This window comes from Frieseomelitta varia, unplaced genomic scaffold (genome assembly GCF_011392965.1).
Source record: "Frieseomelitta varia isolate USP_RPSP 00005682 unplaced genomic scaffold, Fvar_1.2 scaffold_792, whole genome shotgun sequence".
Classification (NCBI taxonomy): Eukaryota; Metazoa; Arthropoda; class Insecta; order Hymenoptera; family Apidae; genus Frieseomelitta; species Frieseomelitta varia.
In genome coordinates this window covers 1-107,176 of record NW_025110581.1, presented here as the reverse complement: position 1 = coordinate 107,176, position 107,176 = coordinate 1, and the positions used below count along the sequence as shown (strand labels likewise).

At 38.2% G+C, this 107,176-nt stretch overlaps 7 protein-coding genes across 12 annotated transcripts; 2 read left to right on the top strand and 5 right to left on the bottom strand.

Annotated features, from left to right (window-relative positions):
* Nucleotides 1-8,997: 8,997 nt before the first annotated feature.
* LOC122536019 lies at nt 8,998-11,744 on the bottom strand. The gene is made up of 3 exons (XM_043668032.1): nt 11,583-11,744; nt 11,291-11,503; nt 8,998-9,740 (listed from the first exon to the last, which is right to left on the bottom strand). Exons 1-3 carry the CDS (start codon nt 11,742-11,744, stop codon nt 9,288-9,290), a joined length of 828 nt encoding a protein of 275 aa, XP_043523967.1. The 3' UTR covers nt 8,998-9,287.
* Nucleotides 11,745-12,027: 283 nt separating this feature from the next.
* Nucleotides 12,028-14,337, top strand: LOC122536020. Its single transcript, XM_043668033.1, has 4 exons — nt 12,028-12,297; nt 12,672-12,932; nt 13,746-13,980; nt 14,029-14,337. The coding sequence occupies exons 1-4, from the start codon at nt 12,028-12,030 to the stop codon at nt 14,253-14,255; spliced, it is 993 nt and encodes a 330-aa protein (XP_043523968.1). The 3' UTR covers nt 14,256-14,337.
* On the bottom strand, nt 14,282-24,338 carry LOC122536018 (venom carboxylesterase-6-like). Its single transcript, XM_043668031.1, has 9 exons — nt 24,173-24,338; nt 23,254-23,516; nt 20,519-20,814; nt 20,260-20,459; nt 19,536-19,732; nt 17,012-17,177; nt 16,346-16,536; nt 15,245-15,531; nt 14,282-14,835 (listed from the first exon to the last, which is right to left on the bottom strand). The coding sequence occupies exons 2-9, from the start codon at nt 23,455-23,457 to the stop codon at nt 14,631-14,633; spliced, it is 1,746 nt and encodes a 581-aa protein (XP_043523966.1). The 5' UTR covers nt 23,458-23,516; nt 24,173-24,338; the 3' UTR covers nt 14,282-14,630.
* Nucleotides 24,339-25,333: 995 nt separating this feature from the next.
* LOC122536027 (coatomer subunit gamma) lies at nt 25,334-28,886 on the bottom strand. Of its 2 annotated transcripts, none has more exons than XM_043668040.1 (6): nt 28,726-28,886; nt 27,357-28,461; nt 26,700-27,279; nt 26,302-26,618; nt 26,031-26,229; nt 25,334-25,875 (listed from the first exon to the last, which is right to left on the bottom strand). In XM_043668040.1, the coding sequence occupies exons 1-6, from the start codon at nt 28,763-28,765 to the stop codon at nt 25,489-25,491; spliced, it is 2,628 nt and encodes an 875-aa protein (XP_043523975.1). In that variant the 5' UTR covers nt 28,766-28,886; the 3' UTR covers nt 25,334-25,488. The 2 variants fall into 2 exon arrangements, with proteins under 2 accessions (XP_043523975.1, XP_043523976.1); XM_043668041.1 differs by lacking the exon at nt 28,726-28,886 and adding an exon at nt 28,570-28,690.
* A 435-nt stretch (nt 28,887-29,321) lies between these two features.
* LOC122536030 lies at nt 29,322-33,644 on the bottom strand. Of its 4 annotated transcripts, XM_043668046.1 has the most exons (8): nt 33,530-33,644; nt 31,850-32,150; nt 31,502-31,647; nt 30,608-30,688; nt 30,271-30,398; nt 30,038-30,196; nt 29,707-29,961; nt 29,322-29,642 (listed from the first exon to the last, which is right to left on the bottom strand). In XM_043668046.1, the coding sequence occupies exons 3-7, from the start codon at nt 31,587-31,589 to the stop codon at nt 29,728-29,730; spliced, it is 690 nt and encodes a 229-aa protein (XP_043523981.1). In that variant the 5' UTR covers nt 31,590-31,647; nt 31,850-32,150; nt 33,530-33,644; the 3' UTR covers nt 29,322-29,642; nt 29,707-29,727. The 4 variants fall into 4 exon arrangements, with proteins under 4 accessions (XP_043523981.1, XP_043523982.1, XP_043523983.1 ...); XM_043668047.1 differs by having other exon boundaries at nt 29,322-29,961; nt 31,502-31,701; nt 33,530-33,643; XM_043668048.1 differs by having other exon boundaries at nt 29,322-29,961; nt 31,502-31,641; nt 33,530-33,643.
* Nucleotides 33,645-35,746: 2,102 nt separating this feature from the next.
* LOC122536029 (synaptotagmin-1-like) lies at nt 35,747-43,900 on the top strand. Of its 2 annotated transcripts, XM_043668043.1 has the most exons (11): nt 35,772-35,879; nt 35,947-35,972; nt 36,701-36,845; nt 40,746-40,868; nt 40,978-41,069; nt 41,138-41,281; nt 41,827-42,024; nt 42,303-42,455; nt 42,531-42,651; nt 42,716-42,888; nt 42,960-43,900. In XM_043668043.1, exons 3-11 carry the CDS (start codon nt 36,704-36,706, stop codon nt 43,164-43,166), a joined length of 1,353 nt encoding a protein of 450 aa, XP_043523978.1. In that variant the 5' UTR covers nt 35,772-35,879; nt 35,947-35,972; nt 36,701-36,703; the 3' UTR covers nt 43,167-43,900. The 2 variants fall into 2 exon arrangements, with proteins under 2 accessions (XP_043523979.1, XP_043523978.1); XM_043668044.1 differs by lacking the exon at nt 36,701-36,845 and having other exon boundaries at nt 35,747-35,972.
* Nucleotides 43,901-54,183: 10,283 nt separating this feature from the next.
* On the bottom strand, nt 54,184-102,164 carry LOC122536028 (glutaredoxin domain-containing cysteine-rich protein CG31559-like). The gene is made up of 4 exons (XM_043668042.1): nt 99,533-102,164; nt 71,245-71,478; nt 61,185-61,250; nt 54,184-54,760 (listed from the first exon to the last, which is right to left on the bottom strand). Exons 1-4 carry the CDS (start codon nt 101,297-101,299, stop codon nt 54,587-54,589), a joined length of 2,241 nt encoding a protein of 746 aa, XP_043523977.1. The 5' UTR covers nt 101,300-102,164; the 3' UTR covers nt 54,184-54,586.
* Between the last annotated feature and the right edge of the window lie 5,012 nt (nt 102,165-107,176).

The following is a 107,176-nucleotide window of genomic DNA, read 5'->3' as shown; positions in this document are numbered from 1 at the left end:
GACGAGTTCGAAAAAGAAAGCGACGCGATTTTATTGTATACGACGTTGGTCACTCGTTACGGTCCGCAATCAGTTGCCCAGCGCAAGTGGTTAACGTACGGCACTGGCCCCCGTACTCGCTTAGACACGCGAGCGTATCGCAGGTAAAGAAAAGGAAGAAAAAAAAAAAAAAGCGCGGCGGAAGAGATGGAATAGAGAAGGTTGTGCACGTGGTTCGTTCACCGGTCGAGGTTGGTACCCGGGGGCCTCCGCAAGGACAACGGCCCGGTTTCCACCGGCCGCGCACGCATACAAACATACACGCGCGCAAGTCGACGTTCAAAGAACCGACGGCCATTTGCAATCGAAAACAAAACGAAAGAAAGGAAAGAGCGAAGAGACGAGAGGAAGAAAAAAAAAAATTGGAGAGAGAGAGAAACAGAGTAGGCGAACAAACGCCGGATTGGAGCAGGAATGGCAAGGGGAGCAGGAGGGGGGAGGGGGAGGAGGGGCGATTCCGCGCTCTCTCGGGGTCGTTACCCCTTTTCGGATTTGGGTCACCGCTCGAAGGGAGATTTGATTCGACATCGATGAGAAAATTCATTTGACTGTATACCAAGAGGTGAGGAGCTTGTTTCGCCCGCTCTCGCTTCCCCGGTTGTGCGGTCGCGTGAGAAAAATAATTGGAAAGCGAACGCATTAGATGCACGGTCGATATATATATATATGTATAACGTTTCTCTCGTGAGAACGACGCGATGAATTATTTACGACGCCGCGTATCGCTCTAAATTGGTATTATGCAATTTTCTGAACGGTTGCACGAACATCGTTTGCCGTAACGGCTGTTTTTTTTTTTTTTTTTTTTTTTTTTTTTTTTTTCATCTTTTCAGACGTCTATTTCTCGCTTTTAAGAAGTAAAGATAATTCTGAGCAGAGGAAGACAGTTGAATTTCTGCGTGTCGAATGTCAAGATTGCGCGTACGTGCGTATGTTTCTTTTTTTCTTTTTTCTCTGTTTTAGGTTAGGACTTCCTTCGCTTCAAGTTAGAAATTGAAAGAGACTTATTATATAAATTATTCTATCAAATTAATTATCAAATTAGAAATTGAAAGAAACTTATTATATAAATTATTATAGAGAAGTTGATTGTGTTATATCAGTTTCTCTGTTCTAATTATATTATATCATAACGTATCAATTATATTATTAGAGAAATTGATAGGAACTTCTGGTAGAAAATCATGGCGAAATTACGAGATAATACCCGTTTGTATTAGGATCGTTTAGGTTATGTTCAAGATCGTACGTGCGTGCGTATGTTTCTTTTCTTTCATTTGAAGCTAGAATTTTTCTTCCTTCGAATTAGAAATTAAAAGATAGACAACTTGTACGAGACAATATTCGTTTGAATTTGAGTGGTATAGGTTAGGTTTTGGTTAGGTTGGATAGATAATCTCGCTAGAGCAAAAGAAGTTGAATGTTTTCGTGTCAAATCTCAGGATCGTGCGCGTGTTTCTCTTTTCCATTTTAAATTGCAAGCCTAGGATAGAAAATCATGCGAAGACACGAGTATAATATCCGCATGAATATTGGTTTTGAACGTATCGACGTTCTGTAGACAACATCCATGGTGGCGTCGTGCCACGTGGAAAACTCATGGAACGCATTAGGGCTATTTTTCGGGGTTCGTTCCCCTCTTTTCTCGTTGCTCGTGTTCTCAGTATCGACCTCGCTTATATTTTCTCGATCCAACGCGAAGGGTCGTTGGCCCCCTCTCCTCTCGCTCCCGGAAATCGTGGCTCATGCCTCTCAAAAGCGACCTCGAACAATGGATATCATTTCCATTGCAGTTTCACGTGACCTCCTTTATCTCTTTTTCGAGCAAAGTTTTGCTACATTCGTTCGCGTATCGAGTACACTCTTCAAGTACACTTTTAATTTTATCGAAATTCAGACGTCCCTGTTTGAGACGTGTCCATCCAACAGATATTCGTGTTAATACGTTCTATCTAATAATGATCAGATATTTAATTAACACTTATAATTAGATATTTAATTAATTCTAATTATAATTGGAATCATTAGATATCAGCGACGCTGAGCTTGTTGCAATATTTCCGATTTTTAGTCAATTAACCTGGAATGAGAGCACGTGGAGAATCTTTTGCCCGAAATTGCAACATTTTCTCAGTTTCAAATAGCATGTTTAAATGTAAATCAGGCGAAACGAATGATAAGTTTGTTACTTCTTAGTAATTTCTATTCGGTGATTTCGTACTGACGATTTTCAAAAGAAAAAGAACGCGGGGAAAAAGATTAGTATACGGTTCGGTCACTCGTTATGGTCCGCAAATCAGTTTCCCGCGCAAGAGGTTAAAAATAACTACTAAGTAATATTAAAATAACTGATATTATATTATGATATTTATATAATGACTATTAAAATTATTAATATATTATTATTGCTGTTGAAATAACTTATATTATTATTATTATTACTATTCAAATAACTTATATTATATTATTATTATGACTACTAAAATAACTTATATTATATTACTATTATTACTATTAAAATAACTTATAATATAGTATTATCACTATTAAAATAACTAATATCATTATTACTATTAAATTAACTTTTATTAAAATTACATATTACGTATAATTACTATTAAAATTTATTTTTACTATTTATATAACTTTTATTAAAATTACATATTACTACTATTAAATTAAATTAAAACTATTATCACTATTAAAATAACTAATATCATTATTGCTATTAAATTAACTTTTATTAAAATTACGTATTACGTATAATCACTATTAAAATTTATTTTTACTATTAATATAACTTTTATTAAAATTACATATTACTACTATTAAATTACATATTACTATTAAATTAAATTAAAACTATTATCACTATTAAAATAACTAATATCATTATTGCTATTAAATTAACTTTTATTAAAATTACGTATTACGTATAATTACTATTAAAATTTATTTTTACTATTAATATAACTTTTATTAAAATTACATATTACTATTAAATTAAATTAAAACTATTATCACTACCAAAATAACTAATGATTAATAAGTATCTTCCTAAGTATTTCGATTCTATAGAGTGACATCGTATTTAACAATTGACGTAAACTGCTCGCACCTATGATAGCGATAGCGAAAATTCGAAATTAATGGCGGTAAAGGAAAGGTCCAAGCCCGAAAAAAATTCTACATTCTACGTCCGCTACATTCTATTAGAACAATATTTCCTTTGTTTCTTTTCTGCTGCTAAATTTCCCAAGATTCAACATCCACTGTTGAGAAATATCGGTGTTTATTTGAATATCTTGGCGGTCATTTTAAAAGATTAATAGTTCATCGATGAACAATTTACGTTACAGCGAAACAAGGTCGCAATGTGCGTTCCTCTTTCTTCCTTCTTTTCCTGTCACGATTATTTCGCCGTGACCGTGAGCTTGTCGAGGAGTAACGAGCCGGCAAAAATTCCAGAAAAGTTTCGTCGAAAAGGGATCAAGAGGGTCTTCTTAAATTTTATCGGTTGCCAGTGGCAACGCCTCTGGCTCTCGGATCTTCAGTTCTTACCAGCGTTTTGCTTCCTCGGAAGTGTCGAAGAAGAACCGATCGAGCAGCAAACACTGCAAAACGTAAACGTGAAAAAAAATTCGAAAGTGAGGAGACGATTTTATTTCTGCCGATGGAAACGAAGCTGGCGAAGTTTTCATCCGCGAAATGTAAAGAGAATGGAAACTATTCGATCTGAAATCTTACATGAACATGCTGCTATGTATGTAGTTTAGTGGAAAAAGAATTGTTCGATGTGACATCCTTTGAATGTTAGTTTGATTGTTAGTATTTTTTTTTTTTTTTTGCTTTTCTTGTAGTTTCTATGAATGTGAAAATGAATAAACGCGAGACGAATTATATCGGCATATCTTGAATTGAGAGCGAACGTGAAAAATTCGACCAGGCCGAAATACTAAAAGAGTAAAAATATTATTTAGTCTATTTCAAGCTAAAGTAACTCAAAATGGACAAAATATTTTTTATCAAGTGAATAAGTGATAATGAGAAAAGGGTTTCTCAGTTTCTTGCTGAAGAAACAGTTAATTGTTGTATTACGCTCTTTGATTATTCGAAATTTTTTATTTTCACCTAACTTAATTAATCTGTATAATTTTTAATCTTAAGTAATCTCTGTAATTTTTTATATCCACCTAATTTAATTAATCCGTATAATTTTTAATCTTAAATAATCTCTGTGAATGTTTTACATCCACCTAATTTAATTAATCTGTATAATTTTTAATCTTAAATAATTTCTGCAATTTTTTACATCCACCTAATTTAATTAATCTTTATAATTTTTAATCTTAAGTAATTTCTGTAATTTTTTATATCCATCTAATTTAATTAATCTGCATAATTTTTAATCTTAAGTAATCTCTATAATTTTATCTGTACCTAATTTAATTAATCTTTCTAATTTTTATCTTGAATAAACTCTGTAATTTTTTATATCCACCTAATTTAATTAATCTGTATAATTTTTAATCTTAAATAATCTCTGTGAATGTTTTACATCCACCTAATTTAATTAATCTGTATAATTTTTAATCTTAAATAATTTCTGCAATTTTTTACATCCACCTAATTTAATTAATCTTTATAATTTTTAATCTTAAGTAATTTCTGTAATTTTTTATATCCACCTAATTTAATTAATCTGCATAATTTTTAATCTTAAGTAATCTCTATAATTTTATCTGTACCTAATTTAATTAATCTTTCTAATTTTTATCTTGAATAAACTCTGTAATTTTTTATATCCACCTAATTTAATTAATCTGTATAATTTTTAATCTTAAATAATCTCTGTGAATGTTTTACATCCACCTAATTTAATTAATCTGTATAATTTTTAATCTTAAATAATTTCTGCGATTTTTTATATCCACCTAATTTAATTAATCTGTATAATTTTTGATCTTTAATAATTTCTGTAATTTTTTACATCGACCTAATTTAATTAATCTTTATAATTTTTAATCTTAAATAATCTCTGTATTTTCTTATATCCACCTAATTTAATTAACCTGTATAATTTTTGATCTTAAATTATCTCTGTACTTTTTTTACATCTACCTAATTCAATTAATTTCTCTATTTTTCTATATTTCTTTTATATCGATATATATATTATTATAATATCGAATCTTTGTTTTTACAATGCTCGTGCGATCGGAGCACAAGTCTCGGCGAACAAATTTCAGAGTGTTCTTAAACGAGTCTTAATAACCAAAGGCTACAGGCCCTTAGTTGACCTTCGTTGTTCGTTCTTCGAATTCATGTACGAGGCACACTCTTTGGAACGTTTTAACTAAATCAAACCGACTGTCCAACGATTGTCCATCGTTTTGTTTCTCTATATATACTGGACGTGTGAGAGCCTCCTTGTTGATTGATGCACTAACCTGTAATATTTACAAATTCGTGGAAAAAATGATTTTTCAAATAGAAATGCGAATAGACATCGTTTGGTGAACGAATGGTTCGAAGGTATTTTTGTGGAATTCGCTGGGAGGGAAATTGAAAGATTAACTGCACGTGTAAAAGAAAATGGCGGTAAAGGAAACGACGACTCGCCTAGTTGTCAGCTGTAGACGGCGCCACTGATTGGGACGAACAAGTGTGAACAATCGAACTTTACAACTGCTCGTTTGATAGAAATACTCTATTTCCTTCGATTTTTGTTTATTAAATTTTAAGGTCGAATGACATTTTATTATTTCAATTGTGCACCCAATATATACACATACTTGTCAACTTAAACACGATTATAAATTCAATTTAATCGATCGTTATTATCGGAATTATCAGAATTGTATTAAAATTATCCCTCGAGATTCGAACAAAGTCACATACATTTATGTATATAGTTCAGTTTGTGTGTATTATAAATTTCCAACGTTCAACGTCTCACGAAAAACAAAAGTTCTCGTCGGAGGTATTCAGCTCGATAGATTCAGCTGTAATTTCTAACGTCAGATAAAGCAAGATTGTAACGTGTTAACGATAAGAAAACACTGTAAAAGTATAGGTGACAACGTTACGCAAGCGACCAGAAATATATTCGTCTAATAGCGAAGAATAGTTAGATAAGCGTGACTGAGAGTAGAAAGATAAACATTTCGTCACAACAGTGAAATCATTTGTTTCACAGTTGCCCCTGAAAACGATATTCCTCCCTTCCTTCTTATTTATACCACGCGATCGTATATATACAGAGCTGCACTAATTAAACAGACAATTCGAATACATCTTCGTTAGGACAAATTAATAATCCATAACTATATATACTTTGTGTTGAAGGGAGATGACAACGTAAATCACAATATGAAAAAATGTTATTCAAAACTGCAGAATAACATCAATTTTTATAAAGATGACAATAGAAGGGGAAATGACATTAATTTCCTTTTAATCGAACATTTCCTGACAAATCGGATATTTTTCTCTCACGTAGTAGTTTTTCCAGAATTTTGCCAAATTCTGGCAACGAACGTTGAATGAATATTATTGCGGGAACGTCGAGAATTTTCATCGCCAGCCACTTTGGTTCTTTGATTTACAAAATGGCGCGGCTTTGCCCGGGCGGCATTATGGTTTCCCGTCCTGTGCGTAGGGAGAAACTCCATTCGACAAAGCCACCCTTCGCGTAGGGCGATCCCTCACGATCCCTCGTACACTGAATTCGAAAGTAACGGCAAGAGTGGGGATGAACGAGGAAAGGGTGTCCAAAAGGGACCCCCGGGAAATTCTTGGAAAATGGTATCACCCGTGCCAGTTGGCTCCACTGCCATCTGACAATGAAAATCGCTGTCCCTAATTATTCATTCCGTGGAAATGAATATTGGCTATTGGTAATGCAGGTATTCTACCATGAAATCGTCGCTGGCCTTCATATATCTCGGTCCGTGATCGTGGTTAAGAAAAAAAACCTTCGACTGTTCTATGAATAATAAGTGAGAAAATGATATAGAATTCTACAGTTAAAAGTACGCCAATGTGCACAGTCTCGTTTGTGACAGAATACCAAATTAATCAGTCTTTATTATTTGTCGTGTAATTCGTCATTTATGTTGGGTATAATAATGCAATTAGCGATTATATAACGGATGATACACGATTTCTCATGTCTGATCACGTAGAACTGCTGTGTGCGACTATCTTTTCGTTCCACGCTTCTATTCAACGCAAAGTTTTACTAATTTTTAATTATAATTGACTAATTATAGCCTAAGCTCTCTTCCCATGCATCGTTTGACCTAAGAAATGACTAAAATTCTAAAATTAAATCGAAAACGTTCGTCCAAACAATTTTTCCAATAATTTTCCTGTAAATAAATTACGTTCGAAACTTGGCTCGAAATCGAAGGGGACACAGTTGAAAGGATTAACATTGAAATGCTGTTGGATAATGCAAATTAATCGTGATCGTGAAAATGTAAAATTTCAGCACGAGATTCTATTCCAAATTCTCATACGTACCGTTTGTAAATCGTGCGAAATATAGAACGAAAGCTAAGCATTTATTTCGAAAGATACGATTCAAAAAGTATACACACTGATTCTTTTGATTAGACACTTTTGAGAATGAAAATTTGATCGATTCGTAAACATTGGAAGCACTAGCGTCACGTAGCGGTGAAACGGTGAAACTAAAATTTATTGCTGTCCTTGTCGCACAATTGTGCTTTTCTAGCCTATAGGTACGGTATGTTGTTGGTAATTTAATCCAATCACCGTACAACAAATTGAAAGAAACGAAGCACCTTTCGGCGAAAACGATTGGGCGAAAGTAGATGACACTGATCTCAATTCTGCAGAGGTAACGGTCGTTACAATATATCGTTATTGCAGCGACCTCTACCTCGAAGAATTTAGATTAACGACATCTATGTTCATTAAATCGTTCCATCGTGATGTGTATTTTATATAAACAATACAATATTTAAAAATTGTTTGTAATTTTAATATCACCATGGAAATATTTACAGAAATTTATATATACCGCAATCATCATGTTAATTATTCATTCGTTATTTAACTTTCATTATTTAATCTTCGTTATTTGATATTTATCATTGATAATTATATATTTTGTTACATTAATAATATTTGTATAAATTACTAAAATTAATTACGAAGTTATTATTTATCCGTATTGTGATATTAATTTATTTATCATCATAATTACTACATTACTCTATAGAGTGCTGCCATTTGTATCTGATCGAAATTAAAAGGCTGAAATGGAAAATCCGTTAGATGGCAGCACACGGTTTCTTCCCTTTTTATTAATTCACGTAGAATAAAGTATAATTTATTTAAAATTTTATGAACACAAAGTGCTGATGAACAACGAATGATCCTGTCCTGGACGTGTTCCTCCAACGAATCTTCACGTGCGTCTTTCTTTTCTTCGTCTATCTCTGTTATCGTTAGTTCTGTCGGTAAAGCAGGAATTATCATCACCACATTTCTCGCCAGATAATTCTAAACAGATTTGACAGATGGCAGGAATATGCGTGTCCAAGTAAAAAATTTAATGTTTAATAAGGATAGATGTATATGGTGTAATAAACAAGGAACTCAGTACTGCGACGAAAACAGTAGTGGATTTTAGTTATACTCTTCTGTCGAAATGGCGCTGGCATTTCAACTCCCACAAATTTTCTTTTAAGCTAAAAAAACTATATTTCAGAGGATTAATTTGCGAGCTCTTTTAGAATTGAGCTTGGAGCTATTTTCTTATATACCGTTTGACTTACAACAAAGTGCATATATAAGGATGTAAAAATTCTACTTAAATAAATCGGAACACCGGACGTAATACAAGTGACGTATAACTTTTCATTTCTTGCAAACTACATTTAAATGTTTCAGACAGAATTTTTAATAGAATTCTATCAAGCCGTTTATTAGTTACTAATACATATTGCACGTTCATTATTACACAGCACCTATATCAATTTTATTAATTAATATTACCAACGATTCTTAGTTCCTTTCTTCTACTTCTCTTCAATTCTTAGCAATTTTCTTCACAAAGCATTTGGTGATTCTAAATTCTCTCGCATCGTTAATTGAAACGTTTATTTTTCTACAGTAACGATTTCCGAGGAACGACGCAATCCGGCACTCTGGTTGCAACTGATTCAATCATAACCGCGAGTACTATATTCTACCACATACGACCTTGAACGATCCTACTTCCAAACGATCGAGCTTTCCTGTTTGCTTGCAGAATCGACGGACGACGTTTCATCTTGGTCCGATCGCTCTCCCGGCGGTATCAGCTTGCCCATGAAGGCGGCCGAATAGTTCCCCCTTCCTGGATCGTCGAACACGATTCGATCGTTGATGACCCACTGGCTGTAACGGATCTCCGAAAGAAGTCTGAAGCCTGTATCCTGCGCCGTTGCCTGGCTGGCACCGCAGGTGAAAAGGCCACCGATCGCTGGCAATCCTAAGGCCACCGTTAGTTGCACGCACGCGTTCAGGAGCGCAGTCTCCACGCCTTTCTCTCGATAAGACGGATGCACGCAGAGAACGTAGATGCAGAGATATTCCTGGTGGCCGAACGTTTCGTGCGCGTTCGTTTGCTTGAGCAACGTGTTCAGCAAATGCATGATCTTGCGCAAGCTTGACCCTTCGATGATCTATGTACGTGAAAAAGAAATACTAATACTAACTAATATTAATAATACTAACTAAAACTGACCACCTAATACTAATACTAATCACGTAATACTAATATTAGTAACTAACTAATACTATCTAATATTAATGATACTAATTAATGCTAGCCATCGGATACTAATACTAATAATACTAACTAGTACTAACCACCAGATACTAGTACCAACTAATATTAATACTAATACTATGTGATATTAATAATACTGACGAATATTAATAATACTAACTAATATTAATCAGTACTAACTGATAGTAACCACTTGATACTAGTACCACTTAGTACTAACTAATATTGATACTAATACTATCTGATATTAATAATACTGATTAATACTAACGAATGCTAATAATACTAACTAATACTAACCACCTGATACTAACTAATACCAGCTAATACTAACCATCTGATATTAACTAATGCTAACTAATACTAGCCACCTGATACTAACTAATACTAACCACCTGATACTAACTAATATTAATCACCTGGTACTAACTAATACTAACCACCTGATACTAACTAATACTAACCACCTGATACTAATAGTAACCATCTGATACTAACCAATACTAACTAATACTAACCACCGGATAGTAACAAATACTAACCACCTGATACTAACTAATACTAACCCTCTGATACTAACCAATACTAACTAATACTAACCACCTGATACTAACTAATACTAACCATCTGATACTAACCAATACTAACTAATAGTAACCACCTGATACTAGTACCAACTAATATTAATACTAATACTATTTGATATTAATAATACTGACTAATAATAATGAATATTAATAATACTAACGACTTGATACTAACTAATACTGACTAATACTAACGACCTGATACTAACTAATACTGACTAATACTAACGAGCTGATACTAACCATTACTAACTAATACTAACCACTTGATACTGACTAATACTAACCATCTGATACTGACCAATACTAACTAATACTAATCACCTGATACTAACTAACACTAGCTAATATTAACCACCTGATACTAACTAATACTGACTAATACTAACGAGCTGATACTAACCATTACTAACTAATACTAACCACTTGATACTGACTAATACTAACCATCTGATACTGACCAATACTAACCAATACTAATCACCTGATACTAACTAACACTAGCTAATATTAACCACCTGATACTAACTAATACTAACTAATGCTAACCACCTGATACTGACTAATATTAACCTAGTATTAATAACTAATATAACTAGTACTAAGTAATGTTAATAATACTAACTACCTAATGATAACTAATATTAACTAATACTAACCACCTAATACTAACTAACACTAACTTTCTAATACTAACTAATAATGTTATATTATTAGGCAATTGTTAACACGCCTTAGAACTCTCCTTTCGAACAAATTAAAATCAGATTAAAAAAGGATATTTGTTGGACGATTTACTGGCTGACAGACTGGCAATTGTAAGTAAGCAAACGAGCAAGTATCGAGATACAGATACCTGAACACGATGGTAAGTGTCAGTTTTCTCAGGGCTGCTGTTGATTCGCGCGACAGCTACGCCAATCAGACGGCCAGATTTAAGGCTGGTGGCGACCAGGCTCGTCGTTTCCTTCAACCACGTTCTCACGAGCGCTAGGTAATCGTTTACGGACGCTTTGTCTTCCAGCAATGAGGACGCCTTGCACATAGACTCCTCGCGAAAGAAGTGGCGCTGTGGACGTCGAAAGGAGCTTACAACTTCTCGCAGAATCTCGTGACAGAACTGCTACTCCGTAATCTTGTAGCTGAACTTTAATCAGACGTAAAGCTTCGTCGTACTGCGGCTCCTTCAGGTCGAGTATCTTACATTTGGCCGACGAGTACCACTCGAGGGGAGCCTTCATTCGCGCCTCCGCTTCTAGCGTGTACTCGTCTTTCTCTTCCATCATCACGTTCATTCTCGATAGACTCATATTTCAGAGAGATTCGACGCACCGTAAATTTTCTAAAAGGAGAATTTTCTTCCAAAAGAAGACTGTGTAAACAAATTTATGAAGATCCCTTGTACATGTACGTGTGCCTGCGAACGATATCTGGCTGTATCGAGTTCGATACAGAGCAACTTCAAAATTGTCGTGTCGTTGCCAGTTTGGAATCAGCGAAGGTGAAATTTCTAGTTGAAATTCGATTGTCAGAGAGATCTTCGAGCAACGAAAGTATCAAAATAAGACGTATGAAATACGATTTGTGTGCAACATGTTTATTCGGAAGAGTACGAAAGCGACGATCGATTGGAGTGAGAAACGAAGCTCGATCAAGGAAAGTGATCTCATTACGTTGAGGCTTCGCATTTTGGCATTGAAGAAGTTACGATTGTATGATGATTCACCCTCTTCAGATGCGTCTATGGTGTGGGAGAGAGTGTCGGCCGGTTATCGAATCATCGACCTTCAATTAAATAGATACCTGCAAGCGCTGCACTTTGTACTAGTACATCGTCGTCCGAAGTACAGCTTGAAAGATATTTAAAAGATAAAATTTAAAATTAATGTAAAAGTTTAGGAGATATAATTTAAACTTTAGAGCGAATTTTTGTTCGAATCATCATTGCATAAATATATATATAAATACTATAATATATTTAATTATGATATACTTATAAATATTTAAATATATATATAAATATAAATACTATAATATATTCAATTATGATATACTTATATTCTAATGTTTCCCATGATATATTTGTAAATATATATATTTATGTAAGTTAAGTAGATTATATTTTTATATTAAAATATTTATCTGTATATCAATAATTTGTTTCTTTCTCAATTTACTTATACATTTATATTTATGTATATCCTGTGAGAGATCAATACTACGAAGAAATTGTCTAGGATAACTATAAAACGTTAAGCTTCAGATTAATCAGAGCAGGATTACTCGTGTTTCAGACCCATTTCTGTCAAACGGAGCCGTTGTTCAAGGCCGTCGGTTTGTACGACGACGCCGTGTCCGTGAAGGTGTTCACGAACAAGGTCTTCGAACAAATGGAGCAGGCGATCAGCTTCTGTGCCCTTCAAGAAGGGACCAATGATCTTGTAGGTGTGCTTGTTGCCTCGACGTTTGAAAAATCCCAGTGGTTCGTTAAGAAAGAGGTATGGGCAACGTCGTTAACTATGACAGAAGTATGCGACATTATGTCGCGTAATTGAAATTAATTTTAGCAAAAGTACTAGAATTAAACGTCGTTCAACCTCTTCAAGGACGAAATTTTTAATTGTAAGTTGTCAACAAAGAAATTTAATTTAATTTAATTTCATTTTACTGGTTAGCAAATTTAGTAAAGATCGCACATTTATTTTTGCAACGCGAATGGAAGAGATTGAAACGTAGGTTCAGACACGTTTATGACGCTTAAGCTGTCAACCTCTTGCCCTGAAATGACGTGCCACGCACGTCGAGAATTTTTTGTCCCAAAATTGCAATACTTTTTCAGTCTTAAGTATATTTAAGAAGAACCCAGGCAAAACAAATAATAAATTTGTTAAATTACTTCTCAATAATTTCTATCCAGTGATGTACCGACGAGTTCAAAAGTAAAAGAAAGCGACCAATTACAGTATACGGTTCGGTCACTCGTTATGGTCCGCAATCAGATACCAGCGCAAGTGGTTAACCTCTCACGCTAGAATGACGTGCCACGCATGTCGAGAACTTTATGTTCCAAAATTGCAATACTTTCTCAGTCTAAAGTATATTTAAGAAGAATCCAAGAAGGCAAAACAAATAATAAATTTGTTAAATTACTTCTCAATAATTTCTATCTAGCGAGATCATACCGACAAGTTCAAAAAGAATGCGACGAATTATTGTACACGGTCACTCGTTGTGGTCCGCAATCAGTTGCCAGCAGAAGTGGTTAAACTTATCGCGTTTTTTCGTGGAAATAATCTTCTTTCCGTCCGCAGCAAGGAGAGACACTGCATCAAATTCTGTTGCTGAGAAATCACGTCGTTGGAAAAGCTCGGTTCTACGAGGTAACGAACGCTGACAGATTCGTGTGCGTCGACGTGCTTTGTGTGAAGCATGATCATCAAAACAACGGCGTCGGCACCGCGTTGCTACGTTCTTGCGTAGCTCGGGCCAGCTACTTCGCCACTGCCTGCGTCGGACAATTCACTTCCGACGCTGCCCAAACTATCGGTACGTTCCCCCTTACGGCTTAGATTATCTCCTAAGACCTGCTTTCAGCCAACAGGTTGGATTTTCAAACGCTGTATCAACTGCCGTACGAACAACTGTCCAAGAGCAGATTCGAGATATTCCAGGCTTGTTACCCGGAAAATTACTCCATAGCTTGCATGGCCGTGCAATTGTCACCGTCAAAGTTCCAGTTACCGATCACCTTCGACTCCACACCGACGAAAACTCGACGCGAAGACTATGAGAAGCGAAGGAAGGCCAACAGGAAAGAGTAGGAACGTTGAGGCGTTCGAATACAAAATAAACGGCTTGTTACTTTCTATTTCTAACAATGCACATTTCTGATCAAACGTTATCTGACATTGCGTATTTGTGTACGAATATGTATGCTAAAAAACGTTTATATATACATATATGTATTATACATAAGTAACACGTTCACCGTGTGCGTGCAAATGGCGAACTGCTGGTTGTATTTCATATTACATTTCACTTTTAACGAGTTTCTCCGACACGTGACTTCGATACGATCGTGCGCGTTGTTTTTCTTCAATACTCCTCCGTTGACGTGCGACGATCGTGTCTAAAGTGCACGTTAGATTTTACGATCCTCGACGACACGTACGCAGTTCCAAACGAAGACACACGTGTTACAATTCGTCCTTCTGTTGATTGAGCACGCCATTGTTGTCAATGCCCGCTCGTATCGGCAAATCTTCCCAGAACTTCATTCTCTCCGGTATAAGATTCTCCGACATTCGAACGTCGTCCTGTCCTATGTGAAAATACTCGAATGCCCGGGTTCTCACGGGTTTCCATTTGGGTATCTGTCCTGACACTTCTGGCGTAGGATTGCTAAAAGTTAATTATAAAATCATAAAATTACGAAATTATAAAGTTATAAAGTTATAAAATTATAAAATTACAAATTTATAAAATTATAAAATTATAAAATTATAAAATTATAAAGTTACAAAATTATAAAATTATAAAATTATAAAATTATAAAATTATAAAGTTACAAAATTATAAAATTATAAAGTTACAAAATTACAAAATTATAAAATTATAAAGTTACAAAATTACAAAATTATAAAATTATAAAGTTACAAAATTATAAAATTATAAAGTTACAAAATTACAAAATTATAAAATTATAAAATTACAAAGTTATAAAATTACAAAATTTTAAAATTATAAAAAGTTAATTATACAAAATTCGTTTGTACCTGTGTGTGTGTGTAATCTTATCGAAGAAACTTACCCAGAGTTCGCAAAGTTGTACCAAATGCTCGTAATAATGTCGACCATCTCGTGATCTTTTTCGCTCAGTGGCGTGTCTTTGAACAATTGTTCCCCGACGGGGAACAAGTACTGAAGCTCATCCGCGTGCGACACACCGTAATTCTGGTTGCGATCGCCGAATATCCTGCTGAACGATGCGCTTCCTCTGTAGGCGAAATAATAATAATAGATGGGGGATGACTGTTTCTCAAAATAGTCGCGTATCGCGGTGTGAGCTGCGTAAGTGAACCAAGCGTCGCTGTACATCTGTAAAATATTTCGATCGTTCAATACTAAACGTACACTTCAAAATTTGAGATTTAAAATTCTGCTAGAGTTCTTGCCTTCGTTAGAAAAAGATTTAATTTTTCTTCTTATTATCTGACAATTACCTGTATTCCTTTTTGTAAAGAGATCTGACCGATTACAATATAAGATAGATATATACAGGGTGATTCACGTAACTTGCACAAAAAATGAAATAACTTTCAAGTTATGCGTTCAATGAAAAAATTGTTTAATACGAAAGTTGCATAGCAAAATGTGGCGTATCAATTTTTTGTGAGTTGCAAAATTTCCAAGGACGTTAATGATCATAAAAATTAACTATCAGGTCTAGTACCAATGTGACTTAATACTTTTCTTTTACTTAGAATTCAAAAAATATATAGTTTAATTTAAAAAAGATAGAGGTGACCTTGAAAATTTCGAAACCCATTAACGCACAACAAAAGATTGATACGCTATATTCTGCCTGCCTTAAAATCATGCCACTATTGTATTAAACAATTTCTATTGTATTTCATAATTTAAAACTTTCAGGTGTGCAAATCACGTGAATCACCCTGTACATATGTATAAAATACCGGTACGTTTAGGTACGTTAAACACGCGATATTACTGTAACGAGAAAGGATACCATTAGTCGCTGTTATCACATTCCAAAAATAATTGTAGAAAATTACAGATCCGTCAGATCATTTTCAATCTCCTCGCCTTAAGTTTCGCCTTCAGGCGAGGAAAACGAGATATTTAAATTTGTTTGTTCAGAGATAAAATTCTTCGTGGCTGAAGAACTCACGTCGACCAGGTTGAATCGTGTGGAATTGTCGATCGGTGACTCGCCGAAATAGAACTTTCGTATTTCGGAAGTCACGCGTTTCATTTCGCCCTCGGGGCATGTCTGTTCGAACAGCAACGTTATCGGTGCGATGTTCAAAAAATCCTTGTCCAACTTCTTAACCAACTCTCCGTTCTTTCGTCCGTACAATCCTAACGAAAGAAAATTAGACTGAGAATTTAAATCAAGAATTTATAGCAACCGTGAAGTTGTACGTTGTAAGAGCAACTTTAATATACCAATATTTTGTATTATATATTATTATATTAAATTACATATATTATTATATTAAATTATATATACTTTATACACTTTAATGTAATATTTTATATTTTATATTTTAAATTAATTTTTTTATAAATATATTACAATTATAATTTTTATAATTATATTATATATTATTACATTAAATTATACATAATATATAAATAATATATTACATTAATATTAGTAATATATTAAAATATATAATGTATTAAATATAATATATTATATATAATATACTAATAATAAATTATATATATACTATATATTATATATTATTATATTAATTATTTGATTAAATTATTTGATTATCATATTATTGTTTAGCATGGTTGAGGTTTAAAACTGGACACATAGTGCTACCTGGTGCTTTGAGAGCTCCTTCTTGGGACGTGACCCCTGTCATCCACGGTATATCCAGCAAATGTCCATGCTTGGTCAAAAATGCGGGTTCTCCCGTCAAGAAAGCACCAGGTTGGACAGGTTCGATTACAGGTCTGAAGGGTATCATTGGAGAGTAACTAAATACCTAACAGAAAGTAAAAACAGCCTACTTTAGCAAAATTTTATAATTACTATGGTTAGAATACTGTATGGTTGAAAGTTGCACTCTGTTACATTATTGTATCATTCCAAACGAGTTATCAAAATGTTCAAGACTCGAACTTTTTTTAATGCACGGCAATAATAACTTGAGTTTTCTTTTTTTCATTGTACGTCCTTGAGCAATCGCAGCGTCTCAGTTTTCAAAACGTTCAAGATTCGAGTTTCCTCAATGCACGGCGATAATAACTTAAATCTACTTCGTCGTTTGATTTTTTCCTTTTTTTTTTCATCGTGCGATTTTAAGAAGGAGAGAAATCACAGCGTCAAAGTATCAAGCAAGGTTAACGCGCCACTCTCCACGGCAAAACACGTTCGCACGTGCAACGTCTCGTCTCGAAGGTAGAAAATTCTGTTTCAAATTCATTCGTTTCATTTGCATGAACTTTCTCTTTCGGTCCTGGGCCACAGCACACACTTTCTTGCCGTACCCAATTCTATCTACGTCTCGCATTTTCGTCTCAACCGTGAAAATTTCTTCCAAAGTATCTTTGTTTGTCTCATAAAACGTACACATGATTGACTATGCACAGCGTGAGACAAAACTGGTTTCCCCAGTTGACAAGTTAGGACGGTAAGACATTGCGCATGCGTGAATAATGATGCGCGTCGTGCAGGTTTTCCAATTTTTTCTACGTAACGAGTTTGCCATCGCAAAGTTTAGGTTAGGTTTTTTAATTTTTAGCCGGTTTAACTTCAGTTTCGTAACTGAATATGAATATACGTAAATCGCGGTTATCATAATAGCAAAGTACATCTCGCGTTGCATACGAGCATAACTGTCAGACCTATTTGCATCTGTAACGAGGAAAACAAACATCCGAGACGGAAAAACTCGCTCGGGAGGTTTGAAAATACCTACCGTGGGTACGCAATGATAATGAATGAGAAACATTCGTCAGTGATGCATAAAAATCGAGGCGGGAAAATGTAGGAACGTAAGACGTGTCTAGTTAGCCATTACACGTTACGAAATAGCCATAATACACACAGTGGCTGCATTTTTACTCGTTCCAGTTATCGAGAGGCATGCGTATAACATATAAGTAACGTGGCTACGTTACTTATATAATAAGAATTAATTTACGTAGTTTTAAACGTGGTTTCAATGTCGAGGCATGATATCAATTAATAACTGTGACAGATATCGCAAAAGATATGTATCGCCAGATAGAAAGGTGTATTAATTGTACCAGTTTGCCTATTGTGTGTTCAACAAAGGAAGTGGAATATGTATCATTATTAGCGCAAAATGATTAATTAGAACGAATCATAACCGAACGGATACCTGTTATGTAGCTGAAATATATATGGTTATCACGTTTAATGTGATACAGGCGAACGTACTGATATATTGATCAAAGCATCGAAGAATGATCAATTGCCAGCGATAAACTGTAATTTAAACTAGAAATTATAACACCTCAGGGTGTCATTGGTTTTTTTCTCTATATGATTATTTCTTCATCAACTGAAATTGATATATCACATCCAAAATTAACTGAAGTATTTAATTATAGTGAAATGATACATTTACTTTAATTACTTCAGAATATCACAAGACATTTATATTTCTCAAATAATAATTTTTTTATAGGACTATATTTTTCTATTGTTAAAATAATTGAATATAAAATGCAAATGGATCAATCTTTTTTTTTATCTAACTCGATTTCATGGAATTCGTGTTTCAATTGGAACATTATATAATTTTCATTTTTCATTAATTAACCTCTTGCGCCGTCAACTTGATTGCGGACCATAACGAGTGACCCAACCGTATTCAACAATTCGTGTTCTTTTTGAATTCATCGGTATATCACTGGATAGAAATGACTAATTAGTAATAAATTTATTATTTAATAAGTAAACTATTAATAAGTTAATAAACTATTAATAAATTTATCATTTAATAAGCAAATTATTAATAAGTTAATAAACTATTAATAAATTTATCATTTAATAAGCAAACTATTAACAAGTTGTTAATAAATTTATTACTTAATAAGCAAATTATTAATAAGTTAATGAACTATTAATAAATTTATTATTTAATAAGTAATAAATTTATTATTTTTTTTTTTTTTGCCTGGGTTATATTTCAATATAAAACTCAAAACTGACAAAATATTGCAATTTTGGGCGAAATATTCTCGACGTGCGTGGCACGTCATTCCTGCGCAAGAAGTTAATTTTGAATTATCAATACATTTCTTCTCTATGTAATCTGTCGTTTTCGAGCAAACTTCCAGGAGTTAATGACGGACAGGAAAATTGCACTTACTTGGAAGGAACGATCGGTCGCGATAATGTCAACGGCGTCTTTCGTGCGCAGACAGGCCAAGAGCTGTTTCGAGTTTTTCGAAGGGCAATCCAAAAGTTTGGCCATCTTCGCGGCCTGTTTGCTCGCCGAGCCTGGTCTTGTCAGGGCCCAAGGACAGTGGCCGGTGCCGCTTTGCGAGATCGCACGATGGAAAAGTCCTGTTTTTGAATTACGTACGAAAATATTATGCAACATCTTTTTTTTTTTCTTTTTTTTTACGAGAGCAGATCGTTAACGCGACGACCGTGAAATTTCGCGGACAACGAGATCAGATTTTTTTCTTCTGTCAATTCCAACCTTGAGCGGTCATTTCTAGACTACGTGTTTCCCTTTCATATTCAGCTAATCTCGAATGCAAAACGGCCGTTTATCCGGGAATTTTGATAAGCGATAATTCATTCAAATTATGCGTTGACTGATACTATCTGTTACGAAATTTTGGTTTCCAATGCTTCTCTCGAATGAGAATTATGTCAGATATGGCGCAACGCAGGTTCTGACGTATAAAACCATTTATGACTGTTGGTTCTTCCCAGCTTTTGTATATTTTCCTATTGTGCAATTTCGAGCTTGTTCATCGCCTCTTCTGCGATTTCCTTTCCTCTTCCATCCGGATGGACTTGACAATAAGATATCGCGTGTTTTACACAATTGATCAGACACGATCATTGGACAAATTACTCACCTTTCGACAAATCGCTCATCATGTGATAATGAACACTGGAGCCGCCTGCGCTCTCCCCGAAAATGGTCACGCGATTTGGATCACCGCCAAAGGCTGCTATATTTTCGTGCACCCATCGAAAAGCCATTGTTTGATCCTTTAGCCCGTTGTTTCCGGGACACGTCGTGTCCTCCGTGCTCAGGAATCCAAGTGGCCCGAGCCTGTCGAAAGGAACTATTAATTTCAATATCGATTGAACACGAAAGCTTTTTCTCGATACCTGTAGTTCACGGTAACGAGGACCACATCGTGATCTAATAAGAATTTCGGGTGATAAAATTCCGAGTGGCCAGCGCCAGTGACCCATCCGCCGCCATGGAGCCAAATCATAACCGGATATCCTCCCTTCAGTCTGTCGTCTTCGGTGGGCAATTTCGGCGTGTAGACGTTCAGATAAAGACAATCCTCGCCGCCAACGATCATGTCGTCGTAGGTGTAGATGTTCCTTTGGGTACATATCTGGGCGTCTTCTTTGGCTGATCGTGTTCCACTCCAAGCTGCTGCTGGTTTTGGTGCCTATAAACAAACGTTGTTACTCTGTCTGTGACAGAAACATAGAAATTTTTGATCTATTAAACTCTTAGGTGAGTGAATGACGAGTATGCTCAGCGTTATGAATAAATGACAATTTCTTGTGCAATACTCGTCGCGCTAGGAAAGTAATTTGTTACCTAACCTCTTGCGCTGGAATGACGTGCCAAAATTGCAAAATTTTCTCAGTTTTAAGTATATATTTAAATATGACCCAGGCAAAACAAATAATAAATATATTAATTTATTATTATTATTATTGTTGTTGTTGTTTATTATATTATTATTCTTAGTAATTTCTATCCAGTGATATCATTCCAAGTTCAAAAAGAAAGCTACATATCATTGTGTACACAGTTTGGGCTTACGTTACGGTCCGCGAACCCAGCTGCCAATGCAAGAGGTTAAATTAAATCTTTTGTGGAAAATAAAACATATTTGTAGATAGATTAGACGTTTTAGAACATTTTGAGACTAGACTCGACTAGTTCTAAATATTTTGAAACTACTAACGACTAGCTCTAAATAATTACAATTTGTTACTTAACCTCTTGCGCTGGAATGACGTAACAAAGTTGCAATATTTTAGTTTTAAGTATATTTAAATATGACCCAGGCAAAACAAATAATAAATTTATTATTATTATTGTTGTTTATATTATTATTCTTAGTAATTTCAATCCAGTGATATCATTCCAAGTTCAAAAAGAAAGCTATACGTGTCATTGTGTACAGTTTGGGCTTACGTTACGGTCCGCGAACCCAGTTACCAACGCAAGAGGTTAAATTCAATCTTTTGCAAAAAATAAAACATATTTGTAAATATATTAGACGTTTTAGAACATTTTGAGGCTAGACTCGATTAGTTCTAAATATTTTAAAACTAAAACGACTAGCTCTAAATAATTACAATTTGTTAACCTCTTGCGCTGGAATGACGTGCCAAAGTTGCAATATTTTAGTTTTAAGTATATTTAAATATGACCCAGGCAAAACAAATAATAAATTTATTATTATTATTGTTGTTTATATTATTATTCTTAGTAATTTCTATTCAGTGATATCATTCCAAGTTCAAAAAGAAAGCTATACGTGTCATTGTGTACAGTTTGGGCTTACGTTACGGTCCGCGAACCCAGTTGCCAACGCAACAGGTTAAATTAAATCTTTTGCGGAAAATAAAACACGTTTGTAAATACATTGGACGTTTTAGAACATTTTGAGACTAAACTCGACCAGTTCTAACTAGTTTGACGAGTGTGAAAGCGACACCACAATTAACTAAGAAGTTAATCAGGATTTAGTGAGCATGTATACAAACGAGTTAAATGTTTTTTCTTTTCTTGATATATTATATAACTAGTATATAACTATCACATAACTAATGTTTTTTATAACTAGAACTTAAAGGTATTTTTTATACGAAACAGAGACATAGGTGAAAAACGTAATAGTAATATTGAATATGAATGAAGACAGTACTATAAACGCAATCACATTAATGAATATGATGTGCATAAATAACAAGCCCAAGTGACTGCACATAATCTACGATAAGTTGTACAGGCAGTTTAATGTGCTCGCCTGGCTGTCGTAACTATATGTTAAGTTGTATCATTCGACGCATTTGTGAGAAATAAGTTTTTAGCTCTTAGGTAAAAATAATGGTGTTATGCGTTCTTGAAACTCCTGCTTAACTTATTACAGTCGAATATCGAGAACTCAGGCATATTTAATGGACAACGTTGAGGAAAATATCAGAGAAACTTTTATATAATTCAATTGTATCTACTGAAAGATCTTTCATATATGTAATTTATAGTGAACCTCATTGTACTCGTCGTCGATACATCAACGCATTTGCTGAAAAAGTACCTATCACTCGCGAAACGGTGAAAACGCCAAGCAAAAGTAGTTGTTTTATTTCGAACTTTGCATATTCATGCAAAGAGATATTTCAGTGACGAAAAAAAAAGTTTTACGACAAAATTGAGAACTGGAGCGACTATAAAAGTAAAAAAGTTTTACGACAAAATGGAGAACTAGAGTGACTATAAAAGTAAAAAAGTTTGCAGCAACGAAATCAAACTGCATGGAAAAGGAAAAAAATTTATGACACAATGTAGAATACCACAAGCTTCTATTTGTATATTTCAGTCACTAACAGTGACTAAAGTCTGTAAAAATATATAAAATTTTCGTTAAAAATATATAAGATTTTCTATGGAAAATTATAAATTAGTCATTTTGACCATTTTACTCTAGGTTAATGGGAAAACAAAAATTATGAAAGTAATTAATCTAAACTAAATACGATTTTTATCTAAACCAAATTAATCTGAAGTAATTGATTAAAGATTAATTTAATCTAAACTAAATACGTATTAAACTTACGAGAATGTTGAAAGAAATTGCTGAATTTACCTCGAATCTGAGTTCGCCAAGGGGCGGAAGCGCGTACGGTATCCCTCGAAATCCGGCGAACTCTCGGCCTTTTCTTGTCCTCATAGTCAAACCCGACAACGTGCCATTCTTAATTTTTACCGCTGGTGCATCGGCCGCGACAAGTTCGAACAAACAAACGTAACCCAGCAGGTAGAAGTTCAACAGACTTCGATATCTTGTCATTTTGAAACTAACCGAAGAAGTCGTTCTTCTTCGTGAGCGCCACTATTTTTCTTATCTACCTATTATGAAAGGAAAAATAAATTATTAAACAAACGACGCGCTTACGTGCAATGTCATATGAATTCTTGTGTAAATTTTTCGCGAAATTCAGCAATTAAATATAATATAATACAATTAAATAAATATTATAATATAATATAATTATATAATTAAATAATTATATATATTATTTATTATATATAATTAAATATTTATTATATATAATTATTTATTATTTATTTATTATATATAATTATTTATTATTTATTTATTATATATAATTATTAAATAATTATATATATTATTATTAAATAAAATTATATAATTAAATAATTAAATATTATATAATACAATATAATTATAAATATTATATAATTATAAATAATTTTATAATAAATACATTATATTATAATATAATATAATATAATCAAATGTAAAATAATTCTTTACTATATATTATACGATAATACTTTGGAAGAGACTAGCTACTCTATCGAGAGAAATTGTTAATATTATCGATATTACAAGAAATCTACTCGAATCTATTAATCGAGTTATCAACCGATAAAACGCGATAACGGTCTCTATTGTTATCTGAAGTGATACTCATTTTCTAAAATCGTTGTCATTTCGTTGTGACAATAGTCATACGTACTAGATAAAATTATATACGTACAAAATGGCTAACTTTCCGTTTGTTAGACAGAGGAAATTTCGGCGTTGATACGACAGGAGTAAAACACGTGTACGACCGGCAGAGGTAAAACCGCAACTGTTTCAGGTGAGAGTCGTTCTTTAGAATCGTTAGTTCGATGATGTCGGGACGTATGATTCTCCGATACTTATACGATCGTAGGTATCTCATGCATAGAAGTAACATGATATATATGTTTCCGGTGGAAACTGGAATCTATAATATATGTCATGGATCACGAATGTCACTGGACCGAATTCTCTGTTACAACGCAGCAAATTTTATTCCGATCGCCTATATATCCGGGCATCAGAGGAAATCAAACATTAAACGACAGAAGATCTTTAATCAAAAAATGTAATTAACAAGCGATTCAGCGTCTGTTCAAACGTGATATTACTTTTTAAAATTGTCGCTTAACCACTTGCGCTGGCAATTGATTGCGGACCATAACGAGTGACCGAAACTCGTATACAATAATTCGTCGCTTTCTGTTCAACCTCGTCGGTATGATACCACTGGATAGAAATGATTGAGAAGTAATAAATTTATCATTTGTTTTGCTTGTGTATTTGGTTATACTTAAATATATTTAAAAGTGAGAAAATACTGCAATTTTGGGATAAAAAATTCTCGACGTGCGCGGCACGTCGTTCCAGCGTAAGAGGTTAAATTATGCTGGCAACTGATTGCGGACCATAACGAGTGACCAAAATCGTATACAATAACTCGTCGGTATGATATTACTGGATAGAAATGATTGAGAAATAACAAAATTTATTATTTGTTTTGCTTGTATATTTGGTTATACTTAAATATACTTCAAACTAAGAAAATATTGCAATTTTTGGAGAAAAATTCCCGACGTGCGTAACCCGTCATTCCGGCGCAAGAATATCTCTCGATATTTGAAAATTAATCATCTGTTTCGTTTGATGTTCATATTTGTAGGATATATCTTCATCGGTCGATCAAATAAAGATTAATGAATTACGTGTTTCCATCTTAGCTAATTACACATATAAAGAAAAAAATCCTAAAAAAAAAAAAAACATCTAAATTATACCAATCAATGTCATTAATAGATTCAAACTTAGTACAGAGAAGGAATATTATCGTATAAAATAAATATTTTAAGGGAAATTGTTTACAGAATTCTTTTATGATTTTATGTACAAAGTATTACATATAGAAACAGGGATTTAACAAAAGTCCCATTTCGTATTATGTTTTACATAACAATTATACCTGTTAATATTAAAAATAAAAAGTTTGTAATACATGATAATGACAATAATTCATCCTACAGAAGACATAATTAATTCGGCAACGTCTGGATCTTGACATAAAACAGTGAGTTGCATCGTTACTTGATTGTCCGACAACGCTAGCCTTGCTCTGGCAAGAACCTCTTTCCCGCCTCTGAAAATGCCACTCAATAATAAATTATGCGCAGCAGCGCCGGACTGTACTCGATTGGTTCGCTCTACAGCATCCAAGCCTAAAAATCCCGTGAGACTCTGAATCGCCCCTTCCAAACTGGTCACCGACGAGCCTAGAGCAAACGTCTCCTCCAGCTTGTTGAATCCTTTAGCACCAGCCGCTTCCCACGCAGCGTTAAAATCTACTCCCCTGTTTCCGATTCCACGAACTTGATCGGCCAAAGTTATTTCCAAATCTTCCAACTAAAAATCACGACATTTTAAATGTCTTTAACATCGTCAAGTCTTTTATTTCTAGCGAGGAACTTATTGCAACATTACGTGAAAGCAAGTAAAATTTAATATAATATTAATAGCCAAAGAGAGAAGAATCTCAAAAGTATGCAGAAAATGTGCACCATGTATTCATCGTTGTATCCTTGATCAGCGTCTGGGACACCGGTCGCAGGGTCACAATCGCGAGCCATGAAACGCAGAGTTGTAGGAATAGTAGCAACACTAGCATGAACGTCTTCCGGATATCTTAATACTGTATACGTTGTACCTAGTTCGTTGTACGGCAAACGAGGGCACGGGACTTCGCACACGATCGTGTAGCTAAAAAAACAGAGAAAGCATTATCTTTCAAGGAGGAAGTGCGATCTTTCAAGGAGATAAATTGGTAACTACCCTTCGGGTGGATCGACAGCTACTCTTACATCCTCGAGCAACTGATCGGAAAGAGTATTTACACAGTCGAATTGCAAAATGAGAAACTCCGTGAACGTATGCTTGATGCATTTGACGTTGTACTCCGTTTCCGATTCCGTTAATTCAAAGACTGGCGAAGACTTGAGCAACGAGGAATCACGAATGATCATGGTCAAATGTGGTATTTGCGACAATTTCTCCATGAAGCTCTCCTCTCGCGTTAGTCGGGGCTGTTGCTTCACGGTAGTGTGCACTTCCACTTGTGTCGGTTCCTCGACCGTCTGCGCTGGTGGAATCTGAAACACGTACACGAAGAGACAAATTGACAAAGCCCTTGAATACCTTCGTACTTTTGAAAATGGTTAAACGATAAATACCTGCGAGATATCGAACGGTTCGTCCATCGGTGTTTGCATGTAATTTCGCAAAGCTCTTTCCAAACTAGGTACAGACAGGAGAGGAGGCTGCACTAGAGGCAAGATAGTCGGTTCGTTTTGCTGTTGTAAAATGGCACAGTAATACGCTGCGCGATCGCGGACCTCGTCGTCCGAGTCCAACTGGCAACGGGACAGAAGAACCAGCACGTTTGGTAGTAACGGAGGACACGCTGCTGCGAAACGTGCCAACGCGGTGACCGCGGCTGCGCGAACGCTGGCGCTTTCCAGAATCACACGGTTGTAAATGAAACGAATGTATCGCGACGGTTGTTTCGAAGTTGGCCCTTCCTGGCCGAGTAAGTGAAGGATACGAACGGCGAGCGAGTTATGCTCGCAGTCTTCGATAAATTCGCAGAGATGAGCTAAACCGGCCTCTTTCGCTTCGGCGTTCACTTCCATAACGGCAATTATCGTGTCTGCGATTGCTGCTTTGTACTCGAGTCCTCCCTCGTCTCTCAGCATAGCAGAAAGAAAATTCATTAAAACTGCATGTTTCCGCGGATACTTTTGACACAGAGCTCTATTAAAGGAATAAAGGTACACAATATAGTACAACGTACATCACCGACATATAAAACTACATGAAAATAACGTTACCTTATAGCTTGTACAACGACGACTTTAAATTCATCTGAAATTTCTGACACAAAGGTAGCAATCTGTTTCATCAGTCGATCTACCGAGCTTTCCGCCCCAGTTTTTAATAAAGTGGTAATTGCCAGTGTGGCGATGGATCTGTTCGAATCGGTGATTAAATTCTCTAAATCCAAATTGCACGCAGTGACTGCCGTTGGATGAGACATGGCAACTTTATTCAAGGTTCTGACAGCGGCGAATCTCAAGGCTGGCTTTTGAGATCCGCAGAACAACTGAAGAACGCTGATAGCAGGTGTTATTTCTTTCGTGCAGCTTCTTCCAAGATTGATCAACGCGTGTGCTGCTTCGTACACCACCATTTCTGACTTATGGCGTAAACAAGATTCGATAAATCCCAACAGTTCGTCCCCTTTGTCAACTTCATCTAACAATTTACACGCCATTCTGATTAACATACACGCTGCGTAAGGACTTTTTGGGCTTGTTCTCATAAGCTTAGCAACTAACTTAATTACAGCATGCTTGTCTGCTTTGCGTGCTTGATACAAGACACCAAGCGCGTGATACTGAACCATCACGTTATTAGAATTTAATGCCTCTTGAGCCTCGTTCGCCCATCTGCGTGCAACGTCGCCAGAGACGTTGGTCAAGTGCAAGGAAGAGACTAGAGCCGCGCTGGAAACAGCAGGGGAACGATCTACGATGGCTTGTTTCATGTAACGTTCTATAGCTGCCAACATTCCACCGTCAGTGATGGTGCATAATGCTCTTATGGCAGCAGCTCTGTACAAATCTTCCTTCCCTGTCATGTCCTTTGTCAAACTCGAGGTAACTATGATTACATCTTCAGCCAGGGAACTCAGTTCCTTGATACCTAGATAGACCAACCTTCGCAGGACAACGTCTCTGGATTGAAACAACTTGGTCATGGCGAAGAACGCTTCTGTCGCCTCCATTGTACCTAACTGTTCTCCTTGATTCAGTAGGTACAGAATTTTCGTGAGAATGTGCGCGCATTTTCTTGGATTAACCGGAGTGTCGTTGAAGGTGCGAGCTTCCTGTAGGACGGTTGTCTTCTCCAGGTTTTGGAAAGGGTTTCCCCCACCTATCGAGACAAGAATCATGTAAGCAAACATGCAATGAAATTTACCGTTCAGATATATATCAGTTGCTGGGAAAGTACGTGTAAGTTTGCGATTGGAAGTCGAGATACGTGAAATAAAGAAATTCATCGAGGGAAAATTATCTTCCACAACAGCCTAAACCTGTTTACAAGGAACTGTCACAAAAACAATACCGATCTGTTTACACTCGCTTGAGGGCTCAAATTTACAATAATACGAATGGAACGATGTTTATTTATGATTACCGTCTTCTTCTTCCTTCTTGTCGCGTTTAAACGCATTCATTTCGTCAAACCGCTGCCGGGAAACTGGAAAATAGGAGACACGAGACACGTCACCTCGACTCTTTCACATGGGAGCCATTGCGCGATGACCTCCGCCATGTTGGAGCGGTAAAAAACGGAAACTTTAAATGCAGTTGCAGGGTAATTGTTATCTACTGTCGATAAAAACGTACATCTTTTCAGATTATTAACCACGAACGAGATATACGAACCACAGACTAACAGATTATAAACGAGGTATATAAATAGGTCTATCACTATAATGTGTCTTTTTATCTCACGCTTTCGGGATCGCAAAATCCTCTTACCATTTTTGTGTCATATCCTGTCGTACCGATTTGAACGAGGCTTTGTACCGCAGCGCTACTGGAATAAACAGGAATTAAAATCAGAAAATTGTTTGATTTGTTTAGATCGATATGGTAGGATGTGACACGAAAATGATAAGGAAATCACGAAATGTCAATGTTTGGCCACGTTTGACTCGTTGGATCAAATCCATTGATTAAGGATCACAAAACTAATCAAATTTCGAAAAAAATAAGCCAAGACAAGTATTCAAGAAAAGGTCTCGCAATTTATTCGACTTATTGTTAGAGAAATAAAGTCAAAACAAAAAATACAAATAGTAACTTATACTATTTTTTCAATAGAGTTTTTCAAAATTGTTTGCAAATACCTCGTGTATAACATCCCGTCCCCAACCATAATTTTGAATATCACGCATTGAATCAACACGAACGAATATATTACGATTAGTAATGTCGTTTTCGTATCTTTTGTATCAACAATTACATTTATTTCTCGCCAGAGAAGGCTAGAAGCTTTCACGGTTCGACACGCTTTCCCCTGTGTGCAGGTTCAAAATTCTTTGGCATCTGAAACGTTAATCAGTTTAGCCTTTTGGCGCGCTTCATTACTTTCACTTTTCATCACACGCACAGTTGATCAGCAGTTTATCCATCAGAATTTAATGGCTCTCTTGTCTGTCTCCGTGTCGTTTCGCGACTCGTACAGCTTCTTCAAGTCGGAGATTGCGTTTCTCTTGTCATTCGGTACTGGAGGCTGACCTATCCTTTGCACTGCCGGCTTATCGCGAACGTCGACATTGTCCCTTTCAGCGGAAACGTCGTCCAAGGACGGTTTATCCTCCCCCATTTCCTTGCTCCATTTTGTCAGCCACTCACTGGCCGCGGTCTGAAGAAGAAAAGTCGTTTTATTTTCATCTTTCTCTAAATAAAAGATAAAGAGAAACAATTAACTAGTAATTTACTTTTTTATCGTCGTTCCCTGGCACGACCACGGTATTCAATTTCTCCCCAGTCTTCTTCGATTTCTCCAGTTCCTTCTGCAACTTGCGCTCCAGCTGATACTTGGCCACCGCTTGAGCCAACGGGCCAAGCTCTCCCTTCATCGCGGCGCTCAACATCGCCTGTTCGAAGGACAGAGGAATCATCGCGAGATTGAATGAATCATTACGATTGAAAGAAAGAAAAGAATACCCACGTCTCGACGTCTCTTGGAGTCAGCATTGCCTATCGACTCGGTCTCCGTTTGCGGGCCCAGCTCCAGCAGTATCTGAAAATCCGCGTGCTCGCCGAGCCGGAAGCCAACGCCTATCCTCGAGTCGGTACCTGTTGCCGGAATCAAGGCAAAAAGTACACAATTCTACGAAGTTAACCGGGTCTATTCGATTCGTTTCGAAGCGGTCGCGCGGAGGCGAAACACGCGTGATCAGTGAAAGTGGCTCTCGCGCGTCACGCGGAGAAACGTTTCCGATAACTAAACTCGATGACGAGAGTTTGCGTCTCGAAAATGTCCGACATACTGGCAGTTCCGTTACCTTTCTTTATCGGCGGAATGTTCGAGTAGACCAAGGAAAGTATCGTGGGCAATTCCTCCGGAATGACGAGGCACGTTGCGCCTGAAATATAATTATATAATTATATAAATTATAATCTTTTTATATAAATTATATAAATTATATTTTTATACAAATTATATAATTATAATTTAAATATTATATAGTTTATATAATTATAATTTAGATATTATATAGTTTATATAATTCTTTTATGTAATTATAATTTGACATAATTATATTTTTATATAAATTATAATTTGTATATAATCATATATGTATAAATCATAAATATATAAATTATAATTTATATAAAAATATAATTACATTAAATTATAAATGTATAAATTATAATTTATATAAAAATATATTTATATTAAATTATAAATGTATAAATTATAATTTATATAAAAATACAATTATATTAAATTATAAATGTATAAATGTATAAATTATAATTTATATAAAAATATAATTATGTTGAATTGTAAATATATAAATTATAATTTATATAAAAATACATTTATATTAAATTATAAATATATAAATTATACAAAAATATAATTATATAAAAGAATAAATATATAAAATTATATAAAAGAATTACATAATTAATGATATTCTCAGATTCTCTTTTTGAATCATGTTCAATGATAAATCTATACATCAATAATTTTTTCTATCTTCAATATATATAATAAATCTATCATCAACAACTTTTTTTCCCCCCTTTGGCAAACGATTATTTTCCTCGTTAAACCAGATCTTTATGCAAAGATCTGAAGTAACTAGTCCATTGGACTGTGGCCGAGGAGATCTTTGAGCACAATTTCTATCGGAAGTAGGCGAAGGACGGGATACCTACGAGCAACTTACGTTCGTAAAGAAGCAGCAGAATACACAGCTTCACCAGGACGTCCTTCGTCCTCGGCATCGTTTCGCCAGAGAAACCTCTTGCCTGCATGTAAACACGTAAATCCCTGTTCGAGTCGCCAGGTATCGCCAACGATGATCTTCTGCAACTGAAAACCTCAATCACAGAGCCATCCACTCCCCAACTGTGCCTGACAGAATCTCTGTTGCAAACACACGCGCGTAATAATAAATAGACGGGTAATCGCGTAGCCGGACAAAACGAGGGCGCTTCTCGAGTCGGTGGTGCCCCGACGGCCGCGAAAACTGAACGTTTGGCTGGCTAGACGCGTTGGTCCGACTGGTACTTACGCGAAAGTGAAATCTTGAGCGTTCTTCGTGTCCGACGACCGGGGCAACGCGACGTCGAGCCGGTCTACTCCGGCGGACGGCGGTAGAATGCAATCGCGCCGAGGTGCGAGAAAGAGCTCTCGAGAGAAGTGCTAGAGTGAAAGGAGAAGTCGGATTGGGGATCGAGGTCACCGAATCTGAACCACCGGCAGTGATGAATTCTCTCTCTCTCTCCCTCTCTGTCTCGTCTTGTGTCCCACAAGAAAGATTTGTTCCTTCGTTTACAGGTGAATCGAGTGTACTTGATTTTTGAAAATTTTACCTTGACAGAAAAAAATAATTAACAAGGGGGATGTGATTCCGCACGTGAAATTATGTCGAAAAAGAAGAATAAAATTTGTTCGGTAAAGTTGTCGTTTTCGAGAAAATTGAGTTTGAAAATACATCGAGTATACTCGAATTTGGCAAATTTTAGACGTGACATAAAAAGAATAAATTGCAGGAGGTGACTGTTTATGTAAAAATGAGTCGAAAAGAAAGAATGAAATTTGTTCATTGAAGCCTCCGTTTTCAAGAGAATCGAGTTTGAAAATTTCTCGAGTATGCTTGATTTTTGAAAATTTCATTCTCACTTGGACGTGACAGAATAGAATAATTAACACGCGGGATGTAATTCGGCACGTGAAATTATATCGAAAAAGAAGAATAAAATTTGTTCGGTAAAGTCTTCGTTTTCGAGAAAATTGAGTTTGAAAATTCGACGAATATACTCGAATTTGGTTAATTCTATACTGGACGGGCGCGAATAATCGACACGAGGATATTCTACGCGCAAAAATAGGTAAAAAAGTGTGTTTCAAAGGTATTCGAAATGGCTTTAAATTAATTCGCATAAAATGGCTGATATCGAGTTCGAGGTCCACTATCCGTCTGAGAATTTACCCGGAAAACCGAGGAAATTACACGTTTGCTCGGTCGAACAACAAAAGTGAAACTACTGTCGTTCGGTGTTATTTTCAATGGCGACTGGAAATTGCAATTTCCTTCCTCGAAACCGTTTAACTATCGACTACTGAGCAACGATCAATTTGTAACTTTTACCGTCGTTTACCGCCGTCGTGTCGCAGAATTTCGATATATTCTTCTGGAATAAAGTGTCGATGAATTTTATACAATCTGGTTGCACAACACGCTAGCTGGTCGGCGCATTTCATTCAAGAACAATAAACGCAATCATCACGTAATACTAAACAGGTTTTTAATTCGTGCTTATGATTACTGGATTTTCTTCGTTCCCTTTGTAAGAAGACGTGTTGACACATTATACAGATTGTCTCACAACTCGTGGCGAGTAAAAGCATGTAAAAGTTGAGAAGAAAGAATAAAATTTGTTCGTTTAAAGCTTTCGTTATTATAACCTATAATATTAAATACCTATAAATAATATTAATATTATCATAACCTACAATATAATTCTTATTAAACTTATAATATAATAATACTACTTAATATATTAAACTTATAATAATACTACTTAATATAATATAATAATACTACTTAATATTAATATTATTATAACCTACAATACAATTCTTATTAAACTTATAATATTCATGGAATAACCTCTTACCAATTATCTTTTTCTGTCATGTTCAGAATTAGCCAATGCTAATAAATATAATAATATTAATATACTCTTACCAATTATCACGTCTAGAATTAGCCAAGTTCAAATATACTCGATGAATGTTTCAACTCAGGCTAGAATGAACATAAATTTTATTCTTTCTTCTCTGGACACATTTTTACACCTCTCATCGAGGTTGACCATAAATTGTGTATCTATGTACGTTTTCACTCGCAAAGGAAAGTGACACTTCGGTCTAGAGATGCAACTTCTTATATTTAAGTTGGCAATCGTGCACACACATGGGGGGAAAAAATTCGAGAATCCTTTGTCAAAAACATAATCCGATGCTCGTCGTTAGCGTCACAAAGCGTTATTTTCAATCTTTCATCGAACACCTATGCTCGTTTAAACCGTCCATTATCATCGGGAATAGTTTGTCAAACAGTGGACAATTTATTGTCAAAAGGCAACACCTACGATAATCGAGCTATCAACGTTGCATCCCATGACAATTGTTATATCTCGCAACGTTACGCGCGAGTCGATTTATCAAATCAGCGGCGTTGAAATTAATTATATTGGAATTGAATTATGATCGCAGGATACTGCAATTGTTTATTCGAGTTTACCGAAGGACGCGCGAACGCGTAACACAGGACGTTTTCTTGAAAAAAAAAGAAAAAAAAAACGTGCGCGATGGCATTGTCTGTGGTCGGTCTATCAACGGTCCTGCTGATAAAGAACGCGAACACAGGCACGATAGCGCCCGTCTTATCAGTTTTAACCCACAGTTTCCTCGTCGAACGTTCAGGTTTGTCGGTGCACAACACACTTGCGGTAAAATGTTCATCGACGAAACAAATTTTCTTACTTCCTTCCAATCTGATGGAATTAATTATTTAAAAAATTACCAACGCGAAATCGCACCCGCTGAGAATCGATCGAGACTGATTCGTACACTTAAACACAGCGCGTTTAGATCAGAATAAGAAAAAAATGAAAAAAATGAAAAAAAAGAAATTTTTTTTGCCAAAAATCTTGTACAGATCGAGATACAGGATGGGCCAAAAGTTCTTGCTGTTTTTAATGAAATCTACTATTTTTAATGAAACATAAAAATGTAAGAAGAAATTAAATTGTGTTAATTTTAAATTAAAATTAAACTAATTTTATTAATTTTAAATTTAAATTTATGAATTTTATTAATTTTTAATTTAAATTGAAATTAAATTAAAGTTAAACGAATTTCATTAATTTTAAATTTAAATTTATGAATTTTATTAATTTTTAATTTAAATTGAAATTAAATTAAAATTAAACTTAAAATTAAATGAATTTCATTAATTTTAAGTTAATTTTAAATTAAAATTAAACTAACTTTATTAATTTTAAATTACATTTAAACTAATTTTATTAATTTTTACTTTAAATTTAAATTAATTTTAAATTAAAATTAAACTAATTTTATCAATTTTAAATTAAATTTAAATTAATTTTAAATTAAAATTAAACTAATTTTATCAATTTTAAATTAAATTTAAACTAATTTTATTAATTTTACTTTAAATTTAAATTAATTTTAAATTAAAATTAAACTAATTTTATTAATTTTAAATTAAAATTAAACCAATTTTATTAATTTTACTTTAAATTCAAATTAATTTTAAATTAAATTTGAACTAATTTTATTAATTTTAAATTAAATTTAAACTAATTTTATTAATTTTACTTTAAATTTAAATTAATTTTAAATTAAAATTAAACTTTATTAATTTTAAATTAAAATTGAACTAACTTTATTAATTTTAAATTTAAATTAAACTAATTTTAAATTAAAATTAAGCCAATTTTATTAATCTTAAATTAAAATCAAGCCAATTTTATTAATTTTAAATTAAATTTCGTAGGTATTCGATCGTTTCTCTCGATTGTTTGCAAACGATCGTAAAGTCCCAAATCCGCGGATACCAAAACTAGTCTCAGACAGTGCATTTTTATTGACAGTTCTCTGGACAATTGGATTTCCACGGACAGACCAGGCTCGTTCGACACAGGACACCACTCCGGAAAGGAGGACACGTCGTTTTTACGTTAAATTTCATTGTAACATCTGTTACGAGTCAAAAGTTATTCACAAATGTCGTGTGAATTCTCAATCCGGCCGACTGTGCGTCGCGGGAATACACACACGTACGTACGTATGCACGTACGTACGTACGTATGTAGGTTGAGACGTCGAAGTTGGAGAGGGGCACACGTAGATAGCACGTTAGTTACTCGTTCCTCGTTCTATGCAACCGCGTACGTACGTACGTACGTTCGTCGTTCACCGGTAGTTGACGATTGCGCACCAAGTCCGCCGCTTTGGTTCGCGAAGGACGCGTGCCCGATTAAAATTCGTCCTTTCGGGCTCGCCGAGTTTCATCGAACAACTCCTGTGAATGCCGTGCAGGTATAACACCGCGAAAACACCCGTGAAAACCACCTCTCGTCATGAGATCCTGCCCTGGCCGAGTGAGTATCCTCCTCCAACCATAAAAGAACCAAACAAATTCCAGATTAGACGATTTCGACGAAAAAGTAGTTTTGTCTCACCTTTGATAGATTGAGCATATTACATTATTATTACTATTGTGATATTAATATTATAGAAGAAAAAAAAAAAAAACGCGAAACTTTGGCATACAGATAACGTCTGCCACGAGCGAGCAGTATTTGGGTAAAAATTGAGACACGTGACTCGTTAATTCGGCCGGTATCAACCATATGTCGTGTTCATAGTGTACGAAGTGTTTCGAGTGCGACGAATCAAAAGGGAGGGGGGAGAACAGTTTGACTTCGTTTGACGAAGACTTCACTTCTTTATGGCTCTCCCCTCCTCCCAGCAGAATCGAAACAGAAGTGTATCAACGCGGCTCGATTTTTCCTGCCTCTTTTAACAATCGTGAACTACGCATTCGACAGGTGTATCGAACATGACGCGAAACGTGACCTATAGACGGCAGTAATTTTCTTTGCTTTCCACGCGCCGATCGACGGACTGGTATTGGTTTGACGAACGTGGTAATTACGATAACTCGAACGACCGTCGTCGGAGTGAAATCAACCGTTGAAAACGATTAAAATTAAGGAACGAATCGGCAGCTCGCGTCGATCTACCCGTGACTCACGGCGTGAGGTCGATCATTTATAAAACTACGTCTCTGAACTGCGCGAGTAATATTAGTCGCGTGCGTTTCCAGTGAATGGTGCACGATGTCCTTTCTGGCCCGTGGGGCCGAGCTCTGATCATCGTGGTGGCAGCGTTGGCCGTCGTCGTCTTGTTGCTCGTGATCGCCTGTTTCCTCGTACCAGGATGCCTTGGATACAAATGCATCAGAGGACGAAGTAAGCTCTGCTCCGTTTGCGTATCTGCGCGTCTGTTATTACGACAAGCGACGAACATCTGTTTTTAATTAAGCAGATGCTCCGATGACATCCGCCGAGTGTCTGTGATACAACGTTTCGTTAACACGCTGGAACTACCGAAGTGGTTAAAACAACTTAATTTTTGCTAATGTATTTGTTGGAAATTTTACAGACGTAAAAGTAGTGTATTCTGAAAGATTCGAATAACTTTTCGTAAAATTTACGAATATAAGCTCGTGTTACAAAGTTTCTCTGTTTTTCTGAATTTCAATGTCTCTGATGGAAATTTTATGCTTTAGTCGCCGGTAGTTCCAGCGTTAACGCTGTACAAAGAGAAATAAATTGAAAAGTTGTTGACTTTTATCTTGCTTTTTATATATACTTACTCCAATCGAGAAAGGCAAATACCGATTGGTTCTATTCTCGCAACGTCCTTTCTCTGAAAAAAAAAAGATTATTTTTGTAAATTTTATTCTCTATAGTTTTTTCTCTGAAAAAAGAATTCTTTCACAGATCGATTTGTACACCTAAAATATCATACACGCACTTAATCAATGGCAAAGTGTTCAATCTTTCCACCAACTCTATCGAAACCACGTCGAATAATATCTAGCGTGGGCCTATGAAAATATCGGTCGTGATTGAACTAATGTCTTCATCAACAAATCCTCTGTTCTGGCATGGTATCCTGTCAAACGAGCCTAGTCTATCCACCTGGAAATCCAATTGTCCAGAGACCTGTCAAACGTCCAATAAAAGTGCACGTTTGGGGCTGCTTTGATGTTTCGTGGATTTTGGGACTGCTGGCGCAAGAATATTAAACATTCTTGTGCTCTGAAGCATGGTCTAGTTTATATTTCCGTTGGACATTCTTTTGAACGTTTTCTTTCAACGTTTACTAGATCTAAGGCTCTGAAACATCGCGTAGATCAAGACGATCGCTGACTCGCGAGCCTCTTGCGTTTAGTGTCCTTTAGAAACGGTTGGCATCGATCGTTTTATCGATGCTTTAATTTCATCGTTTTTAAATGACCTACAGTAGAGCAATTAAACGGCTCGTTCTTTGAATCTGACTGGCTAGATCGAACTAGCCCGTTCTAACGGAAACAGGCTCGCGGGCGGCCGCGCTTGAGAAACGTTAGACTCTTCAACGAATCAGAATCGTTGCAATTTTCACCGGTCGTACAGAAACGGTATAATTTCCTCGAAGTCGGAAACGTTGCAATTTACACGTCGTACAGAAACATTGCAATATTATTCATCGAGCAATCAACACGAATCAGAAACGATTATAATTTTCAACGAAGAAGAATCTCTATGATTTCAACGAGTAATCAACACGTAAAGAATTTGTAGTTCTTCGCGAAGTAAAGCAGTCTCGTTTGCAAGTTGAAGTTTCACTTAGAGTTAGACAAGACAAGTTCACGATCCATTAAACACACGTATCAATACCCAGAAGCCACACTCGACAATACGGCCAGTGCAGCCACGAGTAAGTCGCAACGGGGACTTTACGCGTCTTTGCGAACAATCGAGACGCTCGGATGACGATCAAATTGTACGATAGAGGACTTTTAACGTCTGTGAAACACTGGTTTGACGAAGGAAACCAGTCTTGGATACTTCAGGAAGATAACGATCCCAAGCATCGAAGTGGCGTTTGCACGCGATGAAAAAGGGAAAACGGTATCAGCGTGTTGGATTGGCCGTCTCGGTCCCCCGATGCCGATCCAACTGAAAATATTTGGTCAATCGTGAAGCATAGACTGCGAGGGACGCGTGTCTTAACAATGGGAAACCTGAGTTATCGAACTCGAGAAATACGGAGGTCTTTGCCTGTCTTGTACGTTGAAAAGTTGGTGGAAAGCTAGCAGTGGAGATTGGACACATTATCGATTGACTGTGTAATAGTATAGTGTCAGCCAAAAATCACTTCCTACGAAAATAAATTTTAAATTTAAATTTAATTTAATTTGACATTAAATTAATGAAATTAGTTTAAAATTTAATTTAAAATTAATGAAATTAGTTTCTTCTCACATTTTGATGTTTTATTAAAATATATATATATATATGTGGGAAAAGGGCCTTTTGGCGCACCTTGTATTTTAAGCGTAGTAAGTACTTTCCATCTGTGCAAGATTTCTTGCAAAAAGAATATTTTTTTCAGAGAAATGACGTTCACATTCTTACTGAACGCACTGTACCATTGAAACGTAGATCCGCTCGAGTGAACGCTCGAACGAACTGTATTCTCGGGTGGATGGTTTATTTCGCCGTTCATGTGATGTTGCGTGTGACGCGGCGAGGCGTTCCGTTTTATTGGCTGTCGAAACTTGCGGCAAGGCGGCTCGTGTCAGTGCTTTGTGTTGATTGAAACGCGGAGGCGTCTGACGACTAAGCCAGGCTAATGGCGTTTAATTTTCTCGACACGTTTGCGAGCCCTGCTTCCGCGCACACGTGCCTGCCTGTACATATACACGAAACGCCTCGCCGGGAAAACAAATCGCACGATACGCCTCGCTCTTGATAGTTTTCGAAGCAAAAGAGGTGCTTTCGGCTCGGTTTGCCGGATGCTCGCGTTTGTCCACTCGCGGAACGATGCTCGACGCGTTTCAATTACTATGTGGAACACAGAGATTCCGCGTTCCGAGATTACGTAAAAACTGAAATGACAAGTGCCCCTGCGACGACTAGTCACGAAACGAGACTTTCAGCTCCACAGATTGTACTCTGTCGTTGTTTTTTGCGAATGTTTGTTCGACATCACGGCCCAATTTTGAGCACAAAATTGTCTGAAGAAAGGTGGAAACGCGAGAAACTTCGTGCAATGACGAGCAATGGTGTCTTTTCTGAAAAGAATGAAGCTTAAATTCCTGCGTCGTGAATCGTCGTACGTACATATATACGCGGTTGATACGTTACGCCATTGTTCCCACAGTTATATTTATACACACATGCAAACAACTGTTTCCTTCGTTTCCTCCGCAATGTTACGTAATTACGTGTGTCATCCTGTAAACTGGCTGCACCGCTAGGAAAACGCCTCTCCGCGCAGCACAACAGAAAGTTTTATAAATCCTTGTCTCGATGTCATCTGTAGAAAACGTTGCATTGCAATTTACGCATTAATCGTCGTAGTAACAAGTTCAACTTACGACTTCCTAACCTCTTGCCCTGGAATGACGTGCCACGCGTGTTAAGAATATTTGGCCCAAAATTGCAATATTTTCTCAGTTTTATATATATTAAGTATATTGTAATACAATCCAGACAAAACAAATAATAAGTTTATTACTTCTTAGTAATTTCTATCTAATCTAGTCTAATTTCTTCTATCTATAATTCAAAAAGAAGATGAATTATTGTATACAATATTGGTCACTCGTTATGGTCCGCGAACCAGTTACTTAGCGCAAGAGGTTAATTCCGACAGCTTTTTTTTTCGCACACGCTTGCTTATCTACCACGCACACTTGAGCACCGTGGTCACTGAAAACCTGAAAAAGTCGTAACTTGTAAAAAGCAAAAAGTCATAAATGGTGGTCGTTTGAGGGATGTTGTTTTTCCGTAATACTGCAAAAAAAAAATCCATTAATTATATTTCCAAATAAAATAATAAAAAATTAAACAAACGTGTGTTTGTAAAAGTTACTTTTGCTTTATATCATTCAGTCTTTCAGTGATCACCCTGTACATACACATCTGGTACATACCTTGTTCCCTTCGGAACGCGACGTTCGAATTTTCAAGGCTTGATTGTTGCAGACATACGTTAGATACGTTAACCAAAGAGCGTAAATAATTAGCGCCCGTTGTCAGAGGCATCGTGGCTGTTCGCGGAATTGCGTAACTAAAGCCAAGAACGACTCTTTGCAGAGAGAGAAGCGAAAAGTGTGCCGTCGTTGCGCGTCAAGAGCAAACAGAATGAGAACGTCAAGTTGAACGATGTCAGCTACAGATCGTGGAGATTGGGCAGCTTGTACGAGGGCAGCAGCAATGGTAATGTCGTTTACAATTACGTTCGTTTTTGTTACACCGTCTGTCGATCAATCGTCACCCTCCCTGTTTTTGCCTCGTTTCACGTTTTGTCTCGATGATTATTGCGCAGGCACGATCGACGAAAACGCAAGCCCGCTCGAGGGGAATTCTTGGAATTCCAACAACGTTCATTTCGGTTGTGCCGATACCTCGTCCACTCTGGTAAGCTCCGTTGCTTCAATTGCACGTAGATGGCGCTCGTTAATTCATCAGCGCGCGATACATTGCAGAATTTGGTGGAGAGAGGAACAGCAGACAAGCAGAAACAAAAGGACAGGAAACAAAGTAATTTCCCGACGGAACTGACGATAAGCTTGCAGTACCTGCCGCCATGTGACGAGACTATCACCGGGAAGCTCGTTATCGGTATCGAGGTATTAAGTAATCTCCTTTTTTTACGTCTACTTTCTCGGATATAACGGAAACTGAGTCATTATCATCTCGAGGGAGTCGGCGTTTGATTCTCGAGTTTTCGTTCGATAACGTAGAACCCTGTTACCTACATGTTTCAAACAAGCAACGACCCCATGTCACGATGCAGCGTAACGCGTCAACAGAAATTATGCACTGTTTATCAACATTTACTTGGTACAGTGTGTTTAGTAAGAACGTGGGCGCCATTTCTCTGAAGAAAATACTCATCACGAAGCATAGATTGCTTCAGAAAGGACACGTGTTTTAACAATGGAAAGTCTAAGTCGTAGAATTCGAGAAATATCGAGATGTTTGCCTGCCTTGGTAGAGATTGGACACACTGTTAATCGTAATTGTATTTTAGATGAACTTTCGATCTGTGCAAGAATTTTTGACAAAAAGAATGTTTTCTTTCAGAAAAATGAACCACGTTCTTATTAAACTCACTAAGAGTTGCATGATTAGTTACTTTCTGAACCAAAGATAAAAGCTCGACGTTGTGCAGGCGTTATCCGGCCTTCCGCCGAAGCAATACAACTGCACCTTAGAGCCGTACGTGGCTCTAAACATAACGAAACAATCGTGGAGCCAGAGGAAACGGGAGAAGTTACACAGTTTTCGAACGAGGAGTGTCAGGCATACCGCGAGTCCTGTTTTTAAGGAGACGTTCGTCGTGGCGAACGTGAAGCCTCACGAAGTTAAGGTAAACACACGTACGTTTTTATTTGCATCGTGCGTTCGTGCGTGTATTTAACTCAAGGTTGGGAAACACGTCACTCGTGAAACGCATCTACCGCGAAGCTCTACCTTCGAACGAGAACCATTATTTCCTCGTAAAAAGGAAACGAACGTTCGAGCGAGCGTTTCAGCGTTTGGCTTGACATTTTCTAGAAAGAAAACACGAACGATAAAAATCTCTGACGTGTTTTCCGAAAGATTTGCTTTACGCATACCTGCTGGAATGTATATTCTCCTTTCTAGGAATGGATTCTCGACTTTGCGGCGTATGATCGCGACAGATACGCCAACGACACGGAATTGAGCTCGTTCAAGGTGTCGTTGAAAGAGGCGAAGCACGTTCTACAAAGCCCGGAAATTCATATGTTCAACTTCAGAATGAAGCCGTCCAATTTGGTACCGTCGTGCAACATTTACGTTATAAATAAATAAACATTTCGATCGGGTAATTTCTTTATTTCACATTTACAGGAGTTTGGGAATATTTTATTAGCCATAAGTTATTTACCGACAGCGCAGAGACTGACTATAAACGTGATGAAAGTGCGCGACGTCAAGTATACGCCAACAGTGTCGAATTTGAAGGACTTTAGTAAGCGTCGTGCTCCTCTTGCGCTTATCTTTTTACGTCGTTCATTATTGCTCGTCGCTTTCAGGTTTTTACGTCAGGGTACTAATGCTCAATGGCAGAACAGGGCAGCGAATGAAAAAGAAGAAGACGAAATTCGTCAGCGCGAGCTCGCAGCCGGAATTTAACGAGACTTTGACGTTCGACGTGTCGTACAATCAATTGGACATAGTTCAGTTCCTCGTGATACTGTGCAGCAGAGTGCGTATCTATTCCAACGACAATTTACAAACGCGAAACGAGCAAAATCTCGTGATTGGGAAATATTTTAGGCCGCGCCTGTTGAGGTTGCTGCGAGCAACATGGAGCATGCGAGTGACAGCGAGGATTCGGTGACGTCGGCCCAAAAATGGAAAGACATTTCTATCGGTAAAGTGGCGCTTGGCAAGGGAGTCAGAGGCTCAACAGAAAGGTTACATTGGTTCTCTATACTTCAAAACCCCAGAAAGTTAGTTACCGTGTGGCACGTGTTGAAGTAATCAGTGAACGTTGCTTGTGCCTCAAGTGATGAACGAGGAAGACTAACAAGGAACTGTACAAGGTGGATAATCCAACGTTATTGCTCAAATTTTCTGACGAGTGATGCGTCCGGTGACGTCGCTTCATTGAAAGAAATTTGACAAGGATAAACAGAAATATTTATCTTCAAATAGAATTTAACGAAGGAAATAGAACGTATCGCGTAGTTAAAAAAATTTAGATAGAATAAATATTTCTATATGTAAATGTTTCTTCCAGATCGAAGACAAAGAACAATTGCGTTAGGTAGTGTTAAGGATTGAACAGTGCCATACAGTACTTATTGTTAGACGACTAAAGTTTCCGAGGATACAAATTTGTGCCGAAAAGTAAGACCGTCAATTCGATAGGTTTACTCAAAAGTACCTGAGTTACGAATCTTTCATTTCTTTTCTTTCTTCTTTTTCTTTGAAGTGTAAATTCTCAACGTTCAACATCGCGCGCTTATGCCAAAATATGCACAAAAATATTAATTTTTAACAAGTGTTCATAGGTATAGAATACTTTGGGCAATAACGTTGTATTATATTTCTATATGTATTTTATAATTTAACGATGTACATGTACGTGTGAAAGCGCAACCAAAGATCATCAAGATTGTAAATGTTATAGATATTTGTGGTATTTTATCAATGTATCGATCTTATTTAAAACATGACGAAATAAATAATATACATTATATCGTTAACCATTACGCGTTGTATCACGTTTTCTGTAACTATTGATCAAACCGACAGTTGTGCTAGTTGAATTGCACCCTAACTCCTATTACAGTAATTAATAATTTCATAACTTTTAGATTTTTGTTGTTTTATAATTCCTATTAATTTAAGGCAATAAATACTGTAATTTCTATATTTTTTGCAAACTGAAACTACACTTGCACAGTTAGTTTTTAACTTGTAACTCTGCTGACATATACTAAATGCTAATTTATATAGAAGATAATTATGTTACAGTCAGAAATTAAATTGGTCATCTCTTAAGAAATAGTCATGCAAATGAGAAAGCGTACACGTTCAATTCAATAAATCAAATAATTTTCAGTGCAGATGTAACATTATTCATATTTTCTAATTTTAATTCCCATTACTAGTGGCGCTGCGATGCAAAACCTATTTAAATCGATATGGTAGGATGTGATGAAAATGACATGGATGTTTGGTGACCAAAACATGGGACACGAAAAAGTATTGGATGCCCAGTCTATTCTAGTTAATCAGTGATTGTAGATTAAGCTTTGATTGCGTTAGACTTGATTATGTCAGATGCCTCTGAACTGCCTTCAATATCCTCTGATGCTTCTGCTTCTCAAATTCTTTTCAGCAATGTGAGCGTTTGAACAAAGTCCACAATTTCACTTCTAATACTTTTTACATATTCACTTTTAGCACAAAATTCAGTTCTACAGATCTATACTTAACGGAGACTCAATTGCTAATAAGGTTTAGTCTCGGTATCGGTGAAAGGTCAACTTGATCTTTTTGCCGTCAATTATGCGTAACATTGAAAATCTTCGTTAATCATACGGTTTTTTTGTTACAGTAATTAATAATTTGATTAATATTCAGCTTTCTGTTGTTTTACAGGCCCCCGTTAATTTAAGGCAACAATAAATACAGAAATGTAACTTTTTGCAAACTGAAACTGTTTGCACGATTAGTTTTTAACTTATAACTCTATTGTTGACATATACGTATAATATAAATTTTGCAATTCTACAGAACTCTGACCGAAGCGTCTTTTTTCAATCTCGATAGTAAGTGAAAAGTTAGAAACGTGGCAGCGTTTGAAATGTGGCGGGAAAGCAAGCGCTGCGAGGTTGTGGCGACGTTGGCAGAGGGCGACGGCGTCGTTCCTGTGGTCGGTCTCGTAGCAACGTCGAGGAGAGCTGCCCGGCCAGTGCAGTGCGAGCTTCAGTCTGTTTTGTGACCTGTGAGTGTGCTTGTGTTCGTCCATATCGTGTTCACATTATCCGATTATTCGTTTATTCGTCGCGAGTTTCTTTTGCATTGCATGGGAGAAGTGCGTCGCGTGCGAAAAGGTAGACGTTCATCGAACGGTGAGTAACCGATTCCCGCTCTTCCGACATCCTGCTCGGCTCGCTGCGAGTCAGCGAGAAGAGCGTTACGTTGGAAATGTAACCTCCAAACGCGCTCTCGAGGCTCTACCACGTACAGCCACGATCAACGCGGCTGTCTCGCTTCTCGAATTGTGTTGCACGCGTTGCCGAATGTCGAATACAAACGCGATAGGCATCGACGGGAATCATCGTAACGAGACACAGCCGGCTTCGTCGAAGCAGATCAATTTGTGTGTTCGGAAAGGACACGAGCCTCTTTTTGCTTCTCGTGGCGGTGTCAACCGTTTTTGAATATCGTCCAATAGCAGCGCTCCTAGCCTCCGTTCGAGATGCTTGAAAACTCCAAGCTTGCCCAAGGCCACAGATTTCCCGAAAGCTGAATCTTTCTCTCTCTATCTCTCTATCTCTCTCTTTCGCGACCTTTAGTAACAGCATTCATTAGCAAAGGTCCCTTATAGTAGCTTGTTGGAATTTCCTCGTTCACGTGTTATGTTGTGTCACAGACAGAACGAGAACGCTTTTTGCGCTCGTTCGATCCCGCAAACGAATCGTTGGCCACGTCGCCACCCTCTCTTTGTTTCGCCTCGACCAAAGTGATTATACCAGCGACCCGCCCCATAGGCGACTCTTCGGTCTCCATGTTCAGTCCCTGTCGAAACCATTTTTCTCTCGCCCCTTTCTTTCTTTTACCTGTCCCCGTGGCACAAGAGAGTAGTCCGTTACGTCGACTCTCCTTTTCGAGAAAACGCGCTTCGTGGCGCGGTCTCTCGCGCTACGATATACACTGTGGTACTCTCTGCGGTAATCTCGATTAGGCATCTAGAGATCGCTGTCGGTAACGAGAGACGCAGAGCGCCGAGGAAAGTTACGAAATAATCGGGGCCCCGTTATCGCGAGTGCTTCTGAACGATTAGTAATAAGTACATACGTACGTGTATCGGTTTGTCGTTTGTGCCGATTGGTGTGTCAGTTCATTGTGTGATGCGTTCGAGCAGTTACCATTTCCAAATAATCTTCCGGTAAATAGCCACGAGCTGTTTCTCGTAGCTGTCGACAGTCGCCAAGATACGATTTATTTTTTTCACGTACGCTCAGATATCGCCGATAAACAAAGAACGCGCGCACGTTCGTTTTATTGGAATAACTGTGTTGTTTGATTGTTCGTAAATTTTTCTTCTTCCATCGTAGAGAACAGATTTCATACAAATCGTTTTCTGCTTGAACGGAGTTTCTAGTTTTTGCGTCTTCGTTTTCCCTCATTTGACTAAAAAGCGACCGCAGTCGATGCGTGAATTCTTTGTGTCTGTCTTTCCAGTTAACGTGGAATCGAACGATGCAAACGCGTCACGTGTCAACGGTACGTGCCCCGGACGCTGCACAGTGTTCGATACATGTAAGAAAATGGCGAAAAAGTAACCTCTCTGAATGAAAATTTTTGTAAAAAAAACATTTGCTATTTGCTTGCATTCATGGGCTTTTTTTGTTATATTAGAAAATATAATTTTATAACTACAGATAATGTATATTTTTTACGTAATATGTATTGTTATATATAATGTATTGTTTACGTAAATCATATATCGATGTATAATATGTTGTTCATCTAAATAATATATTTATGTATAATATTGTTTACATAAAAAGTATATTTTTTATAAAAATAGCAATTCTAAGTTTCACGCCGAGTCTATAAACTTGTTTCTGAAGATTCGTCGTTACTGTTGAGATAATTCTTCATTTGAATCATCCATTATTACATACTCCTGAATTCCATTGTAATCAGACCTCTTTATTTTAGTCGACTTTTGTTGATATACTGCAACTGCGGAATTGGAACTTGAGATAAGGAAATTAATCAAGTCCATATTTTTTTCAATGACTTTCTAGTATGATATTCTTTAGTGTAGCGTATTTCTTTGTGTTTTTCTTGTAAAATTTCCTCCGAAAGTTTTCTTGCTTTGATATCTCGTGCTCTGGATACAACCATTTCGGCTACATTTTCATCTTGGGTAAAGTTGGACAAATAAATTTGACTTCAATGTAAAATTCAGCATATCCAGAACTAGTATGCAAGAAATTGCGACGTACTTTTTGGTATTTCTCTTAAAACTCATTCCGAGATTGATAAAAATCATATATAAATAATTTAAAAAATTTGTCGGTAGTTTAAAATTTTTCAGTAATTATAAAAGTGTTCTAGTACTAAACTCATCCTGTAAAACTGAAACTACAGAAAGGAATATTGCTCCCGTGACGGGTGTTTGAAAAAAATGTATCAATTTGTACATTTAATCTCACGCTTCAATTTTAACAATAAATTGATATATTTTATACAAGTCGAAGATAATATTACAAACTACATTGTATTACCAATATTCCATGGCACAAGATTTTTCAGATCTTATATTTCAAATAATTCACATTTCTGCGTCGAATCGAACACTGTACGCGACTGAGGAATTAGACATTTTCCAATTTCAACGAAAATAGTTTTGTGCTTAGGCTTCTCATGCATTTTGCGTACGTCTGTAATTCGATTTAACGACGTCTCGTGTCAGTACACTGGTTAATGTCGTCGCCGAGTGCCATTTAACTCGATCTCGCGCTGATTATCGATATTTGGATGCGTTACGCGTTTAAATAGCTTAGTATATTTAATGACCACGCAGCTTTGCAAGTGTTATAGGTTATGTTACAGACGCATCCTATAAAATTGCAGGAAGTGAGTATACACGCACCAGCGAATTAACGTTGCGTTAACATTTAATCTTTCTTGCTTTATATTTTATGAAAATATAATTTTTAATATATTTTTTATGAAAATTGCTTTACCTCTTGCGTTTAGAAGTATCTGCAAAGTAACAAATTTATGAGTGTTTTTTCAAGGTGTGTAACGCGTTTGCTAATTAATGCAACCATCTACCAATGTAAATAGTTGAGTTTTCGACTCGAAAGTCTTGGGACACTTTTTATTTTTAATATTCGGCATCGTGGATGGCGTGTATATATTTTGTAATATAATATAATATATTAATATGTTGATTTTGTTGTACAAAGTACTTTTTATATTTATTGTAAAGTATATTTATATTTATATTTATTTTTATATTTATATTTATATTCTTTTGCAAATATATACAATTACAAATACAGTACTTGTCCTAAGGGCGGTGTATACATGTATAAATAAGTGTGTAATCTGAGAAAAACTGCGCGACACGCGTGTTGTCTGTCGAACATTTATTTCTCAGTGGAATTATTATTTCATGCAATTTACGATACGAAGTCAGTTTGTTTTCAAGTTTTTCCTAAAACAATGTAAACATTGTCACCATGTCGGCGAAATCAATGTCGGTCAAATGGTGTCGGTTAAGACATTGTCGGTTATTTGATACAAAGACATTACGATAGATTTCGATGTACGATTCGTCGATTTGGCCTATTCGATTTTCTCACAGACTTTTCTCAGAGTCGCTGCATATTTTTTTTTTTTTTTCTCCTCTCGGTCGATCATTTGAACCACGTGGCACGCGGTCGTTGCTCATTGTCATGCAAATGATTTTTGCGCAATCGCGAAAGAGGCTAGACGTGGACGTGTTCCCGTCTACATAGTGCACGTGCATGGGAAAAAGATCCCGGAATGTCCACGCGTCTCTCCAACCCTTTCTCCGCGTATTTGGGTTCTTGCCTTCTCGTCTCGCTTTCCTTTCCCGTATTCTCTTTTCTTTGTCTGTCGGTTTACTTTTCGGGAAAGATTCCAAGTTTTTCCGGAAAGAAAATTGAGATCGATCAAAAATCTCGCGATTTTTCAATTTCCACGAAAAAAAAAAAAAACAATTTGTTCGATTCTCGATCGGTCTCGTCGAAAAGCGTTGTCCTTTTTTGTTTTATATTCGACTCGTGTCACGGTGGAACGCGAGCGGAGTGGGAGGACATCCATTAGGACGTCGGGGTCGCTTCCTTTTCTTCACGTTCGAACGTCATCGGATTCCTAGCAATTTTCCTGATCGACGCGCGCGGATCCAACTTGACGCTTCGAAACTGCCGTGACGCGGCAACCGTGGTGCGCGCGTTTTGAACAATAGCAGGAACGATACCGTTGCTCGCACGCCCAGGTTTTAATCGAAAACACGTAGGCAAACGAGCTGCCTAATTACTTCTCGCAGGAGCTGCAGCTGCTCCGTATTTTTTAATCAGACACACCGAGTATACCACGAGAAGTCAAACTGTTCGCCGATCTCGATGTTTCGATATTTTGGAACTGATCAATGGAATAATAGGTCGTGCGTACATGATACATGCATATAGCATGGACCAAAAGTTTCTTCCCACCTATTTTTTTTTTTTTTTTTTTTTTTTAATAAAATATCAGAATATAAGGAAACAATTAATTTTATTAATTTTATATTAGATGCGATCTTTTCGTTACGTTTTAAAAAAAGTAAAATGAAATTATTTCTTTCAAATAGTTGCTGGCCTTTTTTCAATAGGAAGTGATTTTTGGTTCACCCTGTATATAACGCAGAATCGTGCACCATTTGAGAAAGCGGCGAGCAAGGTGTGAGTCGCGTGATTGTTCGGTGATGCACCGAGATTTTCGCGTGCGTTTCGGGCCGACAGAAGGTTTGCAAACGCAAAGCCATTTAAAACAAAAATAGTGGTCTGAAAATAGGCTGTCTCCTACATACCATCGGACAGTGATTGGCGCGATCGTCGTCCGCGGATCAAGAGCGAGCGTCACCGTTACTATTTCGGTGGACGAACAGTGGCGCACGGGAAAAAATAATGTTTATTTGGGTTACTTTAACCCTCGCATAACGGTAGCTGGGTCGGCGGTTGAAGTCCTACTTTGTGTATGAGTCGTACAAAGTTAGCCTGTACGACTTACGATTTGGCGATAAAAAATGGGATCACATTAAGTTTCCAATGTGAAGTCAAATCGGTGACGAACGCACGTACGAGTCAGTTTTGAAGAAGCAGTCACAGCGAATGGTCGAAAGTGTATTTCAGTGCATTGTTTTCAGTATTTTTCATTAGTAGTATTCTTTAGTTTTGTAACATTTTTCATTTTTTGTATTCTTTAGTATTTTTAGTATTTTTCAGTCTCTTAGTGCTTTCCATTTTTTAAAACTTAAAACTTCCAAGCTTGAAACGATCGAGATGTTTTATTTGCATCGGCAATGACAACAAATACAACGCTAAATGTAGCAATTGTCATAATTTTGTTTGTAGCAAACATAAATGCAATCTAACGTATTAGATACAGCGAGAATAAATAATATTATTTATAGGTAATGAAAGTAGCAAAAGGTGTTTTTATTTCCTACTATCCTATTGTTATAACAGTCATAATAAAAATACAAAAAAGAAATAAAATTGACCAGCTACTAACGACTACATATAGACGTACATTGTTCCATTGGAACGTGTATGTATATATGTACTCAGTAGCTTGGGTCTCGCGAGACCCGGCCACCGGCCAGTACGGCCCGTCATGCGAGGGTTTAACCATTTCGCTACGCAGACTTTGATACATACACGTACCGAACACGGTAGCCATACAGAGGTAGGAGTTCGATCACCAACTGCATCGAGAACGACGAAATTTTTCGTTGAAAAACGCTTAATTGCACTACGTTAAATAACCCAGTATTATTTATTTATTTGTTGGTACGCATACCAAAAGTTAAAATTAGTCGTTCTAACGCTGAATTAAAAAAGGTATGATTATTTGTGGGTTAAATTATTCAAACAATAAAATTCTTATTCAATTATTTTTCCAATCATTTTGGTTATGTTACTTGGGCCGCATAAATAGGGTCTTAAGGGTTGGTACGTTGGGTACATTGGGTACATTGGGTACATTGGGTACTGCGCATGCGCTGTGTCAATTGTATTCGATGCAACTCTCCGGTTGAAACGCTGCTTGCCCAGAAAAAACGATACTGCGAGTCCTGTGCGAGCGTTGCGTTACACTTTATACAAAAAATAATTCATACATACGAATTTAACACTTAACATTTTTCCTCTTTCATCGCGCTATTTCGTTTCCAACAAAAAAATCGGAGAAAATTGAATGGAAATATTCCTTCTTCAGCTCGAATTGGAAGTTTGAGGTTAGGATGTTATTTGGTTATTTTAGGACAAGTACTGTATTTGTATAAAAAAGAAAAAAATACAATAAATGTAAATTATAAATTGCATGTAGTAAATATTTACAATATAATGTTTATTAAATATGTAATGAAATATTTGGTAAATATATATTTAGTAATATTTACAGTATAAGAGTATAAATTGTATGCATAATGTTTAATATATAATATAAATTGTTGCATTTACAATAAATACAATGCATGCAACATAATAATTAAATGTAACAAATATAAAACGATTTGTACGATAAAGACTTAGTACGTTAATATATTGTATTATTATATTACAAAATATACAATGAAATCAAAATTCACTACTATACATATAAAACATACTTTATACAACAACGACTCTGTTAATGTATTATTGACTCTGTTGATATATTATATTATTATTTTATTACAAAACATGTATACTTGATGACATGTTTATACTGAATATTAAAAATAAAAACTTTTGAGCGGCGGTGTTGTTCCACGTGTTCCCCCCCGTTGAGAAAATAGATACACGCGTTGAACTAAAACAGTGCGGCCAAATGACGAACGTAACTCGTTGGCGATAGTGTGTAACAGTTGCGTATGTAATACCGTTCCGTCACAAATGCCCCATAAAATTACGAAGCAGCTGCTGTTTCGTTCCGCCAAAAGAAAAAAAAAAAAAAAAAAAAAAAAGAAAGAAGAAAAATTACAGATTTGACCATTTTGATAGTACTTTGGTAGTTCTAATTTGACCTAATTAATTTTGGTAATTATGTGAAAGATAAGTTAAAGTTTAAAAAAAGAAAATTTAAGCATGAATAGTTAACGTGAAAAACAATCGGAACGAAATTACCAAACAGTGAAATCCTGTATTGGAGAGTACGTCTTTCCAGCGCGTTAGCAGTGATATAAAATTAAATCAGGCAGCCACCGCCGCGTGAGCCGTATTATCGATGGAAGTGGATGGCGTATCGATTAAGTAGTAACTGCGACACCGAGTTACGGATAATAAACGAAGAATAAAATATATCCAGAGATCACGGACCGAGCGAGTTTGTATTCCACTAGACACTAAACTTACGACCGGCTTTAGGGTTAAGGAAAGCCCCGGAACGGTGATTTCCGGCGTTATCGAGCCATCCCCGCGGTTATCGTTTCCGTCGTTAATTACGTTAGCGTGCATTAACGCACAAATGCTTCCCCTCCTCTTTTTTTAAATACCGCGCGTTCGTGTCGCGAAATAATCCGTATTTCTAATTTTACTGCTCGTCGATAAATCACAAATGATCGTGCACACAGGGTGATTCACCTGGCAGTAGTAACTTGAAATTATTCGCACGTTGTTTTCTGGAACGAAGCTTACGCAATTTCGAAACGTTTGAAATGTTGAAAATGCATGGGAAATGGTAACTTTTTGGCGATATTTTTGTGAAAATAAATTGATACATTAGCAAAATCTGTTTTCATAAATATTTCATATTATATATATATAATATTTTATAATATTTTATAACAATATATATATTATATTACATATATGAGGTGAAAAGTAGCAATTTCTAATAATGAGTCATACGATAATAATATGAGAAAGAAATATAAAAACTCGAGAGTCGAGAAGGTATTGACACACATTGTAACTGCAGTGTTAAATCTGTGTTGTTAGAAAAATTATAAAATTGCAAGTACTGAAATGTTATCGAATGATATCGAGTCAACTATTGTAGGAACGAACGTTTACCTTTAAACTGTTGAAAATATTTTATATTTTCGTTCAAATACACGGTAGAGCTGCAGAAAAAGCCCGTCCCGTGTCAATACCCCTTCGACTCACGAATTTTTATATTACTCGTACACAACTCGTTATTGGAAATTGCCGGTGTGCACGTTATTTTTGCATGATGTAAATTATTTGTGGAAGCGGATTTTCACGTATCACTTTGTTATCGTTGAAATATCGCTGTATTTTCAACGACACGTTTCAAAGTCAAATAATGAACACCAATATCGGACGATATCCAGAATGAAAATTGATCGTAAATAAAATTCAGAATATTAGGCAAGGTTTGCTAAAGAAGAAAAAGTTCACAAATTTATTGTTGAAAAAATCGAGAATTGGAAAATCGTGTTTCAATCACTCTGGAAGGAAGTTTCGAATCTTAATCTAAAATCAATTACACGGGTCGTCTCTGACGTTAATTGCAGAGTTTTTTTGCGCGATAATCGGATCATGTAGGAAGCAAAAATACACTCGTTAATCCGGTAACGTGTTTCTGTCACCCTCTTCTGTTTTTGTCGTCGCGCAGACCAGTCAACGCGGAATGAATCTCGGTTTTTTCGCCGGCGACTTTCCACTAAGCGTCCGCTTTTCTTTCACAAACAAGCAGCTGCAAATTGTTACGCGCGCGTGCAAACTCGCAGCTCATAGCGAGCGAATCCTCAAACGTGTGTGTTCAACGGCGAGACGTACGAATTTAGAAGTTCACTTGTGTTTATTTTCAATTTGCGGAGCTTAAACGTGCTCGAAACCGCCGGAATTAGAAATGAAGGAAGCGGCTAAGGAACAATTGTCGTTGCACGTTGAACGACAATTAAATTCCTTAGAAATTGTTTCAACGAAAATTTACTACTCTGTAACGAGCTAATTCGATACTTTTGCGAATCGCTTCGTACGTACCTAGAATAGAAATTTGGCATGAAAACGGCTGGTGAGAGATCGCAGGAGGAGAGGGAGGAAGGCGAAGAGACAAGTACACGAGCTGCACGTTACAAAACATTAGATAAGCTTTATTAGTCGATATTTTACAGCGTCCGCGAGTCGTGCTCCGTGCTCGAGACCGAGCGTGCCGGCGCCGTTTTTATCTCCAACTTTCGCTAGCACTTCCCCGTGATTCATCTCCAACGTTGAATGGAAATTCCAACGGAAGTGAAAGAGGAGAAAATTCGAGCCGAGACAGCGCCTGCACGGACGATCGGTGCGATATACATAGTGGATCTGTTGGTTCTTTGACTGACACGACAGCGAGAACCTTTCCGTTAACCGTGTTTAACATGGAATATACTTCTCGTAGCACCTTAGTCTTAGTAGGGGGATGAAGGGATAGCTGATATCGGGAACGACACGACGTCGTTGCGAGCACGTGCGAGCACGCTTCCTGATTTCTCAGCAATGGGGGCAGCGAATCAGGCCGTTCACGTCGCATTTCGCGCACTTGAGAGCGACGAATTCCGCGGTGAAGTCGTTGCGATGGACGGACCTCTTGCTGCCGTTGCAAACCGGGCACAGCTGCCACTGGTAACCGCCGCAGAACAGGCACACCGTGCACGCGTCCTCGCTCTGGAAAATAAAAAGTCAGACCGTGTATGCGAGTGAATGACATTGGCGTTTCTCCGACGAGGGAAAGGATTTTGATAAAATTTTTGCTCGAATGTAGTTTCCGAAAAGATATTCGATCCGCGTGTTTTTTCATATATCTCGTCAAATATCTCGGAAACTATTGAAGATATTATTTTTATGTAAATTGAGGCGAATTTAATGGTGTATATTGTTTTGCAAAAAAACTTCTTGTTTGAACAGTATATGTGAAAAATTGTATTATTGATAAATTTTTCCAAATAAATATTAAAGACCAGAGTATTTTTCTTTTATCGGGTGGTCCATGTTGAAGGGTAGAAACTACTCTCAAATTTGGGGGTGCGAAACATGTCAAATATCTCGGAAATTATTGAAACCATATTTTTTGTAAATTGATGAAATCAGTATTTTCTTAGCGGCGAATTTAATGGTGTATACTGTTTTGCAAAAAAACCTTTTGTTTAAACAGTATATGTAAAAAAATTTTATTTTCGACAAATTTTTCCAAAATAAATATTAAAGATATTCGACCAGAGTATTTTTTTTTTTTTATTGGGTGGTCGATGTTGAAGGGTAGAAACTACTCTCAAATTTGGGGGCGCGAAACATGTCAAATATCTCGGAAATTATTGAAACCATATTTTTTGTAAATTGATGAAATCAGTATTTTCTTAGCGGCGAATTTAATGGTGTATACTGTTTTGCAAAAAAACCTTTTGTTTAAACAGTATATGTAAAAAAATTTTATTTTCGACAAATTTTTCCAAAATAAATATTAAAGATATTCGACCAGAGTATTTTTTTTTTTTTATTGGGTGGTCGATGTTGAAGGGTAGAAACTACTCTCAAATTTGGGGGCGCGAAACATGTCAAATATCTCGGAAATTATTGAAACCATATTTTTTGTAAATTGATGAAATCAGTATTTTCTTAGCGGCGAATTTAATGGTGTATACCGTCTTGCAAAAAAATCTTTTGTTTAAACAATATATTTAAAATACTGTATTTTTGAGTTTTTAATTAGTATTTTAATATTTTTAAATTTTTCCAAGTAAATATTTTAGTATTTTTAAGTTTTTCCAAGTAAATATTTTAGTATTTTTAAGTTAAATTTTCCCTAGGTAAATTTTCTCGAATATTTGCTTATGAATACTATATATATATATATATTCAAGCACAAAATTATAGATAAAATGGAATTTTTATTTCCTATAAAATTTTAAAAGAAATATATCATTATAGAAAAATTCATTATTTTAAAATCTTTCTCGCTGGCCGTGCAAATCAGGATGTACACTTGAGAATTGTTCTCTGTTCGTAAGTGTGTTCCAAAATATTAAATGTTAACATATTTCAGTTGGATCCGGAAAAGGTTGATTTTATTTAGCTTTTATTGCTTCAGCTCTTAGTACCGCGTATTCTCTCTCTGCTGCACTGTAATATTATTGTTTAATTGTTGAAAGAATAACGGCTATTCTAGATACATGACAACAAGCGTCTACGTAGTTAGAAAGAAGTCAATAGCCCTATTGAAAAGCACAATGGTGGTGAATATTCTGGGTGTTTCCGGTGGTGAAACAATGCCAGAAACGACTGACAATAGGCGTGTAATTGTGGAAGGAAAGTATTATGAACACGAGCGTATTTATCGTTCATATACACCCAGATCACACCTCGCTCAGATGGAGATTCGGCGATTAATTGCGTTACGACGTCTCGATCGAAACGTGCGCGAATGAATGAATGAATGAATGAATTCCAAATGTGGAACGTGTACGTGAGACAAGTTCGAGAATTCGTGCTCAAAGCGGCGGAAGAATTTTAATTATTCTTTGATCGAAAAAATGTAGGAACACGTACGCGTAAACGAAAGACTACGCGGCGAACTTGGAATTAGAATCCAAGTGGAACAAAGTTACGAAATCGGGTATATTTTAAGGTCAGTATCGTATCAAATATGGTTTGCTAATATCCAGAATCAATCGTGTCTCTTATCCGAATCAATTAAATATATATATATATATATTGTGGAAGAAAAAATCTAAAAAAAGGAAGCCGTTTGAAGATTATGCTCGTTTTTGCTTCATTTTGTAGAAAATTGTAAAAAAAGAAACAGAAAGGTTTTCATTTTCTTATTTATTCAGTAAGTTTATTCGATGATTATTAAACAACTCAACAGACTAGGCAATATCGGGAGATCAATGTCTACAGTTAGAGTGACTCTACGTGATACTTGCGTTATTGCAGGAGGTCAGCATTTTGAACGATCGTATCTTCATTAAACAGATGATATAGATGATAACACATGATAATATGAACGATAAAATAAATAATAACACTAATAGTCATGTTTAAATAAATATACCAAGAAACGAGAACATTTTTGTTCCGTTTTCTTTCGTGATTTCCTCCAAAGTAGAGCAAGGACGAGCAGATCTCCAAAGGACTTTTTTTTCTTAAAGTTGATCCTATAAAATTGATCCAATCCCCTACACACTCTCAAAGTTTTTACACTTAAATTTGGGACACTTTGTACGCAGGGTGTTCACGAATTTACTACCCACCGTTTTTTTCTCGTAAATAGTCGACAAAAGAGGACAAAGTTATATGTATTTCGTTTCTTTAGCGTGCTGAACCTAATGCTTGAATGATTGCTGAATGCTCTATCGGTTCAACGATTGTAGGAGCGCGACGATTTCTACTTCTGCATTATTGTTATGCGACGTACGCAGTGTATTAGGCGATGTTGCTCAACATCGCTTTCACTTTACCTCATTTTCGATCCTCGCGGAAAAAGACGAATTTCAACAATTTCGTGTCAACCCGAGAAAGAACGTCGTGAGAAACGAAATTGTCTGTTCAACTTCCTCGGCTTCAACGTTCGTGACTTCGAAACCGACCGTAATTTCACCGTTCTTGCTTTAATTCTGTCGCTCGCGTGTACAACAAATTTGCAAGGGCAATTAAAACGATCTTCCCTCGTTTCATTGTGTATCACTGTTCAGACAAATTCTAGACCGAGTAACAATACCGGAACATCGTTTTAAATTTCCGTTTAAAATGTAATTTAGAATTATTTGTGTAGTCCAAGAACGTCTCGAATAAATATATATAATATAATTACATAATATATAATTATAATATAAATATATATAGTATAATTATGTAATATATATATAACTTTATATATATAAGTGTATTAAGTATATTGAGTATATTAAATATATTAAGTGTATTAAGTATATTAAATATATTAAGTATATAAAGTATATTAAATGTATTAAGTATATTAAGTATATTATGTATATTAAATATATTAAGTATATAAAGTATATTAAATATATTAAGAACATCTCGAATAAATATATATATATATAAATTTTTTTTTAAGTAGTATATATCGACGATTCCTCATCCGGTCACATAACCTTAAAATTGTCAAGTTGCGAAACAGAAAAGAACGGCCTGTTTCGTGAAACAGACGAGCCAACTTTGTCAAAAATATCTTGAAAATGAATCGTTGCTGATCGTTATTGATCGAGACAGCCGGATCTATATCTATACACCGTCGATCGTACAGCAATGATATTTGTCGCTGTACGATATTGAATCAGGACACAGTCTAACATGGTGCTTCTGTTGTTCGAGAACTTGGCTGCGCCCAAGTACTTTTCAAATTCAATAAACGCCGCCAAATGATACGCAGGCGAAGAGCTGAATGGAACAGTGACGTAACACCGGTGTATAATTGGAATTCTGCAGCAGATGTAGATGACAAGATGCAGTTGGTATTCAACCGGTGTTAATGAAACGAATCTATATGTTATATATGCACGCCGCGAAAATGCGTGTTTATCGTTCGAAGGAGTATTAGAATAACGATGATGCATTATGCAAGTATTACGTAAAGAAACAGATGGGAAAGGGGACGGTCGTGGGTGTCGTTTAATTACGCGTCTTTCAGACACGTCAAACCAGTCCGGTAATTAACTTTCATTCAGAGAAAAATTCTTACAATTTTGCTCCGTACCGTCCGCAAACGCCTCTTTAACCTCGCGATCGCGAACAACGATTACGAAAATCCCAGGTTTTATTTGCAAACCATTTTCAGAAAAATCGACGACAGATCAAAGAAGATTGAAAATTAGGCGTGATATTCGCTACGACTAACTACTGTCTTCACTACTTTCGATCATATTTGCTCGTTTTCTTTTCTTCTGGCCAAATATTTACAGGACACGCTCTATCATTTAGAAGAATAACGAACAAATGAAATTACGGAAATTGATCATAAATCGAAATGAATAAACATTTAACAATTATGCAGAGTGGCCACTGAAAGAAATGAAGGGTTTGAAACAGTCGTAATTTGTTCATTTTCAATCGTTGCTTTTTACACGTAATATAGAAAAAAAATCCGTTAATTATATTTCTAAAAATAAAATAATAAAAAATTTAAAAAAAAACGCCTGTTTGTAAAAGTTATTTTTGTTTTATATCATTCAGTCTTTCAGTGACTACGTACAACAGCGAGCATTGAAACAGTTGCCGATATTCGACTGTTTGCAGTTGCTACGCTACGCGAGACGATAAATTCTACGTTAGATCAATTTAGTAAAACAGTAAAATAGTGCGAGAAAAATTCAGAGGGCGTATATGAACGATTTTACTTAGTCGAAGGGTTTCGACAATTTCGTAAACATCAAATTTTCAAAAATCACTGGAATCTTCGAGGAATCGAAAAGGTTGAATAATTTACGAAACACGTGTTAAGAGGAGGAGGGAGGAAAGCGTCCTTGCGTTGTCGCATAAGTCCAAAGGACAGCCGAGGCGAGGTTTAAGGGCCGACAGGCGCGGAAAGAATATTCGGGAAAGTGATAGTGGCGAGCGACCAGTGTAAACGACCTTTACTCGCTGCAAGGTAAACCTCAATTGCCACGACGTCGAAAATTTATGATCGCGATGGAGAAGGAAGGTGGAGGCAGATATCGCCGGATAAAAGTGAAAGGATTGTACAACCTTGTGTTCGCGACGGATTACGCGCGATCGCCCGCCAACACGCTCAAACGTTCCTTTATGGCTCGCAGTTATGTGTATAACGCTTGACACAGCTGTTCCATTCTTCTGCATGGCATAAATATTCCGCGGACGTGGAACATAGTTACGTAGAGAATTCTCGGAACCGGCGAGGCATTCTTAAAGGGTCAGATAATTCGACGACGTACAGGAATATCGACGGGATTCTCCGTAACTCCCTCCTCGAGGAGTTGACAAAAGATTGCTGAAGTACGATAAGATGAGAATCCCTCTGGAGAATCGAGTCGGACTGTGATGAGTATCGAATTGCAAATATTTGACTCGACGGAGTAACACGAGATGAGATGAATATTATAATTTTCGCGAGGAAATTTTATAGATTCGAAACGGTGTATTTTTAGGAACATAAACACGTCCGCGTTCGACAGTGTATTTTCACGTGATTTAAATTTATATTTTATATAAATAAGGCCTGTGTATTTTACTGTACTCTCTTTCATCTTTTTTCACTTCGTTCTGTAGTCCTCCGATGGAAATTTTATGCTTCAGCTCTGCTGTTAACCACGCTATTGGAACTTGCAATCCAGACAATTTGCGAATTTGTGAACTATGAAGCCTTACCCTGGACGATTTTCACAAAAATTGTCAGCGTTGAGTTTTTCTTTCTTCACCCTTCGCAATAACGGAAAGTTCTTTTCATTTTTATCGACAGGAACATACTCTCTCTCAATCTCTTGCGCTGAAATAGCGTGCTACGCACGTCGAGAATTTTTTGTCCCAAATTGCACATTTCCTCGGTTTCAAGTATATATTTGTACATTTTTGTTTATTTAAATGTAACCAAATGACAAGTTGATTACCTCTCAACAATTTCTATCCAGTGATGTCATACCGACGAGTTCAAAAGCAAAAAAAAAAAAAGAAAGCGACGAATTATTGTATACGGTCACTCGTTATGGTCCGCGAACCAGTTCCCCAGCGCATAGGTGTTAAATTAAACTAAATGCTGCGCTCAAAATTACAAAAATAGTTTCAACGTCAAGATTGGCCGTCCAGCTATTCTTACACGGCTATAATTATAACACGTGAAATCGTTTTCGCCGTGGATGTTTATATAACAACACAAACAAGGAATCTTCGGTCGACATTGTTGCAGGCCGGCGGCAACTTTCGTATTTATAGTAGCGTACACAAGAAAATCAATCATGTGGCAAGATGCTGCTCTCCATGCCCTTGCATATTCGCTTTACAAAAATTAATCACTGTCCGTAAAATAAAGGAAACAGCGTTCGTTTCTCAACTGTTCGAACAAAGAGGAAACCTCTGACGCGAGGTGGTGATTTATATGAAGCCAGGACTGTTTAATTACCTGGTACGGCTTGAGCATGTCCCTCAGCTCTCCAGATTCGTTCAGTCGTTCCACGGTGTCGAATCCCTGTAAAAAGAAATATTTGTATTTCAATGAAACGCATAGCGGCACAGGGGATCGACAAAACCACGAAAGGAATTCCCGTGTGTTTGTGTTGGTGATAATCGGTAGCAATTACGAGGCGTGATTACTGGACGCTGGAAGATCGCGCAGGCTTTCAAACGAAGAGGGAATATTTACGACGCGTCTGAAACCTACTATAATCACCATGGCTTCGCTGTCAAGCGATTTTCCTATTTCCACGGTATTTTATCGTCGAGCGTTTAGCGGTTATCGCGTTATCGCGTACAGTACGCGACAACAGCTGTTGGTAATGAACATTTCATGAAGTCGGGTTGTTCGAACGATTGCCTTTTAACTATACCAATTATTTTTAATGGTATCTATTTATCACTTTTCGTTTTCTTTTCTTTTCTTCTCTTTTCCTTTTTACAGAATATAATAGTGAAAGGGGGCTTGCTATTACGCAAATACAAAACAAGAAAAGGCGAGAAAAGGTCTCGAAGAACGTGTTTCAATTTTTAATCCGGTTTAATGAGCGACAAAAACTGGTTTCAAACTAAAAGACTAGTCCTAATGGTTTTTATCGTGTTTTCTGGCATTAACGAACATTATTACTGAATTCGCCAGTGGTCGAATCAGTGCCACTCCTTGACAGATAAAAACCACCGTCGTTGAAATCTTTCAAAAACTCGACTCATTAACCAATCGATTTCCATTAGCGATACAATCGTCGATTTCTCGAAAATCTAACATCCTCGAAAGATCGTTCTTCTGCTTCTTTAGGTATTCATCCACGCGCAATTCTTGTGCGCCGTGACCTATTACGAAAAAAAAAAAAAAAAAGAAAAAAAGGAAAGAAGCGAACGATGGATGCCTTTCACCTTTCAATTCAAAATCGTGTTCCTGGATCCATCGATCGGTCGCGACGAGAACGAAACCACGGCACAAACGATACAAATTACACGCGTCGGACATCTGTTCCGCAGGCTTTTCGAGGCAAGCCGTTTATCAAATACCACTATCACGTGGCGTGGTCGATGAGGAATGCGGTTCGTGCGCTCGCCAGAGAGACCACAGAGGACCGTGCTGCCTTCACACCGCAAGAAACTTTGCCTCACTCTCTCTCTCTTTCTTTCTTTCTTTCTCTTCTGCTCCCTCGATAGGCCTTGGACCAAGCAGTTTGACATTTCGCGTTTATCCACGCTCGACGATTACCCGGCGCGGTGTGGTGACCGAGACGAAGCCGCTCACTCGCGAGAGACGAGAACTGTGGCGTCCAGTGTCGTCCAACGCGACATCCTCGGCAAATTGGGCAATCGCGATCGTGTAGATGTTGCAGACGGTCGACACGTACGTGTTCAGAGAGCCGAATCGGGAATATTCGGCGCTCGAATAGCTCGACACCGATTGCGAACGCGACAGAATTTGCCAGAAATTGTCGAGTCGATGCCTGCGTGCTTTGAGTTCCGATATCCCGATGGTCGATCAATTCCTCCACTCTCGAGTCCAGGCAAATATCCTCGAATGATATCCTCGCGAATTTGGCTAGGTGAATTTTTGGCGGCAAGAAGATTCTTAACCCCGTTTTATTTTATTTCGAGAACGTGCGTGCTTAATTATTTCTAGGTGATGACTTAAAAATGTATCATTCTGTTTATCATCGTTTCTGTATGAATTTAATTCAGAATGATCTCACGAGATTGGAAGTATTATAACTTAATTTTTTATATTACTTTATATTACTTAATCTTAACAAATGCGAAGTTATCAGGTTTGGTCGTAATAATTAATTTTTTATATTACTTTATATTACTTAATCTTAACAAATGCGAAGTTATCAGGTTTGGTCGTAATAATTAATTTTTTATATTACTTTATATTACTTAATCTTAACAAATGCGAAGTTATCAGGTTTGGTCGTAATAATTAATTTTTTATATTACTTTATATTACTTAATCTTAACAAATGCGAAGTTATCAGGTTTGGTCGTAATAATTAATTTTTTATATTACTTTATATTACTTAATTTTAACAAATGCAAAGTTATCAGGTTTGGTCGTAAAATTAATTTGAAGATCTTTAATTATTCTTTCGGAGGCACCATCCTTGATAATCCTGACTCGATTCGTGATTTAGGAATTCTCACATGATTTGTCTTTCGCTGAACATTTCCAAAATATCATATCGCGTGCCTTTAGATCTTTAGGTCTTATTCAAAGAACTGCTAGACTTTTCAATGATACGACCACGCTAAGTTTACTTTGCTGCACATTGGTTAGACCAATCTTGGAATCCTATTACAACACCTACATTGACGCTCTTGAAAGATCGCAACATAAATTTCTACGCCTGGCAGTTTATCAGTGGCGATCCTATGCCAAGATATTCTCATAATTACGAGTATGTTCTAACTAAATTAAATTTGACCACACTTGAACATCGCAGGAAAATAGCTGACTTGGTTTTTGTCAATTGACAAAATATTCAATTTTTTGATCTCGTGCCCGAATATCATTGAAATGTTTAAACTTAATGTTCCTTCCAGATCACTACGTCATTCTGAAAGCTGCTTCACATTGAACACCATCGAACATATTATGGCTTCTTCAATCCGTATAATCGTATATTTATTAACGCTAATAATGCACATTGTTTGATCTATGTTTTTAACCATTGATTTCCACCTTTTAAACGTTCATTACTTAGTACCTTGTAATTTTCCACTTAGTCTCATATCTCGTTAAATTTAAAAAATTTTTTATAATTGTATCACTTTTGTACTAACGGGTATTCTTCTTTACCCGGTAAAAAATGAATAAATCAATAAATGACCGGTATACTCGACGAAAGTACAGTAAATGCGCTTGCTGTAAGATTCAGTTAAATTATAACAACGTGATAAATTTTTTTAGTGTTTCTTTAAAAAATTTTTAACTTTATTTTATTTTTTTTCTTTCTTCGTTCTGTTGCTTTGAAATATTTTAATCGTCGACAACTAAAAAGTAATTAATAAGCTATCGATCGACAACCGTTCACTACCGAAAACCCGATTAATTATCTAGCGATCGATAACCATCAACAAAAAAAAAAAAAAAAAGAAAGCAGATTAATAGACTTCCGACAGATAAAGTGTTGAGAAACGAGCAGCAAAGTATAACAGGTGAGATTCGACTCGGCTGTTATTAAGTCGCGAGGTAATTTCGTTTCAAGGTAATATCCTAGATTGCGTTTCGTTCGCACTTTCGCTATCTTAAGATTTTACCTCTTCAAAGGATGCCGTTCGTGTTGATAAAAGCTAACGAAAAGTTAAAGGTTAGATTAGTGACTTGATCAAAGATTGCTTGAAAGATTTTCTATTCAACTTATGAACTGGCGTTGGCGTTGTATGTATCTACGTGTTGATGAAAGCTGCGAAAAGTGAAAGATTAGATGTGACTTGATTATTTAAAAGATTTTCCATTTTCTTTCAACCTGCGAACCCTCATGCGTTAGCATAGATTCTATGTATCTGTATCGCGTGCATGTTAATTTGTAACACGGGAGAGAAGCTACACAATTCTCAAGCGGCTGAAACAATAATGAGAAAAGAATCGTGAGAAGGTGCCCTTAAATCTTCGTTAAAACAAGCAGTCTTTTAGACAAAAAAGATTATACCCCGTAATATATTTATACACGCTTCCTCGTTGCAGGGATAACGCCTTCTGCGTTAACAAAACTTCCGGGAACACGTAATTATGTAATTAAATCCTTCCTTCCTTCCTCTCTCGATCACTCGACTTTTACCATTCGTACGAGAATCTTCATTTAAACTTGGGAAATTTCATCGCCGCAAACTGCAGAAAGGAAATATCATACAAAGTAATTTCGGCTTGTCCGTTAAAAAATATCTCTCTCCTCCAGCGCTGTGCAATTCGCCTAATTGTGCCGCGTCTCCGTCGTAAAAGCGTTGAAGTGGAATAGCGTGGCAAATAGAACCGCAGCTTCTCTTGAATAATCGCTGAACGATAATAATCTTGAACAATAATATTGGTCGTTCAAATGGAGAATAACAAAAATCCTCTGTTATTCGTTTTCATTAACGCAGAGCGCGAAGAGTGCAACGACAATGGAAAATTGTTGACAATTTAAACTGATGTAACTTTGTTAAAGAATGGTCGTGTAACAATGTATTTAGTTTCTTTTTAAAGCGTGAAACTCTTATTTCGACAGTCGCGAGTGTCTCTCGAAGACGATTTTATGTAATATAGCGGGAGCTAGAATACATTCTTCTGGAAAATTTGTCAAAATTCAAACCTTAAGTGTACGAATGTAAAAGCATTAAAAATTTACTTTTGTAACAAGATTTATTTGAAGAATAAAGTCCCCTCTTTGCGATCGCTTAAAGTTTGTTGCATGATATTTTTTTCGCTATTTTATTAAACGTTCTAATATCAAACAATTGAAGAAAAAAATTTCGTCATCAATGTACCAAGTTCAAAATTGAATACGCGAAAACAATCATGTAGCGAGTTTGAAGAGGTCGTTGCAAAGGAAAAATTTCGATTTTGTTGCGTGAAAAACGTTTTTCAATGATCTTTTGCGAGAGTTTGAATTTTAAAAATGTTCATGCCCGAGAAAAAGGACGAATTCACGACTGTCAATGTAGAGGTCTCACTTTAAAAGTGAGACCAAGTAAGTCAATTACAGATCACTCTAACAATAAGTTCATAGTGCGTGCTTACAATTCGATTACGCGTGTTCTTTCAACATTAACTTGCCAACGTGTCACGTTGACAGCAAAATTTCCGAAAATGTGAAAAATCTGCTGCAGTCATCTCGCAAATACTATTCATTTTGACGATGAAATAAATCCATTTTTGTTACTGCGAATCGAAAAGAGAATGGGCAGAAAACGAATTGAAAATCGATTTGCTCCGAACGGTATACGCATTTTGCGTTGATCTAGGAAATTTCTAACGCTCGATATTCCCTGAAATTGCGTAACCTGTTCGTCAGAAAAAAAAAAAAAAAAAAAAAAGAAAAGAAATCGGCATTCGTTCGCGAACAACGATCGGAGGCAACGTTGGCAATTTCTTCGGAATTCCTCCAGCCTCCCTGTGATGCAATTTATTAGCCGGCACGTTGCGATGTAATTGCACACGCCGCGCCACTATCGGAGCGTGCTTCTAATTGCACGACATGTAATTGCACGTTCGTTTGTTTCCTTTCGAGCGGTATTAAACACTTGGAAGGCTTGCCACGGCGATACCAGCGATAAAACCAGTGCTTTCGTTTTGTGTCCGGTTGAAAACGGGAGGAATTCTTTCAAAAGCAGGAAATCGGTAGAGTTGGGAATCAAGGTCACGCTGGCTCGTTATCATAATTCCTACATCCTGCCCCTCAATCTGTCCCGACTAGATATACTCGATAGTCAATGCTCTCGGTAGACACGCGATCGGTAATGCCACTCTTTCTGGAATTCTTTTTTTTTTCAGAACTGTCAGTCACGATAATTTACCAAGTGATTTACTTGATAATATTAACAGTTAAGTGACAAGTACGTATCTCAAGTAGAACAATTTATTTGCACAGTGATAATTCGAGAAAGCGTAAGAAAATTTCCACCGGTTGGATGCTACAATGGCTGAAATAAATTAAAGAGGATTTCTTAATATTATTACGGGCGGTAATACGGGTAATCCGAGATAATAACGGGTTACATCTTAACGTTATTTAACCCTCACTCGGCATGTGAACGTAAAAGTTCAATTCTTTTGTCTCTCTCTCTCTCTCCCTCTCCCGGTAATCATTCCTTGTCTTTATTCATAAGATGCTGAACGACGAATAGTCATTATTCCTCGCGAAAACGAGGACACGTCAGTCACCGGTCGTGCACGATTGACGTTATAAAAGATCCACTTATCTTCCGTTGCGTCTTAACTTGAAAGAAATATTCGTTCGTACGATATCTACGTAAGTTTGCAATTGAAACTACGTTTGTGCCCTTCCTGATAACATTCCTCCTTTCTGAATCCATGTCCTAATGTTCCCAAGCTACGGAAAATTTAAACTTCCCTCCGTGCTGTGAGTTACGAAATTAGAACGAGCACTTTCTTCGACGATGCTGCCAGTTTATTGAATATCGTAATTATCAATCCAACAAAGGATACCGACGCCGATAGATCGGACTCGGAAGACATTGCCGAAAGCATCAGCTTCCGCGCGAGCGATCAAAGCACTGGCGAAATCTAAAATTCGCGCGAAACTTTCTTCTTCGCGCATTGGACTGGCAAAGCGAGTAAAAGTGGCGGAGCAAACGTAGCGGAAAAACAGCGTGCGACGCGTGTAATAATAACAGGACCACCGCGAGCGCGAAGAAAAATGACGAACGTGAAATCATCTGTTCCGCTGGACGCAACACCGAAACTGAAAACCCATTCTCGTTATATCCGCAATATATACAGGGTGTCCCGGGTTTTCCCCGCCAAACTGCGAGAGCATATTCTAGGGGCCAAAAGAAGAAAGAAATGTTACACGAAGTTTGCGAGTTAACGCTTCATTACAGAGATACAATCAAAAATAGATACTTAGTATTTTATTGAGTTTCAGTATTTCAGTCACTCCTTTCCTTTGCACGAGCCTGTTTCATAATTGGAGATGAGTGTCGATAAATAAGTGTTGATCTTACACCGCTCGACTTTTACCTATGGGGTACTTTGAAACAAAAGGTTTACTCGACCGAAGTGACTTTAATGCAGTTATTGAAACGCAACAAGATACTGAGACACTGCGTAGAGCAATAAATTCAGTTTTTCGTCGATGTCAAGCTTGTATACTAGCGGAAGGACATCATTTTGAGACGAGACTTTAAAAATAGCGAGCAACTGTTTATCATTATTCGTTTATATCTCCTTAACAAAGCGTTAATTCACAAATTTCGTACAACATTTTTTTCTTCTTTTGGCCCCTAGAATAGGCTCTCGCAGTTTGGCGGGGAAAAAAAACCCCCCGGGACACCCTGTATATGTATAGTATATATAAATATTATAGTTGTCCGCTCCGCGTTGTCCGGAAATTCCATTACTGGTTTCATTTTTGTTATCACGCGTCAACGCTAAATTACGAGCTTTCACCGGGGGATGGAACAATTTTTCGAGGTCCCAATGTGAAAAATGAGTTTTTATTTTCCACGTTTGTTACTTCACAGCTGTCTGAACAAGCGCGTGCTCCGCTCCCCCAAAATTTAATAGGAAAAGTACCGGGGCGAATTTTCACCCGTGAAAATTTTCATTGGTTTTCATACTCTTTGCGTCATCCGGTTCTTCTCTTTGTTACATTCGATTTATTATTCGAACGCGACTATTTATTGTTCGAAAAATTGTGAAGTAGAATTTGTTCTGCATCACGATGATCCGATCAGATTTCTCTAGATGGAATTTGTCGAATGAAATTACACATTATTTTTCTATGCATTAATTGATTCATGCGTTTTAACATTTTACGTGTGTCGAAAAATTATTAGTCGAGGAGAGACATTGTAACTTTAATTTTGTAAAATTTATATATAAAAGAGAAGCAAAGTACGAATACAATCGTCTTTCGTATGATAAATTTTACAAAATTAATGTTGTACGAAAGTTAAATTGTACAAAATTAAAGCACAACCAAAAATATTAAAATATCTTCTAAGCAAATCTTCCGACGTATTAGCTGTATCAATTAATGTATAATGCCATTTGAAAGAAATGTGTATGAATTTGTGACCTTGGGATCTCGGAAACCTAGACAAATCTGGCGGCCTTCTCCACACGGAACAAGTTTTCATTTTCTCAAACATCCTTTCGAATAACGAACAGCTGTTTCGTCTCTCTCTCTCTCTCTCTCTCTCTCTCTCTCTCTCTCTCTCTCTCTCTCTCTCTCTTTCCACGGAATTCCAACTCAAAAATCACCATATAACCTTCTCGAAGTTTCGATCACTCGCGCAAATGGCGCGTGACGCGGCAGAAAAGAAATCGCCATCGCGATGCCATCGTTGTAAATCGACTGTAGAACAGCTAGCTGTCTGCGTAACTTGAAACTTCTCGAAATTCTATGATCGATGGAACGGCCGGCAGAAGCGCGTGCAGATGCAATTCGCGGAGTAAAAGAGCTTTCTCAAGTCAATACGCTTGTTGCGCAACAGTGCGTGCAGATTTCCGGTTTAACGGCCGATTCGTAGCTCAACGCTCGTCCGTCATCTTTGACATTTTCGGTTGATTTCTCCCGGTCGCTTTCTCGAACGTTGTTGGTTGTGCAACGGTCGTCCTTGCGAGAAATTTACGGGGAAAAGCAAAAGCGTGATCGCGAAATCGATCGCCCGACACGTGCAAACTTATACGTGCCAGTCGATCGTTGGTAATTTGTTAGCGTCCTAGGTACGTGCAATAAATTCATAGGCTTTTTAATGTTTTATAATTTTTCAACCAACGCGTACATTTGACATTCATATAATTTAACAATTTGGTGCGTTTACAGTTTTAATTCTATAGCACGATTTCGCTGGAGAGATACAAGACTCGGCACGGACCATATGTTTTCATTTATAATAGCTTTATATTTCCAACGGCCGAGATTTATATTGCGTTTAGTATCAACGCTACCACAGTTTCACATGCATCGCACTGTGAACTTTTTGCACCAACAGCTCGAACTTCCATTTTTTGATAATAATTGTTTCTTGCTGATAATTGTAATAAACGTATACATTTGGTGTTGTATGATGCGATGTAACAGTATAATATATGAACAGACGCCTGGAGCGAAAGCTATAATAATAAGAACAAAAGAAGCTATAATAAGAAGAGCAAAAGAATTTCAGAAAAAGAAATTCCTGAGGACAGTCCTGAGTCAATTGACGCTCTATTGGAATAATTCACCTAAGACTTCTTATCGCTTCTGATGAAAAAAGAAATTATTTCTCCAGAGATTGGAATTCTTAGATATTACACTTGTGTTCTAGGAAACCCGCAATGCGCATTGATGATTGCTTTAAATTTAAACGATATAATCAACAAAATTTCGTGTTAAATTAAATGATTATTTCCAATGCTATATCATTTTATTCGATGCTTAAGTAAATTGTAACTAGATGATACAGAAAAAGTTCTCCAAGACAAAGAACAAAAAAAAAAAAAAAAAAAAAAAAAGAAAAATGAACCTACCGAGTAGTTCAATCCCAACGACATCGTACTACTAAAGTTTCACCGCGCGCAAGTAGAACGTGTCGTGCCAACTCGGGCCAAATCTACTCAGTTAGGCGCGTCTCTCACGCGTCATCCATATTTTCGCGATTACCGTTACCTCGTACACGGGGTTGAAGCTCGTTTCCTCTCTGAAACTTAACGCGTGTTCGCGAGAGGAAAAAAGAAAAAGAAAAAGAATAACGATTGCTCGTGAACGGGCGAAAAAGAATCGATAACGACGAAGAGGCGAGTGCCTGTTTAACGCACTGCGTCGGACGCAGCTCGTTGAAACCATCACCAACAGATGCTCACGTTTCATTACTCAACGTCGTTGCCACGTTGATAATCGTGGAATGTGCACCTTATCGCGAGCAGACGTGACACGTGCCGACGTGGCCCGATCTACCAGCGAACGGCCGGTTCAAGTTTTATGCTAATAGTTGCCATAGCCGCTACTGCCTGCCGTATAGAATATTAGTCGCGCATCCTAATGAAGACCTCGATAAGCATCGATAATTATTCACGACCGTATTAACGAGAATAATGAGCGGATAGATCTAACCTTGCTGCTGCCTAACGCCACGGCAGCCTGTGCGTTCGACTAGAAACAATTTGCTGCTGCATAATTCGCCGCGATTACGCTCGCCTGGAAAGTTTTCACGGGGATTTCTCCTCCACTCTCGCGAGATTCGTTTTCAGAAAAAAATAAAAAAAATAAAAAAATAAAAATAGAATAAAATGAAATAAAATTTCGCGAATCGATTGTTTCCGATTTCCTTTCTACAGGTTTACATACTCCGATGTGTTGCCCGTCGATGAAAAGCTGCGGCAATTGTATCACCGTGGAGCCCAGACGATCTCTCAACTCGGTCTGCAGTTCCGCGTCCCCGAACAGGTCCAGCTCGTCGTACTTGACCATATGCGTCCTCAGGATCTGCTTCACCTTCTTGCAATTGTAGAACGTTTTCCTCACGATGCCGGAGGTCGTCGTGTACACCACCACCTTGCCCAATTCCTTCTTCATGTACGCCTGCAACGTAAGAACGTAACGACCATCGTTAGAAAATCGTTGGACAATTGGATCACGCGAACGAACGTTTCGCCTACACGCTTGAACTGTACAGTTATTGCTGACGATTCAACAAACGTCGTCCTCGACATTTCCTTCGTATAATAATACAGCGCGCGTGGAAACCCTTGCAGTTTCGTTTGATATCGAGCCACGGTTGCCCTCGAAGCACCGTTCCGCCTTGCAACTTTTGGCCGAATCACCTCGCCTCAAAGCACTAAGCAAGAACCTACATAGTCGATAGAAAATGCGCGGAGGATAGGGAGCGTAGGATTGCAATTAAAGTCGAAAGATGAATGATCGACTTTTCCTTTACTTTGTGAATATCGCTCGATTCAATTTACAGTATTTCCATGAATTCTTCGAAAAAAATAGACATAGCTACTCGTGTCGATATTCGCTGATTGAATGTTGAAACTGTTGCAGTTTCGTGAAACGTAACCTGGATTCGTTTTCAAGCCCTTATTTTTGAAACACGTCATTCAAAGTACATCGCTCGGAGATTCGTTTTGTGTCATATCGTGGCGGATGGAAAAGTGAAGACACTTGTCTTTTCGAGAACACTATAAATTGTCATAGTGTATAAAAACTTCTTTCACGACTGAATTCTACGGTAAACTTGAAGATCGAGATCTCCTCTTCAGAATGACCTCCTGAAACTTGATCTACTCTGATGAATTTTATTTTATTAAACTTTGAGTATTAGAAATTCAAGGAATCGCAAAATCTGCGTTTCATTAATTGTTTCTCGTCTTACTCTATTCAAAGGTCAGTAAAAAAATTAGCGAAAAAGAATCTTACAGCGAATTTCAAGAGATGAAAGAGTTATCAAATAGAGGCTTCAATCTTCATACTTATTGTGAATTCAATCGCGAACAATATCTTTTCAATTTTTCAATGTCTTTTCATACTGTGACAATTTATAGAAAATTATATTAATTAATATTAAATTTATTAAATTTATATTAATTAAAATTATATTAAATTTTTATATAAATTTTTTAAAAAAAGAGCGTTCTTATTTGTTACGCAAGGTAAAAACACATTTTCGAATAAAATCAATGGTAATTTATAATTTTATAATATCGTAAAAGTAGAGGTTTGGACTTTCAAAATGAACTCAGGTTTGTTGCTACTCAATTTCGTTTTATTTAAAATTGTAATAATATATTATATAATGTATATTAATACCTTATAATAATAATACATATTTATTTATTTATTTACTTATTTATTTATAATTGTAATAGTTTCAATATTTAGTGTCTGAATGCATGTTGCTTACGTATAAAAAATATGTGGCAATATTTTACGAGAAGTTTTCCAACGAAAACGTACGCGGTGTTTGCGAAAGAGATCGACGTTGAAGCGCGGGTAATTCGAGTTCCCCGTTCGCGCTCGAATTCACCCGCGTTTACGCGATGACGAATCGATTTTCAGAACAATCGGCGGCCGCGTAGGCGACGCATTGTATCGTGTAATTCATCCCATTAACCCGTAAACGCTGGCCGTTTTGCGCGTTCCGTTGCAACAATCTTGCCACGGTGCTCGCGCGTGTCTATTCTATTTACATATACTGCATTCACAATGCGAGATCTCCGGCGAAGGTAATAGACTTGAGCAGAGAAACGTGGGTGTTACGAGATAATGACACACGACGCGATACAGGTACACTGCAGTGTGTAGAAACCGAGGAAGGGGGTTTGAAATATGCGAGCAACGCGCGTGTTACGCAAGAGAAACGAAGGGACCTTCTTTAACGAGCGGACAGGTGAACGATTTATGGAAAATCGTGGAAAAGCATGTTTCTCGAAATGTTTACGCTACCCGTCGGACGAGAGTTCTCGCCGGTGTTCTATCAATGGTGAAAATGACGAACGACGTCGCTATTCTTGCAGACGCGGGGAACTTCTTGCTTCGCGGGAAGTTTTGCTCGAGAAACTTTACGAGACTGAATTTCCCCGTGTTCCGGCGCGTCTTTAGCTAAAAGTTTCGCTAAAGAATTAAGAGGACGTGTCCTGGTCGACACGAACATTCAGAACGTGCCGATAATTCGTCACATCCATTTGTCAGTGTCATATATTTAAATCGCAACTGCCTTTCCAGGCAGGCAGGTAATAAAAATTCAAATTACACACACGTCGATATATATCTAACTGAGATTTGTGGCTTGAATTTTCGTGCGCTTGGAGCGAATGAAACAGAAATAAACAAACGAATCGTTTTCGTTTACCATTTATCGAGCGCCGCGTTAATTGCCGTTTGCGCTCGTCGAAAAGTTCGTCGAACCTTAACTTTCCACGCAGCAATGTTTTTTTCCACGCCGCTGTAACCCGACGATGGAAGAAAGAAGACACCGACGACGCATCGAGGCAGAGAAAAACACGAAGCCCGCGATATCGTTGAATTGCCTTTCACTCGAGAGGCAAGACGACGAGAAAATTGGTCGTGGCGCGTAACGCATGTGTAATTCAACCATGTGTGTGTGTGTGGTGTTATTTGCAATTGTAAAGCGCACCGCGAGAAACGATCTCCGAGAAAACGTCCTTCGACGTCACCTCGAACGTAACATCAATTTGCAACTTGAACCACGCATGAAAATTCTCGTCACGAAGGGGTGAAAATATTTGTCGCGTCGATCGTAGTATTTGGCAATTTATTAAACAGTTTGTTTATAAATGAAACATCTGTGAAACTCGTTGCATTTCTCACACGCGTTCATCTGTTTCGAATAAAAGCCTAAAAGTAAAAATTGTGTTAAACAAGCCTTCTCGCAACGTGCTGAATATTCGCCTAAAGGCCACGTTGGCCTTTTAACGACTGATGAGATCATATTACCAAATTACCACGAAATCACTTTATATCAATTTCCTCTTTGTTGCCTTAATTCACCCCTCCCGAGCCAATTTTCCACGTAACTTCGGCAAATTGATTTACCTAACGAACAAGCGCTTGCAAATAGAATACCTGTTGCCCGTAAACCAGAATCTCGCAACGAAATTACCATTACGTGCTCCATTGCAAAATAATTCTGTTTAAGAAAGCAGGCGATTTTGAATGTTCGTTCCGCCGGAAAATAACGACGGTTTCCCATAAACCGCGTAGCGGGACACGAAGACTGCAGTTACGTGCGCCAGTTTACGCGCGAGGAGCGTGGAAGCGTTTGCACTCGCGCCGACCATATTTCGATCCGCGAAATTTTCGATTCGTCGTGTTGAATTTGATTGCCTTCAACGGATTCACGAGTCAGCTGGCCAATCGATCCAGGCAATCATTGTCGCCAACGAAGTTTCACCTTTTTTCATTCGGGGCAAAAATCGTTTTAAAAATTTGGGAATAAATGACTGCCCGATATTGCTTTTTTACGAAGTTCTACGTAGATCATACGTATCTACGTAGCCATTGAATGGTCACTGTCACGATCAGAAGATGAAATGACAGAAATAAAGTTGTTATATTCTTTTCTCTCGACCAGCAATTCTGATAAAGTTACGAAATAAAATATGGATGCGGAATGGAGAAGGTTAACAACAAATACTGCTCTTTCGCGACAACAGGAAACTCAAACAGAATATTCGCACGTTTGATGAAAAATTATCTATATTTCGATCTGTCACAGCTTCGTGGAAAGGAAAAGAGTATAACGATTCAGTTTGTCTGACTTTGAAATGCTTCCACTTTGTTGGCCTAACTCTGTGCTAGTACTTTTCAAAGGTGTGTTAACAACTTTTGCTCTCGAAAATTGTGAAAAATCAAAAAAGTATGAAATTAAAAATATTATTTTCATAACTAAATCTACCATGGTCTTGAAACTTGTTGTTGTACGATATCTTTTCACTCGAATCATGTAAGATTTTAAAAGTCGAACAGACTTGATTATTAAACTACTACAGTTAAAATTTATCTTAATTCAACATCGAGATCGCAACCATTTTTTTCTATAAGATCTATTTAAAAAATACAACGCTGTTATCCCTATGGTAATTTAATCTAATAATTATAAACTAAAAATCAAAATAAATTTTCTTAAATTAAAGTTTTTTATTAATTAAAATTTATCAAATTTAATAATTCTCCCAATTAAATATTAAATTAAATTTTACATTAATTAAGAAATTAAATTAATATAAAATTCTATAGGGTCTTATCGTCCCATAATACGTTTCACATGATTTTCACTTCATCGAACTTTGAACATTAGAGTTAAATGTTTGGATTTCTCGAATTTTTACCTAACGTTCAAGATTACGAAAAATGTTCCACAGTGATTTCGAAGGCGTTCAAACTTTCAACAACAAAAGTATGCGGAACCTTGTTTTTCTAAATTTGCTGCTAAATATGAAAGACATCTTCGAGAAAGGAGAAGTCAAGATCGACAAAGTAGAGATCTCTCGTTTTAAGAGAGTTTTCTCGATTGTTGCACAATTTTTTGATTCCAACAGTTCAAAGTATCGATAACTTCTCATCAAGCGCGTGAACACTTCTGTCCACCTCTACGTGTTACAATTTAAAAGTCACTGCGTGTTACAATTTAAGAGTCCTAATTATCAGTCGCGAGGATGTGTAAACAAACGTGTCACTCTCGCAACCTTCGGGCATTGGGAAACGCAAGCGAGCTAATTCAATTGGAATTCTCGCGAATTTACACGCGTACACGTTCACCTGTGTCTACGTTGGCCCGCGTTATCGCGCAAGCCGTTCCTAGCGCAAGCAAATCGATCACGTCCGCGGAATATTATAGATCCTCGTGCAGCCACTTTCAACGGGACCGCTAATGAACACGCATTACGCATTCGTTGCTCGGTGTGTAAAACCGGATTCCTCGATCCAGGTGTATGATCAACGCGATAAAAGGAAACTATAATTGCACAGGAATGCCCGCGATCCTGCCATCGGCCTGCTCGTTCCTTTTCCTTCTTTTTTCCTATATCTCCGACTACGACCAACGATTGCACAACCAGCCTCTCTAATTATATGATTTAGCGTGGACGAATATCGTTAGGACGCGTTATGACATTTGTGTAATGCGCTGTGTAATGCACCAGCGTGTTATCGTTCGTGCAGAGTGGAAGAAAATTAAGAGAGGAAAGGCGGATCTATCTTGTTATATTGTTAATTTACAGTCACTCACATTTGGTATTTAAAAACAAAATCGTATAATTTCGGCTTGTTTTAAAGCGTATAGCCTCCTACTTTCAAAACTCATAGTTCATTTTATTACGTGAAATGATTTTAGCAAAAAATGTTATAAATTTTCATCAAAAATTCTGTTCACGACTGAGTCTACGATGAACTTGAAAATTAAAACCTATTCTTCACGATGACCTTCCGCCACTTCGTCGAACTTTGAATAGTCGGTATAAATTCAAAAAATTGTAATTATATTCATTTCCACTTGCTGCTCAAAGTTCGAGAAAATGGCAAAAAGAAGTCGTACATGAAGTTTCAGAGCTTCAATTTGAAAGTCTCTAAGATCTTTAAAGAATCATTAAGGATAAGAAGGAATCTTCAATCTTTAAATCTATTGTAAATTCAGTCGTGAAAAAGAATGTTTCTACACCTTGTGCACCTTCGAGAAGAAAAATGCTCTCGCTTCTCTGTCCGCTACGTGACGCGAGAACACCCTGGAATAAAATTACAATAACGACGTATTTTGAAAGCGGAGGCTTCGAGCCTCGAACGAATCCAGATTTATCGTCGTACGATTCCGCCTCACGAAATTGCGACAGTATCAACAGATATTTATTGTCGCGAGTGACTGCCCGTTACGAAAAACTTGATAAACAAGGAATTTATTTTCGCGATAAAAATATCAAAGTCCGCGTTACGTAACGTTGCACGTCGAAACGACTTACTTGAGTAACGCGCGTTAAGTGACACGCGATGTTCCAAGGACGGTGACTTCTTCGCTCGAATAATAAATACGAGCGATTACGCCTTACGTTCCTTTTAGTTTATTTTATTTTATTTTCGTTTTTCAATGTCTCGCAATCGAGCGTTGCGTGCACGACGTGACAACACCGATGTAGAGAAAATATCAGGAATGCGCCGCGAAAGTGCGAAAATTTGTTGTCGGAGGGACGGGTTATCGATTTCCCCTTGCATGACAGAACGCCACCTGTTTGAGATTCGCGCGCGTTCAATGGAAGAAAGCAGCCCCGCGTCCATGTTGAATATAGAATTACGAGGAACGTGGAATGGCAATCGGCGGTGACCTTCCAGGCAACTTCCCCGCCAATGTACTATTAATCTCGGTGAACCGCATTCATCTAGGCAGCTGCTTCTGATCCATCCTTCGCGCTTTGTCCTTCGTTCTTTCTGCTATTCGCCAACGATTCATCAACAATGTTGTCGATGAATCGAAGGCTGAGTTACTTCTCTCGAACCGGCAGCTCCAAGTTTATTTCAGTATCGTGACGTCGGAAATCGCGAGAGCCTCGAACGAGTTCGCGAAAACCTGCACGCGCGGCGTGTTGAGAGTTTCGACGAAATGAATGAATTGTTCAAACTTTCCTCTCGTGCAATCTGCGTAATTTGATCATTTCTTTTTCTTTTCTTTTTTCTGTGAAGAGAGGAGTGTCCACGCGCGATTACGAGAGATCACGTCTCCGTACGAGCGTACGAATAATAGCGTGCGAATAGTGTCTTTAATGTGTCTTTAATCTTCTATAACCAGATATTTTCGCGGTTAATTACCAACTTACACCGGCATGAGAAACAGAAACTAATAACTGTTGCAAACAAGCAATTTGTCTGGAGTACAATGGCGCAATTGTCAGAGCGCAATGGCGAAGAGTAAGGTAACGCATAGAAGAATCAAGATTTGTGAGTTATAAATACATTGTTATGTAACATTCAAGATATACCGTTAGATTAACGATTTAAAACGATACTATTTTCATCGTCTTTCATCCGAGTTTGAGTCTTTTTTACATGCACACAGTCAGACTCGGAAACATTGCTCTTGCAAGATCATAGAAACAAACATCGTGAATTCATCGTAACTCGATGAAACAAGCACGAATATATTTGTGAAAAAAATCGACAGCTTCGTATCATACTGCGCATAATTGTTCAATCAGTTCTGAGAAAATATATCGAGCTAAAGGTTTTTCAATTTTGAATGCACTTTTGGCTCGGACTGTGCGCAGAAACGTGCACGAAGAATTAAACAGATGCGAATCAGCCGCGTCTTCGACCACGCCGCGATAAATCGAGCAAACGGACAGAGCAAACGGCCGCATCCTCTCTCGGCTCCTTGTTCTCGTGAGAATAATACGACGAGAGATCGAACAAAGCCAGTTTCCACCGCGAAACGGAACGAGGATCTCCGAGGATCGGCGATTAATTATGCGAGGAAGGATTGCCGATGGTTCAGCGGCGGACAAATGACATCAGCAACGATTTCTCCTCAAGTGGGATTTAAACGCTTATTCTCTCGATGATCGAGCGGCCCGAGAGCGGTGAGTGGAATTTTCTATGAAGACGATGATTGCCACGTCTTCGATTCGCCAGCGAGTTTTAACGGATCGAGCATCGACTGTCTTCGTCTACCGTATTCATATTTTAAAAAGTGGAAGAAAGTATCCTTCTTAAATCGATCGTGACTCGGTAGAGTTAATCGGTAGAGTTAAATCCGACGTTTCCTTGCTTCGATGCAGCTATCATATCGCGCATTTGGTTAAATTTTTCAACGTCGTTAATTTAAGGAAAGTACTCGTAAATTACTGTAACCTATTAAAATATTATAATCTCTTTTCATGTAATCTAATGTAATTAAAAATACTGTACTTTCTTTTCGTATATTTATTAACGGCAATTTATTATTCACAACCCATAATTGATGATTGAACCGGGGTCCCCGATAACAGTTAATTATCATTGTATATTCTTGTACTACTTTATCATATTTTATTTCATATAATCTAATGTAATTAAAAATACTGCATTTTTTTCGTATGTTTATTAATGGCGATGCATTTTTACAACCCATAATTTATGATTGAACCGGGGTCCCCGATAACAGTTAATTACCATTGTATATTCTTGTACTACTTTATCATATTTTATTTTTAAAACAAGTGGATACGAAAGTGTTTTTAACTTCAAAAAGTGGAGGGGATTCTTCTTTTCTACATACGCCAATTCGACAGGCCTGACATAGAGAATATGATTTAAACTGTCGCAATTAAAAAAAAAATCTCCAACTCTTGAGTTTATTTTTTCATGGAGATTGTCATAGTTTTCAATATTGACGTTTAAACGATGTTATTTCGACAACAGCCTCTTAAAACGCTAACTACTATTAACTCTCGGGTAGCCGACACCGGGTCACCGTTGACCCAGAACTTGATGCTATATATGTATAGGCAATGATAATAAATATGGTACCAAATGTGTCAAATGTTTACGATTTAAAACACAATAATGTTGTATGTACGCAGTGCACATAAATAAAAAATATGTTTGTAAAATTTTACATTTTTTAAACGAACTCCTTTCCTCTATTATAATCGTTATTAGATAACATCCTGTACCAAAAAGTTAGGTGCAAAGCAAGTACAGTAAAAATTCAGTTGTGGGTCAAAAATGACCCGGTGTCGGCTCATTTACGTCGGCTATTCGAGGATTAAACAATTAATACTCATACTCGTCTGACAATCATTACGTTACATAATTATTTGGCCAAATGGTCCGATCAATTTATACAACTCCAAGTGCAGAAAACATTTGATAAACAGAATAGTTACGAGTACCGGTTCATTTTGTTTCGAGCTGACGTTTCTTTTTTCGCCAGCTGAAGACAGAATCGTGCGACACAGTCCGTTGGACGGAAACGCGTGTCATAATCTTGTAATTTAACGCGGAGCAGTCAGCTCGGGAAACACTGTCATTTCTCTAATAACAATTTAGCGGTTCGCGACTTTCGCCCAACGTGATGTCGCGAAGACAAATTCACGCTCGCGAAAAGAGGCGACGTCGTTAAAAAAAAAATAAATAAATAAATAAATGTGTACAAGGACAAGTTAAAAATAATTCACTAGGAAATGTTCCACCGCTCGCCGAAAGGCTGATAGCTCCCGAAATTTATAGAGAGGAATTTTCTTCAGCGAGAAAGTGACTGTCGATACTTGAAACTTCGTTCAGATTAATCGAATTTAGACAACTCAGATTATTGGACATGGAAAATACACGAATTCTAACTTCACCGTAAGAATTTGAAAGAATATTCGTCCGTGGTCCGTATTTTGATAAAACGATTAGATTATTTTCAAAGGACAGGTAAAAGAATCTCAACTTCACTTGGAATTTGAAAGGGAATTCTCAAGCGAATAACAGTCTCACATTGATGGAATAGCTTCAAGTAGCTTGAATTCAAGCTTCGTTTGACTAATCGTAAACCGAGATTTAAACGAGAGACGAGGAGAACCGTGTTTCGACTGTAAAATGGTAAATGGTTGCTGGCGTGAAAGCCATGAAAGAATGAATCGCGGAAACTCGCGATTGAAAATTGAAAAATCGGGGCGGTGACGACAGGAATTTTAAATAAGCAGAGTTTGAAAAATTTTTATTCTCCGTCGGCCAAATACAAACCGATTGGGAACTCTTCTTGTGTTTAAGCACGAATTTTACGGAGGACTGATTTTTCTAAAAATCCTGCGTTTGTTTCTTTTTCATCTATCTACGATTCAATAATTAACAAAACATTGACTTCAATAAAAGGGAAGAAATTCAGACGAGATATTTAGACATCTAAATAATTTCAATTAAGCTCAATGATGAACTCGATTCTATTGACTTAATAAATTCTGTTCCTTAATGAATCCAACAACCGTGGCAAATTTTACGAATGTTGCCCGTTTAATTTGTTTTACTCATTTTAATTTTCAAATTTGACTTTCGTGACTAAAACATCAGCAGAAGCGTGAGTGAATTCGAACGAACGTTTAATTATTCAGTTAATTACGTCGTTTGATTTATCTCAATTGTCATCCCTTTCCACGTTAATCGATTATCACCTTCTCGATTCGCGCGGTTCCTACTGAATCTGTAAATGCTATCGGTAAATTTTGCAATTAACCTAAATATCTATCGTTTGACAGACGTTCGTCGTGCAAACCTCGGACTAATCGTGGGATCTCGCTGAGAGAAAAAAGTAATTGGACAGGATAATCGGAAAGAAGACACGAGCAACGTCTCACCATTTGTCGCCTTAATTCTTTAAGTCGCGACACACAGGGCCAGGCGTGCGCCTGATGAACATCAGTTTCTTTTTTTTTCTCGCGTCCCCTGAGAAACCGCTCGGTTCCCATCTTCAACCAGCGCCGTTAGAAAGTTTCCCGACGTCGCAACAGCGCGTATAATTCCTCCAACACGACTCATAAAGTGTCATTATATGTGCTGGCGAACGAAGAATTTTGCATTCTGTGCGATCGGAGACGTTACGGTCTCTCAGCGCGTGCCACGGATAACTCGAGATCCTTCAACCAGTTTTAAAGAGAAAAGACTGAAACGGAGAAAATTTTATTTCATCATGATGTGGAACAACATTCCAACGACGCGCAGAATTTCACCAAGTATTTAAACTTTTCTTTTTTTTTTTTTTTTTATCATTTACCAGCAATTTGTTTACGAAGTGGTATCGTTTCGAACAAAATGACACAGCGTTGGGAATAATCGAACCTGTCGGAATAGTATTTAGCAACGATTTGTTGATTATATCTTTCTGTGACATGTGATATCGTTTAGGTTTAGAATGATCTTCAACGTGCATTGCATTGGGTTTCTAGACAACCATAGTGTATAAGAGTTAATGATACATATAATGATACATATTTCTTAAAAAAAAAAAAAAATCTCTATCATTTTGTACACTTCCGTAAGAAGCAATGAGAAATCATATAGTTTATGTGAATTATTTCGAACGAGTGTCAATTGACTCACGACTGCTTCTGTCCTTGGGAACTTTTTCTTCTGAAATTCTTTCATTCTTCTTCTATTACACTATCATGTCACGCACAAGGCCATAATTACATAACGTACATAATTACACTTATATTATGAAAAAGAAAAAAAGAAAGCTGTTAGCTCAGATGTAAGTACAATGTTATCTGCAAATAATTAAAGTGTAGCGACTTCTGCTTTAAAGAATTTAGATCAATGACATCTATGTTCATTAAATCGTTCCGTCGAGATGTGCATTTAATATAAACAACAGAATATTGAAAAATTGTTAGTAATTTTATTATCACCATGGAAATGTTTACAGACACTTATATATATCGTAACTATAGTAGAAATTATTCACTCGTTATTTAACTTTCATTATTTAATCTTCGTTTATTATTATTAGTAATTATATATTTATAAATATAAATTATTAGTATTTATATATTTATAATTATAAATTATTAGTAATTATATATTTTGTTATATTTTTAAAGTTAATTACGGAGTTATTATTTATTTGTAGTATTGTGATATAAATTTATTTATCATCATAATCATTACAAAGGCAGTAAATAAATTGTGAATACCGTATAAATAAATTATTGTGAATTATTTATCCGTATTATTATTGAAACACCAGTTTGAAGTTGGCGAGTGTCGCTCGATCAATGATTCCACGATCGACGCCTACTTCGCCTACATCGAATTAATATACATGAAGCCGATCTTTCCAAGTCTTCTCGCTTAACGAAGCCTACCTCGTTTTTGATGAATTTCCAACGACAGGCTTTCACTGCTCATTATTCTCGGCGTCGATGGCCGCCGTGCTAATTCTCGAATCGGCCAGAGGCATCGATTTCTCGAACGACACCGGTGCGCCGATCCGATGTGCTCGACCAACGTAAAAGTTCATTGACGTTGAACCGTGACTCCGTACGCGAAGGCTAACGAACCGGTGTAATTAAGAACCGGCGGTTATTTTTCTTCTTCTGCTCGAGATAATTGAAGAAAAAACCAGCGAGATACACGACTCTCTTTGCGAATTATGTATACGCATAATGTTCTGGAAAGTGCTTGCATACGATAAGCGTATTTTTATTGAAGATGGAATTTTATTCTAAAAGGAAGGTGAACTTGTAACTTAGCGAACGAAAGTAATAACGAAGTTGCGAAAGATCCTCTTGAGTGTCTAGAGTTCATACTTCTTTTGTCATTGATTTGTAAATGTTTTATTTTGGTATTATCAAGGGGACTGGCTCGTTTCAAATAATCACGAAAAAGAAAGGAATGTAAAGAATAGCGCAACTTAATTAATTTTAATCCCTGACGATTTAAATGAGAAGGATAGTCGATATTTCCAACGAAATTTAATTAAAGACGTTTCAATTAATTTTCAAATAAATCCGTAGATATGTGGAGTATAATGCGCACGGCATCGCGAATTGAATATATCCTTATAAAATGATAATATTTTGTTCATTCACCATGACTGCTTCCGAGTAAAAGTAAATTAAAAGTAAACCAAAAGTAGAAAATGTACGTTCCACATTGACATCCGTGGGGAAGTCATCAATTATACGACTGTTGGCAAATTATGGCAAAATCAAATTATAAAAATCATGTTCAATTCAATTTCTCTTTTTTCCTATTTCCTAAGGAGTCTGTTATTAAACGCAGATATTATGTAAATGTTATACTGTACAGCGAATGACTGCGTCAGCCTATTGAGGCTAAATTCTTCAGATCGGTATCTTCTCGGAGCGAGAGGAACGTTTCCAGTTTCGTCATACGTTCGACTGTAAAGCACGATGGAATCGTCCTCGATCGAACGGAGATTTTATTCGTGTTTCGAAACGATCTCCACGAGCGTTTGTTAATTGGACGCGTCGCCGTCGGAATGCCGAATTCCAAGAAGAAAGCACGCTTTCGTGGACGCGGTTAATTATCCATGCTCGATCGACGACGAGGCAATGCGGCGTGCCGCAGAAATGTCAACGACGCCGCGAATGGAAAGTGCCAACAGAGTCCATTGTCGACGCACAACGCAGCACCGTGATCTATTCTTTCTCACGGGCCAACCACATGTGCACGTACGTCTCTTCTTCCATGCAAGCGTTCGCGAACGTTTGGCTCGTTGCTGACAAAACTGTGAACTTTCACAGTACAGTTACTCGCATTAATATTCGGTTAAACATCGAAATTGTTACAATTTCGTAAAACAAAATCGAGCAACGATTAAATGTGGTTTTTAAAGTTTTAAAGTTAACATTGACTTTTTTAAAATTCTATAAATCGTCACAGTGCGTAGAGAGACGTTGAAGTTTTTTTTTTTTTACGACTGAGTTCGAAGCTCGAAGTCTGTTGTTTATAAGGAGACAATAAAACGTGAAGTACGATTTTTTTTTTATTGAACTTTGGAAACGAATACGACGATGAGTATGTGTGATTTCTTGAATTTTCTAAGCCTAATATTCAAAATTTGATAAAATTTGGCGAGAAAGAAATTGTAACGAGAATACTTCAATCTTCAAATCTATTGCAGACTCAGCCGTGAACAAAATTGTTTAATATTTTTACATACTGTGATAATTTGTATTTTTAACATTTTCGAGAAAGTAGCTTATTTCACTTTCGCCTGCTACGCGATGTGTAAAATCTTCAAAACAAAATAAACTGCCTCGAGTTTTGAAACGAACTCAAGCCTTTTTTATTTTACAAAATTGTAACAATTTGTATTAGCCCATTATACTCAAATACGCTAACTTTTACGTGATTTTTTTCTCCGATATTCGTGTTTTTTCGATCTAAATTTTCCCCCAAAAAAATTACGATCCACTGTACAAATTAAATATAGTTTGAAGAATCGAGGAAAGCTAGCTTTCCTTTTTCCAAAACCATTTATAACCATATTAATTGTCCTCCATGAATCATGTTCTCATCGTAATTCTCATCTCCTCGACATTTAGGTTACATCTCTTTGCGAGCGATTAGATTTAGTGATGTGAATACGCCAATGAGATCTCAAATAAAGTGAATCTTTCTTCTTGTCTTTGTCATGACTTAGTTAATAATAATATAGTGAATAATAATAATCATTATTATTATATACTAATTAACAATTAATAATAATTATTATATATTCATTAATAAAGAATAATAACAACAAATGAAAAAGCTCAATAAAAATAAGAATAAAAAACAGTTATAATAACAATCATAAATTTTTCACGCGAACTGCGATCTAAATTTACTATTTATTACTTACTCTCGCAAAATATTTTTCCCGAGAAATTTTACTTACAATTTTCATTCAAGATTCTCTTTTAAAGAAAGCATGCGAATACCATCAATATTCCGACATAATACGCATACACAATGTGCAAAATCGAGCCAGAGTTCAATTTTTCCTCTTTTCCCTCCTCGACAACAAAAATTTTCCTTTCTTCGCGAAATTTCGCACGGCGACTACGCGACGCGGCTGCTTGCCACAGGGAATTCTAATTAATCGTCGGACAAATTTGCATTCCCGGTAAAGTCACGGTCTCGTGGGAAACGAGATGGCTGCGAGGCGCACCATAGTTCTTAGAAATGACGTAAGGATAATGATGTAGCGCGGCCGCGTCCGTAGAAGCGCGTCGTTAGCCGCGCGTTGAACGAGCCGGAACGAGAAGAAGCTGCCAGCAGACCTTTCTGGAAAACATCGGCACCGATCCGACATCGCGAACATTCGCGAAACTTCTCGCTTGATCTTGAGGTGGATTTCGTCGACATGGCCGAAAGATCTCGTCGAGAAGAGAGTTTTCTAGATAAACGCGACGATACCGATGGGAATAAACCGGCGATATTAAGAAACGCGTGACGCCACGCGATGAATATGCACACTTCGATCGACACGGTGGATACTATTGTTCGGTTCGATCTCTGAGAAATTCGAAATTGCGACGCAAAATTTCGTTCTTAACGGGTGTGACAAATTGTTGCAGACGTGCGAACGTTTCTCTGTTGCTCAGAAAAATATTTTACCACGCGCTGTATTTTATATACTGTCTATATTTTATAGAACACGGGTTCCCAATCTATGGAGTTAAAATAAAAACACGGAAACAAAGTTATAGAGAAAGATTCACAAAGAGAGACTTGCGTTGGTTTTATCTGTATTTGAAAACATCAAAAATCAAAAAGCCTACAAATGTCATTAGATTAATTCGAGTCGTTTCATTATTTAGCTAACGTAAGAAAATTTTTTTGAGGGATGGACAGCGGTTACTTACAAATGAAAAGCCTAATTAAGGAGTAAGAAAAAGAGGGGAAAAAAAGGTTAGAATCCGCTGTTAAGAGATACTTGAGCATTCCATCTGGAAATACACATCTGTAGATAATTTCTGTAAGTAGATCTTGCACAATGAGATTAATCTTGAACGATTATTGTTCAGTATCGTGTCGTGATTGTAATAATTGGACAATATCGTAGTTAATTTCGTTGATTGCAAATTAAATGTACGTCTAAACTCGATTTGTTGAATTTCTTCGAAAATTTTCATCACGCTTCTGCAACTTTATTGCAACAAATAAGATATGAAAATCATTGTGAAATGTGTAAGTAAGCTTTTTTGCTCAATACTCAATTTATGGATTGACCACGTAACTTGTGAATTACGTCAACAGCTGACGAAAGGATCATTCCCGGCGTGAAGTATCCCAGCAAGATATTATATTTAGAATTTCTCCAACCTTCAGATTTATAGTCATTGGCTTTTAAAAAGCGCGCGCCTCGAAGTCTTGAGCGAGCCGCGAGAGAGTGAAAAACGAGCGTCGGCCTACGTCGAGTTACGGTCTAGAAATTTCCACGCATTCTTTTTCTCTCATTTCCATCGCGACGTTTGAATATTTTATATATATATATATATATATATCCTATATAACCTACCATCACTTCACCGCAAAGTGCATATTATTTATCCCACGCGATTTCCACCACACGCATTTGTTATTTCGTTCGCTCGGTACTCACGAACGTAGAATGTAAAGTCAGCTGTAAAGTCGTACTTTTTATTTACGAATGATCGTCACTCGAAATCATCTGCGACTCGCGCGCAACGAATCTTACGCCAATAGCGATCTTTCAGGCAAACGTGGACAAATTTCGCGGTTACTCAAGGTTTACGTGCAATCATTGTGCTTCCGTGCGTTTCCTCGAGCGAGTTTCGCCTCTCGAACGATCGTTTCGCTACGTTCCCGTTACGACTTTCCGGCGTTTCCGTTATAGATTTGACAAACCGGTTCCTCCGGCCAGATTCCCGAAATTTTGGGTTACCAGTGCGACGCACACACGCGTTATGTAAAGCTCGTCATTGGCTAACGGTATACGGGAACGAGCCGCGGCTTACTTTCACGCGGTACCATTATCGGAACGCTGTCCAGCATGATTTTATGCACGTGGAATTTTCCAATAACTGTAACGAATATCTTCTAATGCTCTCTAATGACACTCGATACAGTGGGTGTTTGTTAGAACGTACACTGAAGAGCACGACTGGCAATGATAACAAATCGTCGGCAATTTAAACTGATGTAATTTCGCAAAGAAAATATCGTGCGATCTCTCTTAGTTTCATTCGCTCTTCAAGTTTAAGCGTAAAGTTTGAAAGTGTGTGCTTTGACAGTGGTGAGTTGGTTTTCTTCGAAGTAGCGGAGGACTTGCGAAGATCATGTTTACAAAAGCTGTAAAAACTCAAACATCAACGTTTTTGTGATACTGGATCTACCGTCGTTTTGAAGATTGAAGCCACTTCTTTGTCAATGACCAGCTCAAACTTAGGATTAAACGACAGAAATTCAATCCCAAGGTTCATAGATCAATAAAATGGTAAGAAAAAAGGATCAAAGTGTGAATTTTAAGAGCTCGTCACAGAGATCAAATGTCAATCTTCCATCATAATGGATTTAGACGCGAAAAACTTTTTTTAACGAGTTTGAGTTTCGACAATTTTCAAGAAAGAAATATCTTCACTTTCTCGTTTATTACGTAATTATCTCCAAAGAGGGAGAGAGAGAAAAAAAACAAATTCACGACTATAAAAATAAAAGCTTCACGCTTTGAAACGAGATCAAATGAATATATCTCTTTTTGCGAATTTATGTCAATTTAAATTATCGAGAATCTAGAAAACAGAACTTACAAAGAAATGTTCATTCTCTAACGCATTCTACATTTAAAAGCGTATAAGATTTCTCCAGGAAGATTCAAAGCCTGCTACCTCAACTTTATAAATTGACACGTTGACTTATTGAACTGTCTAGATAATAAAACGAACCGGGTGGCAATAAAAATCGCGATTACGCCCCCATCGCGCGTTCTTCCGCTTTTCTACATCTACCGTTACGCTCGAAGACTCCGAAACGAAGCGCTTTTTGCTCGACGCGCTTATGGTTACGGCTGGACGCCGCCGCTTGATACTTTTACGCCAGCTGTTCCGCGAACAGGACGACGGTGTTGCGAGCCAAACGTGTAGCTTGCATCTCGCTGACGAATGGACGAACGTCAGCGCGCGAGCACAGGTAAGAATGTGATCGATATCGATCGGTTCGAGGCGTGGTACATCGATGGACGGTTTTGCTTTCGACCGGGAATGCAGGTATGCGGTTTAAAGCAGCTATTGTGTTATTATCGATAGATGTTTTAAACTGCTTTGATCCCGTACGGGTTTGTTCCGCGGCGATTGCATGGCCGGTGTAGGAATTCGTGTTCAGTCGTCGAGTTGTATAGGAGGTCTCAGGATTGGTGTTTGAACTTTTCGCGAAGAAACGAAATAAAATTTCTTTCTTTACTTTGTTTTCTGGAAGATCAAGTGCGAAAATTTCAAATTAAATATACTTGAATTTACTTGAACTAGTTCTAGATGTGATTCTAGACGCGATAGAGAAGGATTATTTGAAAGAGATTATTCTACGAGAAACATGTGGAGTGTATAAAAATTCTTTGTTGCTTCTCGAAGAAATCGAGTTTGAATATTTATCAAGGGAACAATGTTCAACTGCCGAGGCAATGTTCAATGTCTATTCTTTTGAAAATGACAGGAAGAATTATATTTTACATTTTATACGTGTTTCTGTACGCAGAATATTCTCGTGTTGACTGTTTATGCCTGTCCAGTATCAAATTCAAATGTACTTAAATGTCGAAATGTTTTTACTTAAACGAAAATTATTTTTTCGAAAATTATTTAAAATCGATATATACCTAATTTCTAACAAGCTTCTAATAACATTTCTGACAAGTCGACATATGATATTTCTAAGATAGCTAACAATATTGTTAAAGAATTTGATTTTCTTAAAAACGAAAGTGTTCTTCAGTGAAGAAATTTCATTCTATCTGTTCGACTCACTTCTTCACCACCTATTTTGACACACCCTGTACAGAAACAAACATAAACCGAGAGGAAGAAAATATGAAACAAGATTTCTATTTCAAATTAGTTACATAGTATAAAATATACGTTTCTAATGTAACAGCGTGCGAGCATGTTAATATACGACCCGATTGGAAAGTTGCGCGAAAATGGCACGGAACGTGTTATGAACTGGCTACTATTCTGGCAGAGAGTTGCCTGTGATTTATTGGAAAATAAACGTAACGCACAATATACGTTAATTATTCGACATTATTGTACACCGTGCATTAACGTACAATGTACAATTTAAATGCGAATCTATGAGGGAAATTTCATGAAGTCTCTTCGCCACCTTTTACCAACGTTATCTGATCGCGCAACAAGTGAGTAGTAATTATAGCGCGGAGGAATGCCTGCAAATGTACACATTTTCATCTATAGTTTCTAATCTTTTTTTCTAAAGTGACAAACACGAAGCGAACTAGTCCGTGGAATTCACAAAGGAACAGAGGCATCTTAATGAACTTCCATCCGTTCCGCAGGCGTAAGGACAGACGTTTTTAGTTATGCACGTGTCTAACGTTCAAAGATCTTCGAAACATTCCGCAACCGCAACAGGGATGAGATTGAATTGAATTCGACTTGAATAACTCTGTCGAATTTGAGCAATTCGATGCTATATCCAAGAACGATACATACATATATATATATATATATATATATATATATATATATATATATACATTTTAATTAATTAATTAATTTATATATAAACATTTCTAATTAATTAATTAGTATATATTTCTAATTAAAGTAATCTCCGAAATATTTCACAACTACAACAGGAATGGCGTTGAATTGAATTCGACTTCGATAACTGTATCAAGTTTGAGCAATTCGATCCTATATCTAGAGTCGATATATACACATGTTTAATAAATTTATTTATATATATAAATATTTCTAATTATAATAAATAAATAAATATATATATATTTCTAATTAAAATTGATATCTAATTTCTAACAAGTCGACATATATTTCTTAATATAATTCTTTATTAATTAATAAATATATATATATTTCTAATTAAAATCGATATATACCTAATTTCTGACAAGTTTCTAACAACATTTCTAACAAGTCGACATATGATATTTCTAAGATAGCTAACAATATCGTTAAAGAATTTGATGACTCTCAACTTCGGATTACACGTCATACAAAAAAACGCGTCCCCTTTCGCAAATATGACACAACAGTTGCCCCTTTTACATTTATATCTTCGTCGTTGTTGCACTCGCCGTTTGTTTCGTGTTCAATCTTCAATTTCATTTCCATATTAAATCAAATAATTTCCCGCCAACAATCCGAACCTCCGAGCTTGCACAAGAGTTTTCCAAGAAGTCCTGTGCGACGTGTCGAAACGAAAACGCTGGACGAAGGTAAACCGGCGAAGCCATCTCTGGATGGCTCTCGATGGACCGCTCGAACGGCGATTAAACAGAGAGAGAAAAAGAGAGAGAGAGAGAGAGAGAAGGTTGAACGAATCGAAGAGGAGGTTAAAGCTGGTGGTGGCCGCCGCTGTCGCCACGGTGGCCTCTTTGACCCGCTTTCTCTTTTCCCACCCGATTTGTCTCGCGGACGTGCCTGCCGCGCGCGTTTTCTTTAACCGGGAAATTCACGACGCTGGCCTCTGGCCACCTGCCGCGACTCGCGGAGAACCAGCCGGCGCAAGAACGGGAAACCGGAAGCCGAGAGCCGGCCAAGTGGGTCGAACAAGTGGGCGCCGCGCGGATTCCGATTATCGGGCTCGCTAGGACTCGCGCGCCGCTGCCCTCGCGTTCCTTCGAACCTTTTTGCTCGTGTTGCATCGCAACGTCGCGCCGCCAGAGTTCGAGCACTTTCGAAAATTGCCACTCGATCCTGCAACCACGTCCGAACGTGGCCGTGATCGATCCATCGGGGGGGGAAGGGAGAATCGACTCGATGAGTTCGTGAATCGGAGAAGTGTGCCGCTCAAGAGGTTGATAATGTGGGTCTTCTCTTGCGATCGATTGTTACGGCAGCAACTTCAGCTTCCGAGGTGCTTATCGATATTTCGAAAATTTAAGAGTAATTTTCTCTCAGATATGTGTACCTTGGGATTTAGAAAAGTACGCGATAATCTCTTTTTCCCAAAAATATGTTTCGTTCCAACTAGGGAACATACGGAAATCGGTATCGTCGATTTTGATGAAAGTTTGACGTGAATATAGCTTTCAAAAAAATATTCGACCCATTTTTTTTTTTTATCGGCAATGGTCGATGTTGAAGGGGTGAGAACTGCCTTTAAATTCAGGGGTACGGAATATATTTTGTCAAGTATCTCGGAAATTATCGAAGATACCGTTGATGAAATTAGTGTTTTCTAACGACGAATTCAATAGTGTATAAAAAAAATCCGTATTTTTCATAAGTTTTCCCAAGTAACTGTTAACAAATTTTCTTGAACTATGTATTCATAGTAAGTCACGTTCAACGCAGAGAACTAAAGATCAAGATTGAAACCATATTTCAACGAAAAACGTATTTACATCTAACACGTTTTACTTAAACAAGTCGCATTGGCAACAACACGAATTATCGCATGTTCTAATTTATGTAATCCGTGTGATACGAACGCTATACGTATGGACGTTGGCTGGAGATAATCTTCGTTAGGAATATTTCCGGATTTCTACGTTGGGAATATCGAATAAATGATGATCCCGACTAATAAGCCAGTATTAAGACAAAATCTCACGATTCGCCGTCTCACTGCAGCTACCTGCTGCAATAAAACAGCTGGCATTGTTTGAGAACGAGTGCGCCGGGGAAGAGAAGTTGAAATTACGCCGCCTCCGATTCGATTGCGATTTTCATCGACCTGATTTCTTGAGGTTTCCAATTGGTCGATGGAGATCGTTTAAATGTTTATTTGCGTGCAGGCCGCAAATAAGCACCGCGGAGAGAAATAGAACATGAAGCGTGACATGCCGTCTGGCCATAAGTGTCGATTTCGAGCGGCTCGAAGCCGGCGAACAGATCGGGAAGAAAGTCGGCGACGCTGGACGATGAAGTGGGACGTGTTTCTGCCGCGCTTATCATCGATCATTTCACCTTCTTCGCCAAGGATCGGACAAGTTAAGTGGGCCAACCACTCGGTCGTCTCTCCTCGTAACCCGTGCGAATTAGCTTCCGCGTGTAAACGTTCGTGTCGCGAGCGCGAAACATCTCGACTCGAAATCAACGTTCCGACAACGCTTTCGTAGTGTAAGAGGAGCGTGTCTCTTTCGTCTATCTACGGAATCGCAGTTGCGACCAAATGTAACTATGTACGTTCCACTTGTGAATTCTTCGATCGTCCGACGAATAAACGAACGAAGAAATTCCCGTTAGAAACATCGTTGGTACGATAAATGATCATGTGTTTTCGGCCGGTTTCCCAGCAGATCGCGAAAACGCGATATCTCGCGCGGCTACGGCGATCGGTACGCGAGATTTAATCGATAATTAATCGCGGAACGCGCGCCGATCCGAGGGAACTGTTGCAGGGAATCCTGCCGTCAATTACGTTGCGTTACAAATTACGTTTAATTGGCGCGCGCGCGTCTACTCGATACGATCGAGCATCGAGATTTCTTCTTTTTTTTCTTTTTCTTCTGTTCTTTCCATCAGCAGTGGATCTCTGTCGCTAAGACACAGCTGACCGCGCGTTGTTTGCGTCGCGGAATTGGGATTGATCTGATTAATTTGGCGCACGCATTCCGACACTGACGACGAGTTACTCGCTCGATAAGGTTCTGAAGTTTTAATTGCGCGTCCGGTGCTGCGCATCCGGCTGAAAAATGCGATCCGGCCACGTGCGTTTCGTACCGCGTTTACGGTTTCTCGCGTCGATCCGTTGCTTACGTGTTTCTTGCTTGATCTTCGACGTAGAACGCGTTATACTGTGTTATGTAACTCAGCTAGGGTAAATTCAACTTCAGTGTGAAACGCGCAACTTTAGTATGGAATTTATATTTTAAACCTATATATATATAAATGAAAATATAAATATAATAATATAAATTCCAAATTATATATATATATATTTTTTTTTAACGTAATCAAAATATAAATTCTTAATTACATATATTTATGTTTAGATTAGGTTTAAAAAATATAATATAACACATATTACATATATATAGGTTTAGGTTAGGTTTAAACAATATATTTATTGCATAATATAAATATAATATAATATAATATATCTTACATATTTATATAGGTTTAGGTTGGGTTTAAAAAATATATATATTATATAATAGAATATAAATCATATAAAATATATAATATATATTTTAAACCTAACTTAAACCTATACATATATATATATATATATATATATATATATATATATATATTTTTTTTTTTGTTTTTAAACTTAATCTAAATATATGTAATTTGGGATTTGTATTTAGCTTAGGTTTAAAATATATATATACTCAGGAGTAAATTAAATAACAAATACCGAGAGGAAGGTATAAATGTTGCTGTAATTCCTCTTTCGCGTATCCATATCCCACACTAATTACACTCGCGTAACACGAAACTAAAGTCCAAATAAAAATAAAAATATCATGCACAGTTTTGTTTTTATCCTCGCGTCCAACAGACGTTGGATCAACTGTTCAATTACCGATCGACCCAACAGGTGCAGCTAATTACGCAAACCACCGATGATGCAGCGGACGTTCGCGCAAATGATCACGACGATCAGTGAGTGAGAAACGTCTCGAAAAAGTGGAAACGACCAGAAAAAAAGGCATTTTCGCTGCAGCCTACTGGTCTAGAATAACCTCGGCCACTAACTTTCTAGTACAACTCGACAGGTTGGCGTGAAGCATTACGCGAGGATTATAACGAATGCAACGTCGGCATTACGCGAACGATAATACATCGATAACGGGAGGGGCGAGAAATCGAAAAGGATCGGTGCTTTCTATCGATGCATCTTGATGCATAACGCCGCCTCGTGTGCACCAGGAAATTACGACACCGTTTTTCCGTTTGTTCGTGCGTTCTGTTATGTGCCGCGCGATAATCTAACGTTAGATTCGTATTGTTGACTACGCGGAAGTAATCACGTGACTTCCTATCCCGCGTTTTCTCATCGCGCATCGCAGCACCGTTCCCTGCTCTTGAATTCCTTCGGATCGAGAATTGTGAAAACTTTAGACTTTGACCATCCTTCGCGACTTTTGATCTTCTCAATTTTGTTTCGGAAAGTGAGCGATTTGTAAATGATGATTTTTCAGTGAAATCAATTTTTCTGATCGATGCTCCGTAATTTGTGATAAATCGATCAAACAGATTTGTACCAATTATATTAACAAAAATTGAAAATTTAGTTAATTCATGATACAATATTTGAAATATCATTTTAAAATAAAGAGATTAACTTTCGATCCCTCAGATGTGAAACCAATTAATCGGGCAATTATTTTCATTTTACGTTTGTAAACTTTAACTTCTTAAGGTCTTGTTTTTGTTAATTTCAAATTTACGCGTTCTTCAGTTTTAAATTTAACATTCGAGTTTGACATTCAATAAACTAGTTACATGACACGTGCAACATGGATAATTATCCCAATTGTAAATGTAGCGTTATTTTAGACGTAAAGTACCGAGTATTCAATCTAGAGTCAAAGAAAGTTCGAAATTTGAAATTTCACAGGATCGCGGTTTGCTTTCTCTTTCGAATCGACTCGATATTACAAGACGAGGAAATTGAGGTCATCCCGTACGCGCTGACGCTTCCAAGAAAATTCTGCTCGAGGAACGTAGACCGCGCTAAAACGAAATAAAGACTCCCTCGCGTTCAAGAATGGATTTTCGATCTTTTGAAATTTTTCAATCGATAATTTCGTTCGCGAGACTTTTGCAAAACAGTTTACATCTCGTCTCGCGCTGCGTCACTACTTTTCCCTGCCTTGTTGCATCGAAAAACTGAAGAAACGAGAACCTGACTCTAATGAAATCCTTGCTTTCAAATTATACCGAAACGTGTACTGCAATCAAGGAACACTGAACGCGTAATCACGTAAATCAGAGTGGAACGTTGGATAATAGAGACATTTAACGGCAAGACGTTAGTATTGTTGGGATTACCGATTCGCTATAATTAATATCCTCTTGTGAACAGTAGAGTGAATCAACTGCGATATGAGCGAGCTAGTGAAACCCCGAAGGCGATCTCATTTTTCCACAGCGAGAAAAACAGTGTGTACAATTACGACAGAGCGGCGGAAGATTATCTCGCAACGAATTACTCTCTTTCTCTCTCTCTCTCTCTCTCTCTCTAATCTCTGCGTCGCGAGAGATTCCTCCAGGTCCTCAGGTGATCGCCGTATCAAAACGTTGACCGTAACGCAGCGTTTCCTTTTTTTTTTTTCTCCTCCTCCTCTCCCCACCTGTTCGCCGTTAAGAAACCGAGGAAAATTGTCGCTAAGTAAACGACTGCCGTAAATGTACCTGTCGCGAAGTGGCTTTGAGAGAAACGTGGTTGCGAAACGCGGCCGTTACTTACGTAGTTCTACACAAGGCCTTCTTTTTTCCTGCGTCAAACGTTCTACCTTTGATTCGTTTCCACAATACGTGCGAGCGTGTGTGTTGCAGAATAATTAAATTAATTAAAAAAAATTACAACCCTCGGTATTCGGCGTGATATTTTTAGTCTCTCTCTCTCTCTCTCTCTCTCTCTCTCTCTCTCTCTCGTTTTCGCGGTAAAATGAAACGATCCTTTCGAGATTTCTAGATGTTACTTTTTTACGCCACGGCTGCTTAAAGTATCCGCAACCTTGGATCATTATCGTTATTACCGTTTCATTACGTAAGATAAGTGGCACAGGACGAAACTGCCGGGGAAGGAGCAAGAGCTACGAGCAAAAGTCACGTTTCTGTAATTTGTTTGGAAAGAGCTCGATTGGAAAGAGTTCTCTACGAAGAAACAAGGAAAGTAGCACGATAGAATGTTGATAATAATTAACGACAGAATAAAATAAAACGATTCCGACGCAGTTTATTTCTTTCTCTTTCTTCTTTTTTTTTTTTTTTTCTTCAGTTGACAACTGGTCTCTGTTGTGCATTTTATGTTAATTGGAGAAAACAAGAGTAAGTAACAAAAGCAAGAAAGAGTTTTATATTAATTGTAAGGAGTAAGTTCAAAAAAGAGTTTTATTTTAGTTGTAAGAAGAAAAAAAAAAGAATTGGTAACAAATTAGTTCATCTGGAGCTGTAAATAAACTCTGGCGGAGAGAAAGAAAGTGGAGCATCGGAGCATCGTATATTGGATATTCTCGAGCGACTGTTCTCATCCCGAACCGATATCGAACCGATCTGCAAGCCGATTCAATGAACAGTTTACTTGTGCGTATTAATATCTCTGCGAGGCTCGTGCACTTCAACGTGGACGCAGAACGATCGTAACGGCAGAGACCTCGATTTTGTCCGAACAATTTGACGCTGAATGCATAGTGAGAATCGGCAATTCGCGTATTCACAAGATGAACAATATTTTCGTTACACGAAAACTCGTACGATCGCTTGAAACATGAAATCAACTATTGCATATATTTATGCTGTAATACGAATCGCCCGCTTAGAATGTCTAGATCGACAATCGATTAGTGTCTACCTCCAGAGACAATTGTAATATTCTGGGAATCGAGAATGTTCGTGCACTTTCTTTTTCACCGCGACTGTGTACACACGTGCCTAAGTATTTCTGTAATAAATCTAGTTATATTCTACGAACTCTCCGAGTTATTCTTATCTATCCAATATTTCTACATTTCTACACGTGAGTCCGTGTAGTTCGTGTTTGCACCTTCTGTATTTTCGATTTACGTTCAACGCCTGTGAATAATGATATTAGTGATATTTCACGCGCAACGTGACAGATTGAAATAAGAATTTGCATTAATAGGTTGGACGTCTTGTTAGACCTGGGTGACGGCTGTGTTAATCGATTCTCGCTCGGGCATTCAACGTGTTGAAGTAAAAGCTGGAATCTTTTAAATAAACCCCTTAACGAACGACTATACATATATATATATCGACAAAAAATCTGCTCGCTGCTGCGGGCGATCAATGAAAATAATTCTGGACGGCAGGTATTTCCGGATGGCTGGCGCGATCGAGCCACGACCAAAGCCACGAACGAACCAGTCATGTTCGCGCGTTGATCGAGGCAATAGGCGAAATCCCTAGGGACACACCGAGCTGGAGTGAATCCGTGATTGCTCGGCGGTCTGTTGCAAGGAGACGCGCGCTCAATTCAGCGCGCCTCTCGGCCTGTAATTTGGCGAGATAGGCCGCGTGCGACCACACGCGCATCGGAAACGCCGCGCAGCTCACGTACGTACGTCGTTGGAGACGCACGTGCAAACGCGAGAGCAGAAAACTCTGCGTGAAAACAGACAGACAGACAGATAGATAGATAGATAGATAGAGAAATAGAGAGCGTCGTCTACGTAAGAAAAGTTGTCAAGGATGAAGAAAAAGATGCGGGCGAACAGAGGAGGAGGACCGGTTTGCAACTAGAAGCAACAACAAGTTGCTCCCCTGCAAGTTGCCGTAATATCGTTTTATCGGATCTACCGTTATGTCGATCCGTTCTGCATCGACAGCGTATACGTGGTACGATTCTCTTCTCTCGGCTTCTCGTTCGACAGCGACGTTCTGTGCGCCATGTTACTCGCATGGCAACACCGGAAACCTTGCTCGGAGGGCCACATGGGACCACTGTCTACGTCATCGATCGATGCCAGTCAACTGGCCGATCCAAACTGGTCGACCAGAGAGAGAAAGAGAGAGAGAGAGAGAGAGAGAGAGAGAGAGAGGTGATCTAACTGTAAATCTAACGCTTTTCGCTCGGCAACTTGTCGTTGTCGTCGTCGACGACGACACACGAGTCAACTGCATCACGCGGATCGCGTAAATAGATAGCTACCGAGCTCTGCTCGCCATTCGATACCGTTCGATTCCGTCGTGCTGGAACGCCTCGCGCTGTCAGCCGCTGATTTGCATAACAAATCGCGAGTCGAGTCGTTCACCAGGCCTGCTAGTCAATGCAGACTGAAGGGAGTCGATATTTAAAGCACGTCGACGGGGACACCAACCGTTTCACCTTACATTCCAGCGCCTTCGACGCGATTTTTACCCGAGTTTAAGCGACCGTTCGATCACGAAAACCAACGAATCTAGATCAACGACAATTTGCCGATTTTTCCCGATGACTCGTCTCTCTGATCTGTTCTTCGTCTTTGGATGAGAAAGTCTGTCGAGCGACTCCAAATTAGCACCGTTCCCTGTCGCGAGTCCTACACCGGAAGCTGTTGCGTTTCTATTTCTGTTTCTCTCACGGAAGAACGTTCCCTCTTGGGAAACGTTCCGTAAATATCTCGCCGCCTCCGGCGCCGATAGACATCGCTTAATTCAAAGTTTTCATTCGCTACCCTGTTTAACATTCTACCAGGCGGAGGCTAGGATCGGCCGGTTAATTGGCACGCAACAGAAATTCCGCGGAGCTCGGAGCGCGTATACATACAACGCGATACAATGCGGCAAGAGGCCGTGTGCCCGGAAAGCTTCGCGATACGAACCTGAGAGGATGGTTTCTGAAGGAACGTGGCGATCCCAGCGCGCACCCTGTTTTTCACACCGCGCACAGTTCCCTTGGCACTACGTATGGCTTCCTTCTCGAGGATCTTGTAGCCTGCGAAACATTCGTCGGTGTCGTTGTCGCCGGACACCACTCCTCCGCCTCTGCTGCCGTCCTTATTGTTGCCCTTCAGTTCATTCACGTGAAACTTGTAGAACCTGTCGTACTCGTACACGTACTTCTTCCCGGTCACTGGATTCACGCTGGTGTCCACGTCGCCGGCAACCGACTCCTGCTCCAGCCTCTCCTGTTTTTGCTTCCTCTCCTCGTACGTGCACTCGTTCACCACCGGCGACGACGACGACGACGACGACGACGAGGACAACGACAGCCGGCCGTTCTGCTCTATGTTTGGATCCGGGCTCCTGATCCTCGGTGTGGAGGAAGCTTTCGACAAGGATGACGCGCCAGACGGCGAGGGAGAGACGCTGAGAGAAGTGTTCGACTCAACTTCCGTTTGTTCTTCGTTCGACGAGTCCAGTCTGTTCAGAGTCACGACGGTTTCAGTGTCGCTCGATCTCGGACGATCCGAGATCCCATTCTTCGGACGATGATTCTCCGGCGTGCGTTGTTCGTGTCGATACTCCAAGGAGGAGGACGTTCGATCGGCCTCGACCCCGTTCCCATTGACATCGTTCAACAACTCGCCACCGTTCAGAGAGTCGCAGCTGATGTTGCTCTCGTTGTCGTCGCTGTCGACTTCCGCCCCGCTGCTGGTGAGGCTGCCGGTACGATTGTGCTGATCGCTCGCGAGGATGACCGTGCTGGCGTTGTTCTTCTTCTTGGGTAGTGGCGGCGGCGTGCCGTCCAGATCGCTGCAGGTCCCGCTGTCCAACGTGTCGCTTGGCGAACACTGCCCGCTTGACATCACCATGCCGTTCAACTGGCCTGGATACCCGGTGTTGTAGTAGAAGCAAGCGCTCGAACGACTGTTCGAAGTGGACGTGTTCAGTGGCTCCGAGGTATCGCGGTGTACCATGTCTGCGGCGGAGGTGAGGTCGTCGACTGTGTTTCGACTGGCCTTGCTGTCGTCGTTGCTCTCGTTGCTGGTGCGTGCAAAAGTGTTCGAGCCAACACTGATCCTGACACAGCCGTCACCGGCACCGGCACTTCCACAACGCTGCTCGTTCACCAGATTCGTCGCACTCACGACCACACCGACGTCACGCTTGCTCGAACGTTCGCACGCGATCCCGTTCTCCTGCTTGGCTTCGTGGCCGACGTTCTCGTCCAACGTCAATCGTACGGTCGATATCACCCTCCCGTTCTTGTCACCATCCGGGTTGATCTTGATCTTTACCACGTGCGCCGCTTGCTGGTGCAGTTGCTGTTGATAATGATGACGATAATTATTATTATTATTATTATTATTATTATTACAATGGTGATGCTGCTGATGCTGCTGTTGCCCGTACTGCAGTTGTTGCTCGTTCTGCGCGGTCTGAACCGACTTCACGCTGCTCTGCTTGCCGTAGCCGTTCGCGGCCTGCACTTCCGGGATTCTTCTCCTACAGGTTGCCGCGGAATCGACGCCAGGAGCGGCCAGTCCGACAAATACCGTTGCTCCGGCCCCTGTGCTCAGAGGAGCCGTGGGGGGACTAGAAACAGCCCGGATTGACACAGTCTGTCGGGCAACCTGACTCGCGTCCCGGGGCTGAGTCTTCGCCGGCAGTGTCGGTGGAACGGTCATCGTGGCGACCTCGTCCATGTACACATTCGAGAGCACTGTCACTGGTCACCGATCGAACGATCTTTTGCTTTCTCCTCTCTCTCTCTCTCTTTTTCTTTTCCTTTCTCCGCGAGAATTTCCTAATTTCTTCACTGAAATGGGAGGGATGGCTCTTGGTCCTTGCGTGAGAAAGTGCGAGCAATTTGGGTCGAGTGTTTTCGATTGGAACAAGTTGTGAAATCACTTCGATTGAATTCAACGCGACGCGACGCGACCGCGTGAACCAGATTTACGGCGTTACGCTCGGTGTTACTGATCGACGATTCACGTCGACGACATATGGCTCAACATATGGCGCGACATGCTGCAGACTTCCGGCGGTACCACGCGCGAGATCCTCGAGAAACGTCGATCACGCTGTCCAAACCACTGTGTCGGTAGAATCTTACTCCGAAATTCTAGTCTTCCACCGAGCCGTTGCGCGAATGAAGATGAAACTCCTCTCGAACCTAATGTTCCTTGATCGTCAGTCGATCGAAATTCGTGGCGATCGGCATCTGATCGGCTGCATCTCGCCGAGGATCGTTATCACGCGGCTGTACGATCGATCGATCGCGACTACGACACTCGAGGGACTGTTTTTATTTCTCCTCTCTTCGAGTAACAATCGCGAGAAGAAGGGAAGAAGCTGAGCGAGCTGAGAAACAAATAAAGAAAGAGAAAGAATAGCCGCCACTTACTAAACCGTGTCGGTTACGTTTATCAGGAGTAACGCATGGTAGAACCCTCGAATGCTCGGCACGACGAACACGACGACAGCGGTCGACGACGGCGGATCGTTCACGGTACGGGCCGTCAGTAACTGTACTGAGTGCCTCTGACACTTACTCATGCAGTTTCGTTGGCTAGGTGGGGACCAAGTTGGGACTCGCGACGGGGCACGACGAAACGCCCGGAGTGGGGGAACACTGTGTGGTTGTCGGCGGAGTGGGGGGACGCTTGGGCCAGATGGTGAGCGTGTGTACGCGCATGCACTGGCGAGAAAGGAGAGGAATCGCGGCACAGAACGAGGGAGCGGAGGATCGCTCGAGTCATGAAGGAGGCCCTCGAGCGCGAGTGAATGAGCGAGCGAGTAAAAGACCGAACGTTCGAGACTGTGTGTGTGTGTGTATGCGGGTAGGTAAATAAATCGCTAGGTGGAACGCGCGAGTGAGCAAGCGAGCGATCGAGCGAGTGAAAGGACGAATCGACGAATAAGCGAGAAAGAGAGTTGCGGTGTCTCGAGTTAGAAGGGAGGAGAGAAGGACGACGAGAACGAGTCTTGTGGAAATTGTCTGGCACGTAAGCACTTGCTCGAGGTAGACGTGGCGTCCTCTACCGAGCCAAGTAGAATCGACTATCCGGTTTTCCATTTAAATACCTGTTCTTTACCGTTCACCGGCTTTCTCGCGTGCATGCACGTTCGTGCGAGTTTCACGTGGCAGAGTGTGCATGTGCGTGCGTGTCTGATCGGATGGATACACCTGCCGAAAATTTTCATCGACGTCGCGCGCGCGTGGGAAGATCATCCGGCGAAGCGACGATCACGTTTATAGGGATGGGGATTAAAGCGACGATAAACGAGAATAACAAGAAGCGAGTTTTATCGGTGCACGCCAGTGGGAAATGCATCGCCCGACGAGACGTATCGAGCGTGTTGCGCAACGCTTCTTCTCTTTTGTTCGCGCTCGTGTTTCACCGTGTATTAACTTGTAAGCAAGCGACCGTGTAATTACCTTTGCACGAAAGCAGAACGGTTGTAGCTCTTTGATGATAACTCGCGTCACGTCGGGGAACAATGAATGGATATGTCCCGGTGGAAGGCATTCGCGTTTTATCAACGGCCAGACTCCTACGGAGAATTCGATCGGTTCCTTTTTTTCCTCCACGCGGTAACTGCGAATTGATCTCCCCTCGCACCTGCGACATTTGTCGAGCCTCTCGGCATTCACAGTGATAATTACATTTGCCCGATTATCGATGCTCGATCGTTATTTTCACGACGTGAGTCACACTAATGCTGTGGATTGTGTTTCTGGGATAAAGAATGCTCTCCTGAAAAAGACAGCTATTTTGCATATATTTCAAAATTTATTGCAGACGTATATATTTCATACGTATATAGTGAAACGCAAAGTCTCGCGATACTCGCTAATTAACATTGCAGAATCCATCGTCAATTTCTTTTCTCTCGCAGAAATGTTCCACGAGTGCCATTCTTCTTTCGGAAGGAATTATTCACGTAGCACGTAAATGGAAAATTACGAAACGGCGTATATTTTTTCAATTCAAATATTCCTGCCTTGTTCTACATTATTTGACATACGTGCATATTCCGTTTGTACTTCGAAACAAGTGAAAAATTCCTGAAATTTCAGATATCTCTCTCTCCCTTTTTCCGCAACATTTCTCCCTTTCCCTTGGTAAATCGTGTTATGTCGAGGTTTAGGTTATAAATTATGAGGTAATAAATTACATTATTAGGTAGTTGGGTAATAAATTACGAGGGTAACAAGTGTAAGGACAAGTACAATTAATATAGAAATAACACGGCGGATAAATACGTTCGAGAGAGAGAGAGAGAGCGAACCGAAAGCGCGGAATAAATTTGCATTGCTCGAAGCTTTGCTTTACTTTGTTATCTTTAGCACTTGAACAGGTGGCTGCTCGAGAGCTGTGAACCTTGCTGGCAACCCCGCTCCCGATCTCGAGTCGGGATGAAAGAGGAGCAATCAGGTTTGGTCCAGTCTGCCGTGACCAGAAACAACTTCTGTTTCTCTCGCGAAGCCAGAAACGATCGATTCAATATACAAAGAAGGGGAGAACGATTTAGATTGAACGAGCGACGCGCAGTAACGCTGTTCAACGAGATCCAACCACTCTTATTAAAGCTCCGTTAAACAGCCTAATTATAGATTAATGTATTCCAGGTTGTTAATTCTATTTCAATCCTCAGCCGCGAATTGCTTGTTCCACATTTTTTTACGATTCGAATCAATCTTTTCAAATTGCGATTATATGAACACTGAGACAGACAAATTATACGAGTAACGATATCTCGCGCAAGTTGGCAAGTTTGTTAGTCGTTTGTTGCGTTTAATCACGTCTCCCGTATTAATCTGTTTACGAACAGAGTCATCGAAATATTTGAATTGCCGTTGTTGTTTTATTACGTTCTAGTTGATTTATTAGAAGTTTCGAACGCTCGGATCGCTCGAGCCATGTTAAACTTCGTGCCGGCGCCATTTAGAGATAGCCACGAGTAGAGAGTACCTTGTAGAGAGAGAGCCCTGTTACGGGTTCAACACGTTTTAATCTCATTTACGGAGACTCGCGGTGGCATAATGAATAAGGACCTTGGTTATCAACATTTAATCTCGTTTATTACGGACTCTGTTAGAGCGGAGCGCCGCGGACTTGTTTAAATTCGATCGATATTTTCTAATCGTCGGAATAAACTCGCCGCTCCACCTGTTTCGTAACTAACATTTCTCACGTTTGTTTGTCTCTTTTGTCACGAAATTTTAGACCGCCTGACATGCCGTACACGTTTCTACCGTAAAAGTGGCAAAATATTGAAATGGTATTGTCAATGTCGTTTATCCACTTTCTTTTTTTTTCCTCTTTAGATATTTTACAGCCTATGATTTATGCAACGAAACGTCTTACCTTGGAGAGAAAAAAGAAAGCATTCAGCTCGACGACTGTGCATCTCGTAGATCACGGTTTGATACATTCTCCGCGACAGTCGCCAGAATTTTACATTAACAAAATTAAAAAGCGTGAATCCTCCGTGTATCTGAATTATTTCTAGAAAGTAATGCTTTCACTTAGCATTTCATCAAAGGTATCAATCATTAAAGAAATAACGACCGTCGTGAAGAAGAAACGGCAGAGGCGCCGATAACGAATCTAACGTCGCGACCTACGCGTTATCCTGACACCGTTACTATTATTATCTAGGTTAATTTCACACGTTATTCTGTTGTTGTAATCCTGCTTCGCAAACTCGTTTCTTGGAGAGTATTATTCCGCAATTTATCTTTCATTCCGTTTCACCCGATAAGCAACAGTTACCTGAGAGCGAAATAACGTCATGCTAATTCACCTCGCGAACGAGGCCGCAAACGAGCGCGGATATCGTTATTCAAATGAGTAGAAATCGATCGTGCGACTGTCGCTTTTTCGAGGAAGGAAGAGTATCATCCTCGGATAGACACGAAATTCCAATGGCGTCGTGACCCTAGAACGGTACGCTCGAAATCACAGAATTACGAATCACGTATCGACTGCCGATATTCAGTCAGGATAAGGGTTGAAAGTTCACATTGTGGCACAGCTCTTTGAAAATCGAAGCGTCGATAAAGTTGGCCAAGTGCAGCCGAATGTTTCACTATTATCATCAAAATAGTAAAAATATTACCTGCAACGTGCAATTATTTGCCAGGTGAGAATTGAACCGAATTTGCCATGAGCGAGCGCGCGCGCGCGATATGATTTCGTTTCTACGATGACGTGGAAGATTTATGACAGCTGCACGTTCGCTGGAAACGACAGAAGAAAAAGGGAACGGGTGATTTGTGGTTTAGAAAATTCTCGGTACCGTAAATTTCAGTGACCTTCCTTCTATTTCCTTTTTCCCTCGCTTGGAATCACGTTTTCGTTGCGATCGCCGCTCGTTGGCGTCGATCGGTTAATCCCATAGCGTCCGACGTTTCTTTCACTCCTTATTATTTGGCCTTATTCTCCACATACCTCGCCGGGTAAACCAGTTGAGTAGCTGTTCGCCTTTCTTTCTCCGCCGCGGGAACCAGTATTCTGCATACCACTTACCACGGCACGCAATTGAATAAGCAACTTTATAAACAGTTAAAGCAACATGCAACTGGCGTGTCTAGGAAGCTATAATACGCTCGGGAATTCGTCATTTTCCGTTTTTTCACTTCTCTCGCGAATCATGATCGATTTTGCGAGATCGACGACCATGCGGCACTCTGCGAACGCGCACGGTTTTAAACGAAATGAGTTTCGAGTACGAGCATTTTCGAAATTGAGATTGAGAACAGAAAAGTTTTCACACACTTTGCGTATCCACTTTGATCATTACAAAGTACTACTTTACACGCAGAATTATTCCGCGCGAGTTGAAAAGTTAAAAAAAAAAAAAATGCAAGAGTTACTTAGCACGTTTATTACATTCTGTAATTTAATTTTCTTCTTTTTTTTTTTTCTTCGCATAATTGTCAGTGCCTGTACGTACTTACCCTATCGCTTGCGCGAGGCCGCGTTGATCAAGCCGAGTGAAACGTATTACCCAATAAATATAAAGCTTAGCTGTTGTTACATGTTCGCAAGTTATTATTATAACGCAACAATCTGAACGGAGCCAGTCGTTTTACAGAAATATCTTCGTGATAATAACTATGTACAAGATATTCTTAATCGTGCCAGAGTCGTACCCATAATTATTATCACTTGTCGCATAAATAACGCAACGTAATTTACAAACCTCGTCGGAACGCAAGGATCAAGTTTGAACCAGGTTCCCTCGAAAAGTGCGCAATGAACTCGCGCGTATTTTCGATACAAGCGACAATAAAATAATCGGAGAATCGGTTGGGACACATATTGCTATTCGCTAGCTCAGGTAACAGTTTACTCGAAGGCTGTCGTGCGTGAGAATCACGTTGCGAAGCCAGCGGCTGGGAAAAAAGAAAAAGAGACGCGAGTCGAAAAATACGAGGCGGAGAGTAAAGTATGCGAAATACGCGAAAGAACGAGGACGGTCGGCAGGTTTCTAATAAGCGTGATATATTACTTTCGCGCGAATGGCGAGTCATATTGAGATAGTCGTTTGCGAGGAGAGGAAAGAAAAAA

Excerpts from the sequence above, each read along its gene's own strand:
- LOC122536019 (XM_043668032.1), bottom strand. The coding sequence starts at position 11,744 with ATGAGTCTATCGAGAATGAACGTGATGATGGAAGAGAAAGACGAGTAC. Across the intron at positions 11,504-11,582 it reads AAGCTTTACGTCTGATTAAA|CGCCACTTCTTTCGCGAGGA; the intron begins GTTCAGCTACAA and ends CGACGTCCACAG. Across the intron at positions 9,741-11,290 it reads ACACTTACCATCGTGTTCAG|ATCATCGAAGGGTCAAGCTT; the intron begins GTATCTGTATCT and ends TCACGTACATAG.
- LOC122536020 (XM_043668033.1), top strand. The coding sequence starts at position 12,028 with ATGTTTATTCGGAAGAGTACGAAAGCGACGATCGATTGGAGTGAGAAA. Across the intron at positions 12,298-12,671 it reads AGTACAGCTTGAAAGATATT|GATAACTATAAAACGTTAAG; the intron begins TAAAAGATAAAA and ends GAAATTGTCTAG. Across the intron at positions 12,933-13,745 it reads AGTGGTTCGTTAAGAAAGAG|CAAGGAGAGACACTGCATCA; the intron begins GTATGGGCAACG and ends TTCCGTCCGCAG.
- LOC122536018 (XM_043668031.1), bottom strand. The coding sequence starts at position 23,457 with ATGACAAGATATCGAAGTCTGTTGAACTTCTACCTGCTGGGTTACGTT. Across the intron at positions 20,815-23,253 it reads TTGGCGAACTCAGATTCGAG|GCACCAAAACCAGCAGCAGC; the intron begins GTAAATTCAGCA and ends GTTTGTTTATAG. Across the intron at positions 16,537-17,011 it reads AGGAGCTCTCAAAGCACCAG|GATTGTACGGACGAAAGAAC; the intron begins GTAGCACTATGT and ends TTCTTTCGTTAG.
- LOC122536027 (XM_043668040.1), bottom strand. The coding sequence starts at position 28,765 with ATGAATGCGTTTAAACGCGACAAGAAGGAAGAAGAAGACG. Across the intron at positions 26,230-26,301 it reads GCTGTCGATCCACCCGAAGG|CTACACGATCGTGTGCGAAG; the intron begins GTAGTTACCAAT and ends CTGTTTTTTTAG. Across the intron at positions 25,876-26,030 it reads GATACAACGATGAATACATG|TTGGAAGATTTGGAAATAAC; the intron begins GTGCACATTTTC and ends CGTGATTTTTAG.
- LOC122536030 (XM_043668046.1), bottom strand. The coding sequence starts at position 31,589 with ATGCAGGCAAGAGGTTTCTCTGGCGAAACGATGCCGAGGACGAAGGAC. Across the intron at positions 30,399-30,607 it reads CATTCCGCCGATAAAGAAAG|GTACCGACTCGAGGATAGGC; the intron begins GTAACGGAACTG and ends TTCCGGCAACAG. Across the intron at positions 29,962-30,037 it reads CAGGGAACGACGATAAAAAA|ACCGCGGCCAGTGAGTGGCT; the intron begins GTAAATTACTAG and ends TTTCTTCTTCAG.
- LOC122536029 (XM_043668043.1), top strand. The coding sequence starts at position 36,704 with ATGGTGCACGATGTCCTTTCTGGCCCGTGGGGCCGAGCTCTGATCATC. Across the intron at positions 40,869-40,977 it reads GTACGAGGGCAGCAGCAATG|GCACGATCGACGAAAACGCA; the intron begins GTAATGTCGTTT and ends ATTATTGCGCAG. Across the intron at positions 41,070-41,137 it reads CCGATACCTCGTCCACTCTG|AATTTGGTGGAGAGAGGAAC; the intron begins GTAAGCTCCGTT and ends GATACATTGCAG.
- LOC122536028 (XM_043668042.1), bottom strand. The coding sequence starts at position 101,299 with ATGGACGAGGTCGCCACGATGACCGTTCCACCGACACTGCCGGCGAAG. Across the intron at positions 61,251-71,244 it reads TCGACGGGCAACACATCGGA|GGATTCGACACCGTGGAACG; the intron begins GTATGTAAACCT and ends TTCTTTTTACAG. Across the intron at positions 54,761-61,184 it reads ACATGCTCAAGCCGTACCAG|AGCGAGGACGCGTGCACGGT; the intron begins GTAATTAAACAG and ends TTTATTTTCCAG.